General features: G+C 38.4%; 1 protein-coding gene and 2 long non-coding RNA genes across 5 annotated transcripts; all 3 read right to left on the reverse strand.

The window, feature by feature from the left end:
• Positions 1-12,148: 12,148 nt before the first annotated feature.
• Positions 12,149-15,291, reverse strand: LOC310642985. The gene is made up of 3 exons (XR_014493002.1): positions 15,252-15,291; positions 13,380-13,549; positions 12,149-12,285 (listed from the first exon to the last, which is right to left on the reverse strand). It is a non-coding gene; the product is annotated as an uncharacterized lncRNA (long non-coding RNA).
• Positions 15,292-19,343: 4,052 nt separating this feature from the next.
• Positions 19,344-23,476, reverse strand: LOC310643526. The gene is made up of 3 exons (XR_014493098.1): positions 23,457-23,476; positions 22,887-23,007; positions 19,344-19,446 (listed from the first exon to the last, which is right to left on the reverse strand). It is a non-coding gene; the product is annotated as an uncharacterized lncRNA (long non-coding RNA).
• Positions 23,477-33,326: 9,850 nt separating this feature from the next.
• On the reverse strand, positions 33,327-76,305 carry SMARCAD1 (SNF2 related chromatin remodeling ATPase with DExD box 1). Of its 3 annotated transcripts, XM_083367817.1 has the most exons (25): positions 76,182-76,305; positions 66,493-66,790; positions 62,766-62,937; positions 61,897-62,068; positions 59,890-59,953; positions 58,582-58,670; positions 57,455-57,538; positions 56,358-56,442; positions 54,322-54,743; positions 48,999-49,201; positions 48,000-48,090; positions 46,537-46,636; positions 46,354-46,413; positions 46,107-46,182; positions 43,074-43,209; positions 42,104-42,241; positions 41,608-41,703; positions 41,346-41,463; positions 40,726-40,847; positions 38,067-38,255; positions 35,985-36,103; positions 35,627-35,809; positions 34,778-34,887; positions 34,455-34,522; positions 33,327-34,028 (listed from the first exon to the last, which is right to left on the reverse strand). In XM_083367817.1, the coding sequence occupies exons 2-25, from the start codon at positions 66,701-66,703 to the stop codon at positions 33,999-34,001; spliced, it is 3,138 nt and encodes a 1,045-aa protein (XP_083223943.1). In that variant the 5' UTR covers positions 66,704-66,790; positions 76,182-76,305; the 3' UTR covers positions 33,327-33,998. The 3 variants fall into 3 exon arrangements, with proteins under 3 accessions (XP_083223943.1, XP_083223944.1, XP_083223945.1); XM_083367818.1 differs by lacking the exon at positions 34,455-34,522; XM_083367819.1 differs by lacking the exons at positions 34,455-34,522; positions 34,778-34,887.
• Between the last annotated feature and the right edge of the window lie 67,874 nt (positions 76,306-144,179).

The raw sequence follows: 144,179 nt of genomic DNA on the forward strand, positions 1-144,179 counted from the left end.
TGTGGACTTCAACTCCCAGAAAATTCCTCAGCCAGGTATCCTGGCTGAGGAATTCTGGGAGTTGAAATCCACAAGTCATAAAAGGGCCAAGTTTGAAGACCCCTGGTATAATGCAACAGTTTGGACCGTGTTAACAGAAGCACTGCGTTCAGATCATGGAAGGTAATCGTACATTATATTCTGCATGAATTAGACGGCACTTGGAATGTTGTAAATATTCTGAGACCCATCATTGAAAAGAAAAAGTGTGAACATCTTAAAAGAGAATATATATATATATATATATATATATATATATATATATATATATATATATATATATATATATGTGTGTGTGTGTGTGTGTGTGTGTGTGTGTGTGTGTGTGTATACACACACACACGTATATATGTTTAGCTTGCAAAAGAGACTAAATGGTGAGATGATAATGGTCTACAAAATATCTAAAAGAATGTAAAGAGGACAGCAAGCTTATTCTCCTCTGAAAATAAGGCAAAGCAAAGGCCTTTTTTTTAAAAAAAAAGGGAATTCAACTAAATATTGGAAGAAATTTCCTGATTAAGACTTCTTAAGCAGTGGAACAATATGTCTGGCATGGGGTGGACTTTCCTTTAAGGCTTTCAAATGAGGGTTGGATAGCTGCGACACTTGAAAATGAGATTTAGTGGATTTCTGTATGGAAAAGAAGGCGGGACTAGGTTATGTATCAAATCCTTTCAATACTTTAATACAATCTTTCCAAGTCTACAACATGCAATGGAATCTTTTATAGAAAAAAATAGCACTGCAACTCTAATTCCCAGTTCAGATAATATATCACACTCTGGGCAATATAACCATCCTGGAAAGAAAGGGCAATAGACTGGAACCAACTTACATACCATTCATTGCAGTGACTGAAGAAATGCCAAGAGATGTATCAGTACACCTTCCAGATAAAGTGTTGTTTTAAATATGAGGTGCACACCTAAAAACTGCAAATAGAACAAGCTGGATACATTTCTATTTCTGATGCTTAACTGTTCCTATGTTAACCTTAATCTATAACTGTATTATCCTGGAATATGAAGAGGCTAGATTCTGATGGCATATATGATAATTTACATTATTTTCCCAGCCAAACAGAAAATTGAAAATTTGCGTGGTTGACTGATCCCTCATAAATTCCTTATTGTGCTTTTACATTCTTAAAAATATATATCAAGTATCCCCATTAAAAGTTAATCAATAGTTATTTTCTAAACTTTCCACTCAGCTGATAATTGCTACTCTCTCTTGGTTCAGTTAATGGAATTCCAGTTTACACTTCTCAAGAGTATACTCTGGGGTTGTATAAATACTTGCATCCCTCTATCAACAGTATTAATTATATCAAGGACACAAAAAGATGGAATTGCTCCAAGTTCTAACCGATGAGCAGATATGTAGGCAGACGGGAAAGTCCCTGAAAACTATATAAACTTTTGTTGATTTGTAATTGTATTATATGCCCACTGTCACTTGAGTAGGTAGGTAGGTATAATAAATAAATAAATAAATAAATAAATAAATAAATAAATAAATAAATAAATAAATACACACACACACACACACACACATTTAATATATATATATATTAAAGCTCACATTAGAACATAGAATAACAGAGTTGGAAGTGACCTTGCAGGTCTTCTAGTCCAACCCCCTGCTTGATCAAGAGACCCTGTACCATTTCAGACAAAGGACTGTCTGAAACCTCCAGTTAAAAGCCTCCAATGATGAAGCACTCACAACTTCTAAAGGTAAGCCGTTCCACTGGTTGATTGTTCTCACTGTTAGGAAATTTCTCCTTAGTTGTAGATTGCTTTTCTCCCTGCAGCTGGGGAAACCAATTAACGCAAAATGCGCGATAATGTACTCCACAAACACCCCACTTTATTCCTTAGCCTGATCTTACTCTCAGAAGAGAATGTAGAGTTTCTCTTCCAAACTGTGTGTTGGGAACCTTGTTATGAGAGACCAGCTCAATTTATTGTCATGGATTCAGTTTGATTTTAATGGGATTATTGTTTTATTGGTATCTGTATTTTGCTTTTGTGTGTGCATGGTTGTTTTAATTATGTGAATCATGAATGTGAGATGGGCGCCTGTACCAATTGAATAAATGAACATGCCACAAATTCCTAATCCTACCAAGTCATTTCACTAGCACTGCAAAAAAAAAACACCCTGTAAGCTCTTTTTGAAGATGGTAACAAATCTGAAAGTCAGTGAAGTGGCAATCTAAATTTTTCTAATAAAACCCTGAAGCTAAGTAATTTGTTCCTTAAGAAATTCCCCCCTTTTCCCATTCTGTCTCACAATATAAGAGAGGAATTGTAATGCCTTAGTAAGTATGTTCTTCAGCAAGGAATATATCCCTATTTGTTAAAACCCAAAAGATGCCTATATCTGCTTAACTAGGTGTAAGACACATTAAACTTCTATGTGAACACAAATAGGATAACACTGTTATCAGACACAACCGTTCAAAGTCTACAGAACTTTCACCATAGAAAACTGCTCCTTCTCAACACATTTTTAATGGGGAAAAAAGCTAAGAAAGGCCATAGGAAACATAGGAGTTTTACAAGAAGAAGACCATTTCATCCAGAAATTTAAGAGGGAAAAAAAGGCAGCATACAGTAGTTACGAACTGCTTCTTTTTGCAGTGCTAGGAGCTGTCCATCTGAAAGTACTCAAAGGCTAAGAGTGAGGCAGTAAAAACTACAGCAAAGTGTTCAGCCAAGACTCCAAAAAAATTTTCTTTCTGATTTATCATTGCCTTCTTCTGGATAAGAAAAGTTGATTTCAAACCCCACTCTAGGTTAGTGATTGGCAGTGCTTCCAAGCAGTGCTTGGAATTTTGCACTGAAATCTACTATGATTAATCACACTTTTCCAGTTAGCAACTCTCATTCATAGATATTCAGGGAATTTGCAAGACATTTCTGTGCAAATTGTGGCCCAGAGACGCTGCTTGCAGACCCACCATTCCCTCTGCCACAAGCAGAACTTGATGGCCCGAATGACACACACATCCCTCCCCAAAGTGTCTCTTCTTTTTAGGGCAGCCTTTCTCTGTCCTGATATTTTTCAGATATTGCTTGATGGATGAGTGGAGTTTTCGGAGTTGCGGTCCCAGCGTGCTTGGGAGGGCTCTGAAGAAAGAAAGGCTGCGCTAAGAGCAGCCGGAATGAGAGAAAGAGAGGGAGACAGAGACACAGTGAGAGATGGAGGAAGAGAGGAAAGGAAAGAGAGAAGAGAGAGGGGGAGGGGGAGAAAGAAGAGAAAGAGAGATGGAGGGAGGAAGGGAGGGAGAGATGAAGAGAGGGAAGGAGAGAAAGAAAGAGAGGGGAGGGAGAGAGGGGGGGAGAGAGGAAGAGGGAAGGAGAGAAAGAAAGGGGATGGAGAGAGGGAGAGAGGGAGGAAGAGAGGGAAGGAGAGAAAGAGAGAGAATGGAGAGAGGGGGAGGGAGAGAGGGAGGGAGAGAGGGAAGGAGAGAAAGAAAGAGAGAGGATGGAGAGAGGGGGAGGGAGAGAGGGAGCAAGAGAGGGAAGGAGAGAAAGAAAGAGGGGAGGGAGGGAGAGAGGGAGCAAGAGAGGGAAGGAGAGAAAGAAAGAGGGGAGGGAGAGAGGGGGAGGGAGAGAGGGAAGGAGAGAAAGAAAGAGGATGGAGAGAGGGGGAGGGAGAGAGGGAGGAAGAGAGGGAAGGAGAGAAAGAAAGAGGGGATGGAGAAAGGGGGAAGGAGAGAGGGAGGAAGAGAGGGAAGGAGAGAAAGAGGGGATGGAGAGAGGGGAAGGGAGAGAGGAAGAGAGGAGAGGAGAGAGAGAAGAAAGAGAGGGAGGGAAAGGAGAGAAAAAGAGATAGAGGGAGGGAGAGAGAGAGGAAGAGAGAGAAGGAGAGAAAGAAAGAGAGGGGAGGGAGAGAGGGAGGGAGAGAGGGAAGGAGAGAAAGAGAGAAGATGGAGAGAAGGGGAAGGAGGGAGGGAGGAAGAGAGGGAAGGAGAGAAAGAGAGGGAGGGAGAGAAAGAGACAATTCGTTTTCTCCCCTGGCTTGAGCTGGTGCTGCCCCTCATACTTACCTGCCGGTACCCTTCTTCCATAATGCTCATCCGATCCCTCTGCCGCCGCTGCGCCACGCCGGCTAACGGGAGACGCCAAGAGGAACCCGCTCCCAACTTCCCAGGCTCCACCGACGAACTCCTCCCGACTTCGGTCCGGCGGTCCCGCGCGCGCCTTCCTAGCGGACCAAGGGCCCCAGCTGCGCCGGCTGCGGGCGGCAGTTCCAGCTCGGCCGGGAGAGGGAGGCAGTTGCGGAGACTCGAGGCCCGGGCGAGTCTATTTAAGCGGCCCCGTCCCGGGAATCCAGCAGACGCCCCGCCACGCGCTGCAGGCGGCGGGAGGCTTTTCCCGCCTCCCGCTCCCCCGGGGTCCGGGACGTCTGGAGGGAAGCGAATGAGGGCAGCGCTGCGGAGAAAGGGGAAGGCGGCGGGGGGCGGCGGCGGGGGCGCGGGGAGGAGCCCGGAGGAAAGTCCGCGTCGAGAAACCGGCGCGCAGCCCGTCCCAGGCGAATCTTGGCGGACATTTCACGGGCTGGGAGCGCAAGGTGCGGTGCGTGGAAGTGAGAGAGCGGGTGGGACTGTACCACTTAACGCAAGGGGGGGTGAGAGGGAGAGAGAGACGCTCAATTACAGCTTGGATTGCAGATACTTTTAATGAGCAGCTGCTAAGAAAGCGGGGGGGGGGTTGAGTTGGGGTGGGGAAGAAGCGCCCGTGACATGACGCCTGCAAGAGGAACGGAGGGGTTGGGTGGGAGGGAATGGAAAGATGGCGGGAACTATTCTCAGCTTTCCTCAGATCAAGCCGTGTCTGAGTAGAGGGCGAAAGACAAGGTTCCGATCCTACACAAAGCCTGTTTTAAAACGGAATACGGGTAGTCCTCGACTTACGACCACAACGGAGCCCAAAAATTTGAGTTCAGTGAGAAATTTGTTAAGTGAGTTTTGCCCCGTCTTATGACTTACTCGCCATAGTTGTTAAGTGAAACCCTGCAGTTGTTCAACTATTAACATAATGGTGAAGTGAATCTGGTTTCCCCAGGGACTTGGCTTGTCAGAAGGTGGCAAAAAAGGTGGGATACTGCAACTGTCATAAATGTGAGTCAGTGACCAAGCATCCGAATTTTCTTCACGTGACCGTGGGGATGCTGCAACAGTCATAAGTCTGAAAAATGGTAATAATTCACTTTTTCAGTGCCGTTGTAACTTCGAGCAGTCACTAAACAAATTGTTGTAAGTGAAGAACTATGTACTATGTAACTTTCCAGCCTTAGCTTTCCCAGTGAAACGTTTGGTGTCAAAAATTTGACTCTACTGGTGTGCCACCCATACCCTGAACAAAAGAGAAACAATTCTTTACATATTTATTTGTTTTAAAAGAATACTGTCCAACTGTGTGTGATCCCCAGGATCTACAGGTAGTCCTCGACTTACAACAGTTCATTTAGTGACTGTTCAAAGTTACACCGGAAAAAGTGTCTCATGGCCATTTTTCACACTTACGACTTTTCTAACAGCCCCCTGATCACGTGATCAAAATTCAGATGCTTGGCAACTGGTTCACACTTATGACCGTTGCTCTGTCCAAAGGTCATGCGATCATCTTTTGATAAGCAAAGTCAATGGGGAAGCCGGATTCACTTAACAACTGTGGTACCAATGTATCAACTGCAGTGATTCACTTAACAATTCTGGTAAGAAATATCGTAAAATGGGGCAAAACTCACTTAAACAAATGTCTCAATAACAGAAATTTTGGGCTCAATTGTGATCGTAAGTCGAGAACTACCTGTACTGCGTGCTGCTTACTTTCAGGCGGTGTTTCTGTCCACAGTTCCCTGTGGCATAGCTGGGGTAGCTCTAGGCCCCACAAAGTCATGAAGCCTTCATTCTCGAAGCATTTTTGGACTGTGTTCTTCCATGGCCTCTTCAGCCTCTAAAAGCCACACAAATCGTGCCCTGTTCTTTGTTTTGGATTTTTGTTGGGAGGCCATGGGAGAGCAGATGGGCCCAAAATTTCTTTGGTTAAGAGAGACATTTCTTCAGTGAGTTTTGCCCCCATTTTACAATGTTTCTTGCCACAGTTGTTAAGTGAATCATTGCAATTGATAAGTTAGTAACCCGGTTGTTAAGTGAATCTGGCTTTCCCCACTGACTTTGCTTGTCAGAAGGTCACAAAAGGTGATCACATGACCTTGGGACACAGGAATGGTCATAAGTATGAACCAGTTGCCAAGCATCTGAATTTTTATCACGTGATCATGCCACAAAGACTGTAACTATGAAAAATGGTCATAAGCCCCTTTTTTCAATGCTGTTGTAGCTTTGAATGGTCATTAAATGAACTGTTGTAAGTTGAAGACTACCTATATTGCATTCTCATGTGGCCTCTGCAGCCTCTGAAAATTGTTTGAGAACAGGAAAATAGTTGTCAGGTGTAGATGAATGCTGGTGTGTCACCCAAAACATTGCGATGTGTCACCCTTGACATGTGTTATAGGTTCATTTCATACTTCAGCTACAGATGAGATTAATGTAAGGACAACACTTTGAAGATATGGGATATAAAAATGGTCACTACAGTTTATTTGTGCTGAATAGTCCTGAGCCTTGGTGGAGCAGTGGGCTAATGCCTCCTTAAGTAACACCAGCTGCCTGCAATTAGTGCAGGTTCGCATCCCACCAGGCTCAAGGTTGACTCAGCCTTCCATCCTTCCCAGGTAGGTAAAATGAGGACCAGAGATTGTTGGGGGCAATTAAGCTGACTTTGTAATAATGCCGCTTGGGGGGGGTGTTTGAAAGCCCTAATAAGCAGGCATATACATAGAATGAAGGCTACTGCTAAGCTTGTAAGCTGCCCTGAGTCTTTGGAGAAGGGCGGGATATAAATGGAATTAAAATAAAATAAAAAAAAATAAATGAATTTTTGAAATAAAGTTTGCTTCATTGAAATGAACTTATATGGTCAGGAAAGTGGTTCAGAACAGGGCAAATAGACACAGTGGGGAGGAAAAAGTGGGGAGAAGGGGGAGAAGGGAAAAAGAAAATGCATCCTCTGTTGCAGGAGAAGGAAGCACTGACACTGAACCTTAACTTTTTGCTTTTCCATAATATTATAAACTAGCCATTTCTATAACAACAAATGAATCTAATCAGTAAAACCCAAAATCCACCCCCTTTTTTTTTTAGTCATCAGGTTTTTGACACCTTGCTAAGCACTGGTGGTACTCAAATATTGTCATGTCCTAAAAGTGGTACAATCTCTGAAAAGGTTGAAAATCCCTGGTTTAGAAAGACATCTTAAGGGCATTATGTAAGAAATTTAACATGTGGGCTTTTCTGCGTGTTGCTGCATGAGCAAAATCACAATGGACATTTCTTAATTTGACAGGAACAGATACAAAGGGGCAAAGGTATAGAGAATGATTGTAATTGTGTTTCACTACATGTAATCCTCACTTAAGTCATTGGCTAAGCAGCTTAAGGTTTTGACATAATGTTTTTGAGGATGGTATCATTAACCAGCAATCCAATCTTAATAATCTGCTTTAGTTATGGCAGGAAAAATTCTGATTTGTACCATTATAGCATCATGATGCTACAGATGTTCCAGTTGGTAGAAAGCTGTGACTTCTGGAATTACAGGTCCAGCACATCTGGAAGGGACCAAAACAGGATAGCTGTGTTCACACTCAGAATCCATACAGACTTATATCTTATAAAATTAGAAAAATAATAATGGCCTAGCCAGCATTATGTTTTTTATTAGATAAAATGAGTATTAATTTCAAGACATCATGAAATTATAATGAAATACAAAGAAAGCTTATCAGCAAAATTTCATTCATAAATTGAATAAATAAATAAATAAATATGTCTTGTTTGTTATAGCTCTTAACTTTGAGGAATGTCACTTCCCTTTTTCTAGTGAATTATTACTTTGTTAATTCTGTATTCTCCAGGGATAATTACTTTCATTTTTCTAAAATTATATGTGTTTTATAATTACACTATAATTACAAATTAATTTACAGTTAAATTATACCATGCAAGCTTCCTAACTATGTACAATGGTTGAATAAACAACAGTTGAAGTAAGGTTTTACACTTAGACAAGAAAAACCAAATGTACAGGTGCAGATTAGGAGAAACCTGGTTCAACAGCAGTAACTGTGAGAGGGATCTTGGAGTCCTATTGGACAATCAAATATGAGCCAGCAATGTGCGGCAGCAGCCAAAAAAGCTAATACCAACCATGGTTGTATAAACAGAGGGATAAAATCAAGATCACATGAAGTATTAGTACCGTTTTATAAAGCCTGAGTAAGACCACACTTAGAATACTGTATCCAATTTTGGTCACTATTATAAAAAAGATGTAGAGACTCTGGACAGAATGCAGAAAAGAGCAACAAAGATGATTAGGGGACTGGAGGCTAAAACATACGTAGAACATTTGCAGGAATTGGATATGTCTAGTCTAGTGAAAAGAAGTATTAGGGGCAGTGGTGGGATTCAAATACGTGAACAACCGGTTCTCTGTGTGGATGCCACTTCTGGAAGTCCATTCTTGGCCTGGGCAACAAAAAAGTAGCTACCGGTTCTGCCGAAGTGGTGCAAACCGGCTGAATCCCACCACTGATTAGGAGGTGATATGATAGCAGTGTTCCAGTATTTGAGGGGCTGCCACAAAGAAGAGGGTGGTCAATGTATTTTCTAAAGCACCAGAAGGAGAGACAAGAAATAGGAAGGAAAGTTCCAAACTAGAACTAAAGAGAAATTTCATAATAGTGAGAACAATTAACCAGTGCAACAACTTGCCTTCCAAAGTTGTGGGTGCTCCATCACTGGAGGCTCTTAAGAAGAGATTTGTCAGGTCCCCAAACCCTCATTGTTTTCCCTGCACCTTCCAGAGCCTGGGTGACCACTCAAACTTTCTCAAAAGATATGGGGGGGGAACATAAGAGGTGAGGAGGGGAGGAAGTGCTGTTACAGATCAAACAGCTGCAAATACCAAACATAAAAATCCTCGCTGAAGGGATGGATTCCTAATGCATTGTACATTTTACACGATTTTGCCTTGCCAGTTTCTTTCCTCTTTTGCTGTCACTGCTACTTTTTCCGATAGAGCAATGTGGGCACGGATCTTCTTCGTTTGTAGTATTGCATGGATAGAAGCCGGGGAGGGGGAGCATGCTTTCCGCTTGGGATCACTTTCGCTTTCTACTTTCTCTCTCCTGCCTCTACTATCTTGAGAAAGGAATGTGTCTCCTTATCAGGGAGATGGTGACAGAGGAACGAAAGCTGGAGAAGACCTTGAGATGTGCGCCAACCGTACCAACCAGCCATACTTTGTGCCACCTGTGAATTGACTGGATTTCAAATGGACATTATGACTTTGGGTTGAGGAGGAATATTGCTAGCTTAACTATAGCGTTTGCATGGGTTTTCCCCAGATCTCGCCTTCACTTCCCTACTGTCACTGACCCCTAATAAAAGTATCCTTTTGAGACAATGCCTGTTTCAAGAGTTCTGCTTTGTTGGGTGGTTAGTTGAAGTGGGTTCTTACAAGATTGGACAGGCACTTGTTTGGAATGATATAGGGTCCCCTTGAGCACAGCATTTGACTAGAAGACCTCCAAGGTCCCTTCCAACTCTGTTATTCTGTTACGGTTTATATTTACAGCTATACTAAGCAATAAACCCTGGTTTTCAGTGCACGATATCTAGCACGCAGACCCCAAAATAAAGAAAACACCTTATGGTTTAATATGTGTAAGAAAAGAGCAGGTGGAACTGTGGGGAGGAGTGAAACCCATCATCAGTTTAGAGTCCTTCAATTGCCACAAATCATCCAAGTCCTGCCCCTCCCTTGAATTCCGTTGACCCTATCTTGCACCAATTTAGTGCTGACCATTAGTTGACCAGATTCTTGTTTATATGTTTGAAAACATCTTGTATGCTGCAACTTTACCAATGATCCTGTTTTCTTGCATCTAACAATAGGATGTTTAAGACCTGGTGTAGTTTGCTAGTGTATAAAGTATAGCATAAATTATGAGATATCATGAAAATGTTGAGTGAATTGTACTGTAATTATTTGGTGTGCAACTATCAATACTACTATTACTAATAATAATAAGCAACCTAATTACAGTGACATGAATCACCCCTGGAAAAATGCAGCTATGCAATAAACTCATGCTTACTATGCACCATTTGACTTTATATATGTATACCGAATTTTAAATTTATCATTACTGTAGATGTAATGCTATATAAAATAAAAGCAAAGAGCATATAAAATTGACCCCAATAGTTTTTTTGAATAATAATTTGAAGAAAAAAAAATAACAAAGCAGATTTAATTTGCCTCTGACTGAGGTAAGGTAGAAGAATATGCTCACTCAAATTAATACAAATTCTAAAGAATCAAATACATGTAATTTATTTATTTATTTATTTATTTATTTATTTATTTATTTATTAGTTGAATTTATATACCGTCCTATTCCCGAAGGACTCAGGGCGGTTCACAGGGCAGTTAAAACAGTACAAAAAGAGAATAAAATGGAATTAAATAGTACAAGCCCACAATTCATAATAACAATAAAATTAAAATTTTAAAATTAATATAATTTAATATGATTTAATTAAAATACTTTAAAATTTAAAATCCCTCAGTCCAGGCCAGAGAATTCGAACAACCAGGTTTTTAAGTCCCGGCGAAACGAGCGAAGGTCAGGGGCAGTCCGAAGCTCCATCGGCAGTTCGTTCCAAAGGGCGGGCGCACTCACAGAGAACCCCCTCCCCCTGGGAATCACCCGCCGGCAATCTCTAAATTCATAGACCTCATAGGCTTTTGGAGGAGTTGGAGGTGGTGGCAGCGTGCTCCAGGGGTGAAAAGGAGTGAGGCCCCTTTAAGGGAAAGGTGGAAGAGACAGGATCAGAAAAAAGAAAGGAGGTGAAGTTGTTCTGCAGGAATACAAGCTAATATGAGAGCTAATCCACATGGAGCTCCATTTCCATCTGTCCTGTTTGCCATCATTCGCTCCATAGAGATTAAAATGGACATTCTGAAACTTGAGCTTGCCACGAACAGGGAGTGTATATCTGAGGTGGTGACCCTTTGAGAGCTGTATGCAACGAAATTTTATTTTTATTATGTATGCCGATTGGTGTACATTCAAAGTGACAATAAAGTGGTGGTGGTTGTTCTCTAGAACAGGCATGTCAAACACAAGGCCCGGGGGCCAGATCCGGCCCACGAAGTGGTTTCATGCGGCCTGCGAAGCCATCCTGGAAACAGTGAGGGAACGGCCCCCACTGCCTTGGCCCTGGCCCAGAGACCCTCCTTCTGCCAGAGACCCTCAGATCTGTCCCACTCCTGCCCAGGCCCCCATAGGCACCCTTGATGCGAACGATGTACAGCTGGCCACGCCCACCCAGTAGGCCATACGCACTCTAGCCACGCCCACCCAGTAGGCCACGCCCACCCAGGCCACACCCACCCAGCCCCCTGAGGGCAACCGCAATGCTGATGCAGCCCTCAATGAAATTGAGTTTGACACCCCTGCTCTAGAAGGAAAGTGAAATAAAAACTAAAGTTCCAAGGGGTTCACTTTTAATCAAGGTGAAAGTAAGACAAGAAGGACTAGTTTCCATACGATGAAAGAAAAATAAAGACACGTACTGGAAACAAAAGATACCCATGGAAAACTTATTCCACTATATCATTAGAAGGGAAGGCTTTTTTTTGTTTTTACTATTTCTGGAACATGGGTGTTTTTTTTTAATAATCTGTTTTTTTTATTGAAAAGTTTTACAGTACATTTTATTTTCAACAAAACAAAACCCCTCCCAACCCCTTCCCCTCTTCCCAACCCTCCCCAACACCTCCCTCCCTCCCCCTCCCCCCTCCCCGACTTCCCAGAGCTAAATACAAGGTATAACAGTAAAAACAATCATAATCTACCATATGCAAACAACAATAACTATTAAATCTGTCGCACTTTAACTCTTATAAAATAACTACAAGCCATATAAATATCACATCAATACTTATTCAAATGCTAAGTGAAACTTTTTAGTCCCATATTTATTCTGGATGTAATCAATCCATTTTTTCCACTCCACAATATATCTCTGTTGCGAATGATCTTTCAAGTACGCTGAGATCTTTGCCATTTCCGCCAGGTTTTAATAATCTTGTTTTTGAAAAAGAATATTTATAAAAGTCTCAGAAGATGTTACAAAAAAAGATAGATAGAAAAAGTCAATGTGACTACAGGCAGTTTGGCAATTCTGCCATCTGTTTTTTACTTGAAAAATCTAAAATAAGAAAGAATGGAAAATTCTTTTCAGATCTATACACTATAAATAGTTATTTTAAGGCAGAAGAAGCAAAGGGCAAACATCCACATAGGGATATCATTACTTGAACAGTTTGATCCAAGATTTGAAATATGAGCCTGAAAACACTAAAGAAAAAGAAAACAAAACAAGACTGCCTTGGGATGTAAAAATATAATTACAAGTCAGATATACTGCAGTGGACCTAGTAGGTTTGGCTGTTGCTGTTTGCAAATGGCCTACTTAACAAGGTGCTGTTCTAGGACTCTAAATAACGTATTAGTATAAGCAATCATTTAACTTGCTATAAGTTAAAAATGGCAAGAATATGTGTATTTTAACCTAACTGATAGTAGCTTGAAAATATACCTCTCCTTGGTTCACAGGAAAAGAGAAATCCAAGATTCGTTTTGACATGTGTTGTGAGTTGTGTAAACTCAGGAGATGTGAAACAAGAAAATCTCAGTTTTTTATAATGTTTGATAAAGTATCTGTTTGGATACCCAATGAAACAGAACAGTTTAAAGCAACTTTTCCACATAAACAGAAGACTTGAAGAAGTTGGGTTTTTTTAGTGATTGAGGTATTGTGCATTTCATCCCTGATATTTTTAAATTCTTATTTTCTGACTAGATAATCAAAGTAGAAAACTTAGGAAATGAACAAATTTTGAAGGGTTTTGTAATCTACAGATATTGGCTGAATTGATCAAAAGATACAGGCAGATTTCTGAGAGAACAAATGAATCATGTTTGTACCTGAAAGATTGGGGCGGGGGGGGGGGGGGAAATTGCACAAAGTTTTTATAAAATCTTATGCCAAATTAGTTTCAGTTAGGAAACTTAAAACAGATTCTGTATTCGCTGCAACGATGAATTTTTATTCATTTGTAATCATGAGCCATACAGCACAGAGGGGGCAAATAATGATTGTTTAAATTTTAGCCTACTTTGCAGTCAATCAATTCAACTCTCAGGAGGGAATTATCTGGCAGGCAAGCTGATGATGCTAGGCTGATTAGGAATTAAGCCAAAAGGTTCAAACATCCACTTAGCAGGCGATGTTGCTTTCCAGTTCTGTTCTGAAGTCAAGTGGGGATCATGTGGGTTGCTATAAGGTCTTTGGGTGATAATAATAAAATAATTAAATCTTTTATGATATAATAATTAACTACATGCTAATCATTTGTATATATAATTCAAACTTTATTTGTTCTAAGAATAAATTTCCTGAGCTTTAAATGATTATATGTTTCTTTTACTTTTCTTTGCCATTTTATTTATAATAATTTAAAGTTATTTCATTGTTTTAAATATATTATTGATAAGAAGTAAACTACCAGAGCCTCTTGGAATAGGTGGCTGCCATAAATCTAAATGATAATAATAATAATAATAATAGGAATCATTTATTATTATTATGCATTAAATACAAAGCTTGTGGGAAAGGCTATAGTACAGAAACAAAATGAAACATTATAGATATTGATAAAATATATCATTAAAAATAATTTACTATAAGTTGTGATCTAAAGTATAACGTGCTTAAATGAAGTTTGTGGGATTTTTCAAATGAAATATGAAAAATTCATATTATTTTCTGGTTAAGATTCTGAGAATAACAGAGATACTTATTTACCAGAACAGTAGATATGGCTTAACAATATATATGGCTATTTAGAAGTAAGCATTCCATAGGAGATGTAGTTGACCCACCAGAAACTTGGAAAATACTGGTTATGGATCACTGCATATATTTATGCAACCTAAGATCCTACAAATATGAACCAGTTCTTGGAATATGAACCAGTTCTTGGTGGAAATGAAGCCCAAACTTCATTTCTTTCTTCCTATACCACCCTCTCTCGCTCCTCCTTCATATTCATACACATATACAAAGCAGAAAATGAGATAATTTCCACTTGAGCGATCCAAGTAATAAGAACAGCCTTTTAACATCCAAACTGCCAAACACCATTGAGAGCTTCATTTGGAGACACAGTGTAACAAAATGATTTTGTTATAAAATCACACATGCTGCTTGGAGCAAAGAAAAAGGAAAATTGATGCTAAACGAGTGGTTTCATTACTTGGCTGGATATTATAATCAGTGGGTGGAGAAACATTGTTCTAGATGAATACCTGACAAGCAGATCCCATGAAATTTGGAGGGCAATGTTTTGTGGAGATTACCAGTGCTTTTCAGCATGAAGGTCAGCAGCATATTCTACTATTTTAAGCTTTAAAAATATCCACTTGTCATGATTTTGGGTCTGAAGTTCCAGCCCATAACATTTGTAGGGTCTTAGGTTGTGTAAATATATTCAAAATTATCTGCCAATATTACTCTGACTTCATGATCCTATTTGGAAAAAAAAAGTTGTTCTCTTTCTCTTAGGTAGCTACTTCCAAAAAGCATATTCAGGAAGATAATTGCCTGCAAGAAAATAAATAGTGAAGTTGATTTTGCTTCCTTTAAATCAGAAGTGTCAAACTGCCGGCCCACGGGCCAGACGCATCATAGCAAAACCACGCTCACCCCACTGCTGGCAATGGAAAAAAAAGTCATGATACGTCACGTGATGTTGGGAGTTTGACACCCCTGCTTTAAATCTCCTTATGCATGATTATGAGCTCACCAGGCATATACTTATTCACAGTGCTTTTTTTGTAAAAGAAAAAGGTGCCGGAACTCACACATGTCATACAAGCCGCCTTGCCTACCCTACAAGGTTCCATCCAAAAAAGGTGCCAGAACTCCGTTCTGAGCGTTCTATGAGAAAAAAAGCCCTGCTTATTCATACCATCGCTGGTTATCTCACCTCTTTTGAATGTATTCTGTGAAGAAAAGTTCCATGCTCATAAGGACGTCTAAATGCTGTATGATATCAATTCAAGATTTTCATTTCAAATATTTTTTTGTTTCCTGCTGCTTTGAAGTGAATCTTTATGGGATTTCTAATATAATAGTGATTGTGAATGACTCCTAACAGCATGCTCTGTAGTTCTGCTGGAGAACTAGTTACATCCGAAAATACAATATCATTTAGAGACGAGATGTGGTTTTGGTAGGCAAAAAGGCCAGCTTCTACATACAAAGAATATAACAACTAAAAATGGGGTGTCTTGCCCCCATATCATAACAATACCATAGGGCTATTTTACGTCGATTGTAGGATCAGATTAAAGCTACAAAGAGTATTTCTTCCTCTCTCTTCCTGTGGTTTCCCCTCTTATTCATGAAGTCAAGAAGTTGTAGTGCCTTGCTGCTAGAGATAGTCGTAAACTTACGATTTTACGATCTTTTTTGTCATGTGGATCACTGCGATTGTTAAGTGAATCACAGGATCGTTGCGATTCTCATTGACTTTGCTTGTCAGAAAGTCACAGATAGCAAATACATGACTCCAGGATGTTGCAACCATCATAAATACATGCTGGTATTTGTGAACATCTGAATTTTGATTACATGACTGTGGGTACTGTAAGTGTGAGGACCAGTTGAAAGTCACTTTTTCAGCTCCATTGAATTTTTGAACAGTCGCTAAACGAATATTTTTTTAGTTGAGGACTACTTGTGTTCCCTTTTTTTTCCTGGATGATATGAGGGTGTCTTTTTTTTCTTTTACAGCACACAAAATGCCAAAAAAATGACCCTAAGCTTAGCAGGCAGAACTCCAGTGAAGCCCCAAATGTTTGCTTTGTCTTAGCAGTGGAAAAGAACACTAGCCAAACTGTGGGGAACTGTGACAGTCAGATGTGAGGACATTTATGGAAAGGGATAAATATGATGGCATGGATTCATGGCAGTAGTGATGGTACTGTAGCTGTGATAAAATATAATAGAGTTTTGTTAGTACTACCAGATGTGGACTATAAAAATATAGTTGATAATAATCAAATGATCCTAAATAGTTACATTTCTTTATTTCTCTGCTGTCCTCTAGTGGTGAAACAGTATTTTATACAAGGAAATGGTAACTTGTTCAAAACTAATTATAAAATGTAATAAGATTATAATTAAATGCGTGCCAATATTTTCCATATATAGGGTTAAGGCCAAATAAAATAAAGTTGTATTGATTTTTTTTTGTTGCTGAATCTTGTTTACTTAGACCATATGTATACAATATGCTAAACCTAATGTGGCTTAGTTTGTTTGGCTTGAATGAATTCTTTGTAACCTATTAATTGTAGTTTTTGCACCATGATTTCACAATGCTGTGATCTAATTGTGGTTTATTCAGGAAAAGATCTCTTCGTACAATGACTCAATTTTATTATGTTAGCAGCCATTGTGGCTCTGTGGTTAGAATGGATTATTGCAGGCTAACTCTGCCCACTGCCACAGTTCGATCCTGACTGGCTCAAGATTGACTCAGTCTTCTATCCTTCCAAGGTTGGTGAAATGAAAAACCGGATTGTTTGGGGCAATATGCTGACTCTGTAAACCACTTGGAGAGTGTTGTAAAGCATTATGAAGTGGTATATAAGTCTAAGTATTATTGCTATTGCTATTCAAACACAACAGAAGAACTCATAATTTCAGTGTTGTATGTAGAATTCATTCCAAGTTTCTTATTCCAAACTTGTTGTGGGGTTTCTTTCTCTTATCTTAAATTAAGGTAGATATGGAAAATAAACTTTGCAGATGCAGCTGTTCGTAAGAACGGGGCAGGAAACAGTTAATTCACTGTGCCTAAATAAAATCATGTTGGATTAACATTAATCAAATCATACTAAAGTTTGGAAATCAACAGTTAGTAGGAGTGATATTGCTATCAATTCTATCTGTACTGCATGAGGATCCATCCAACAAATGGGTAATATAGATTGTATTGTGCATCATACCATCCAGTGGGAGCAATAGAGAGATTTAAAAAAGGATGTTGCTGCAGATATTATTGGCAATAATCCATAACTACTGTGTTTGCAGTTCATTCATAGCCAGACTTCTAAGCTAAGACACTTTAAAAAATTATCTAGTTGTGTGAATAGTTTTCAGAAAGCAAGACATCCCTAAGAACTTTCAAGAGAGAAAGTGAGACTGTATATGTACTTCTGTTCTGGAAATCTCAGATGGACGCAGAATTTCAGTAAGAAAAATCCACTTGAAAAATTAGCTGAGATCTGCTCGCATTTCTGCTAACAGAGTTAAGCTTCAGACAGGAAAACATAAGAATTTCCAAGCTCTGTTGCATGGATCTAGCACAGCATCTGCTTCCTAATCCTTTCAGTGGGCTTCAGAAAGTTCTGTGGATTTCTGTTCTTTTAAATGAGAATTAGAAAAGTCTAAGTCATCCAATGCATTAACAAAGAAGAAATGCATGGTTTTGCTAGGCAGGTATGACACAAGGGAGAATCCCAGCTTCTACAAAGAGAAAAGGACTAGGGGTGACAAAGTGGTGGGATTCAAATATGTGAACAACTGGTTCTCTGTGTGGATGCATTCTGGGCCTGGACAACAAAAAATTAGCTACCGGTTCTGGCGAACTGGTGTGAACTGGCTGAATCCCACCACTGTGGTAATATGATAGCAGTGTTCCAATATCCCAGAGGTTGCCACAAAGAAGAGGGAGCCAAGCTATTCTCCAAAGCACCTAAAGACAGGACAAGAAGTGATGGATGGAAACTAATCAAAGAGAGAAGCAACCTAGAACCAAGGAGAAATTTCCTGATAGTTAGAACAATTAATCAGTGGAACAACTTGCCTCCAGAAGCTGTGAATGCTCCAACACTGGAAGTTTTTAAGAAGAGACTGGACAAACATTTATCTGAAATGGTGGAGGGCTTCCTGCCTGAGCAGTGGGGTGGACTAGACCTCCAAGGTCCCTTCCAACTATTCTATTCTATTCTATTCTATTCTATTCTATTCTATTCTATTCTATTCTATTCTATTCTATTCTATTCTATTCTATTCTATTCTATTCTATTCTATTCTATTCTATTCTATTCTATTCCATTCCATTCCATTCCATTCCATTCCATTCCATTCCATTCCATTCCATTCCATTCCTATTGAGTTTGCAGCATCATAACTATGAGTCAGTGGTCAAGCATCCAAATTTTGATCCCATGACCATGGGGATGCTGCAATGGTCGTAAGTGTGAAAAACAGTAAAAAAGTTACTTTTTTCAGTGCCATTGTAATTTCAAACTGTCATTAAATGAACTGTTGTAAGTCAAAGACTATGCGTACATTTGTCATCAACAAAAAATGTTTGTAAGCTGTTAGAACAATGTAGTTAGAAATCAAGCATTAAAAATATTTCAATTTCTGACTGTTGGCTACCAATTAAGATGGATATCTTCTGCAGCTCACATGAATCTCTAAGTCTAGGGCAACTTTGTGATTATTGTAATAATTAATGCAGATCCCATTGCTTTCTTGCAAATTGGGTTTTATTTGGCCCTGATTTCAGCCCTGATTGCCTTGTTTTTGTTTATGAAGTTTTAATATGTGCTCTTTTTGTGTTCATTTTCCTTTTGTCCAATGATTGAGTTGGGCAACCATATAAATGCTTTTAAATAAATATATACAATAAGCGATAATGGGGCATTTCATTGTGCATCACAGATTCTATCACTCCTAATGTCTACATGCCCTGAATAGATACTTGTGACTACTTAGCTGAATTCATGTAGCCTAGAATGATGAGCCAGTTTCCTCAGTCAGGTCCCCATTATACAATCCAAGTCAAGGGCTGGGATGTGATTCATCCAGGACGACTGCAAACAAACAAAACACTTGTCATTGCTGGCAAGTAGAATAATGTACCAGCCAAATATGTGATGTAGTACACACTTCTTACATTTGCTCTGGACTGTGAAAGCACTAGACAAAAAACAAATTAAGGTCCAAAACCCATTTCCAACTAGACTTTAAAATCTCTTCTCAAATTTCCCTTGCTCACCCTTGGTTCTTTCTCTTTTGGCATTACTTTGGTATATAGAAAGAGTTTTCTGATTTTACTTCTATCCATTTATGATACTGCAGGACAAGGAGGGAATGTTCATCTTAAAGAATAATAATAAGTTTGATCTAATTAAAATACAACACTGAACAATTAGAATTTCATGACATTTGTATTATTGTCTTTTCTTAATTATTTCTTAAAATCTGCTAAGTTAAACAATTTAAACTTTAAGCTCTTTTTTAATAAAAAAAATTGGTTCCAGTATAGTTCAAACATCAGTTTTAAAACAGGAAAGAAATCTGTGGTTATCTAGATATTGGATTGCTTTTCTCACTATTTGTGATTGGCCTTATTAGTGAAGGATAATGAATCTAGAATTTTTACAACATCTGCACACTACCACAAACATCTTTTCCTGGTCATTGGTTTCAACACATTTATATTAAATCCGTTTTATGTAGAATAACAACTGCACAACCTATTCTCTTTCAAATGGAGCTTTCTTTTTTGTACTACCTGATCTCACAACTATATTTTAAAGTATAATTCTTCCAATGCAATTGCCTCCTTTCCATTCATGGAGCTATCTTACAACAGCTCTTTGAGCTACATTAAAAACTGGCCTCAAGATAACCAATAATTTAGGATTTAGCCCAAGCCCTTGCTAAACCAAATATAACACTTTGATTTTTGTTTACTTCCAAAACACATCATGTCTTTTCCAAAACACGTCATTTGCTTTCTGTGCATGAGAAAAATGAGAACATCATGGGCATAAAATAATTGTAGAAAATCACCAAACCATTTTTTACAGCAGTTAAAGCCAAACTGAAATGATGGTGCATTCACAATTATGAATGCAAGCATATAGTCCTTGGAAATGGGAACTATAGAGGGCATATCGAAGTATGTTCGATTTTACTGAATGCATTGAAGGTTTGTAAGAATTTTCCTGCAGAATTATATAGCATTCTCCTGTGGAAGTTTCCAGAGGTCAAACAGTTTAGCTTTTAATTTTAAAAGTGAGAAGCCAACTCAAGCAATGTATTTTTGAGAGTTTTGTGTCAGGGGAAAACTTAGTATCAGTTCATAACAGCACCTGAAAAGCATCCATTATAAACCAGCAAGGGAATTTACAAATTGTTTAAAAAAAGAAAGAAAGACCAGTCCAGGAGACAGACAGTGATGTGGGAGCCTTTTGACCTGATGTCCCTTGCAGTAGTTTCTCCCATCTTTTGTTTACCACTTTCTCCACTCTCCTAACCAAAAGGCCATAAATACATTTTATTCTTATCTCCAGTGGTGGGATTCAAATATGTGAACAACCGGTTCTATGTGTGGATGCCACTTCCGGAAGTCCATTCTGGGCCTGGGCAACAAAAAATTAGCTACCAGTTCTGCCGAAGTGGTGCGAACCAGCTGAATCCCACCACGGCTTATCTCCCTCTTCCTCACTTCTTCTCTGTCTAGTTTCTTTTCATACATTGAAATTGAGTGTGAATTTTGAGTTCAGAAAAGCATATCTAATAGGGAACGTTACAAAATTCTGCATCGCACAGATAAAGTCAATATGAATATTTTCCTCCCCTAACACTTCAAAACAACACAATCAGGAAGCACAAAATGAAATACTGAGAGTAGTATTAATAGAAGTGAATAATAATAATAATATAATTAATAGTAGCAATAGAAGTATTTCAATTTTGCCTACGTCTATGGTTTGGAATGCATCCCTAATTAGGATTGTGCATTGTTCTGACAAAATGCCTTAATTTGACAAAGCTTTGATTGGATCACTCCTTTGAAAAAGATTTGCAAGTCTAAGTTCAGACCTGCTTTGAAGAAGTGAATCAAATTAGAATGCTGCTAAGTGCTTTGCCGTTTTGCAGCATGCTTCAAAGACTGAATGACTTTTCTGCTACTATGAAAAAGGCTGCAGACAATACTGCAGCTTCATTTTTATGTTTGGAGAAAGCATTGGGAGGATGGGAATAGTGCAATAATATCTCTGACATTAACATGAATGGGCAGCCAATCATTTTAATACCTCATTTAAACTCTCTGCCAGCAGAACAATTCTGGCATGGCAAAGCTAATATGATTTTATTCATTCACTTTCTTAGATCTCAGCTTCTTGAGTGTGAGCAGACACAAAGTTTAACTTTGTTCTCTTTTGTGTTCTGTGTTGTTCTTGCCAACCCAATTAGGAGCAAAAATCGATGGACTCTGCTGATTAGACCAATTTGGGGAGAAATCTTATTTTTAACCTACATGATCTAGACAGGTTTAAGACTCTTGATAATGAGTGAATAGGCCCCAGACTAACACTGGCCACATTGAGACCCAAAGGTTTACTGTTTTTTTAAGAAGAGGAGATAGCAAAGGGGAAAAAACCGTTATTTTCTCTGTGATCTACCTACTGTATCTCATTGGACCATTTTGCTTCAGATGTCTCTGTTAATTAACATTAACTAAATATTGTCATCAAGCTACATCCCTAAGAAAGCAAATTTTCTCAGTGAGAGAAAGGTCTGGTTTTCTGTGTGTGTGTGTGTGTGTGTGTGTGTGTGTGTGTGAGAGAGAGAGAGAGAGAGAGAGAGAGAGAGAGCTTTTTGTAACACATTCTCCTATTTATTGGCACATCTGTTAACCACTGTCTAAAATTTGCTGAATGTTAACATTACAGCGTATCTGTTTAAGTCTTATATATTGTCTTTGATTGGTCTCCTCACTGTTTTCCTAAATATATCTGAATTAGCCTCAGTTTAATGTGTTGTATATAAGGGAGAATCCCTGCTGATTTTAGCTAATTTCTATTATGAATATTTAGTTAGCATTGCCATTGCATACTGTCTCCAATTTTGGTCTCCCTTTCCAATATTGTGCCAAATAGGTGCTTGCAGTTGTCAACATATGTCTTGGTGAATTGTGTTACTTTTCATTTGTATTTTCTGGAATTATTCTTAGTAAGAGTATTTTTGGTTTCAGTTAAAATTTAATATTTAATTTTTTCTGAAAGTTTTTGAAGTGTGCCTTTCTAGTATTTCTGAGGTTTTTTGACATGATGATCACATGTGGTAATGGCTCCTTTTTGTGGTAACATTTCCAACATTTGTTGTTAGATGATTTATATATCTTGGCAATAATTAATGGATATGATCAACTACAGATATCATTTAATACCAGTTTTTTCTCAGATAATAGTCTGGAGTAAATTTTATTTTTTCCATAGCTGTTCTCATTGTTTTATTATGATTCTTTGAAGTTTTGGATATGTATTATGTATTAAATATGGAATAATGTTTATATTTTTCAAGGAAATAAAGAAGACTCACATTGTTTAGATGAATCAGATTAACAGACTCAATTAAAATGAACTGCTGCAATGTAATGTACAGGAATTTCATGTACAGTAAGTACAAAATTACATTGCCAGAGGGTAAGTAAAGGGACTAGCCTGCTCAGAAAGATTTATATGATAGTCTATACTCATTCTTTTCAAAATTTTAAGCAGGCCCTGGAAGTGCTAAATTGGCTTACCAGATGTAGCTCCAAAAGACACATATCTTGTATTCCGTTGTTAGTGAATGAGCAGTGATATAATGTGCCATACTTTCAAACATCAAGAGGTTCATAGTAACATCATAGAAAGCCTATGAAACTGAAATAATCCATCATAAAAAAGAAATTTTCAGGGGGGTGGGGGTGGAATCCAATAACTACCTGGAAAAAGCAATTCAATGAAATTAAACAGAACTGTTAAAGGAGTCAACAAAAGAACAAGAAATTTCATAAGTGGGTCATTACTTTAGTTCACTCTTTGACAACAATTTGAAACATGTTGATTTCCCCCCCCCCCCCATATCTTGCATTCCATGCCTTGAAGATACTAGAAATTATAATTGGAGCTTGCATGAGCTTTGCTTTCTGTCAATTTAATGAAATCTGTTGGAGGTTCAGTCTACAATTGTAAGAATCTTTAAACTATACTTCAGTACTCATCTTTCTCAGATTAACTCCCTGAAAACTCAGCGGTGCTATTCACACAGCACAGTTAATTGGGTCTGAAGGGGAAAATTAGCACATCATGTGAACAGCAAATCAACTCACTGGAGGATTAACCTTCTTATTCAGCCGCCCATAGCAAATCCAAAGTTATAGATTGTCCTTCCAAATAAGACAGCAGTGCTTCTCTAGATACTGCATTCAGTTTTGCTTGTCTTCTTGTTTCCCCCAAAATCCTTAGAAAGGATGAGAGGCAGCAAAAGTGAGGTAGATGATTTTTCTCATCTACGGTGGCACTGATCCCCATGGGATGACTGCAGCTTCTTAATTACTTTTTTTTAGCATGAAAATAAAGTACCCCAAAAGAGTCTCAGAAGAGAGCGTGTCACAGCCTCATTTATAGCGATCAGAAGAATAACGAAAATAATTAACAAGAAAACTTGATTCATGGAGATCACTCATAGCTAGGGGAATGGCTAATGTAATCAGTACTGTTTCCTGCAAATGGAGAATGGGTCTTACTTGAGTGCATAGAGGGGAAGTTGAATCTGTGAGGAGATGAGCAATTTCTAAATTTGAAGTAAAAATAAAAAAATCAAACATACTACTCTAAGATTCTGTGAATGAGACCAGAGTATCTTGTGTTTGAATTATATTTTTGTATTTATTTTTCCTTTTTCTCCCCTTGCAAGGGAGAGAGATTGCTTAAACCAGCTATTTCTTCCAGCAAAGAGTTTTCCTAAAAGGAGCTAATGCAGGTTAACAAGCTCAGATGTAGCCTTAATTAAGTTAATTAACTATCTGAAATTGGCTAGTCCCTAATCAGTCTCAACTTTAAGATTTTCTTTTGCCTTCTAAGCAGCTGGGAGCACACTAAGCAAACAGGCAGTGCACCATGTATTTCCCATTATGTACTTGCTCACTCTCTTGTAATAAGATAACCCCCTTTTCCCAATTTCCTTGTGAGTTGTGTCCCCACAACCTTCCCTATTTGGCTTTACCTAGCTTCTTGGAGATCATAGCCTTCTGATGCTGTAGGTATGTTCAGGAGTGATTTCTTTACAAACTTTTTTTCAATATTTTATTACTGTTTTGGCTTTGCCCTTGGTGTTCTTGTTCATTGGTATCTGTCCTACAACTTTGAATTAAGCATCAGTACCCAGATTAAAGGGAATAAGAAGTGCTTCGATTGCTCTGTTTGCCAATGTTGGCTGAATGGCCAAGTTAAAGAAACTTACATTCTGATAAGGGCCAGTGTTGACAAACTCAGGAAACAGGATATTGTACAGAATCTTAACAGTCTGTCAAACCAATTCTCCTGATCAACTTATGTTGTATAATTAAGGAGAAGTTACTAAGTGTCTCTCTCATGTTTCCTTGCTACCATGGACTAAGGAATATTTTCTGTAATAGGAGTTTTCTTCTCTCCTATAGTGTTCACATTTCCTGCTGTGTTTACAGGATATGCTAGATCAGGGCTCTTCAAACTTGGCCCTTTTATGACTTGTGGACCTCAACTCCCAGAATTCCTCAGCCAGCGTTTTCTTCATCTTGGCATTTTATTCCTGCCCAGAAGAGCAGGAATAAAATTCTTTGAAATTTAGCCTGGAGTATAGTAATGCAGAAATGTGGCTTACTGTTGAGAGTCACTTTGGTCTAGCACAGAGGTCTTCCACCTTGGCCCTTTTATGACTTGTGGACTTCAACTCCCAGAATTCCTCAGCCAGGAATTCTGGAAGTTGAAGTCCACAAGTCATAAAAGGGCCAAGGTGGAAGACCTCTGTGCTAGATATTCTATCACAGTGAGGTAAGTTAGAATTAGACAAATGATGGGCCTGAAGTCACCCAGACGAGTCTTCCAGGGTTGAGGCTGGATTAAAATCTGATTCTCTCTAGTACCTATCCAACACCAGAATCACTGCATCACCTATTGTAAGTACAAATGGTCAATGATTTTGATCACTTGAATCAAAGTATCAAGCAGATAGTTTAAACTGCTCAATCTATAGCCTTGATGGAATCATTTCTATCTGTAACAGCTTAGAAAGGGCATTAGTGCTTATTAAAAAATATCACTTTGAAATATGGATATTCACACAACACGTAAAGAAAAAATAGGAAAGAAGAAAGTGTAAAGGAATAAGAAAAAAAACTAGAGAAAGGCTAACTTCCAACTTACTTTGATACAGTTACATATGAAGTACATTAATCATTTTAACTAAAATATCCCAAAGTGGTTTCTTTGTAGAAACAAAGCTAGACAAAATCATCTACTATGAATTGATACAGTTCTTAATAGTTTTTAAAATACTATTCCAATATAATGCTGATTTTAAATTTATTCATTCCATACCCTCTATATCTGCTTCTTCCTTATGAATTATTTCACATCAGCTTAATATTTTTCCAGTCATATGCAGCACTCTGAACAGATTCCAATGGCTCCATAATTTCTACCCATTTAACTGTAATATGGAACGGCCAAGTGAAGTTATTAAAAAAAAACCTCATAGCAATCTTTTCCTCCATTGCTAGCTAACTGATTCCTTATCTTTCAGTTGACAAAAAGGCTCATATCTGCCAACTCTTCTGTTCTCCCATTCTGAAATCTTTTGCCTTTCCTGAGGGCATCACTAAAATGTGCTTTTTCATCTTTCCAAATACGCTTCTGAATACTGTCTTGTCACTATTCTGTTTCCTCAACTTTCTTATTTAGAAAACTATAATCTTATTTGATTGTTTCTATTAGGACTCATCGGGGAACAAACTACCATTAGATCTCAGCTGAGGATAGTAATTCAACTCTTAACTTTAGTAAAAACAAAACTTACAGACCTCATATTATTGCTTTGTGTTCTTTAGTAAATTATTCACAGTATTTAGAACAGTGAACAGAGCGGTTGTGTGCTTGTGAAACATCTGTGAGAGAGCATTGTGCTGTATTATCTGTGATATATACACATAGATATTTGACTGCATACATTTGACTACAAAAACAGAGGCACCAAAGCAACACCGATTTACATAATTCAAAAGAATCTTTCTCTCCCCCCCCCCCACACCCTCCAACCTTCCACCTGGAATTTAACAACACAATCCACACCAGCCATTCCTACTTAGTATTCACAGATTGTGGCTCCTAAAATAGCACGGTCCCAAAGGTTACATAAGAACTATTTGAAAATGAAAGCAAGGAAAACACAGGCAGTGTATCTCAGAACCACCATACATTGTCTGGAGATAAGCAGACACAAAGGATTCATATATCAAGCAAGTGGACCCCTTGGGAAATGAAAATGGTTAGCGCATATTTCTTGGTGAAAGCAATATGAGCCTCTCCTGAGAAAAACAGGGAGACCTGCATCCTCTGAAGTGAATGCTATTTGTAGCTTTTAGCCTTATATGTCAAGCAAGGGCATAAGAGAAAACAAGAACTTTCGGATCAAGCTTATTGCCAGTCTTTCCATTTTAAAGACTGGATCCAAGTGGCTGTTTTTTTTCCCCAGAGGCATGGGCAACAAGTGCTTATCAGATATTCTCTGGAAATGCAGAAGGCAACAGGTGTGCTAGATCAGGGCTTTTCAACCAGTGGTACGGGTACCACCTGTGGTACATTGGCACCTAGCAGGTGGTACGCGACCATCCTAGAAAAGTGGTAGCAGGGGAGGGGAATGAGCTGAACTGGTGGTAGCACCGCAGAAGCCTGAGCAAGAGATGGCTGGAGCTGCAGGGCTGTCAGGGCTCAGTGGAAGTGCCAGGATCAGCACCAGGCTCCAGCTGGAGCTCAGCACTGATCCTGGTGCTTCTGCTGAGGCCAGAAGAAGCGCTGATCAGCTGGAATGTTACAGCATCTCCAGGGTCTTGTGATTTACATTCAGATGCTTGGCAACTGATTCATATTTATGACGGTCACAGTGTCCCGGGGTCATGTGAAGTCACCAAAACCTTCTGCAACCACCCAGCAGACGTGAGGAATAAAAACCAAACACCCCCCACCCCACCCCCACTGCCAATCCTCAGCAGAAATGCTCACAACAATGAAAACCTCGGACAGGAGGAAGAGCGCCGCCGGGTGGGCAGGCAGGTGTCTTGCTTGGCTGTGGCTTGGGGGGCATTTTTTTCAGTGCCATTGTAACTTCAAACAGTCACTAAGCAAACTGTTGTAAGTTGAGGACTACCTGTACTTCATCCCTTTTTTCCTTTTTTGTTCATTAAGTTTTGGACACCTTGCTAGGCGACTGGTGGTACTTGGATGTTGCCATATCCTAAAAGTGGCACAATGGATGAAAAGGTTGAAAAGCCCTGTGCTAGATAGGACACAAACTGTGAAGAAGAAGGGTTTTGCTTGATTGTTTTTTACAATTAGAACAACAACAACAAAGAAAGTGGGGAAGAAAGATAAATAAGCCTAGCGTAATTTCTTGAATTCTTAACTGCGCTATCATTTGCATGACCAGGAGGGAAGAAGAGGCTTAAAGTTAGAGGGTTTCCTAACATTTTGAGTCAACTATTTACTGCCTCTCCTACAGGCGTTGATAGACCTACTTGCGCATGACTTATAAACAAATCAAATTGGAACTATCCTTTTTCTATTGCAGAAAAGAGATGGCCCATTTTTTCCCCATTTATGGTATTATGACCATCTGAAATAGCAGAACCTGGAGATCAATAATTTAATATGGCTCTCCACAGGCTATATTCTGCTTATTATGTTCTCAACCTCTGACCATTGCAGAACTTCTACTACAATGGCCTAATTTATAGTATACATTGAAGGAAGGCATGGAATTGGTTGAAAAGCCCGTGGCTTGGCGACAACACATTCTGAGCATGCAAAAGACAGCAGGCTCATTCTGTGGCATCTGGAAAAAGGGACGAAAAAGAGCCGTTATCTGCATGGCTTGATTCAGTATAAGTCTGCTTCCTTTGATACACAACAATAGGAACCTTTATTAATTATTTTTAGGAGTAAAATGTTACTACTGTAAAGGGCTAAAAGTTGAAGAGAGCACAAGGGAGCCCAAACCCTGTATATAGATTTGTCTTCGATACTTGAAATCTACAGATCAGATTGCAGATTGTAGAAAGTGCTTCTGCTTAAAACTCTAGAACTGTTTCCCCACTAGCACATTAGAGGGATGTAAACAGTGCATTCTACTTAAGTGTAACAAAACCTACTTAAGACCTTTGTAGAAATCCTGAGTATAAAGCATAACAATGTTAGATATACCTACAGGCTGTTTCTAATTATGGTAATGTCTTCTTTTCTCTCCCTGAACCCTTGGCATCAAACAAACTAAAATTGGTAGTCCTCAGTGACCTTTCAGCACATGTACACAGGGTGAAAAAAACAATAATTGTTTAGAGCAGGGCTTTTCAATCTTTTCACCCATTGTACCACTTGTAGGATATGGCAACATCTGAGTACCACCAGTCGCCTAGCAAGGTGTCCAAAACCTGAACAAAAAAAAAAGGAAAAAAGTGATGGAAGTACAGGTAGTCCTCAACTTACAACAGTTCGCTGAGTGACTGTTCGAAGTTATAATGGCACTGAAAAAAGTGCCCCCCAAGCCACAGCCAAGAAAGACACCTGCCTGCCCACCCGGCAGCGCTCTTCCTCCTGTCTGAGGTTTTCATTGTTGTGAGCATTTCTGTTGAGCATTGGCAGCGGGGGTGGGGTGGGGGGTGTTCGTTTTTTATTTCCCCCGTCTGCTGGGTGGTTGCAGCAGGTTTTGGTCACTTCACATGACCCTGGGACACTGTGACCGTCATAAATATGAATCAGTTGCCAAGCATCTGGATGTAAATCACAAGACCCTGGAGATGCTGCAACATTCCAGCTGATTGGCACTTTTTCTGGGCTCAGAAGCGCCAGGATCAGTGCTGAGCTCCAGCTGGAGACTGGCGCTGATCCTGGTGCTTCCACTGAGCCCCGACAGCCCCGAAGAAGCCCTGATACTGGTGCTTCCGCTGAACCCTGACAGCCCTGCAGCTCCAGCCATCTCTCGCTCAGGCTTGTGCGGTGCTGCCACTGGTTCAGCTTATTCCCCTCCCCTGCTACCACTTTTCTAGGATGGTCGTGTACCAACTGCCAGGTGCCAATGTACCACAGGTGGTACCCATACCACTGGTTGAAAAGCCCTGGGATAGAAACACCGTTTCTTTCCCAGGTTCTGGTCTGGTGGGATGGCTACATTGGTGACTAAGGCTCTGAGAGCTTAGCTGAGTGCTTTCTCACTGGTATGACCTTACAGTAGCTTCCTTATCTACAGTAGTTTAACTTCCACTTCCACTGTTGATCAACTTTAATGTGGATGTGACGAGCACAGCCATTCATGTCAGGAAGAGGGCAAGTCAGAATTATTCACTGAGATACCAAAGACTTCCATCCTTTACACAAGCTGGGAACTAAGTTGGACTAAATGAAATTAAGTGGCCTATGGCAATTACGCAAAACATGTTATACAGGTAGTCCTTCTTTAGGATCCATAATTGGTACCAGCAGCTCTGTCATTAAGTGAGGTAGTTGTTAAGTGGGAAATCATATGATCAGAAATGTGTTTTCCTTCTCCTCACTCCCTCCTAGATAGCTGGCTAAAAGCTGATAGTACTCATCAGCTTCACACTTCCACTGTTTGCCTCCTAATCAGTTACACAATTTTTGGAATGCTTACCCAAGTGTTTGGATATTTAGCAAGAAGCAGATGAGTTTGTATTTACCGTAGTGGCCAAAATTGTGGAAACCTTCTGGGAAAAGTGTATTTTTGAGGTATGATGGCTAATAACGGCATTTTTTTTGTAGTACCATGAAATTATATATCAATAGAAAGATAATTTAATCAAGAATGTAATGCAACATAGTTTGTTCAATTATCTGTGTTGTATTCTATGAAGTTATAGCCAAATAACCAGAAAAAGGAAGCACAACTTGCTTAGCTTGATATCAGGTAGCTTTCTTTCATCTGATTGTAGCCAATGAGCATGAGTTTTTAGAGAGCCAATCAGGTGTCATCTTGTTTTGGCAATGAGCCAATCAGATCACGGTAGGATTCAGTTACTGATGTCATGTATTGAAGCTGAGAGGAGGACATTTGTCAGTGTGTTATGTGATCGCTATCAAGTTGGTTGGGGTTTTTTTTCCCTTTCATTTAGTGAGCTTGTAAAACATAATAAAATTAAAGTAATGGTGCAGAGTTGACTGGTTGCCCAGTGATGTAAAATAGTATTATTAAGTGAACATTTATAATGTATACATTTATAAAGAAATTACAAGAAAAACTGGTGGAAACTTAAACCAAAGGTGGCATTTCTACTGTACACTTTTCCCAAAAGGTTTCCACAATTTTGGCCACTACTGTACACACACATAGAAAACAACATGCTGGAAACAGTTGGGCATACTATGCAAACTGGTTGGCGTATTCTCCATTGTCTTACTCTCTTTTAAAATTTTTCTCTCCAAGCTCTTTACTCTGTGGGGTGTCGGAGGTATCAGGCACAGGAGATTGCTTACAGCAATTACTTGGTTTTTTCCCTTAACCCCCAAGCCGAAGAGATTGTAGTTAAAAGGATTACAAGAGAGTAAGCAGGTATACAATGGGGAATACACTGAGCTGTTTGCATTGTGTGCTTGTGACTGCTGGTGCATTGCATTTAAAGCTATTCCCCATGCCTGTTTACTGTCTTGTAAACCCTTCTTCTCTCATCTATCAGCTCTGGAGGAAGGGAGGAAATGTAGCAAGCCAAGTACAGGAAAATGAGTTCTGACTTTAATGGCAATTACATGACTAAAGGACAAAAACATTAACTTTGAATGGTCACTGAACAAGGTAGTTGATAAATGAAGATACTTATACTGAATTTGGATTTTCCAAATCTTCACCCATTACTCTAACCCCATTGGTTAGTCTGGTGTTCTCAACTAAATGCCCCCCATGAAAAATTAATATAAACCAGAAACCAATAAAAAGAGTTACATTTTAAAACATTACTTGAGAGTTAGAAGCCCATTGAAAAGTGGCATTCATTGTATTAAAAAAGATCAGGGCTACCTCTGACAAATAGAAAATACATGTAATCATCTGTGTACCTGCATGCCACCCAAAACAGAGGATGTCTGCAAAGCAGATAGAAAACCTAGTTCAGTCTCCTTAGGATGGAATTTCCTCTTATTAAATAACTGCCATTTATTTAGTGACTGGTTCATGCGATAGATTTAGATCCTGTCTTTTCTTCGGGAGCTTAAAGCAGGGTCCGTGGCTTTCTCCTTATCAATGTTTCCCACAACTGTGAAATAGGCTGCATGGGAGAGAGAGAACTTTAATTCTACCACCATAATAATTATTCCATGCTGGCTGTTTCATTTTTGCATTAGCTTCTTTCTGTCATCTACTGAGAGGAAAAAAGAGCAGCATATCCTGTAATATTTGTTGGGACTCCCTCCCCCAGACTCCCTGCAAATTGGACTCTTCTGTTCTTCATTCTCCTGAATATGTGGACTCCTGGTCACAGCCTGGAGTAGTCCTGGCAATTTTCTTGGCAAGATTTTGGAAGCCGTTTGCCACTGCCTCCTTCCAAGGGCTGAGAGTGTGTCTGACTGACCCAAGGGAATCCAGTGGCTACACAGCTAAGGCAGGACTAGAGTCATAGTCTCCCAGTTTTAAGCTTGATGCCTTAATGTGTAAACCAAACCAGCTCTCTGCACAATTTACAGTAGAGTAAATATCCAAGTATGATCTTTGAATAAAGGTTCAAATATTTCTTTGTTTTCGTCCTTTTGGGGCTGACAATGAACATTTTAACTGACAATTTAATACTTTAATACTAACAAATCATGCAATTTTTAAAAAAATCATTTAGAGTTTAATTAAAAGAGCAATTTTTTTAAAAAAAATTCAGTTCTCCTTTTATTAGTTTTTATCTATTTATAATTGTCAGATACTTAGAGGATTAACTCTTTTGTCCAGACAGCCCAATGTTGTGCTTGGATCAAATGTAAAATGCATACGTCTGCAGGGCAAACAATACCTTGTTTTCAAAACTCGTCTATCTTTGCTTAATGAAGAACATTCCAAATAATTTGTTTTTATCAAAAATACAGGAAGTTAGATTGAAGCATATTTTTAAAATCTATACATCTTGCCAATGTAGCTTACCATTTCCTAAGAGTTGTGAAGATTTTGTGATCCTCTATTACACTATTGGATGAAGGCAAAGAATATCACTCCAGCATCGTGATAAGATAGATATTACTTTATTAGACTGATAACACATTGCAAGCTGACCAGACGCTACCTATGCCTTTCATGCATTCTGAGCAGCATCAGGAATCTTAACCACTTCAGTTACCATCCTGTCTATTCCCATAAATTTAAGAGAACTTTTATCCCAAAATACAGAAATATACCTAACAGGGATTCATTAGATTAATGAAGACTTTAATTAAATAAATAAAAAATATCTTAACTAATATGACAATTAGAAAGGAATCAAACAAATGCACAATGGCGTATCATTTTTTTAAAAAAAAACAAAAAAGAAAACCTTAATGGTCTATTTATAGAGGGGAAAAATGATAAAAGCTTTCTTAAAGGTCAACAAAGTTTGGAGAAAATTTCTAATTCAGACATGTCAAACAAGGCCCGGGGGCCGGATGCGGCCCGTGAAGTGGTTTCATGTGGCCCGCGAAGCCATCCTGGAAACAGTGAGGGAATGGCCCCCACTGCCTTGGCCCTGGCCCAGAGACCCTCCTTCTGCCAGAGACCCTCAGATCTGTCCCACTCCTGCCCAGGCCCCCATAGGCACCCTTGATGCAAACGATGTAGAGCTGGCCACGCCCACCCAGTAGGCCATACAGTCTAGCCACACCCACCCAGTAGGCCACGCCCACCCTGGCCAAACCCACCCGGCCCCTTGAGGGCAACCACAATGCTGATGCGGCCCTCAATGAAATTGAGTTTGACACCCCTGTTCTAAATCATCACTATAAGGAAGGCCCTAATGTAAAAGCTATCATAGATAAAATAAAATATGAGGGATTTATATTTCTCTTTCCTTTTTCTTTCCTGTTTCTTTTTCCTTTTTTAAAAGAACCATTTAACAAAACAGAATTAAGATTAATATTTTTATTATGTGAACAATCTGATATAAAACATTACAGTACTTCAAATGAAAACAAACCAAGAGACAACAAATATGGGCATTTCAAATAAGGCACATGTAAAAAAAACCACACATCCAGTGAAATAGACAAGTTTCTATATATATATATATATCTATATATATATAATATTTATATTTAGAGGTAGAAATAATTACAAAAATATGCAACCACTTTAACCAATAGCAGTTTGTTAAAACTAGGGTCCTTATTAAAAACTGCCTTGGTAAAACAGTACAGATGGCATTTTATGCACTACATTTTTATGGCATCTGTATATTTTAATTTTGAGTACTGGTAGTGGGAAAAATGCTATTCCATGACCAATACAAGAAGATTTTTTTAAAAAGTTATAAATGTTCATACAAATGTATTTAATAACAAAAATTTATTGAAGCACCATTTTTCCCCCTCAAAAAACAAACAAACCCTGCATTGCTTTTCTTTCTGTTAGCATTAGAGACCTAATGATGTTTTTAATAGTGTTGCTATATCTGCTGGAATGGCTCCTTCTTCTCCTGTAGAATTAAAGAAATATGTCAGATTTTCATGTGCAAAGAACATTTCATTCAAGTTAATAGTTACAACCAATGCAACTAAAATATTATTCCTACAATCCTGCTAACTGAACATGAGAATATTATCACAATGGAATATTATAGTTTTTAAAACAACGAATGCAAAATTTGCTTGGTCATTTATTTGCAAATTACTGGTGCAATTTAATCTGTTTTCCAGCTTACTCTTGGGGTTTTGCAAAATAGTTATTATTCTGATTAATCTTGTTGATATATCTGACTTAGCTGTAATCCAATATGGTAGCTGGCATAAGTTACAATAATCAGGAACTCAAGTGTTTGAGCAAGCCAACAAGGCCAAAATACTACTCTAAAAGTTACTTTGGCCACATCAAATACCTATGTATAGCCAATGGTAAATTTTACTTTTATGTATACTTTTGCATCCTGTTGTACAAATTGGTTTTCAATAGTGGACAGCATGACAAAGAGATCTATGAAAAAGAAATACTAGCTTGGATCATAAAACATTTGCAGATAAACAGATAAAAAGTAAAACTACAAAAGCAACAATAGATTGACAACATGCTTATTATTTCCACATTCCTTTTATTTTCTATAAAAACAGATTTGATGACATGCTTATTATTTCCGTAGTTCTTTGATTTTATAAATATATATTTTTTCTATCTCACACACTTGTGCACCCAATCTTTTTAGCATACTAAAAATATTCTGCAAGGACTCACCTGTATCTGTTGCTGTCATATCTTGCTCTAATTTTAACTTCTGCTGACTGATTTTGAGCATGGATTCTTCTATGGTCCCTTTACTTATAAGCCTAATAACCTGCACTTCTCTAAACAAAATAAAACCAAACCACATCAAATATTTATTCATATAATTATGTAAACAGTATTTATAGTTTATTAAAAGTATATTATTTTCCCTCTGGCATAATTTTACAGAAAATGAAGCTGGTTTATTTTGCAGCAATGTACGAGTGACCCATCTTACTCATGCAAAGACAAACATATAGTGACAGCAGCTATGGATTAGAACTGTGATGCATACATGTAACATACATGCAGTTACATGTCATAGGCATATATCATACATGCAGTGTCAGACAAAAAATGCAAAACAACTTTAATATTGGGAATTCCTATACTCATAAAAATATTTTACCAAAAAAATGAGTTATTTTAAGCAGTGATCTAAAGCCTGCCTTTGTATCTCTTCTTGTGTTGCTGCTATCTCCATAATTTCAATGAAGTGAAACTATGGTTTGGTCTCAAAAGTAAAGGAATAACAAAAAAAACAACAAGATTGGCTTACACTAGAAATATAAAATCAAATTTAACTTATGTAAATGGGGTAAGTGTTGCTAGGCAACAATGTGAAGATGGATGTATGGACAGATAATTCTTATAATAGTCTGAGACTTTAAAAAAGTCTTATTTAGGCTTAAAAAAGAAGAACAAATGAACCAGTTTAAAGTTTTATCTCTAACTAAGGTATCACACCAGTACACCAAATTAATCATAATAAAATCAGCACTTTTTAAAATTGGGAGGTTTTTTTTTATCAATCCATACCTCGTCTGTCCAACTCTGTGGCATCTGTCTTCAGCCTGTTTGTCATTGTAAGGATTGCAGTCAATATCATGGAGAATTACCACGTTGGCTGAAGTCAAATTAATCCCAAGCCCCCCAGCTTTAGTTGAAAGCAAGAAAACAAATATATCCATATCTGAATTGAATTCATCTATCAAATGTATCCTATCAAAAAAAGAAAGAAAAAGCAATGCATTCTTTAGCACAAATAGTCTTTTTTTAAAATGAATCTCCTAATAGTTGGTCATATCATAAAACCTGGCACACGTACACATTCATTTGTTGAGCATAGCATCAAAGCATGTATAAAGGAAATCTCATACAGCAGATAGGCTCTTACCTATCAGAGATCTGTGTCTTTCCATCCAGTCTAAGATAGCGAAGTTGCTCATGTTTCAAGAGAACTTCCAAGATGTCCAGCATCATGGTAAATTGGCTAAACAAGACAACTCTGTCACCCTAATGGACAAAGGAATACAGTTAATTTAAAAGCTACTTACATCAGAAAGCCAAGTACACAAATATTAAAGCTGCTTTATGCTACATATGCTGAATTTAAAACTAAGCAATGCATCTGAAATCCAGGATTCAAATATTTAACAGGCTTATTAAGTGGAGAGCCAAACTAGTCTATTGTTTTCAAGGGACAAAACAGCCAATGTGATGGCTTCACTTGATCATGAAATGGACAGTGTGTCTTTGTCAGCTGTAATTTATGTATAAGCAGTGGCTAATAAGAATTATTGAAGAATTGTAACTTAGGACATAAGCAAAACTCTATGGCAGGCATGTCAAACTCGTGACGTCACGTGATGTCGTGTGACTTATCGGAACTTTTTCCCCATTGCCAGCAATGGGGTTGGCGCAGTTTCGGCGTGATGCATCCGGCCCGTGGGCCGGCAGTGTGACATGCCTGCTCTATGGGATGCAACAATAATACACTGCTAATAAAACACAGAAAGAGTCCAATACACGGGTGTCAAACTTGCAATGTCATGTGATGTGACATATCACAACTTTTTTCACATTGCCAACAATGGGGTGGGCACAGTTTTGGCGTGACACATCTGGCTCGTGGGCCAGCAGTTTGACATCCCTGGTCTAATACTTTAGGAACAGGTTAGTTTTCTGTAGTTTAAATAGCAGAAAAATATGATCTGAATATAAACTTAAATGTATAGATATTTTCTAAAGAAGATTTTATGTTTCAATTTTGGAATACTCGGTAGCAAATTACTACAAAAGTTATTTACACTTTTGTCACATATGCAGACTTGTCTTTTCTTCAAAAGAATACACCTACTTTGTCTTTAAAACTTAGGAGTTTGATCTGAGACATTTCCCATCATGTTATTTGGTAAAGGGGTCAGAAAGTTATTAGTTTAAAACTAATACATTTATTAGTTATAAATTCTCAAACATTACACATTCTGTTATCATACAGAAACTAAGAATCAATCCAGCCTGGGATTGACATTGCTTTGAGGCAGAACTCATTAGGTAAACAAAATTAAAATGTTTACTACAGGAATAAAAACACTTAATGTCAACTTTCAATAGATTCTTTCCCAGTAAAGTAAGTTAGTAGCGTGAAATTAGACTCCGCTTTTGAAATATACACTGCATAGCTTCAAAAAGAATCCAGTTGGTTTAAGACAGAAGTCCCCAACCTTTTGGGCACCAGGGACCGGTTCCATGGAGAGAGGTTTTTCTGTGGCCCGGAGGGTACGTAGTTTGTGTGTTGCCTGCATCCCGCGGATGGGGCCTTTATTTGTGCGGACCAGTTGCTGGCATGCTGTGGACCACTACCGGTCCACGGACCGGGGTTTGGGGATCCCTGGTTTAAGGATTTTCCAAAAAGGTTCTCAACGATTAGAAAACTAGATTTCTTAGCTCTGAACCTCACTTCCTTTGGTCGTTAGTTCTATAACCAACAATTAGCTGTCACCAATCTCCCTCTCACCTCTCCTCTAGTTAAGGCAGCCGTAACAGGCCTATTTCGTTACATTATAAAATGTATAATAAAACTCATTTAGGCATTAATTGCATTTCCCCCTTTCCCCCAATACACTATTTTTCTCGCAAACATTTCAGGGACCTACCTGATGAAGAGTCCCTATGCACATGTTACACTAGCCATGGGTAAATTGTGAGCAGGCAGGACTTTTAGCCATGGTTAATGACAAACATAGATAAAGGGTATTGAGAGCAACTGCTGCTCTTTAGCTCTGGTTAATGTTGTATCTATTTTGTTTTCAAAGAACCTTCAAAGATGAGAAATTTGAAGAGAGCTTCCCACATTTTAATTAATATGCCTATTGTTTTCTAAAATGTGTTTCTTGTCAGTATAGTTTACAGCTGAAAACAACTCATATATTTGTAAAGGTTAGTATATCAAAAGGTATTGGTATGTAGGACGCACCTTTTGTTTAAAATCTGATAAAATACGTATAAGTGTCCTAAATTTTCCAGAATCCAAAAGTAGATCCATTTCAAGCTTGAAGTCATGAATATTTGCGTACTGTTTGCAAAGCAAATGCAGTTCATAATCAGTCATCACACACATGTCTTCAAAAATAAGGTCGGGGTTTGCTTCACAGTGTGTAGGCTCCTAAAACAACAATTTTAAATTATTTGCAAATGAATAATTTTAACATGCAATACACATCTACTGTCCTGTAATTAATTTTATCCCACAGTCCAAATTTTTAGATGACTCTCTGGAGCTCTCAGCTTGTTTTCTTTCAGACATTTCATTATCCAAACTACAGTAGGTAACATCATCAGTGCTAGCACCGATGATGATATCTACTTGGGTAATGAAACGTCTGCAAGAAAAAAGCAAGCTCAGAGAGCATCAAGGACCCCTCATATCAACCTTGAGCAACAAATATCCTCCTTTTTAGAAGACTATTGGTATAATCTGAAATATGAAGTAGCACTATTCACTTTTCCATGATTACTTCTCAGATTTGGCTTTAACTAACATTTTTTTTAAAAAAAATGTCAACTATATTTCAGGGAGAATTTCATTGGGATTACCGATGAGATGGGAATGGTTGAGACAGCTTTCTGTTATACTATGGTGTAACATGAACATAAACATCTGTTCAACTTCAAGCCATACTTTTAAAATACTATGTGTGGCGAATGCATCCTTGAAAAACAAGTCATACTTATTCTATAGTACAGTTATCAATATTCATTCATCTGTGAATCTCTGCCATGGCCTGGCCAAGTGATACTATGGAGGCTTTGCTTCAGTACCTGGATGCAGTTGGAGTCTGGATAGGGATAAACTGACTTCAGCCCAACATTACCAAGATAGAGGAGCTTTGAATGTTGGGGCCTCCTGGATCTGGTGATTTTCCACCTTAATATTAGATTATGTTCCCCTACCCTGGACAGAATGGGTGTGCAATTTGAAATCCTCCTGCAGTTATGACTTCCGTTTGAAGAACAGATAGCAGCTGTGAAGGGGGTGTGGGGGGGAGGGTCTTAGCTCTGCTTTGTGCTGTGTATCAACTAAGCCCCTTCCTGGATCAGAAAGCAACATGCTTGATTTACTCATGCTTTGGTCACTTTCCGAGTAGATTACTGTAATGTGCTCTATACGGTACAGTTCTCGAACAACATTCAGAAGGTTCAATTGGTCCTAAATGCAGCAATGCAAACAATTATGGATGTGTGTTACTTTGCTCATGTTATATCTTTGCTTTATGAGCTTCACTGGGCTCCAGTTTGTTTATGGGTGCAAGTCAAGTGCTTGTAATTATCTATGAAGTATTACTATTACATGGCATGGGAACAGAGTATTTGAGGGATCACCTTCTCCATGATTTCTCTCCATTAGATTGGACATGCTTTGGTCCCATCTACTACGGATTGCCATCTAGTAGGACTTGGGAAACATGCCCTTTCCTTAGCCATGCCAATGTTCTGGAAGACTGAGGTTCAGCTGCTTTAACTCTGCTCTCCTTATAACCTGAGTGATTTCATAAGTATGTAGACCAGAAGAGTAATTGAGCTGATGCTATTGGTGAATGCTTCGTTTGGCTGTCACTTTAGTTTAGTCAGGTGGGAATAATGTTTTTTTTAAAATAAACTTTGTATTTATATTATAGTTTAATCTGTTACCGTCCCAAAATTGAATTGGGGAAATTGGTGCCCATGTAAAGTGAAATTAATAAATGTAGAACCTTCTGAATTTGTCTTGACCGTGCAGGGAGACAGACATTACCTATTAACTACTGCACTAAAGCCAGAAATCAAATTGTGAGCAAACTGGACAAATGTATAGTAGTGGCCAAAATTGTGGAAAAAAGTGTATTTTTTGAGGTTTGATGGCTAATGACACCACTATTTTTTGACTAATACCATAAAATTATATATCAATGGAAAGATAATTTAACCAAGAATGTAATGCAACATAAGTTTGTTCAATTATCTGTATTGTATTCTATGAAAAGTTATAGCCAAATAACCAGAAAAAGGAGGCAAAACTTGCTTAGGTTGATATCAGTTAGCTTTCCTTTATCTGATTGTAGCCAATGAGCATGAGTGTTTAGAGAGCCAATCAGGTGTCATCTTGTTTTGGCAATGAGCCAATCAGATCACAGTAGGATTCAGTTGATGTCATGTATTGAAGCTGAGAGGAGGACATTTGTCAGTGCGTTATGTGATCGCTATCAAGTTGGTTGGGTTTTTTTGTGTTCTTTCATTTAGTGAGCTTGTAAAACATAATAAAATTAAAGTAACAGTGCAAAGAGTTGACTGGTTGCCCAGAAAGTGATGTAAAATAGTATTATTAAGTGAATAAAGCTACAGTTATAAAGAAATTAGAATAAAAATTGGAGGAAACCTAACCAAAGGTGGCATTTCTACTGTACACTTTTACTTTTCCCAAAGCATTTTGGCCACTAGTGTGTGTGTGTGTGTGTGTGTGTGTGTGTGTGTCTGTGTGTGTGTGTATGTGTGCGCACACACACACACACACACACACACACACACACACTTATACACCACCCATCCCACTGGGGCAAATGCACCTTATGACAAAACCAAATGCATCTATTTCTTACCTTGAGCATGAGGTTTGACATGATTTTAAGTTTTTCAGAGGTATAATACTGGCGGTGTAGGAGAGGATGATTAGCCATTTTTCTTAGTTGCATCATGACATTACCCATTTCAGAATTTTTTTCTATGAACAGACACAGGTATTTATGTTAATTAAAAAGTCTTTTTTTACAGATATAACTAAAAAAAGGGACACGGTGGCTCAGTGGGTTAGGACGCTGAGCTTGTCGATCAGAAGGTCGGCAGTTTGGCGGGTCGAATCCCGAGTGCCGCGTAACAGAGTGAGCGCCTGTTACTCGTCCCAGCTTCTGACAACCTAGCAGTTTGAAAGCACGTAAAAATGCAAGTAGAAAAATAGGGACCGCTACGGTGGGAAGGTAACAGCGTTCCGTGCGCCTTTGGCGTCCAGTCATGCCGGCCACATGACCACGGAGACGTCCTCAGACAAGCGCTGGCTCTTCGGCTTTGAAACGGAGATGAGCACCGCCCCCTAGAGTTGGAAACAACTAGCAAGCGTGTGCGGCGGAACCTTTACCTTAACTAAAAAAAAATAGCAGAGCCCGGTGTTTTTGTTCCTCGTACAAAAGAAAAATCACTGAGAATTATTTATATGCATTCATACCTTGACCATCCATAGATTTCTTAAGGCAGCTAAAAAGATCTTGATATAGTTGTTCCTGTTTCTCAGACATTTCACACCACTCAACAATGTCTTTTTTGGGAGGTAGTTGCTGCAGCACCTGGCAGACCAAGACCAAAATTCTATGTATTAGGAGAACAAACTTACATGTAGATCCACAGATATAAATCTGGAAGCTACTGTATACTTAAGTATGGTAACCTGGTATGAAATAATTATTTTTCATTGCAGAGTGAAGACATACCTCTTCTTTTACTCTTCTCAAGATGAATGGTTTTATTATCTGCTTTGCATGTGCAATTCTCTCCTTTTCATATATACTATGCTCCTCAGATGCTTTCTAATAAAAAATCATACACATAAAGAGCATTTCATACTCCCAGCCAAAGCAAGTTAATGTGTTCCGTTTTAATTTAGTTTAGTTTAATACAGTTTGAATCCAGTCATTTTTATTAAACAAACCACTGTTACATGACAGTATGTGCATGTCCAGTTACAATGTGGTTATGACAATTACTAAAATGATTACTATTGTACAGAACAGTATCTACAGTTGCAAATTTGAAGATTACATGATGATTTTTCTGAACTATGTTTTAAAATTACCTTCAAATATACAATGCAATATTAACAATAATCATATTCATTTTCATTTCATTTCATTTCAATAATCATATTCATTTTCATTTCATCTTCATCTTCATTTCAAAACAATAAAAACACATACAAAATACACTTACTGCTTTAGAAGAAAATATCCTTCGAATTTCACTGGTGCTACTACTGAACATGTGTGGCATTACAAAATTCAATAGGGACATAAGTTCTAAAAGATTATTTTGAACAGGAGTCCCAGTTAGCAGAAAACGATTTTTTGCCTGTTTTGATAAAAATAAGCAGTGATTAGAAGATGAAACATTAAATCATCACTTTGCTAAAACATTATATTATGAGTTTCACCTCACTGTTGAGAAATGCAATATTGTCAATTACACATTTTAAAACTAGCCTACAATATTTAAAACCAGGAAGTTGTAAATAGCCTTAAATGTCACCCAAGTGAAACAATACAGTGAAAATTGTAACTCTTTTTGTCATTTGACAGATAATAGCTGCCAGAGTTTGCTATGCAGTTAATCACAATAGTATGCATGCATGATGAGTGTCTATTTAAAAAATGAATAAAGCTACCGCACTCATAATTTGTAACTCTGCAATGCATGCAATAAAAAGGTGTAAAAACAAACCCCAAGAAAATCAAAACCATAATCAATACGTAAGAGAGGCTGGTGTTAAAGCATACAGACACGGTATTGGAAGGGCTTATTCCAAAGAACAGATACAGTAACAGAGAAGCCATGGCTTAGATCACATTAGGTGGCATTGTTTCAAAAATGTTTTTTTCTACTCAATACAACCTTGTGGGACAGGAAGAGATGATAAGAAGAGATGGTTGTGCAAGACAGACAAGTCCTATGCCACGTATGGCTTTAGTTTCTATATTTAGACCTAAGGCTTATTGTATACTTATAGAATTCAATTAGATAACTGTTTACAGGATTGCAATTTAATGTTGTAAAATGAGAAACAGACTATTTATTAAAATATTTTATTTATGATGTAACATTTAGTGAAACTTGAACATGTAAATCATAACTGAGAAAAAGCATCAAGAGTAAAGAAAGAGTAAAGAAACAATCAGTGCCTTACATTAATTGTCATCAGATGCTGATAGCGTACGGAACCCATATTTTTTAGCATATGACCTTCATCAAAAATTGCATAATTAAGTTTCATCTTGCGAAACAGATTACGATCTTCTGGACTACTAATTGCAGAGTTATACCTATCAAGAGAACAAACTATGAGTGTATTTTGCTTTACAAACATGCATAAATTTATTGATTTTATATATATATATATACATACACACACAAATATATATTCTAGCACTCATTAAGTCAGTTATGATAGCATGATAATGCATGTTTCTTGTTTAAGAAAATGCACGCTTGAATGAAAGAGCTATTTAACTCTAGCAAGTTTTAAGAACTATTACCTGAAAAAACAAAATTCCTAGGAGTATTTGAACTGTAGTTGCAACAGCTTCAATATTATATTTGCCTTTGGTTCAATTTGGTATGCAACACTTTGGCACAATATGCACAACTATTTTTGCATTACATGTAGTCCTTGCTTAATGACTGCTTTGAACAGCAACTGTTACAATGGTGATGAAATAGTAACTTTGTGATCAATGCTTGCATTTATGATCTTCCCAATGTGTCTCTCAATCATGTCTTTGCTATTAGTCAGCTAGTATGTGTAAAATCTTGAGCTCAGACATGGTCATATGATTTTTCACTTAGCAAACACATTGCTTAATGACTGCGTTGCTGATCCCATTTGGGTCACCTATACCTGCAGTGTACAGTAATGGCCAAAATTGTGGAAACCTTCTGGGAAAAGTGTATTTTTGAGGTTTGATGGCTAATAATAACACTTTTTTGGGGATTAGTACCATAAAATTATATATCAATGGAAAGATAATTTAATCAAGAATGTAATGCAACATAGGTTTGTTCAATTATCTGTATTGTATTCTATGAAAGGTAATAGCCAAATAACCAGAAAAAGGAAGCACAACTTGCTTAGGTTGATATCAGGTAGCTTTCCTTCATCTGATTGTAGCCAATGAGCATGAATGTTTAGAGAGCCAATCAGGTGTCATCTTGTTTTGGCAATGAGCCAATCAGATCATAGTAGGATTCAGTTACTGATGACATGTATTGAAGCTGAGAGGAGGACATTTGTCAGTGTGTTATGTGATCGCTATCAAGTTGGTTGGGTTTTTTTTTTCTTTCATTTAGTGAGCTTGTAAAATGTAATAAAATTAAAGTAAAGGTGCAAAGAGTTGACTGGTTGCCCAGAAAGCGATGTAAAATAGTATTATTAAGTGAACAAGGCTACAGTTATAAAGAAATCAGAAGAAAAATTGGTGGAAACTTAACCAAAGGTGGCATTTCTACTGTACACTTTTCCCAAAAGATTTCCACAATTTTGGCCACTACTGTATTCAATATACAGAATAAAATCTCTAAAGATAATATCTTACTGGGAAAATATAACCAGTAAGGAATCTTGGATTATGCTATATCTATTACATTTGGTGTGCTTACAAGAATATATTCATTTATGACTATGAGAAACTTGTGACTTATAGGGACATTTTGAATACTTGAAGCGAAACTACAAAATAAATGAGAACTGGAAGAACAGGGCATTGAGCTATCATGGTGGTCACACCTGCAAATGCAAATGAGATAGGAGAAAGATGCCAAAACATATGGTTTTTATAAAGATCAGACAGTGTTTGACCAGATACTATTGTCATCAGATGAAAAATTGATTAAGAAACTGTATAACTTCTTGTTAAACTTAAAGATGGAAGATGAACAAGTCAAAGAAACAATATAACATGGGCAAAAAACGTTGAGCACAACGTAGAGTTAGAAAAATGGCAAAACCTGTGGTAAAGAAACTATAAAATAACAGGGCAGCAACCTATAAAGAAAATTTATATAAAATGTTTTATAGATGGCATTTACCACCTGTAAGGTTAACAAAAATGTTTAAAAACATGTCTAGCAATTGTTGGAAATGTAGGCAAAAGCCAGGTACGTACTACCATCTTTGGTGGACATGCCCTAAAGCAAAAAAAAAATTCTGGTCAAAAATAATATGTGGTTAAAGAAAATGTTAAGAAAACCTGTAGATTTTAAGCCGGATCTATTTCTTTTAGGTATAACGACAGAAAACTATGATAAAAAATGTGTATATTTAATATTACATGTACTAACAGCAGCGAGAATTACATTTGCACAGTATTGCAAAAAGGAAGAAACATCAGCTGAAAAAGACATAATTAAGAAAATTCTGGACTGCGGAAATGGACAGGCTTACATTGAAAATGAAAGGGAAAGAAGATACAGAATACTTTCAAACATGGGATACTTTTTTACAAATGGCTAGAAAAACAGAATAGAGAGTAGGAATGGAAGATGTATTATTAAGTTAATATGTGGACCCAGACAACACATTGTTTACTAAGCACTAAAGATTTGTAATTATAAAAAAATAATAAAATATTTTTTTTAAAAAAGATTAAGGTAAAGGTTCCCCCGCACATGCGTGCTAGTCGTTTCTGACTCTAGGGGCCGGTGCTCATCTCCGTTTCAAAGCCAAAGAGCCAGCGCTTGTCTAAGGACATCTCCGTGGTCATGTGGCCGGCATGACTAGATGCCAAAGACGCACGGAACGCTGTTACCTTCCCACCGTAGTGGTCCCTATTTTTCTACTTGCATGTTTACGTGCTTTCGAACTGCTAGGTTGGCAGAAGCTGGGACGAGTAACAGGCGCTCACTCTGTTACGCGGCACTCGGGATTCAATTCGCCAAACTGCCGACCTTCTGATCGACAAGCTCAGCGTCCTAGCCCACTGAGCCACCGCGTCCCTTAAAAAAAAAAAGAATAGATTCATTTATAACTCCCCACAATCAACGGTTTGTGGTCTGTGCAAACCAACTCTGGATTTTACCAAATGTTTGAAATATTACTGTATGTGAAGTTATACATCTCTTTTTGAAAATATTATATTGCATAAATGTGTCACGCTCAAGTGAAACACTTGAAAAGAAGTACTTTGTTAGATTATAACTACAATTTTTATGGATTTCTACTTACGTTGTCACAATCACGTTGAAATCTTTTACTTTATTATGGATATCTATTCTGAGATGCCTCCTGTCTTCTTGAGATCCTAGGCAAAAATGCAATGTGAGTTAAGACTTTTTGGTAATTCCAGGTAATTTATTAAATCATTCTTATGAATTTGACTGTAATTCACAAGTTCAGTTTGCATCATTATGCCATAAAAACATATAACTATACTTTAGCTATACATGTTTTACTTTGAAACACAATTTCTTACCATAATAAAATAAAATCTGGAGTTCAGGACACCACAGGTTAATTTCTCTTACCCAGTTATCTATTGTTAAAAAAATACATGAAATTGTTAAAGAAGCATTTTATTAATCTACTCACATGTACAGATTAATATTTAAATTTCTTTGGCTTTTTTCCTAACACAAAGGTCCAAGATTTTACCTACCTATGGTTGATGCTGGCACAACGATCAAATGTGGACCTACATTACCCAGTTGATAAAGATATGCCAGAAAAGCAATTGCTTGAATTGTTTTTCCTAAACCCTATATAAAAAGTAATTTAAAATAGTATTATTGTTATAGCTGTTGTTAAATCTAAAATATTTAGTATTTAGTAAAATGTTTAGTATTTAGAAGTAAATGAGAAACTTTTTAAAGCATCACACGTAATATTTTCTTCTTCAAATAATTTGCAACATCTCTAATGTATGCAGTGCAAAACTTGGGTTGAAACTTAACATTAAAAAAACCAAGATCATGGCATCCAGCCCTTCCAATTCCTGGCCAATAGATGGGGAAGAAATGGAGGTAGTGACAGATTTTATTTTCCTGGGCTCCAAGATCACTGCAGATGGGGACTGTAGCCAAGAAATTAAAAGACGCTTGCTCCTCGGGAGCAAAGCCATGGAAAATCTAGACAGCACACTAAAAAGCAGAGACATCACCCTGTCAACAAAAGTGTGTATAGTCAGGGCTATGGTCTTCCCAGTTGCAATGTACGGCAGTGAGAGTTGGACCATAACAAAGGCTGAGCGCCAAAGAATTGAGGCCTTTGAACTATGGTGCTGGAGAAGACTCCTGCGAGTCCCTTGGACTGCAAGGTGATCAAACCTGTCAGTCCTAGAGGAGATCAACCCTGACTGCTCTTTAGAAGGCCAGATCCTGAAGCTAAAACTCAAATACTTTGGCCACCTAATGAGAAGGAAGGATTCACTGGAGAAGAGCCTAATGCTGGGAAAGATTGAGGGCAAGAGAAGAAGGGGACGACAGAGAATGAGGTGGCTGGATGGAGTCACTGAAGCAGTAAGCGTGAGCTTAAATGGACTCCAGAAGATGGTAGAGGACAGGAAGGCCTGGAGGAACGTTGTCCATAGGGCCATGATGGGTTGGACACAACTTCGCAGCTAACAACAACAATCTACAACAATTTACAACTGGTAAATTTTTTCTTCATTCTTCATTCATGCAATGTCTTGACTTAAAAGAAAGACCTAGGTCCTTCCTGGCAACTGCTGCTTCTTTGTCCATAAAACTCAAGTCTCATGTTTCTTTAGCTGTTGATATTCTGCAGTCTCATATATTGATTCTATTAATGTCACCTTTCCAAAGTTGAAGACAGTCAATTTACTCTTTCCCAAAACTCATCTGGAATGCCCCAGTCAACACATTCATAGTATGATTTAGTCCCAGGTCTTCATGCTAACCCATTCAGATATGTCACTTTTGCATAGAAGCATAAGATTGTATTAACTAGTGTGATGCAATGGTTAAGGAGTTAGATTAAGGCTGGAAAAGACCCATGTTTAAGTCCTTTCTCATCCATGGAAATTCATTGGTGGCTTTGGATCAGCTACATGTATTATAAATTATTTCAGTATGAATAAAAGCTACAATGTTTTCAACTTACCATTTCATCAGCTAAAATCCCATTCAATGAATGCTTATGCAAAAGTGCTAGCCAATTTAAACCAATCTTCTGATATGGCTTAAGTTCCATGCTGACAATAGAAAAGAAAGTACACAAATTACTGTTGTGTGAATTCAAACCCTCTGACCTACAGTTTACCAAACATGTAGCATAATGGCTAAAAATTCCTTAATCAAAACTTGTCTTTGTGTTACAATCATGCTGCCCTCAACTGTCCCGCTATAATATGGGAAATAATAGTAAATTACATTACAGTTTTGGTATGAATTAGAACAGTGGTGGTGAACCTATGTCGTGTGCCAGAGGTGGCACTGAGCCCTCTCTGTGGGCACGCACGCTGTCACCCCAACCCTGCCTCCCCCAGCGGCCCCCTCTTCATCAGCAGCCCCCCTCTGGAGGAGTCGCTAAGGACATGGCAGCCAGGCAGCAGGGACAGACTCCGCCCTCGTGCCCCGTTATGCGGATGATGCTGCAGGGCCGCCTGGGTGATTTGTGGTGGGCCGTGGAAGCGGTAGATGGCCCTGCGGGGGGGGGGCAGCAGGGTGGTTTTTGGGCACTTGGTGTCTAAAAGGTTTGCCATCACTGAATTAGAACATGAAAATATGTTAAATGCTTTAAAGCATTTACAATAATTATAATAGGTCTTGATGTGCAATGCTCACAACTTTCTCTGCCAACAAATAAGTCCTTTTAATTTTAATGGAAGTTATTTAAACACAGCTGCAGTTATCTGAAAACAGTCTGTGCATGCATTGAGTGAGCACACAAGCGTGCAAAACTCCATTTCTGCAGGCGATGGGTACACATGTGAAACCATCACTTCTCCCCATTGCCGATCCAGAGCCAGAAAGGTTGGGGACCGCTGCACTGGAATGTGAGTTTCTCTGCTCTTAATCTAGCACTTTAACCACCACATTATATCACAATCTTTCTTTTCTGTATATGTTGTTGTGTTTATTAATAAGCAATCTTGCTAACCTTGGATTCAGGATGGATGGTTGGTCAATGTTCCATCCACTACCTCCATCTCCAGTGATCTTTGTTACTTGTTTGGTCAGTTTATTTGAGATCTCTTCACATTTGTTCATAAGTTTTAAAACAACATCTCTTTCTCTTAGTAGTATTTTGCAATTCCAAATAATATCTTCTGACAAGCCATTGGTCCTACTCATTTTTGTGAACTGCCAGAGAGAGAAGAGGAAAAAAAAATAAGTTGCTAGGTTTAAATACAAAATCAAAATAAACTAAGTATGGAGAATCCATCAGTTTTACTGTTCAGACTTTTTGGTTATTCTAACTTAACTATTTAAGTTATTTATTATTATTTTGGTTATTCTAACTTTTCATTTTTATTCAAAACACTAAAATACAAACCACAAAAAGGAAAAATTCAAAAACAAAGCAAAACTAGACAAAACTTAATTAACTCACTAATTAATTATTAAAATAATTTAATGAATTGTCTTATTCATTAAACATTGGAGTAGCATATGATCAGTTTTCTGGCCTACCCATAGTAACACATATAAAGTAATTAATCTTCTTGTGCATTTTCAGAATGAATTCACTGATCCCACGAATCAAAAACAGTATTTCCCAAATTGTTTTAGCTGTTACATTTGATTGTTACAAAATATAAAAACAGTAAAATCATGTTTCAACAAAAGAGGGCGCTATTAATATGAAGCTGAACATTTGTTAAAATCTATATATTTAATTTTGTTCTTTGATGTGCTTTTATTTATTAGGCTGGTCCAAACCAAAGCTAACAAAATTATAAAAAAATACAAAAAGGGCTACAAAGCGTTCACAGGACTTATTTGCGAACTTGGGTCTATGTCCATGGTTCACAATGATAAATTACTTTGGCAAAGGCTTGCTATATACAAACCATCATTTCTAAAAGAGAAAGAGCAGCTAAAGTTTGCTTTCAAGTTTTGAAAGCTAAAGTTTTTCACCACCCACCTGGAAAAGATGGAATGTCCTTTTAAAGCCAACATAATCAACCTGGACAATACCTGTCAGAAATCTATCTGCAGTTTTAACATTGCCTCCAGCATTAAGAAACACCCTCCATGCTTGTCTAAACAGGGAAATAACTTGTTATATGCTACAGAACGCGAAGTAAGATTTATTTTCCTAATCCTAAAACTATAAAGACTTTTGTTGAATCTATTATTGTAAATCAATTTAAAAAAAACATATTCTCTGTTACTAAAGAAGGTAATCTCCTTCATAGTATGCAGGCTAAATAGGTGGTCTTTTATTTTTATCTTGGTATTGTACACATTCATAATAAGAACATAAGTTAAACGCATCTTACAGAAACATCAAGAATTAAAAAGTTCATCTGTTTCCAACAGCATTCTTCGAAATAAAGCTGATGCTATAGATTTTTTAATTTGCAGCATGCCTATTTCCTAGTCTTTTTTTAAAATTAACATTTGAACATTTGTTAAAAATCAGATAGAACAGGAAGCTTGGAAGGTGCTACGGAAAGTAGACACATACACTTCCTTCTAATCTTGAAACCTGTTTAAAAGTTAACACCAATTAATATTAATTCTAATTCAGCTGTAATGTTGTGTTGGGGAACAAGAGCTGCAGCAACTTGATTTGGCCGAGTTCTTAGACTTAGACAAAGCTTATGAACTACAGCAAAGCACCTTATTTTATGGACTGCTATAGCAACATAACAGAATAACGGGATTTCCATTTAATCTTGTAAAATGTTAATTATTTAATTTATACTGATAATATCCATTATTAAGTAACCTATTGCGAAGCGCATTTCAGCTCTTAGAACGTTGTGGCTTTTATTTGGCAATTCTGATGAACTCTCTATAAAGACTGAATTGATTGAGCTTCTAAAAGTGAATTTATTTTACCTATAAAGATATTTTAACAAGTTAATTAACATTTTCAATAGTTATTTAAAATGCCTAAAGGCCAGATTTATGTGAAGACTTGTAATCTTTAAATATTACACCTAAAGTGAAACCATCTGTTATAAAAACCACCCAGTTTGTTTCACGTTGCATTATCTCCATCTGTTCCCAAGTCTTAAATAAAAACAAGGAACATCTTTAGCCACTTTTCAAAATAAATCTTATGACTGAAACATTATTCTTGCACAAATTTAAGTCAGATTAAACACAATTCCATTTCTTAAGTGGAAAGAAACTGAGAATTTATATAGCCAAAGGTTGTGTTCTAGTTATCTAAAGGACCAGATGTATTTATCCCCTTAGGATATACCTCATTAGCCTTATTTGTAGTTTGGGGCCAGGGAAATGTTGTAAGTCCAATTTTTTCAATCAACTTAGGCTATACTGTACCTCAATAGCCTTATTTGTAGGTTGGGGCCAGAAAGATTTTGTAAGGCTAATTTTTTCAATCACCTGTTCACCAACCAATGAATAACTTTGTAATAGATATACATAGCCTACTTTGATCTAAGTACTCAATTGGCCCTTTAAAAATGATTTCAGGTTGCTTTTTCATTTCTAGTTCCATTGACATTTTAACTGTAGATATTATCTTAAATTTCTTAACCTATTATTTTCTTAAGGAAATGTTTATTTTGTTATGAACTATTTTGTTAAATGCTGTTTTAAATTACATTAACTAAAACAATTTCAATGGCTATAAAAGTCAACACAGTCCTTGGCTGCATTAACTGAGGAATAGAATCAAAATCATGTGATGTGTTACTACCGCTTTCTAATGCCTTGGTAAGACCACGTTAGGAACACTGTGTCCAGTTTTGATCACCACAATACAAAAATAGAAAGAGTGTAGAAAAGTCCAACAAAGATGATTAGGGGACTGGAGGCTAAAACATATGAAGAACAGTTGCAGGAATTGGATATGTCTAGTTTAATGGAAATAAGGACTAAGGATGACATGATAGCAGTGTTCCAATATTTAAGGGGCTGCCACAAAGAAGAGGGGATCAACTTATTCTCCAAAGCACCTGAAGACAGGAGAAGAAACAATGGATGGAAACTAATCAAGGAGAGAACCAATCTAGAAAGGAGAAGTATCTTGACCGTTAGAACAATTAACCAGTGGAACAAATTATCTTCAAGTGTTTTGGGTGCTCCAACCCTGTAGGTTTTAAAGAAAAGATTGGACAACTATTTGTCTAAAATGGTACAGGGTTTCCTGCTTAAGTACAGGGGTTAGACTAGAAGTCCTACAAGGTCCCTTCCACCTCTGTTATTCTGCTATAGTAGACATTCTCTTCATAGTATTCCTTTTCAAGGTAAGAAATGTCTTGCTAAATGCAAGATAGGAGTATGATATACTATAAATGCATTAAAACATGAGGTAGGAAAAATACCTATTCATTACTAGACTATTCTAATTACTGAAAAGACATCTGCGGCCAATTGCAATAATTAATACAGAAATTTTATAAAAATGTATTTTCCATATCTAAAACTAACCAATGGGTTACATCTGATTATGCTTGCATACAGTAACCATGCACTAATCTACACAATTCAAATTCTTGCTGTTCCATAAACTCACTATGATTCTTTTATTAGATATATTTTTTAAAAATGCTGCAAACATTTTTACTTGATAACTGAACCATTTATAAAGCAAAAGTAGCATATGAAAATTGTAACTTTACAATCTGTTTTGGCATATTAATGCATTATTCAAATTAAAAAAACATATAAAATTATGAACCATTAAATCCATGTCAGCTCTTAAATTTCACATTTAAAATTAAAATTGTTTAACATCTCTGTTAAAAAGAAACTGGGATACTTTCATTTTTTTAATATTTCGCTTCAAAGTATGACTCTCTCCCGCCCCAAACACTGCCTTATCACATAGTAATAAAAATACTGGACAGCTGAATAGTCTGTCAGCATGTTTAGAAATTTCTTCTTGAAAACTCCGAAGAATACAATTTGCTGAATTTCATTAAAATTAAGGCATGTTGTTACAGAAGCTAAGTAAATATTTTGGTACTGACAAATGACTCCTTTATGAAAGATGTTTAAATTAAAACAGGCCTACACAATTTAATTCTGTGGAACTATTTCAAAGAATGGGAGCCCTTTAGCAATTACTATTGCAAAGAAGCTGTTTAGACAAAACTCAACATGTTTCTAAAGGACAGATGTTCTGTTCAAAGTACAAGACTTCAGGCAAAACAATTTCAGAGGCAGCACTGCTGTAAAGCTATCTGCATGTATTTTTCATGTATGCACTTTAAAATATGTGTGACTATTTTTTTTTACATTCAAAAATCTGACCCAAACAATTTAGGATCCAATATGGTTAAATATCTAATTCAGAAAAATGCAGCATGTATAGAGGTAGGATTTAAAAAGTGTTTAAATGCAGTGGTCTCAATTTCTAGAAATACTGTTTTAAGGGATAAACATCAGAAGAATTAGATAAAATAGCTTACTTGCAACAATTTCTCTAAAACAGTGACAAAATAAACCTCACAGAGACAACATACCAAAATCCCACAATTTTTACCTTTGAAAAATCAACAAACCCAATCACAAAATCACACTGCTAAAACCAAAGACTTGTTCATTTTGGTGGAATAGCATGAAATAAAGCTGCTGAAAACACTTTAAAAAACAAAAACGTTTGGAGCAGTATCAAAAGTACTCACCAACAGGTATGTTTTCTCTCTTTCACTTCCATGTCAAGACTTCTAATTTGTTTTTGAAAGTTAAAAAAAAACCCTTGTAATACTCAAGAAAATTACCAAACTGCTTAGTTCATAATACCAAAATTAAAAAGTCAGTGAGGAGTTAAAAAAATAAGGAATCAAAATAAATAACAAAGTTTCTTCATCAACTGCTTAATAGGCTTATCCTGGCATTTCAATCATGGAGAAAACTCTGCAAGTTGGTTACTGATTCTCTGAGGCAATTGCAGTAAAAAAATTTGCCACATTCTTCACTTCTGTATGGTTTTTCAACTACAGCAGATCAGAAAACACTAGCAAACAGCAGCTTCACAAATGAGAAAGCTCTAAATTCTTCTTCTGCAGTAAAGTGAACCAAGTTTCGGAGCTCAAGAATTAATGACAGTGTTGCCAGCCAATCAGCTTCTATTTTTCCAGAAAATCATCCCTTAATACATTCAAAGTTAGGTCATCTGACACTGTTTGAAAAGCTACTGGCTTAGAAGAATCATAGTGCTTTAGCTTGGTTAGGCAAAGCGACACATGTATGCCTTCTTAGTAGGAAGACATCCCTTGAATATATTATATGCTGTTGATGTATTTTTTTTTAAAGAAAAGAATACAGATACTTACCAAGGCTTCCCAACTGTTAAAGGGACGGACCTCCATTATCCTTTGAGCCTTTTTCTGAGAACATTGTGGAATCAGAGTGAGTTCACCAAGAGAAGCACCCTGAAGAAAACTAAGAATCTTAGCTTTATACCCATCTTCCATTACTTCATTACCACTGCTGTAGTCCTCATCAAGGGAGCTACCGGCATCTGAAGCAGATTCATATTGCAGCTCCTGCGAGTCCTTTTTAGTACTCCAGATTTTTTTCTTTTTTTCCTTTCTCCTGAAGCCATTCTCAGAAGTTTTGGATGATTTCTCTGTGAGCCTCGTTTTAGTCTCATTTGGGTGGTGAGTCGTTTTAGTCTCATTTGGGTGGTGAGTGGCATTATTAACTGAAAGACTCTTTCCATTTGAAACTTCACTCTTTGAAGGATGTTGTGCATCTGTATATGTTAAAAAAACATAAAAGGACACAAACAACTTGAAAAGCGAGGACAAAAAACAAAACCCGATAAATCTAGCAGGAGTCTTTAAAAAAGCACCAAAAAGAGGCTTCTGTTCAAATTTAACAACGTTTTAGACTCAGTGCAGCTGTCTTGCCCAATTTCACTCTTATTGAAATGATCTAAAAAAAAGTCAGAGAACATTTCAGAACAATGTTTGACACCTTAGCCGACAAAGCACTGCAAGAGGTAGCGCTCATTTGTGAAAATCCTTCTTGCACTGTATCACACTGCCAGCGAATGGATATTGAGAGGACATGTAATTTTTCTACTCTGTAGCACAAAGTATCCTTACTTCACCACATTACTTCATTAAATAACTTGCTTAATATACACCATAGAAGAGTTTCACTCCTGGCAAAAGAACATGGGCAGAATACATGGGAAGGATTTGAGAAACGTTCTTCATTCTTGAGTATTTCCCCATCTTGTTGTTTAGCAGTAGTAAGTCAATGGAGACTGATTGAATGGAATCCAGGAATATTTTTTAATGGGCAAAAAAACCCTTCAACATCCACAGCCTTTTGGGGACTCACAAAGCATTATTTCATTTGCCGTACTTTTTGCCATCTATACAAAGCTGTGAGGCCGTATCGTACTCATTCTATCATTATGGTGAAAATATTTATCTTTCTGTTATCAAATTCAAGCAAAGCTTTGCAGCTGCTGTACTAGTGCCTGGAGTCAGTATTGTGCTATAGGATAAACATAAGTTAAATTCAGAAAGATGGAGAACATAGGTGGTCCTCATATCTAGAAACCGGATGAATACTCTCTTCAGGATGAATTACCCTTCTGAAAAAGCATACTAAGAACACAGCTTCTCAATTAAGGCCCAGCTGAACTTGACAAGAATCCCGAGACAAAAATGATTTTACTATAGGGACTTTTTTTTGTATGTATGTATGTATGTATGTATGTATGTATGTATGTATGTATGTATTGTGTGTGTTTGCTCAATGTTCAGATGTTTTAAATACATCAGAAAGGGACAATGAATCTTCAACCTGAGGATGTTAAAATGATAAAAACAGCAGTATATTTGCTTACAAGCTTACTTCAAGATGTTGAGGCTTACCTTTAAAGCCCTAAATGGGTTGGGACACAGTACATAAAATGCCAATTCTTCTTACACCAATTCATTCATGTTTAAAGATTGTCAGAATATGCCTTCCCACAAATTCTTTGTAATAATAAAAAAGAAAGCTTCCTCCACAGTGACACTCAGTCTCATTAAGCTACATCCTGTCATGAAATGGTGCTGATCCTGTTGTTTTAAGTCTGATTAAAACTTATTTGCATGAGGAAGGATTCTCCTTTCTTCATTTATTTGATGTATGTTTTTTTACTATGTCTTATATTTTTATTACATTACTGTAATTTATTTTGCTTCTTAGATCTCTTATGTTAAGTCCTGATTTACTAAATTAAGCTAAATCCATACAGAATAATTTTTAAATTCCTTTTGGTTTGCATCTCACTGAATATGTGGGCAATAAGATGCATGCTTACGCAGTAAATGGTATGTGCTAATTAAAATAAAAATATCTTTACCCTCTTGATCTTCCATAAATGTTTTTAAAGAATCAAAAGCTTCTTGATATATCCAGTTATGTTCCTGAAGTACATCTCTCAGTTCCTAATTCATAAAATAAACAAATCTTGTATGAACACGGGATTAATAAACCATATAATACACAGAGACCTTATCAAAATTGCACATATGCATAGAATCTCATCTAAAAAGTATAGTTTCATCAAGAATCTCAGTATTTAGAACTATAACCTTAATGTACAGCTTGCTAAATCTACAAGTCTTTATATTTTATCTAATAAAGGCTGAGATTTCTATAAGCAGTACAAAAAAAGCAACAAAGTAATCTAAAGATGTGAACAGTTTTTCATTGCTACCTTCCAATGGTTATTTTATTTCACTTTTAGATATTAGATACCAATATTTCTAGACTACAGTTAATATAATTCGTATTCAAGCAGAAGCATCCATCATGTGGCATGCAAAAAAAAAAAAGCATACGAGTAGGTTTGGAGAAATTTTTAAAATGCACAGAAGAAAGACAGATAGACAGACAGTGTTACATTGCCAATGAATGGATATTGGGAGGACATGTTACTTTTCTACTCTGTAGCATGAAGTATTCTTACTTCGCTACATTATTCCATTAAATAAATGCTTCGTAGAGATCATAGAAGAGTTTCAGTCCTGGCAAAAGAACATGGACAGAATACATGGAACAAGAGTAACCTTGAAAATAACATAGCTTGGAATACCATACACATCTTGTTGCAATTATTTGCTTTCTAAGTAATACTTACCACTAAAATATAAAATACCCTAAACCCAATATAATTTAAAATTTTGAAACAATTCTTAATTCATATGGATGTTTATACAATTAAAAGTCTCAATTTCAGTGAAACTTTCAACCCATGCTTTCATGACAGATTGAAAACTTGGTTAGGGAAGGATGGAATGTCAAAAGCCCCTATTTACAGTTTAAATGTGCTCCAAGTTCCTAAAATTGTAAACGACAGATAGACAGATATGCAATATGCTACAGCAGCAGTTAATATGGATCTATTTGTAATATCAGCATAAAACATATACCGTACTCTGTCAAGTACAACCATACCTCTTTATCCAAATTAGGAAATTCTTTATGAAATTTGTTTACTAGATTTTCTTGCTTTTCCCACTGGTTTTCAGGATTTTGCAACTATGGTTGAAAAAAAAGGTCAATTTTATTTTGCAATTCAGCTCTACCATTTAGATTACTAAATAAATACATATACATTTATGCATTTTATAAAAGAATTAAAATAATCCTACAAATATATAATATAAATACATCATCGTTTAATGGGAAAAAAAATCAGTGACCACTAAACACATTTTGGTAAACTAGCACTGCTTAATGGTTCAATCCACACATTATTTTTCTTAAAATTAAACTTCAGATACTAATGTGAAATTAGGAAATTCCATCTTTTAACATAGAGAGAGAGAGAGAGAGAGAGAGAGAGAGAGAGAGAGAGAGAGAGAGAGAAAGAGAGAGAGAGAGAGAGAGAGAGAGAGAGAGAGAGAGAGAGAGAGAGAGAGAGAGAAAGAGATACACAAACACACATCTGTAATGGTAGCTTAATCAGTTATGACTACATCTTTTTTATCCACTTTCTACTGATTCATTGAAAAAAAAGGTTTTAATCAAAGACAGCTGTATGTAGTCTATGGTCCCAGGACTTTCGGAACTGTCAAGAGAACTCCAAAATACCAAATTATATTTTAGAATACAACAGGAGAAAAATCTAAAATAGATCCAGAGCAATCATATTACCTCCAGTTATTTAATTAAATTAATTTTAAATCAGTTTTTTGTCCTGGCTCTACCTACTGCTTGATCCAGCCATTGCATTCCATTCCTGTCACTATCAAATACAGAGCATGGTGCAGAGAAATTGTGCAATCAGGCTCAGGACAATGTTTAGCATTTAATGGCATAATCCAAGCAGCCACATCACCATTAACTGAGGAAATGAAATAGATGAAATATATACATTTAGGAGCACAGGAAGTGGAGCATGATCCCTTATATTAAGCCAGTGTCATCAACGAAGACTTCTGGGTCTGAAGGAGGAATTTTTCCACTTCTGAATAGGGTTATCAGAAGTTTAGTGAAGTTTACGATCTTTTGCTTTTGCTACTGAGTTCTATTCTTAACTTGAGTTCTGGTATTTATAGACAATATGACTAAATGCTCACGGGATCAAGTCTTTTCTTTTTTGCACTTTGGTCATCCTTATCTTCAGAAGGATCCATCGCACCTTCATCAAGCTTCCTCTTTCGAGATCCTTTTATAAGTCAAAAAAGTATATTAAATTAATATTTGAAAAGGACTTTCAGTCTAATACCCAAGCGATTATGGTTATTTGTATTATGTCATAAGAGCTGTGGTGGCGCAGTGGTTAGAATGCAGTATTGCAGGCTACTTCTGCTGGCTGCCGGCCGTTTGGCAGTTCCGAGTCTCACCAGCTCACGGTTGACTCAGCCTTCCATCCTTCCGAGTCATTAAAATGAGGACACAGATTGTTGGGGGCAATAAGCTGGCTCTGTGAACCACTTAGAGAGGGCTGTAAAGCACTATGGAGCGGTTTATAAGTCTAAGTGCTATTGCTAAGTGCTATTGCTATTTCAGGATATCAAAATAGTTAAATAATATAAATTCTAAATCTCATTTAATATGATATGGGAAATATTTCATGGCTACAGTACCATTAGTTCAAATAAATCAAATAAATTAATTACATTTATTTTACATTGTTTTATTTTCACAATGTAATCAGCTGTCGTCTTTCAGAAAAAATGAACAATTTCTCCCCCTTTGACAAACAGGTGTTCAATAATTGATTTTAAAACTTGCCCATTGTTTACAGACTTGTTTATTCTTGCCTCTTTGTACATACGAACATCCACTATAGTGTCTGTGTCAGTTACTATAAAAAAAGATCTGAAATTTTAGTGTTATGTTAAAACTGCTAAAAAAAGTAGCAGCTGAGGGCAATGGGGAAACAAAGAATCACATCAAAACAAAAAAATCCTTGTGAAGTTGAAATAGCCATTTTGTTTAAAGTGTGTACAAGGTTTCAACATAAGCAATTTTAATAGATTTTTGTACATGCAGTGTATTATGAAATATATTTTAGTTTAAGGATAAGTTTATATGCATAAAATGATGTTAATTTGTTTGGTTTTTGTAAAGCATTACATGCACATTAGGAACTAACCACCTCTTTGGTATATTTAGCAATGAGTCACTATTGATACTTAATTTTAATATTAAAAGGTGCAGTACAATTCTCATAACAATGGGGAAAAGAACACATGACATTATATGCAGTATATTTGGACTTTTTTCTTTCTATAAAAGTTTTAGCATTTTATGCAAGTTTTTTGTTAATATTGATGTCAGTAACTGTATATAAGTTGAAGAATAGATAAGAGGGTATGATGAAATAGTTATATCAAACATGTCAATTACAAAAAATATGAGAATAAAAAATAGCTGTATACCTTCATCAAACAATTTTAGACCAGCAGCTATAGCTTCATCCATTGTATTTGTTGATTCTATGAGCTACAGGAAGAAAATTGAGAAAAAATATTTCTTTTCTAAATTAAAATCACTATTACTTTAAAAAATTCGCTATGAAATCCTATCTTTTGGAAATGCAATGAGCCATTTTAAAACAGAATTTGTGGAAAAATATAATATGGCATAAGTACTTTAATAACTACTTTAAAAAGTCTCCAGTGAGGCTTTTAAGCAACCGGTAAGCCATTTCAAGGGACGCGGTGGCTCAGTGCGTTAGGACGCTGAGCTTGTCGATCAGAAGGTCGGCAGTTTGGCGCCTCGAATCCCGAGTGCCGCATAACAGAGTGAGCGCCTGTTACTCGTCCCAGCTTCTGCCAACCTAGCAGTTTGAAAGCATGTAAAAATGCAAGTAGAAAAACAGGGACCACTACGGTGGGAAGGTAACAGCGTTCCGTGCGCCTTTGGCATCTAGTCATGCTCGCCACATAACCACGGAGACGTCCTCGGACAAGCGCTGGCTCTTCGGCTTTGAAACAGAGATGAGCACCAGCCCCTAGAGTCGCAAATGACTAGCACGCATGTGCGGGGGAAACTTTACCTTTACCTTTAAGCCATTTCACTGTTTAATTGTTCTCACTGAAATTTCTCTTAGATTAGTCCTTCTTTTCACTAGACTAGACATACCCACTTCCTGAAACCATTCTTCATATGTTTTAGCCTCCAGCCCTCTAATCATCCAGCCCTCGAATCTTGCTCTTTTGTGCACTCTTTTCTCAGGGTCTACTTCTTTTTCATAATACCGTGACAAAAACTGCATGCAGTATTCTAAGTGTGGTCTTGCTAAGATTTTATAAAGTGGTACTTTATCACTTCATGTGATATTGATTCTACCCTCGGCTAATGCAACCTAGGATTGCATTGGCTTTTTTGGCTGCTGCCACCACATACCGCTGCCTCATGTTTAAGTGATTGTCCACTAGGACACCAAGATCCCTCTCACAGTTGATTTTTCTTGCCTAAGTGTAAAACCTCACTTTTCTCTACACTGAATTTCATTTTGTTAGATAAGACCCAGTGTTCAAGCCTATTGAGATCCATCTGGATCTTGAGCCTATAGTCTGGGGTGCTGGCTATTCATGCCAGTTTAATGTTCCCTGCAAATTGGATGAGTTTCCTTTCTATTCCTTCATCTAAATTGTTTATGAAAATGCTGAAGAGTACTGGGTCTAAAACAGAATCTTGGGGTACGCACTGCTTCCTTCCTTCCATCTAGATATAGTTCATTGAGGACTACTTATTGAGTGTGATTTGTCAGCCATTTACAAATCCGTCTGGTGGTGATGTTGTCTATCCCACATTTTTAAGCCTACCATTATAGGCTGGGGTCTACTAAATTTGTGGCTTAGTGTAAAGAAGAATGAATTTCTTGGTTTCTTGATCTGTTACCCAGCAAATAACCTCAGTTTCTCACTCTTTTCTAGTACCATAACTTACATTTCCACACAGGAAACTCAGTAATCTCCAAATGGCATAGCTAAAGAACATATGTGTGTGTGTGTGAGAGAGAGACTGAATACATCACTGTTATTCTCCTTCCAATACAGGCAGTTCTTAACTTACAACCATTCAACTAATGACTACCTATATTCTGATTAAGGCTGTTGAAATACAGGGAAAGAGAAGACAAGAAATCTCTGAAAAAGATTTATCTTCAAACATTCAAGATATGTGCATGGAGATTTCCTGATAATTATATCATAATACTGTACCTTTCACTGGAGAAGAGCCTAATGCTGGGAAAGATTGAGGGGAATAGAAGAAGGGGACGGCAGAGAATGAGGTGGCTGGATGGAGTCACTGAAGCAGTAGGCGTGAGCTTAAATGGACTCCAGAAGATGGTAGAGGACAGGAAGGCCTGGAGGAACATTGTCCATAGGGTCGCAATGGGTCGGACACGACTTCGCAACTAACAACAACAACTGTACCTTTAATAATGCTTGGTCACTTTTTTGTGGAAAAAGTTCTTTTAGTGTTTGGAGTTTACAGTAATTCAGATCCTCCTCCTCTTCCTCTGTGTCATCTGACATTTCAGCTGGACCATTTTTATGGAGAGACTGTGATGATACATTCTCACCTTCGTCATCAGAAGGTTCAGAACTGTAAATATTGATATAAATTATTATGACAATTTTACTGTAGAATTAAAAAAAATACATGATAAAATACATAAAAAGACATTAGGTAACAAAGGTTGGACATTAGAAGATAATAGTTAAATTCTAGCCCTATTTAAATTTTTTATTAAAAATAGGAACAATTTTTATTTTTTTAGTCTAAGAAAATTGTTTGCATTCTTTTTACAATGTTTTAGCTGATGTAGTAGGTTTTTTTTTAGCTCAGGATTTTAGGTCCTGGGACGCAGCCTGTTTGGAATGGGCCATCTAAGTAGCGGCGAGCAGGCATATGCATGCAGCTCCACTTGCACGAGAGGTGAGACCTCATGCACAAAGACCAGTATGTCAGCAAGAATATTTGAACTTTAATAATAGAAACTTTTGTAGAAAGACCCGATATGGATTAATGATAGTATTCTACATAATGTATCTTATCATATTAGCATCTCCTTGACAACTTTCACAGTGTTACTATTTAAAAACAACCTTATGATGAATTTCTATATTTAATTCAGGGCTATATCCATTAAGTTCACAAAAATTCCTGATTTGCTACCTTATTACCTTTATGCTGAAAATTTTATATTGTATCATAGGAAACCTGAACATAAAATCCTAAAGATTCTGGATTATTACTTTTAAAATAAGCAATTAATCTGAAAGAAGTTGTAAAGACTTACATTATAATAACATCCTTTCTAGAAACCGAGGATTGCTTTGTATTGTTGTATTTCACTTGTACTTCTTCATCTTCACTTTCAGATGACAATTCAATAACATCTTTCCTAAATTTAAAATACTTTGGTTGTACTGTCCTCTTAGCTTCAGGAGTTTCTGGAATACTGGAGTCATCTTTGGAAGCAGAATGATTGATACAAAATATGCATTATTCATAAACAGAATTAAAATGCTTTTTGTAACTAAGGTGTATTTTGTGATACAATGATAAAATAAAAAATTGTTCGTAACCGTGAATTCTTAAATCAGTGATGGCAAAGACAAATGTGAACACACACATTTGATATGTGAAGCATGGTGAAATTTTATTGACAAACTGTAATAGGAACATATGGCTAAAAAGATTTACCAATATAGCAAGATGGAAATCAAGAAAGAACTTGTAACTTGAAGTGCATTGGACTCAATAAAACATAACTTACAGATATAGGTTATGTTTCATTAGACTTCCAATGAAACATGTGTTTCCCAAATTTGTCTGGTTTATATAACCATCACTCAGTCTGATTCAAGAATATTTTATTCTCAAGAATATTTGCACCAAAGCATTCAATAAATTCAGAATGGATTATAAATAGACATCTCTTGAACAATAACCAAAAAAATTAAAGATTAAGAAAATTTATAAACAAAACTAATTGTTTTAAGATTTTGACTAATAATGTAATCTATGAGGTCAAGGAAATGGAAACCTTTGTTTAAAGATCAAATGGTTTCTAACAGCTACAGCTGTTCTGAGGACTTCTAAAATTTGGTCACCCAGAAGGATAATATAACCAGTACAGTATCATTAATATAGAAGATAAATGAGCCGAGTAAATATTTATTTATTTATTTATTTATTTATTTATTTATTTATTTATTTATTTATTTATTTATTTATTTATGGGATTTATATCCCGCCCTATCTCCCGAAGGACTCAGGGCGGCTAACAACAAAACATATAATTACAGAAATTAAGATAAAAATAAAATTAAAATCATCTGTGCAATAAATTAAAATTAAAAATTAAAAATAAATTAAAAATTGTAAATATAATTAAAATGCCTGTCAGTCCAGGTCAGCCAGGTGGAAAAGGAGTGTTAAATAGCCCTGTTTAACTCCTCTCTCCAATAAGATAGGGTCTGACAAGGACCGCTATGGGCCTATTCTTATTCTACCTGAAATGTCAGAACTGTATGTAGTTCAACGATTAGTTTAAGAAAGTGCTTATCGATATCTGTCATAGCTAATTTTTCCCATAGTTAAGATTTGTCAATGGCAGAGGTAGCCTATTGATATATTTTTCAATAAGGATCTTCAAAGTCCTTATTGCATAATAACCTACTATGTTATATCCTTTTTTAAACTCTGCCTGTTCTGGATACAAGAGTTTTGTTTCTTCCTCCCAATCTTCTAATTTGTTCAGAAACTTTTATATAGCATAGAAGAAGTATCTAGCAGAGTAATCGGGCAATAATGGGCAGGTTGTTCTCATTTGCCCTTTTTAAAGATAAGGTGTATTATACTTTGTTTCTAGTGCATATAGGTGCAACACATGCTTTATCTATTTCTGAGAAGAATCTAGTCAAGATGGAGACCCACCAGGAATTATTCATCTTCTATACATCTGCAGAATCATATTCTCACCAGCTTTTTCAAAGGCCAAGGTTGAAATCAGCTGCTTATTTTCAGGTATTGAGATAGCTGGAGAGTCTAATAATATGCTTAGTTACTATTTAGTGGACTTTTATTAATTCAGTACTTGGGCAACTTAGACTTACTTCAGTCAAGACAATCTAAGACAATACAGTCTTAATCAGGCCTTAAATTTAAGGCATATTGGAGCATTGGAAGTTGAAAAAGGAACTTGTAGTTACATTTTCAAGAATTTTGACTGGATTGCTTCTAAAATAAGAGGCTCCTTATAAATATGTAACTAAGCACTAACATATCGTGTTTTACCAAAAGTAAGACCTGCCCCCAAAATAAGCCCTAGCTTGATTTTGGGGGGCGGGCCTAATATGAGCCCTACCCCAAAAATAAGCCTAAGTTTTGGGGCAAGGCACATGCCTAAAAATCAAGCTAGTGTTGGGGTAGGGTGGTGGGATGGAGCTGCCCCATGTGCCCTGCACCCACTTACCAGGCCTCCCATGAATTGACACCTGCATCTCTCCGGGCCACTTCTGCAATATCCCCCAGCCTGCACTTTGCAGTCAGAGGCCTTTGCGAAAGGCCTCTTCAACTGAGAACCGAGCTATGGATTCAATCCGTAGCTTGGTTCTCAGCTGCAGAGGCCTTTCCAGAAGACCTCTGACTTTGAAATGCAGGCCGGAGCTCCATTCTCAATTGCAGAATGAAGCTGCTCCTTCAGCCACAGAAGTGGGCCGGCTAGGTGGGGCTGTCAGTGCTGCCGCCATGAGGTGAGTGGAAAAGACACCCCAAAAGTAAGACCTGGTGCCTCTTTTGGAGGCAAGAAAATAAAATAAAAATAAGACTGGGTCTTATTTTTGGGGAAATACGGTAGCAGCAAACTCAGAATGTTGGTTTTAAATAGCTGCTGAAACATAATTGTTACCAAACTGACCAGAAAATCTAGCAATTGCAAAGAAAGCTTTCAGGGCTTTCACTAGAAGCTTTTTTCTTTCAATATGCCAGCAGTCAGAAGACTGAAAATTGAGACCTAGCTACTTAAAAGATTTTACCAGCTTGAATGAGGTTGCTGTGAATTGTCACCTAACTGGGGCCTTAAAATTTCTCATGCCCAGGATGCCCATTATCTTTGATTTTTAACTTTTTATTTTAATTTTAATTGGGTTTTTTTGTACTATTTAGCCTTTTATTATAAGTCACCCAGAGTCACTGTATTAGTGAGATGAGCAGTGTAGTAATTTAATAAATCATGAATGAAGGTGAATATACATATCCCAGGATGTTACAGGATCCAATCTGGGTCAGTCACAGGGACCAGAGATTTTGTCTTCCAAGTTTTCGGACTTGTGCTGAAACCCATCTTCAGGAGACTTCTCTCTAGCAGAGTGTGTGCTGTTCTCTGTGTGGCATTTCTAGTGCCTGTTGTATGTGGCTTTTCAGATGGATTGGGTGGCTGGCTTTTAAGTCATTAGCTGTTGTTTATTTGTGCTGCCCAGCTCTCACCTACTAAGTATTTGATAGGCTGGTCGTAAATTGTGACTCCTTTGACTGACGAGGGGTCTGTTTCCCAGGCTTCAATCACTTCCCTGGCTGTTTTAGAGCCTCCTCATCCAACAATCTTAGTAGCTGTAAAATTGTGTGTGTCCTTGTTTATTGCAGTGTGAGGCTACCAATGAGTTCGGGTCTCCTCGTATGACCTTTTGCCTGTGTTCTTGCAATCTGGTGGTTAGCTTTCTCCCTGTCTGTTCTACATAGTCACAGGGGCAATCCATGCAGAGGATTTGATAGATTACAGAGAGAAGTTCCTTAAAGATGGGCTCCAGTATGAGTCTGAAAGTTTGGAAGATAAAATCTCTGGTCCTAGTGACCGACCAGATTGAATCCTGCAATTTAAAAAATAACTAAATAGTTTTCTAGAGAATACCAGTATTTTTGTTTTGGTGTAATTTATTTTGAAGTGTTCTCTAGAGGAGTAAAGTGATGTACGTGGAGACTTGATTAATTTATAAATTAGAAAAAAACAAAACAGGATTTACCAGTTTCCTCAGACACATCAGATGCTGGAGAGGTTGGTTCACTAGTATGATCATCATTATCTTCCCCACCAACAATAGTAGCCTGATCTTCTGAAGGAGAAGGGATTGTGGGTGCTTTTTGATCTTCAGGAGAATCTGAAGTTGGAGCATTCTGTCCTTCAACGTTGGTCCTCTTCTCAAAGCGAAAGCGGTCCAAATTAAATGAATTCATGGTCTTTGTGCTTCACTTCTGCCAGTTTATAATGTTCAATTTTAAAATAGGTGGGAATTATAACGGCCCCTCATAAACGAAGTGTAACTGGAGAAAAAAATAAGGCAGGTTATTAAAGAAGATGATCAACGCTATAATGTAGTTTAAGGTGTGTATCTTAGCAAGCTTCAGCTGTGGTTATCAGTCAGCACTGCTCTAATCTTGCCCTAGTTTTTTCAGATAATTCTTTCCAAACTGTTTTAATGCTGTACATTTTAAGACAAGTGCCTTCATTGCAAGATGCTAGAAAAACTCATGTTTACTCTCTTCATACATTCCTTACACGTATTACCAGTATATTGGATAATTCTGTCTGCGATACTATCTTAATTCTAAGATTAAATTAATTTTAGTGACTGCTTTAACAACCAGAGTTTCAAACATTACCAATGTTTCCTTTTTATTAATACATGATTTTATACCATTTTTATACGACCCTTAAAGCATGAGTCCTGAAAAAGCAGTATAGACATGTTTTAGATAAAAATGGAGTCCCCATGAATCAATATTACCTTTTTGTTCCCATTTCTACTATTTTTGGGTGCACATGTCATACAAAGCCAAGATCTGTCTAAATGTTTGTTGAATAAGGTATAATTTACTTAGTTAATATATCATACTAACATATTAGGCATCATTTATAAACTCTAATCATCATTCCAAAGAGTCCAAAGATCACTCTAAAACAAAAACAAATAAACCCATCCCCCTGTGTATTTTTACAGACAAAACTATTCCACTGCAAACATTTAAGATTTCAATCAGTGTAAACTTTAGACAAATATCTGATATTTGGATCATTAGAAAGGCATTCCACTAATAATCTTGTACATACATACTCATCATATTCCCATACCCAGACAGGAGAATATGATACCTATCTGACAGGAGAAGCTTATAAAGTATCTCTGCAAGTCTGGACAAAAGACTTGGCTATTTTTGTAATTCGGAGAGAAATACATGTTCCTACATATTATAAAAAAAACTTCATTTGAAGAATTTGGCCAGCTATTTATCTCAAGCAGTTATTTCACAGCCAGGCTGGATCATTAAATAGATGTATAATACTGAACTATTGTCTTGATCCAGTACCAGTCTGTTCAGTCAACAATTATGGAGCCAAAATATTTATATTAGTTAAATGGGTGCCTGTGTGAAATACAGATGGATTTTAACATTAAGAAACCACTACAGGGGCATTTTCTTATATTAGTAGTCCTTGAATTATGACCACAAAATTTCTATTGCTAAGCAAGACAGTTACAGTATTAAATGAGTCATATCCAATTTTATGAACTCTGTTACCACAGTTGTTAAGCAAATCACTGTAGGTGTTATGTGAATCATGCAGTCATTAAATGAATGATTTTGCTTGTTGTAAGCCAGCTGGGAAGGTTGCAAATGGTCATTACATCATCCCAGAACATGCAATCATTGTAAATACATGCCCAGTTGCCAAGTGTCTGAATTTCGATCATGTGACCGTGGGGATGTAGCCACAGTCATAAATATGGAGAGTGGTTGTAACTCACTTTTTTCAGTGACATTGTAACTTTGAAAATGAGTGTTGTGAGACAAGGACTACCTCTACGTTAATCCATGAAAAGGATGTGGCCAAGGGAAGGATTAAGTAACAAGTGCAATATAGTTTAACATGACCAAATAACTATTGGGTTTTTTCCCCCTCATGACTGAAAACAATTGCCTCATCTCAAATATCAATTATCAGTCTTAATTCTTCCTAACGTGCACAATCATCTATATAGATACTAGTTGAATTTGGGATTTTGAGATAGATAAAGTTGAAAATATACAGACAGTCCTCAACTTATGACCAATTGTTTAATAACTATTTGAAAGGATGCTTTACAATCCCGAAAGCTTTTTCCAGCTGTCATAAAATGTTGCGCTGAACCGTCCCAATCATGACCCCATTCTTGGCAACCTTTTTGCATTTATAATTATTTGCCCAACACCCTACAATTGTGTGATCACGCTAACTGCTTCCCCTAACCCAGAGGTCCCCAACCTTTTGGGCACAAGGGACCAGTTCCATGGAGAAAGGTTTTTCCATGGACCGGAGAGTGCATGGTTTTGTGTGCTGCCTGCATCCCATGGATGGGGCTTTGCTTGTTTCTGCGGACCAGTTGGTGGCATGCCATGGCCCAGTACCGGTGGGGACGAATGACAAGCAGTCAGACCAGAACCAGCTTTAGAAGTGCTGACAGATGAGCAGTCGGTTCCATTGCCACCGGATAGATTACCATCCAAGACAGCGAAGCAGGTAGGGAAAAACAGCAGACACAGCTGCCATCGCTCTCTGAAATTGAGGACGTGGGATTACCACTCCATCACAATGCAAGAGCTTGATGGGCTGCAAAAAAGTGCAGGGCAAAGGTGCTCCATAAAACTGCTTGCACTGAAGGAGTCGAGCCACTAAAATGAGTTACACAGGGACTGCTTCTATTAAAATGGAGCAGCAATCACAATCTCTTGGTTGTTGACGACAGCCCATTAACTCCTACTCAGTGTGCCTTAAGTTGTAAATCTTGCAACCCTCACTTTGGCTGACAATCTGCCAAATGCTTTGACCCTCGGACTCCATTTGACTACTCTCCTAGGTGCCGCTTTGATTTGGAACACTTGTAAGCCAAACCTGATTAACTTTCAGAGGGGAGAATCTGTGTTTATACTTCAAGTGTGCATTTACAAATCTTGTTTAGTAAAGAGAACAAACCATTCCTTTGTGTATTTGTGTGTGCTTGACCTGGGAGAGGCAACCTTGTAGGAAAGCTGCACTTTGCATCACTGGGCATGCTTGCAGCTGCAGAGAAAGTCAAAGGAAAGTGGACCAGGGCATGATGGGGTGGGGGCCCTCTCCCATGGCACTCCACTTAACAACCTGAAGGGATTGTTTGATGATTGCAGTTTGGAAAGTAAGGATTACAGTCATTGAGTGAAGTGGTCACATGAATGTCTCACTTAACAACCACTTCACTCAACAATAGAAATTCCTGTTCCAATTGTGGTGGTAAATCAAGGACTACTTTACAGGATATCCTAATTAATTATCATAAGTTGTCATAAAAAGGAGAACGTAAGCACTTCTATTTCTGCTTCTATCTCCCAAATATCCAATAAAAAGAACTTTAATTTTACATGTATCTGCTTCTATATAGTAAGCTCTAGGAGTTGGATAGAGACACAACTACTATGACAGAAGATATTCAAAATTCATTTTGAACAAATGTGCCTGGCAACTCCCTTTGCCTGTACAATAGGATTGAGACAAAGACATATTCTCACAGAAGCAAATATTCAACTCAGACACAACTATTACCATGATGGTGTAAATATATGACATTGCTTGCAAATAGTTTTGAGAAAAATTACATCATTTTTAAAAACAAAATAATCACGATTCAGATTGAAAATTGTTTGCAATTATTTAATTTATGACCCTCATAGCTGTTGCTTCCATATGTGTATTTCCTTATAATATGTCCTGTGGAATAAAATAGTAACAAATAAAATAAGCAGAGTAAATGTCATATAGAAAAGAACTGAATGTTGTTTCCACAGTATAGTTTGATTTTATAAAACATTATGTTTTCTGTAATAGCTATTATTCTCCCAAGCCAACTGCTTTTTAATGAAAAGCTAACTGAAATTTAGATGGCCTTTGATATCATTCTGCTTTATTAATTTCTGTGCTTTGTTAAGAAATAGTTTTATTTACCATTTATTATTATATTATATTATATTATACCATTATATTTATTAAAAAATATAATAATCAATACAAGACACAACCTATCCTAATTTCTATTAGAAACCATCAAAGCCCTGGCAAACCCATTCATTTGTACTTGATGTATAAATCCACAACTAATTTCACAATTTTTCCTCTGTGTAGCAAAGACGTACAGTCATGACCGAAATTGTTGGCACCCCAGAAATTTTTCCAGAAAATCAAGTATTTCTCACAGAAAAGTATTGCAGGAACACATGTTTTGCTATACACAGGTTTATTCCCTTTGTGTGTATTGGAACACAACAAAAAAGGGAGGAAAAAAAGCATATTGGACATAATGTGAAACAAAACTCCAAAAATGGGCTGGACAAAATTATTGGCACCCTTTCAAAATTGTGGATAAATAAGATTGTTTCAAGCATGTGATGCTCCTTTAAACTCACCTGGGGCAAGTAACAGGTGTGGGCAATATAAAAATCACACCTGAAAGCAGATAAAAAGGAGAGAAGTTCACTTAGTCTTTCCATTGTGTGTCTGTGTGTGCCACACTAAGCATGGACAACAGACCGAGGAGAAGAGAACTGTCTGAGGACTTGAGAACCAAAATTGTGGACAAATATCAACAATCTCAAGGTTACAAGTGCATCTCTAGAGATCTAGATTTGCCTTTGTCCACAGTGCACAACATTATAAAGAAGTTTGCAACCCATGGCACTGTAGCGAATCTCCCTGGTCATGGACGGAAGAGAAAAATTGATGAAAGGTTGCAACGCAGGATAGTCCGGATGGTGGATAAGCAGCCCCAAACAAGTTCCAAAGGAATGCAAGCTGTCCTGCAGGCTCAGGGAGCATCAGTGTCAGCGCAAACTATCCGTCGACATTTAAATGAAATGAAATGCTATGGCAGGAGACCAGGAGGTCCCCACTGCTGACACAGAGACATAAAAAAGCAAGATTAGAGTTTGCCAAAATGTACTTGAGTAAGCCAAAATCCTTCTGGGAAAACGTCTTGTGGACAGATGACACCAAGATAGAGCTTTTTGGTAAAGCACATCATTCTACTGTTTACCGAAAACGAAATGAGGCCTACAAAGAAAAGAACACAGTACCTATAGTGAGAAGGGACGCGGTGGCTCAGTGGGTTAGGACGCTGAACTTGTCGATCGGAAGGTCGGCAGTTTGGCGGGTCGAATCCCGAGTGCCGCGTAGCAGAGTGAGCGCCTGTTACTCGTCCCAGCTTCTGCCAACCTAGCAGTTCAAAAGCATGTAAAAATGCAAGTAGAAAAATAGGGACCACTACGGTGGGAAGGTAACAGCGTTCCGTGTGCCTTTGGCATCTAGTCATGCTGGCCACATGACCACGGAGACGTCCTCGGACAAGCGCTGGCTCTTCGGCTTTGAAACGGAGATGAGCACCACCCCCTAGAGTCGGAAACGACTAGCACGCATGTGCGGGGGAACCTTTACCTTTACCTTACCTATAGTGAAATATGGTGGAGGTTCAATGATGTTTTGGGGTTGTTTTGCTGCCTCTGGCACTGGGTGCCTTGAATGTGTGCAAGGCATCATGAAATCTGAGGATTACCAAAGGATTTTGGGTCGCACTGTAGAGCCCAGTGTCAGGAAGCTGGGTTTGCGTCTGAGATCTTGGGTCTTCCAGCAGGACAATGACCCCAAACATACGTCAAAAAGCACCCAGAAATGGATGGCAAGAAAGCGCTGGAGAGTTCTGAAGTGGCCAGCAATGAGTCCAGATCTGAATCCCATTGAACACCTGTGGAGAGATCTTAAAATTGCTGTTGGGAAAAGGCGCCCTTCCAATAAGAGAGACCTGCAGCAGTTTGCAAAGGAAGAGTGGTCCAAAATTCCAGGTGAGAGGTGTAAGAAGCTTATTGATGGTTATAGGAAGCGCCTGATTTCAGTTATTTTTTCCCAAAGGGTGTGCAACCAAATATTAAGGGTGGCAATAATTTTGTCCAGCCCATTTTTGGAGTTTTGTTTCACATTATGTCCAATTTGCTTTTTCCCCTCCCTTTTTTGTTGTGTTCCAATACACACAAAGGGAATAAACCTGTGTATAGCAAAATATGCGTTCCTGCAATACTTTTCTGTGAGAAATACTTGATTTTCTGAAAACATTTCTGGGGTGCCAACAATTTCGGCCACGACTGTATATAGCAAATTGTCATCTTCCAATAGATGAGACCAATTAAAAAAGAACTCTGAGGCTTGAGTTTTCCTCTAAGAACATGTTTATTGGTTACAAAGTATCTGCAGAGTCAAAAATGAAACCAAGACTAAAATTGCCTCCCAAAAGTTACATTATACAAAGTTAAACTTCCCACTCCAGTACTATGAAATCAACTATGTTTCCCAATAGAATAGTTTGGCGGGCTTTCTAGCATAAGGCTCATCCCCCCCCAGCCTAACAAACAGAAATGACCTTGGTTCCCATGGGACAAAGAATTGTTTAAACCAGCATAAAAATTCCATAGCCCTCCTCCCATTCTTGTGGCAACTGAAAACGAGCAAAATGGCTTCAGCCAGGTTCGTTGCAGAGTTTACACAAATATTCTAACTCTGAAAGCTTCTGCCTATAAATAAAATTCAAATGCACTCACAAAGTTTTTATCTGAAACTCTGAGCCAGACTATTAAGGTTGTGGCACAATTTAGTACAATGTCCAGACATTTTAAGGGCATTCACCTTTTGTATAACACAAAGAAGTTTATGTGTTTGTATAAGTTTACCCTTGACAAAACTATTAGTTTCAACACTTGGGGTCCTTCAAATATACGGTAATTGTTATGCTTTTAATGTGAGTAGCCTACATGGAGGGCCCTAAAAAGAGTGAAGCTGAATATACTTATGGAAGTATATTCTCCATTCATATACTTATTTTATATTTGAAATTTCATTCATTCTCTCTGTATGACTAAACAACTGCAAGGTACTTTTCTACATCAATTTTTGACTCTACTTGTTTTATCACATTCATATTTAATACCACATCCACACTGCATTCAAGTTACTCTTATATTTTTCATGACATAACCAATTCTTATTTGCATATAACAAACTAGACAGAAGCATGCTTTTATACCCATTTTAAATTTTTAATATATAATATCTCCTGCAATAGGCCACAAACTACCCAGAATTTTATTATCAGCATTTGTATTTAAAATTCCTCCATCTGTTTTTCTATTTTCAGGGAACAATCTACTAAGATTCAGGTAGCCATTATTTGCTCTAGTTTTTGCCATGAATGTATACTTTATAATATTTTATTTCATTTTTTCTGTCAAACACAACTCTCACAAACTTTGATATATTAATTTGTAGTTCCATATTCCTCTAACATGTTCATATGCTAACATTTTTGGAACTAACTGCTGGTCTTAGCCAACACAGCATCCTCTGAATATACAGGTATATTCATGTTTCCAACCAACAGATCTCTAACTTCACCCAAGAATGACTTAAAAGATATAAAAAATATATTAAAAAACCCAAGAGGAATTGCCTTATATGCTGTCACCATTGAATCATTGTTAAACACTGAATTTATTTTCACATAATTTATTTTTACCATAAAACACTCAGCAAACAACCTTCAACCCTGTATTTAAATAAAAACATACCATAATTCAAACCGACTAATTTTTATAGAATATTCTTTATTGACCATGTGTGATTGGGCACACAAGGAATTGGTCTCCGGTGTGTAAGCTTTCAGTACATGCAAGCAACAAAATGATAAATCATAAGAAACAACCAACAAAGTGATAGTCATAAGACACCAACAGGAAACTGCAATTAACACATTTTTATCATTTAATCAAAATATTTCAGATCATCTCTATAACTAAGACTGCACATCCTGCTACAGCAGAAAACCTAGCTCATTATACTGCACAGGTTTGTGTATAATAAATGTAAAGGTAGTCCTCATTTAGTGATCAGCAAACTGTCCCTGTGCTTATGATCTTCATTCAGCTTTCCTTTGCTTTACAACCAGTAAAGGTCACAAGTGCAAGAACTGGTTGTAAACTTCTTTTTTTCATCACCATCCTTTCTATATATATGGGTGAGTTGATAAGAGGACTACCTAGAACAGGGGTAGGCAACCTCGGCTCTTTTATGACTCATGGACTTCAACTCCCAGAATTCCTGAGTCAGCTATGCTGACTCAGGAATTCTGGGAGTTGAAGTCCATGAGTCATAAAAGAGCCGAGGTTGCCTACCCCTGACCTAGAAGATTCATCGAAATGCTACAAGACTTGTATCATGACCAGTGCTTTTTTTGTAAAAGAAAAAGGTGCCGGAACTCACACATGTCATACAACCCGCCTTGCCTACCCTACAAGGTTCCATCCAAAAAAGGTGCCGGAACTCTGTTCTGAGCGTTCTATGATAAAAAAAAGCCCTGATCATGACCATGGATCATTATTTCACTATACCACAGGTCTGCAACCCGCGGCTCTTTCAGCCATCTCCTGCGGCTCCCAGTCCTCTGCCATGTGCAGTCCAAAAAAAAAAAAAAAAGTGGGACTAAAAAAGTTCAACCAATCAATTCAAATATGCAAGGTAGGTGCATATCTCGCCTTGGCTCCACTCTTCAGTCAAATCCTGTTCTGCGCATGTGCGTATGTACGCGCATGGGCACACATTTTTTGCGGCTCCCAGTTTTTCCTTTTGTGAGGGAACCGGTTCCGAGTGGCTCTTTCACTGTTTCAGGTTGCTGACCCCTGCACTATACTCTCTCTTTTTGTTTTTTAAATGCATGCGTAACAACTGCAGAATATTTTTTTTAATACACCTGCATTAGAAAGATGGGTATGTGGGTACATGTGATTTTTTGGGGTCATATTTATGTAGTGTATATTGGAGGTGGTGACCACTTTGAGAGCTGTATGGGACGAATTTTCATTCTAAGGTATGCCAATCAGTGTACATTTAAAGTGGCAATAAAGTATCCTATTCTATTCTACCTGGTGATAAGGTGGGTTATCTTCAATCTGTAACGAGGGCATCTATCTCTCTTCAGAAAGGCGTTCGTCCTCACCTGTGGGCAGATCATTCCGGGTTGCCTTCCCCTCTGGCGTGATTTCCTCTGCCCCCCCCCGCCGCCCCCGGCCTCATTTGTAGGAAACGAGAATCCCACATAACAGCATATTTTTCACCTTAACTCTCGTTCATCGACACGCAACTCCCCTCTCTCTCCCCTGCAACACGATTTCTCTCCAGAATCGAGCAGGCCTTAATCTTCCCCCCACCCACCCACCCACCCCCGGTCTCTCGAGGGTTCCCCTCACCGCTTTTCCGGCCACCTCCCCCCCCCCAAAATCCCCTTTTATTCGATTTCCCTCTCTTTTCCACCATCTTCCTCGCATCTCTCCCAGCCTCCCCAGCCGCCTTCCCTTGGCATCGCTGGCACGGCCCCCACCCGGGTTTCCAGACCGCCACGACCACGCGGGGGCAAGGGGGAGGGGAACACCTCGGTACCCCCGTCCACGCGAGCGCCCTCCCCTCCCGGCGTGCTTTTTCCCCGCGGCTGAGCCGAACTGCGAGGAAGAGATGGAGACAAAGGCGAGAAGGGGGAGGGGGGTGGAGGAGAGGAAGCCGGGCGGGCCGGCGAGCGAGCATCTTCCAGCCAGCCCCGATTTCCCGCGGTTTCCTTACCCGCGTGCCCGCTCCGACGAGGCGCGAGCCCTCGGAGCGCCTTCGGAGGGGCGGCAGCGGCAAAACAAGCTGCGGGCTAAAGCGCTGGGGCAGAAGGAACCCGGCGGCGGCGGCGGCGGCGGCGATGACGACACAACAGCGACAGTCATGACGACAAAAGGATGCGTCGAGCCCTTTGCCAGGAGCCGGGCGGCCCTGGACTTTTCAGAAAGCCTGCTACCTTCCAAACGGCGCTTAGTGATGACCTCACGCCCGTTCCCTGTGCCCAGCATCCCTTCCTCACCCCCACCCCTACCCTGAATAGCCGAAGGTGTTTTACTTTACATTTAATGGGGAGGGTGATGATGCCCAAGCGCGCGGAACGGCCGAACCGCAATGGGAGTGCGCAGGCGCAGTTCCCCGCGCTTGCCTTGAGAAGCGGCTGAAAAGTAATTCGTGATCCTTTTTGGGGCGAAGTTGACTGAAGAATTCCTTGACTTCCAGTCGTTTGTGATATTTAAAGTTGTTGGATTTCAGTTCAGCGCTGGATAGTATGAGTCACGAAGGAGGCCCTCTTAACTATTTTTGCGTTGTTTGTGGCGGTACCTTCACACTCCTGAAGTGCAGAAACTCCTTATCACTTGGGGTACCCAATGCGGTGTTCATGAACAAAATAGGTTGAACTCAAAATGTGTGCTTCATGTGGAGTTGCCAGTGCTTCTGAGAGCTCATCCAGCTACTCTGGAAATGTTTTGAGCTGGAAACAACCCTTTTGAGCTTCGTTTTGAGTTTGTTTCACAGAAAAAAAAAATCATTCCCAACCATTAGTTCCTTGCCCAATTAACCAGACAATGGTAGGCAAATAACCAGTATTTTATCCTGCAACTGCAAAATAAACATTCAATTACCAGCAAAGTTAAACAGGAATAGGAATAGGAATAGGAATGGAATGGAATAGAATTCTTTATTGGCCAAGTGTGATTGGACACACAAGGAATTTGCCTCTGGTGCGTAAGCTCTCAGTATACGTACAAGCAACAAGTGATAAATTGTGATCGTAATCAAAATACAATCATCATAAACCATAAGATAACAATACTCAGCGATAGGATATTAAATAAGTGTTGGAAGTCAGCACCCACCCACCCACCCTTCTAGAGAAGGAAATATTTTGGGGAATATTAAAAAAAGGCAGAATATTATATTTCCCCAAAGGAATAATGGAGAAAAATCTTAGGCAGAAACCAGTCCCAGTCTCCTTCCCCCAATAAGAACAGCTTTTAGAAATGCAGATTTGGGGCCACTTATTCAGCCACAGCCCCAAAGAAGGTTTTTGCTGATGGGATTAGAAAAGCAAAGACTCCCAAGGACAGGAACATGACCTTTAAGAAATAATACAATTAACCCACCACCGTTAGTAGACCAAAATGGCACACTCAAGCTCAGGTCAAAGTACATAGGAGCAGGAAGAACCTCAAATAAAGCCCAAAGAAGGTACAATTCGTATTTGTGGATAGCATGAGGTAATATGATCAAATTATATTATTTGTATCATTTGGGTTATGATGTCAAGATATTTGTGATATTATTGTGTCCCTTGTCCCCTCTGTGGGCACCCCCAGTGGAATTTATAAAGCAGATTTTTTTTGCTAGGGATAGAATACTGTAGTTCTGCTTCTATGTTACTCTGGGACTAAGATGAACAAGAAACTCAGAATGGCCTCATCATCATTCTTTTTTAGTAAAATCAAGGTTTTGTTTTTATAACCTATAACAATATAATAGAACTCCAATAAACTCTTGTAATGTCTGTTTCTTCACTTGTCCTATCTCGAAGGGTTGAAACTTTCTAATATTCCAGATTTCTGTAATTTTCATAGGACTTTATCTGAACCTGATCTACTGTGTTTCCCTGAAAACAAGCCCCTCCCCTAATCTAAGACCTACCCTGATTTTTTGGGGGGCTAATATAAGCCCCGCCCAAAAATAAGCCCTTTTTTAACAAATTTTATTAATTTTCTAATATTGCATTCACATATTTGAAAAGCAGCATGGTGGCTGGGTAGTAGTAATTCAATTACATACAGATATCATTAGTACAGATTTCAGATTGCTACCATAAACATTTCCTCTCTTTTTCCCTTCTTACGTACTGTCTTTTTGTGCATTTAAAGATAAGTGTTATCCAATCGCATAAAAAATAACTTTCTTACATATATCCATAGTTTTTATTTTACACATATTCTAGTTGTTTTAACATATAATCTTTTAGACAATCAATGACCTAATAAATTTTTCAATTTTAATTTCCACTAACATTTAGATTTAACGTTTGATATTTATCATTCCCAAGATTTTTAATATATTCCCAATTCATCTATCACCATTCCTCACAAAATCTAATATTCAAAATACACATCCCGTTTACTTAACTTCTCACCCTCTACGTCAACAAATTAAGGATACAATATGATATCATACCTTTTTACTAATTTTCAGTTTTGCTTTTTTAAGTAGTAATCAATTTTTTTATTTCAGTATTTAATACTTCCTCTCTTCCTCTTTGTATCTGCTATCATAATCATAATCATGATTATGCTTAAACTGATAATTTTCGTTTTTAATGTTCCATAGAGACCTATTTATTACTTTCAACAATAATTTTTTAGCTTATCTACATTATTCACCTTTACATGACCTTTATGCACAAATTAATATTCAAGTTAGCTATTAGTATTTATACTGCTACATTTTAATGACCAAAAATTTTTCTTTATCTCAGTTCATAACAATGTCTTGTGTTCAACATGCACAGCTTACCATATTTTCCGGTGTATAAGACGACTTTTTAACCCATGAAAATCATCTCAAAAGTTGGGGGGTCGTCTTATACGCCGGAAAATAGTACATAAATCAATCGAGCACCCCCGTTCTTGCAAAGCAACTTCAAGCCTCCTTAGTCCAGTCCCCCCTCCAACGTGACTCTCCCTTCCCACCCCCAAGAGCCTCTCAGCCCCTTCCCCTCCCCCTTGCAAACGCCAGACCCCGGAGCTCTTGCGTCTATTCCAAAGGGTGGGTGGAAGGAAAAGGTCCTTTCGGCTCCGGCTTGGCTGTAAGTCAGCGAGCCCGGGAAGGCACGCCCTCCCCTCTCACTGTGGAGGAAGCAAGGCAGGCTGGCGTCTGGCGGGAGCCGGCAGGGCAGTCCTGCGCACGCGAACGCTCCCCGGCTCCTAAGGAGTCCTCAGGGAGCCATGGCAGGCGCCTCACGCTCTTCCCTCTTGAAGCATCATCGGCGGAGCCGTCCAGCGTCGGGCGGGAGCCGGCAGGGCAGTCCTACGCACGCGCGCGCTCCCCGGCTGCTAAGGAGTGCTCCTTAACAGCCGGGGAGCGTGCGCGTGCGCAGGACTGCCCTGCCGGCTCCCGCCAGATGCCAGCCTGCCCTGCTTCCTCCACAGTGAGAGGGGAGGGCGTGCCTTCCCGGGCTCGCTGATTTTCCGGCATATAAGACGAAAAATCTTGAAAATCATCTCAAAAGTTGGGGGATCGTCTTATATGCCCAGTCGTCTTATACGCCGGAAAATACGGTATCTATTTAAGTACATTCTGTTTTAGATTTCAATAAGATGGTCAAAACTCCATTCTTGAATCTTATTCTGCCTTTTTTCCTTTTCCAAATCATCTTCCATGTCCTTGTTTTTGGGTCATTGAACCAATCTCCTTGTAATATCATGTATATTAATTTGATATTGGCAAAACCATCCGGTTGCCATTTTTTTGAGAGGACTTGTAGGTCTAGTGGGTCGTCTCTTTATTCTTCCATATCGACGTGGTTGTTCTGAATTGTTTGTCTTCTCATCCAACTGTTCTTTTCCAGATCCTCTAGTTCCTTCTGTGTTGTATAAGAAACATTTTCCTTTTTCCAAGTTGTCGATACCTTTTCTCGATTTTCAAATATCAATATTTGTTGAATTGTAGATTCTTCTGTCATAGTATTTGAATGTTTCATTTTTCTATTGTATTTTGTATAGATGGTTCTTTAGTTGTGGTCAAAGTTTGGGCTTTCATATCTAGGCTGTCTTCTTGTTCCTTCACATAGCCTCTTAGTATTTCATTGGTAGTGGTAAGAGTTTGAATTAGTGTTTTCAACATAGCAAGAATTTCTTCATCCATAAAGAAATTTTGTTCCTGGCCTTCATCCATATTGGTATTTTAAACTAAAGGCTTTATACTTAGAAAATCCAAGAGAGATATTTTTTTTTCTAGATAGGGAACACAGAGCCTTTAACAGCTGTTGTTTCAGAGCTCTCAAGGTTATGTATCTTATCTATTTCCCTGGGCAGTCAGCCAGGCCCCTTTTAAAGTTTCCCTTTGAGTCCCAAAGTTATCTTAATCTTTTCAGTTTGTTATGCGCTCCTGGCCACTTTCCTTCATGACCAGAGACAAGCTCGCCTGACCAATAACCAGCCAAGACACAGTGAAGGCTTTTTGTTTCGTTTATTGCAATAAGCGGGGAGAGAAGCTATCAAAACTTGGTTCTCTCCAAAGTTTCAACCCAAAATATTCCCATTTTTATAGATCCCTGGCCCCGGCCGCACATCCCTCTTCTTTCCCCATTGGCTGAGGTACTATGAGGTTACACTCTTTCTGACCGCCTCGTACATATTTCCTGCTACATACTAAATCATACATCCCATGTGCATTAAAATTAAGAGATAATTTATGCAAGGTGTGTCAGTTAATCAACTAATTGCACATGCTCAGTTGCCTGGGTTCTGGGCCCTTTTTTGTGACCTCTTAGAAAAAAAATAGGTTCTTTCCTGTTTTGCTAGTTATCTTCTCTTACAGATGTTTTTATAGCTTGTCTTCTTCCTTTCCCACTCTTAAGACCCAGCTAATTTTTGCCTACCTGTTTCACTTACATCCTTTCTTTGTGCTCTCCTTTCCTGGCTCTCATCTTCTCAGTAAATTCAGTTTTAAATTTCTCTTTCAATATTAAAATTTGAAGACCTTTCATTTACTTCTATCAAGTTTTTCTTTTTTTTCATAAGAAGAAACCCAGATTTCCAACAGAAGTAAATAATGAAAAATAAGAAGTAAAAAAATCTTTCAGTCCACATGCTTTAAGCCCTAGTTAGGACTCTGCCCACTCCATCCCACCTCGCTGCCACAATGGGGCAGGAGGCCGCGCGGCACATCGCACCACTGCCATAACGAGGCGAGGCAGGTGGCGGGGTGGAGCTGCTCCACGCGTCCTGCACCCACTTCAGCCCCCACCCCCCAGCCAGGTCATTCCTTGACCTGCAACCTTTCATTCTCCTCCCAAGCCAGACTGCCATGCTATGGCAGATAGGATGGGCAGAGTAGGCCCAGTCCCCCTCCTCCATTTTGGAGCTGGGGGGGAGTGATGGTGAATGGCTCCGCTGCCGCTATACACCAATGGAGGGGCTTTCTTTAAGCTTTGCCCTGCAGATCACCTGCTCATGTGGGCTGCTGGACAGGGTTGTTGTTGCTGCCGCTTTGAGGCAAGGCAGGTATAAGACATCCCCAAAATTAAGACCTAATGCCTATTTTGGAGGCAAAAATAATGTAAGACGGTGTCTTTACTTTTGGGAAACGCGTTAACTCGCATGGTTATTTTTAAGTAGGGTGCCTAGAATTTAACATTTGAGATAGGATCTGACCAATGCAAAATTAAATTAGAATTATATATCCAATGATTTGGAAGCTGTCTTTCTATGGTTGCAAATTTCATTTGCCATTTTTGCAGACATACCAGACTGATTCAACTACTATTTCAAAATATTTTTCACAAATTCCATTGCTAAACTAGTTATCCTCTACCCTATATCTCTGCTTTTTGATTCTAAGTTTAGAAGTACATATCTGTTAAATGTCATTCCATTTTTGAGTGGTTGGTTTTGACCTATTTTAAATAGATGCCAAGTTTGTTTTGAATTTTAGTTGTGTCTTCTAAGGTATTAGTGTCTTATTCAATCTTGTGTCAACTGCTGATTTGATTTTCTCTCCTTCCTTAACCACATCATTAATAAAAATGTTCAGAAATGCATGACTTTGTGGCACCCCAGTTGATATTCAATTTGATCAGAAATTTGTGATTACTCTTTGAATATAATATTCAGGTTATCTGTATATCTGTTTGCCCTGCTGTTCAGCCCACTCTTAACTAGCTTGTATATAAAATGTCATGGAATCTTTATCCGAAACTCTTATCATCAAGATACATTACAGCTACAACTTTACTACAATCTACTAAGAAAATTAGACTAACATTGTTAGACTAACATTGTTAGTCTTCCAAACTTGGCATTCACAAAGACTAACATTGTTAGTCTTCCAAACTTGGCATTCACAATGTACTATGTTGGAGTGCAAGATCATGCCAACATCAAGGCAAACTGTGCAGTTTTCACAGCTGGGTTTCTTTAAAAATATCTTCTTTAGGTGTTCTGTGACAAATATGTCTGTTTTTACAAGGTCATTTTTCAGATTCTTGACTTATATTGCAATATTTCATTTGTAGGGATAATGAAACTTCCTTTCAGAATTGCTCCAGAAGATAGTTTTTTCTTAGTTTACAATTTGTAGCAAAAATAATAACTTGTTAAATAATGGAATTAGTCCAGAAAAAGCAGTAAAGGCTTCTTTCCACTAAGAATTAGAGTTAAGGTTTTAAGTAACAACAGCAATCACTTCTTTCTTTTAATCTACCCAGTGAACCACACTTTGTAATAATAACTTTCTTTTTGTTTCTTAAATGTTCTATAAAATTATTGTTTACTAGCCTGAACTAGTCCAACGTGATTGATGAAATGCTTTTCTTCTTAAAATTCACTTTTAGTCAGCCAAAGAATTTAATAATTATATTTATCATAAAAATATCTCCAGGTCTATTCTTTAGCATAACTCTTTTAGCAGATGAAACATCTGCTGGTGTTTCAGTTAGGAGAGGCACAGCACACTGGGACATTCACTTGTTAAGATCTATTTTTTTTTTTAAAAAAGGTTGGGGAATTGGTGCTGTATAAGAATCTATAGGATCAATTCAGAAATTCTGTTTAGGCCTTTAGATAGTTTATTTTAAGAAATGTACAAATCAACAGACATGTGGTTCATACAGGCAATCCTCATCATACAACCATTTGTTTAGCAACCATTCCAAGTTACAACAGCAATGAAAAAGTGACTTATGAACAGGTCTTCACACTTTTGATCATTGCAGCATCTCCATGGTCACGTGATCAGAATTTGGTCATTTATTTATTTATTTATTTATTTATTTATTTATTTTATTACATTTATATACCGCCCTTTCCCGGAGGACATGGCAACCAGCATGTATTTACAATGGTTGCAGCGTCTTATGGTATAGAATTGCCATTTGCAATCTTTCCAGCTGGCTTCTGACAAGAAAAGTCAATGGGGCAGACCACTGACCACATGATTCAAAACTGCACTTTGCATAAGAACTGCATTGAAATTCTTACATTAAATCTTAGATTTCGGTTGGGTTCTTGGTATGCCCTGAGCTTGATTGCCTTTTTGCACACATTCAGAGAGTGGAGTTTGTTTACATATAGTAGTTTGCCCTGCCAATCTTGGTTGGGGGTAGTATCCTTGATGGTCCCTTGACTAGACTATGGCGCTGATCATGTTACTTAGCCTGGTAATGAAACATCTGCAGGAAACAATAACCAAGTTCAAAGAACACCAAGAACTCAACAGGTCATCCCTGAGCTACATATATTCTGCACTATTGGGACATTAATCTTTTTTTCTAATAAATGTTACTAGTCAGGGCTCTAAGAAACCTGTTCTTTGGATTAAATGTTTCCAGTCTAGATTGCTAAAATCAATCAATCAATCAATCAATCAATCAATCAATCAGAATAGAGCTGGAACGGACCTTGTAGGTCTTCTAGTCCAACCCCCTGCTCAAGCAGAAGACCCTATACCATTTCAGACAGATGGCTGTCCAGTTTCTTCTTAAAAGACTCCAGTGATGAAGCACCTACAACTTCTGCTGTTCCACTGGTTAATTGTCCTGACTATTAGGAAGCTTCTCCTTAATTCCAGGTTGCTTTTCTTCTTGGTTAGTGTCATGCCTCCGTCTGGAACAGGACCCTATGGAGACTGAGGGAGAGGTGTCTGTGGCTTCAGAGGACTGTGGGGAAGAGCAGGCCAAGGCAGGCCAGGGCCCTTCAGGATTGGAACAGGAGGAACAGGAGAGGCAGAGTTCAGGCGATGAGCAAGGGCCACCCCCACCTGATCCTAGAGCACGGAGAGTGGAGAGAGGCAGGCAACAACACAGGCAGGCTCAATTACTCAGGAGGAGAGCGTCCCGACCTTCTCCACAAGGCACATCTGGAGATTGAGATTTAAGGAGACGCTGTGAGGAGGGGCATTTGTTGGGAACAAACGCTAATTCCTTAGAGTGTTGTGTATTGTTGCCGATCTCTTGTTCTGTGACTTCTGTTTGGAAACCTGGAATCTCTGACTATCGGACTGACTAACCATGTTGCTTGAATGTTTAAAGACCTCGGACTGTATTTCGGCTTCTCTCTTTCGAAAACTGCTCAGGCAAGCTTGGATTCAAACAGGCTCATTCAGTTTATGTTTTCTTCCTTGTTATGTCTACGGCCTTGAGTACTTTCTTAGGCTAATCAGACTGTATTTGAACCTACTTTCAGCCAGAGTCAGCTGAAGGTGTGTGTCTGTGTGTGTGTGTGTGTGTGTGTGTGTGTTCTTTTGTTGGAGGCTTGCCAGCAAATGTGGGAGCATTTGGGGAAAATTTGGAGCAATAAAAGAACTGTTTGAATTGCCAGCTGACTGCATTGCCCCTGTGCTGTGCCCTGGGTCATCACAATTAGTTTCCATCCAGTGTTTCTTGTCTTGCCTTCTGGTGCTTTGGAAAATAAGTTGACCTCCTCTTCTTTGTGGCAGCCCCTCAAATACTGGAATCCTGCTATCATGTCACCCCTATTCCTTTTCTCTAGACAGGCCATACCCTATTCCTGCAACACTTCTTCATACGTTTTAGTTTCCAGGCCTTTTATCATCTTAGTTGCTCTTCTTTGCACTTTTTCCAAAATCTCAACATCATTTTGGGTAGTGTGGTGACCAAAACTGGATGCAAGGATAAAAGTCGGTTCTACTTTGTTCTACAAAGTCTTTTTTTACAACTTGTCATACTTGATTGAATTTTGACAAGATAAACTTGATAGAACATTATCTTGATAGATAAACACGACAGAACTTTAATAAGTTGTAACTCAATACATTTGAAGGGCGTCAGATTGGAAAAACTAGTTATGACGTGAAGGTGCCTGGTGCAACACTATTGATCTGATTATTAGGTTCCTTGATAGTAAAAAATGCAGGCTGTAAACATAATGGGTACTTTGTTCTGCAGTTTATTTGCTTAAAAGATTTGTATGGCTGTCCATCTTAAAACATAGTTCTGAGCAATTTCTAACAATGAAACCAAGAGACAAAACCATACAACCAACCTGGAGCATCTGCCATTCTCCTTGGATGACTCCCAACAAAACCATGCACAGGTTCCCATCTTATTCATTTCTAGCTCTTGGGGGTAGAGCCAGCACTTTATAGGCTTTTGGAAGGTTAAAAGGGTTAGGAGTATGCCGGATCTCTGCATAAAGGATGTACCACAGGATAGGGGCCATTATGGAAAAGATGCCCTTCCTAGATTCCATTAAATGGCGACATTTAAGGGAAGGGACCTGGACGATACCAACTGTATCTGACATGGTGGGGCAAGAAATATCTTCAAGGAGAGGCAGTTGTACAAATAACCTGATCGCATCAGTGTGGGGATTTGGAAATAGCAATAGCACTTAAACTTATATACCGCTTTACAGTGCTTTACAGCCCTAAGTGGTTTACAGAGTCAGCATATTGCCCCCAACAATCTGGGTCCCTATAAATTGCAGTTCACAGTGAGTGCAATGGAAAGCGAGACCAAAATCCATTTCCAGTGGCCTCTGAAGTTTATATTGTTAGAAGGACAGTATTTTTTTCTTTCACCTACTTACTTAAATGACTTTGTACAGCCACTCACCCCACAGTAGTTACTCTGGATAGCCAACAAAGTTAAAACTCAATAAAACAACGAAGAAGAATAAAATAAAAATATACATAATGGCAGCCAAGGACAACAGCAGTCACAGCAATAGTACCCACAGGCCCCCATTAACTTCCCAACTCAGTATCTGAGAAAACAGCCATGTTTTTAAGCTTTTCTTGAATGCCAGATGGATCAGGCATGTATAGCACTACATACCAGGGGTCCCCAACCTTGGCAACTTTAAGACTTATGGACTTCAACTCCCAGAATACCCCAGCCAGCCATGCTGGATGGGGAATTCTGGGAATTGAAGTCCACAGGTCTTAAAGTTGCCAAGGTTGGGGACCCCTGCAATATACAGTACCACAGAATAAAGTTTGTGTATTGTGAGGTCTTGTGAACTATACAGGTAATCCCCATTTAGAAACCATATAAAGGCATTGAGGGCCACTATAATATCATAAGTTATGTTGCTTACAATAGGTTCTGACGCAGTATAATGGTGATGCAGTAGATAATGATCTCAGGGCACTGGTTCGTAAGCAAAAAGCAGATATAATACTTTTATCAGGTCTTCTGAATAAACAGTAATGGAAATGATATGGTCAGAACATGGAAACTAAAGAGAGGGCACAGTAGTAGTTCAAGGCTAGGGACTCCGTTTTAAAATTGCCCATGGGCATTATGCCTAAAAATGGTGATGTTATACTGCTTTCTAATACTGTTGTGGGCAGAGCTTTAAAATAAACTGGGGAAAACATAATCAGAATGAATAACGTTCTAGTAATCTTCAGTGTGGCAAAAGCCCCCTGCTATTTTTGGAGGGCTGTATCTTGAGCCTGGATATGTATGTTTAATTCCAGCTTTGGCCCCAGCAAATTTGGATCAAAGACTCTCACTGATGTACATCCTTAGGGACCAGATCTTCTTGTTGAGTTGAAATTGTAAAGAATCAGAGCTGCTAAAGCAAGCAAACAGCAAAACTTAGTTTAAGCCCATAAATAAATTGACAAATATAGGCTGTTTCAGGAGAGACTAACACAGTCCAACTCCTGCAGATGTGTTAAAGAAGCAGCAAGAGGCTTGAAATAAGGCTCTTAAGAATTTGATTAGATAATTTCCATATCCTTTAGTGCCCTAAAGTATCTGGGGAGCTGTCTCTGCCTCAATAAACTTAATAGCTACTGGTATATAATAGCCTCTTAATTAACATCAGAGAAAAGTATAACCTTTGTACACCTATTAGGTTTTTCAGTGGCTGACCTAATTGGTTCTCTCCGGGATCCAGAGGAATGAAAAGTAGGTCTAAAGCATTTAAAAGGCCTGACTTTCTGGGTTAAAGTTTTCATTTATTTACCAGCAAGGTTTATGTCATTAAATCTCCTTTGGAAAAAAAAAATCATCACTTTAAGAAAGCAGTAACTAATAAGTAAGTTTTCCTTATCATTATAGATTTCTAAGGTTTGATGCAGTGGTGGGATTCAAATAGGTGAACAACCGGTTCTCTGTGTGGATGCCGCTTCTGGAAGTCCATTCTGGGCCTGGGCAACAAAAAATTAGCTACTGGTTCTGCCGAAGTGGTGCGAACTGGCTGAATCCCACCACTGGTTCGATGGCTTCTTTTGGAATCTGTCAAGTACCAGTAGAATTTATGAGGTAAAATGTAAAAACAGAAACAATCCACTGTCATACACTATGTTCTCCACCAGGGGGAGAAAAGTTTGCACTTCAAGTTCACAATCTTGAATTATCAATGCAATTTTCTAGAGAAAACTGAATTTTACTTTAGATAGATCTAAAGTAATGTTCAGTAGTTACCGTGACCACAAATACTTCTTTAGTCACTTACTCATGGGCGCAGAATTATTAAGAGGACAAACATTCATTAATGAGAGGCACAAACAGGTAGTCCTAGGCTTATAATTGTTTGTTTAGTGACCATCTGAAGTTACAATGTCACTGAAAAAAAGGGACTTATGAATGGTTCTTGCCCTTATGATTGTCATACCGTGCCCACTGTTGTGATCAAAATTTGGGTTGCTGGCAACTGGCTTGTATTTATTATGGTTACATCATAACCCAGGCTGACATGATCACCATTTGGGGATTTTTACAGCTGACTTCTGACAAGCAAATCAATGGTGAAAGCTAGGTTCACCAAACAAAGATGTGTTTTGCTTAATAACTGCAGTGATTCACTTAACAACCATCACAACAAAAATCATAAAATTGGGCATGACTCACTGAACGACTGTCTTGCTTAGCAGCAGAAAAATTGGTTCCAATTGTGTTGTAAGTTTAGGATTAGCTGTGAATCGCTAATATAGGTTGTTTAATCATGTTGGTATAGCTAATGTGTTAAAAAAACAACTGTCTGCCATTGCTGCTCTCTGGGATCATAGAAACTTTAATCTGGTTCAGGGGTAGGCAACCTTGGCTCTTTTATGACTCCTGGACTTCAACTCCCAGAATTCCTGAGCCAGCATGGCTCAGCTTGGAAACCTCTCCCTTTCCCCTCAGCATGGCTGGCTCAGGAATTCTGGGAGTTGAAGTCCACGAGTCATAAAAGAGCCAAGGTTGCCTACCCCTGATCTAGTTCATATCCTCTCCTTAAATTATTATGGGCATTCTCAGAAGACTGTGCAATTTGACTGATGTTTAACTGTATACTATATGTTCAAGATACGAATTAGAAGTCCTGATGCTTCCAGGAGTCTCAGAATTCAAATCTCATCAGTGGTCATTAATATGGCCAATAGCCTGGGATTATGGGAGTTACAACCTTGAATGGTTTGGAAGCAACTGGTTACTTATCCCTGATGTGAAAGTTTAACAAGGGAGCAATAGCAACTAATTTATTGACAAGTTTATACATAGTTCTGGCAGAGTTCCAGTTTCTGATCTGCAGTAAGTTTTTTTCCTCAACAAAGCTTTGATAAGTAGAAAAAAAGGATTATTTTTATACTGCCCCATTATAGTTTCCAGTTATTCAGAATACACTTATGGATTGATTTCTTTATTCTCTAGTCTAGAGCAATCGTTAAACTTTCATTAAGGAATTCCATTGAACTTTGTACCTAGGAAATTTGGTCTCCTTATGTTTAATTATGAGCCGACAGGATATATTAAGGAATGTACTTTTTTTTGATTGTACAATTATTGCCTGCAATAAGTGGTCTTTCCATTCAAAGGGAAAACTTCATGAAATAGTAGCCTTAAATCTCTCTAAGCTTCAAAGGTGGGATTCAGACTTAATAAGTAAATAATATAGAAAGCATTAAAAAATTGTCAGATGGGTCTTTTTCAGATTAACAAGTGACTGGTTTCAGGATGATGGAAAGATGTTTACTATAAAAGTAATCCACCTACTACCTCCAATGATATATCACTCAAAATACTATCAGGAATTTTATTAAAAAAACTTTAAAAGATCAAAAGAATGGGGAAGAAAGCTATTGGAAATTTGCAAGATAGATTTTGGCATCATAATCACTAATTTCAAGAATGCTGTATGGGAAGCTAAGGAAGATGTGAAGTAATTTAAGAAGTGAAGAAACATTGCATTATCTTAAACTTAGAGAACTATTACTGTATTTTATTTATTTATTGTTTTAATATTTATGATTTGGTGGTAACAAATTTAAGTCTTTTATAACTCAAATAACTAATTTTGGGGGAGCTATGCTGAAGTGCTTTCTTCCAATGACGTTTTTATCATATGCATGCAAAAGTTATACTGTATCTAGTCAGTAGTAATCCTCCCTAGAGCTTTAAATTTTAATTTGAGGGTTTTTTTTAAAAAAAGGCATTTAAAAATATTTTCAAATATAAAATAGGATGTCTCTATTGACACAGAGATACATATTACGCTTACCAATCATATAAGAAAGCGTGCCCTTAAACTGCTCATTCGGATGTTAAGAACTTCATTTGCCTACCATTATTCATGTTCTGATTCTTTTTTTGCAGCGGCAGCATTAGAACACTTTGCTGCAAATGGACTGTTTGCAAGTCTGGTTGTGTGGCTTTCCTTTCATTCTGTCCCAGTTGTCCATAATTTCCTTTTTGACACAGCACCGAATGTCCACTAGATGCCAGGCTTCTTTTGCAGAGAACAGGAGCCCTACGGGTTTTTAGAAAACTTTATTCAATGGTTGGAGGGAAAGCATCTTTTGACTGATGCAAAAGAGTTTGAAAGCAGATCTTTACAACCAGAATTGTGTTTCACTTCCATGCTTTGGGGGTGAGGGAAGCTTTCCTGAACCCAGGAAGAAAAGGGCTCTCTATATCGGTTGTTGAGGATTGTGAACTGAACAGTCTGGTGACTGTAGAGATAGAACTGAAAATTACGTATACAGCCCTGCTAGACAGATGAGCCCGTGTGAAATTTTGAGACAATGTTGGGGCATTCCTATAAAATGGCAACCGTGGAGGTCATGACCTGTGGCAGTGCATCAATTTCTAAAGGGAAAGCAGGTGAGGTTACAATATCCTATCATTTCTTTTACTCGCCCTGCTTCCTCCTCCAGTTTGTTTTTCCTTCTGTCCAGGTGGGTATACCTGTATAGGTAGTTCTCTCACAACAAGTGTAATGGAGCCTGGAATTTCCATTGTAAATCATGATGATTATAGGTTGAAGGACCCATGTGACAGATTTAATTTTACAACCTTTTTTGCAGCAATTGTAAGGCAAACATGCCAATCATAAAGTGAATAGGATGGTCCATTCATTCTTATGGGCTTTTTTTTTTGCTGGAAAACCAGCTCCAAACAATGGAAACTGGCAAAAAAATCTTTATAAATTGTGGTCATGTGATCATAGAATGTGGTCACAGCTGTAATAGTGAGTCAATTGCCAAGTACCCGAAATGCAGCTATGCAACAGCAAGGGGAGTGCCACCATCAGAATTTCGGAACGAGATTTTAAGTACCTTTTGGGGAGTCCATTATAACTTTGAATGGTTGTTGCTTATAAACATAGCTCTGAACTTTGGCTGCCCAGGAGGTCCATAGTGGCAGAGTTGGCTTAAAAATAATGGGTGCAACTGGGCTTCTGAAGACTCACTTGTTTTTATGTGTGTGCAGCACATCTGAAAAAAAGAGAGCGTTGATTGTCTTGTCACACACAAAGCTTAGTATCTTTTGCTGTCCTTGTCGTCTACTATTATTTTTATTCCTAAGAAGATGTATAGCGGCAATATGAGGCCAGAAACATTCTGGAAAATACCGATGGCATGGAGGTTGATGCTTTGTATTGCAATATGGTAGCTTCCTAAGGGCTATCACTTTTAATTGATTAATTAAAAGAAGGATGTGGGAAATTTATGAAGGGAGATTTGTTGGCATAATGCCTACCATTGAGATAGTCCTTTCTGAAATTAGTTCAGGAGACAACAACATATAAAAATAATATTGCTTTTCAAATAACAGCTGTCTTATTCTACATTTATTTTTGCACATTATTTTGTGTCTCTCTTTGTGTGAATATGAGTAGAACTTGGCAAGTCTGTCGACACTTGCCTGGGGAACATGGCCCAGACATGGCAGTTCTTCACTTGCAGGTTTATCCAATCCAACTCTAACTTAAGATCATGCTGAAATCAGTAGAATTTATTTTCAGGTAGCCACTAGTTCTGAGTTCTTTTCTCTTTTTAAAGTACATTCAGCACTCTACCCATCAGCCCCTGTTGTTTAAACCAGGGCTTTTCAACCTTTTCACCCATTATACCACTTTTAGGATATGGCAACATCCGAGTACCACCAGTCGCCTAGCAAGGTGTCAAAAACTTGAAAAAAAGGAAAAAAGTGATGAAGTACAGGTAGTCCTCGACTTACAACAGTTCGCTTAGTGACTGTTTGAAGTTACAATGCTACTGAAAAAGTGCCCCCAAGCCACAGTCGAGAAAGACACCTGCCTGCCCGCCTGGCGGCATTCTTCTTCCTGTCTGAGATTTTCATTGTTGTGAGCATTTCTGTTGAGGATTGGCAGCAGGGGTGGTGTGGTGTGGTGTTTGGTTTTTATTCCTTTCCCCTCTGCTGGGTGGTTGCAGCAGGTTTTGGTCACTTCACATGACCCTGGGACACTGTGACCATCATAAATATGAATCAGTTGCCAAGCATCTGAATGTAAATCACAAGACCTTGGACATGCTGCAGCATTCCAGCTGATCGGCGCTTCTTCTGGGTTCAGCAGAAGCACTAGGATCAGCACCGAGCTCCAGCTGGAGCCTGGCGCTGATCCTGGCGCTTCTGCTGAGCTCTGACAGCCCCAAAGAAGTGCTGATCCTGGCACTTCCACTGAGTCCTGACAGCCCTGCAGCTCCAACTGTTTCTCGCTCAGGCTTGTGTGGTGCTGCCACCAGTTCAGCTCATTCCCCTTCCCCACTACCACTTTTCTAGGATGGTCACGTACCGCCTGCCAGGTGCCGATGTACCACAGGTGGTACCCGTACCACTGGTTGAAAAGCTTTGGTTTAAACCATCCTCTTTAAAAAGTAGAAAATAAATTCTCCTTCATAAAAAGAATTAAGAATTGATAAGGAAAGATTCAAAAAAGTTTATTTTTATCACACTTGTAACAAGCAATGGAGAACATTTCCTTTTTCAGAATCTTCAGATTAGGAACAAATCCACAAATAACTTTTATGTTGATGGCTTTGGACTGAATGAATGAATACTTAAAGAATATTTTGGAAATAGGGCTGTTTCTACTATGTGCAGGAATTACTTTTTGAAACCCAAAGGGAAGCACAGAATGTTGACCATTCCAAGTAACACAGTCTTCCTGTTAGGTCTGGTGGTAGCTTTGAATGGACAGTTTCCAGTGAACAAAGATAGAATTTAAAATGCTAGTTGTAGTCCCCCTTCTACCTTCATTATTTAGTTAAAAGCAGGGCTTTTTTCTCATAGAACGCTCAGAACAGAGTTCTGGTACCTTTTTTTGATGGATTTTTTTCAACTTTTGCACAAGCTGTGCTACTCACTCTATTTGCTTTCGAAAGCCAATAGAAATTGCTGCTGAGCGCGCCAAAAGACCCAGCCGGCAAATGTTGCACATGCAAGTTGTCTGCAATGAAGTCGAGTTGGCAGGAACTTTGCACCTCTCCCTGCTGCCCAACTACACCATCTCCTAGTTGTAAGAGTGGGAGTGGGAGTGGGAGGTGGGGAGCAGCACTTAATTCTGCTCTGTCGAAAAAGCGGAGTCTGTGTGCACTCCTGCCTCGTGCTCACCCATGTCAGCCAGGATCTCCATGCCACACTGCAGCACGGAGAGCCTGACACTGAAGCATGGAAAACATGTGCACGCCTGCCTCGTGCTCACCTCGTGTCAGCCAGGCTGACCACAAGTCAGAAGGAGAAAACACAGTGGCAAAGAAACCCCCTCCTCAAATAAATCACATTTGTCAAGTGCACCCTGCCCTCTGCAAGACTCTTGGCCCAATGGGAAGGCGAGGCCTGGCGGACACGATTTCCCTCTCCACCTCTTTTTAATGGCAGTGCTGAAGATACCTGGAGGAGATGGGAGCGGCAACGCCACGGTGCTTTGGGAGCCATGGGGCTTGCTCTACATGGCGGGGCTGCGCGGGGCAGGTGGCGGAGTGGAGGAAGCGCTGGCAGGGTGACTGCGGGTGCTGAATGCGGAGGTGGCATGCATGGGGCATGGTGGGTGGCTGAACTTCCACGGGCTGGGCTAGCTGGTGGCCTACCCGGTGTTGGACCTGCACCACCGCCGCCTCACCCTGTGCACCTATGTGGCGGCCCTGGAGCACCTGGCCTGCAATGCCTGCTACTGCCTCAGCTGCCCGCCACCCTCACCCTCCCGCCGTCCCACACTGGCATCTGGCTTGGCAATTGCAAGCTCTGCACCATCAGTGTGCATTTCGGGAGACATATCACTTTGCACGGATTGGCCATGAACTGCTGCACTGACTTAACCTGGTTTGACCACATCGTGCCGTGTGGCCTGGAGGTGCTGGGGGGTCACCTCCCTCAGCCAGGAACTGTGTCTCATGGCTACTACTTTAGTGGTTATCTGGATTCTTGCAGATTTTGTATGTCTATCTGAAGTGGTAATCTTAAGCATTTTTTTCATAAATTACTTACTTTTTTCAATGCATTTTCTTTCTGTCATTAATTCCCCAAGAATAAGAAATGTAAATTGTAAGCTCATAGCACAGTTCTATATCATTGTTAAAATACACTGGGCAATTATGGACATATTCATTCATATTCATAAATAGATTGAATTGTAACACTTTCCCCCTCACCTAAGCCTGTTCTCTTGTGTGTATAATTTGAACATAGCCAGGCCATTTTTTATCAGCAATTGTAAATAAATAGAATCAAAATGTTTGACTTATGCATTAATAACAATTTCTTTGCAATTCATTATCTTGTCAGTAACATGACTCCATCAATTAAACATATATATGTTGAAGGCAGCATATGCACTTATATTAGACATCTATTATCTATCACTGCTAGTCCTTCCAAAAGGAACTCAATATATGTTATACTATATATGCAAAAGTTGTCTCCTCTATTAAAGTGGAACACATCATTTTCCAAGTAAACAAAAAAATAATATTCCATCTTTACTATACCCACCTGCAGTATATAAACATGGGGGAGCTATCCCACAATTTTCACCCCTATGGCAGCCTACTATGCTGTCTTCATGATAAATTTGATAAAACAGAACTTAGTGTTCTAAGTTCATCATGAAGTAAGTCTGATGAAAATAACTATTTTGGCATGGATGAATTAATAGCATGCATTTTGGGTTATAGGAACATCTCATTCACTTGAACCAATGTGATCATATCTTTAAAATGGTATGTAAAGCCATCAATAATGTCGTTGCTATGAGGTGTTTGTATTTAAGGAGATGCTCACAACAAATTCTAGTTTATTTGGTGAATGCCTGAAAGATGCATTACTTCATCTAAGCCAAAAACAGATGAAAAAAACTAAAGGCAATTATGAATTAAACTTGGCTCAAATCTCAAAGATTTGCCGGATGAGAATTGGACAAAACTTTGGAATTTACTATGAACATTTGCCTTAAATACAATAAATTAAATTTATGTTAAGAATTGAATATATAATTTTTAATGATATAAATAAATATATAAATAAAATTATATAAATAAAAGATTAACAAGATGAGACATCCGGCACTTTTTTTTTTTAGAAAAAAAAAGCGCTGGTTAAAAGAAATAGCCAGGCGCCTCAGTAGTATAAGGTAAAGGATTATACTTTACACTGGGACTAGAGAGAACCCATTTGATCATGGAATTCATTGAGTAATCTCTCAGTTCAAATTATCCTACAAATTTGTTGTTAGGGAAAAGTGAAGATATTTCCCTCTATATATGTAGCCTTAAGCTAATAAAGAAGAAGTTAAAAATAAATGCAGCTTCATTATCAAGCCCAGACCACAATGAAAATTATTGCTTCTTGTTTTGAGTTAGGTAGCAACTAGGATGAAACTATTATGAGATATTTTGATGAAAACTCACTTGAAATTCTGAATGACCTCTTCCCCTGGTGTGCTATAAATGTTGATTAAAATGGAACTCTGGAGGTTAGCATGGCCCCAATGACCATGATTTGAAAAATAGTTATAAACTGGACTTTCCAAACATAACTTGAAAAAAAGGGGCTGGGGTCACAAGACCTTAAGACCTCACTGTCTATAGAGAATCTCAGTTATCCAGGTCATCTTTGTCCCAAAGATGCTTTTTTCACGAGGCAACTGGTCTTTCTTGTTTTTCTTTGAAGACGTTTCGCTTCTCATCCAAGAAGCTTCTTCAGCTATGATTGGATGGTTAAGATCTAACCCATTCAGCAATCTAAAGGAGATAAAGATGATGCATTTCTGCTATCTTGGCATCCTTTACCGGCAGATTGGAGTATTATGACTGAAGTAAGTTATTTCTTTGTGGTCTTCTTCTTCTTGTGCTATATCCATTATTGGACGTTGGTGATCATGTTGGCGGTCCTGTTTTTATCAGCAGCTGCACGAAAAAGTGCTGCTGAGTTTTGTCCAAACCAGTTCTTTAGATTGTGAAGTCATGATGTTCTTCTTCTGCCTGGACCTTGTTTGCCTTCAATCTTTCCCTGGAGGATTAAATGGAGTATGCCGTATTTTTCTGGGTGTCGCATCACAATATTCTAACTTTCGTTTTTTAATTGTTTTGATGATTTTCTGATCTTGTCAGCCCAGCCTATAAGTAACAGCCACCTATAAATCCACATTTCAAATGCTTCTAGTCTCTTCACGTGGCCTTCTGTCAGAGACCAACTACTCCATAGAGCAGGATAGAAAAAATATAACATCTGAGAAGCCTGATTTTCAATCTTAAGCTTATGTCGTGACTGCAGGAGACCTTTTTCATTTTGAAGAATGCTGTTCAAGCTTTCTCTTTGTGGTCTACTTTCACTAATTACTATTTATGAAAGAGGGTCATAATGGTGCAGGTAAGTATGCAAGGTTGCAAATGAGTAAGTATGTCCTCTTCCTTACATTCAGTCATCCCCTCTTAGGATTTTTCTACACAATTTATACAACATCTGTGGGGATCCAGGATGTACAGTATGTATGCTGTGGAATTGCTATAGCTCCTAGGCTTGTGTCAACCATTTTTAGACATAGACTTCCTTTTCAGTATATTGGGTTTTACTAAGAGCCTTGTGGTCAGTGAAGCATAGCTGCTGTGAAACAACTTGTATGTCACAGAAAATATGAACTGGTATTAGATGTTAACTATCCCAAACTATTAGAAAAAAAGGCGTAGAGGTTTTATTCTCAGCCCCTTCATTTATTGTCTAGTATTTTTTCAATGGTGCCATCCTTGAAAGATAGAGACATTTCTTTATTCATGCATCTCAGTGAGTGGTAAATGAGGCATGCTTGCCCAGCTTATTTCGGATGGAAATGAGTCTAATTAGTCCATCCGGCTAAAGAATAGTTGTTATATTCCAGAATGGAGCAAATTTGCTATAGTTGATATGTTACAGCCATTCTATTGTTCTTCCAGAGTCAGAAATCCCCTCTGTAGCAAGTTTTCATGGAGTGGAAATGCACAAGAAAGTAATTCAGCATTATTACAAAAGCCGAAATTGGAATTAAAATTTGTTTGGTGAAGATTTCACAGTATGTGGAATTAAGTTCATGTTATAAATTCACTTTTATCCAAAGAAAATCTGTCTTATGTCCTAGAGTTGTGAGCGCTAAATTCGGCTAGGTAGTTTTTACTTTTATTTATTGCTTTAGTTTTAGCTTGAGGAGTTCCCCCCCCAAGGTTCTAATTCAGCTTAGATACATTTTGCTTTTTCAAAACGTGATTTCTTTCACACGAGGTGCTAATAACAGAAAAAATAATTTGGCATGTGACGTGATAGTTGATTCCAAGGAAAACATGAATTTATGCTGAGTTACTTGGAAACTTTTGCATAAGTGTTTTTTTTTTAAAGTCGGCTCTTGCACTCATTTCTCAACTTCTCAACGTCTCCCAGCCACCCAACAAATACAGATCAGGTACCAACAAATCTTTTTAAATGATCGGAATCATATCCCACAATGAATTTACATTCTTCGAGTGAACAATTCGGCCCATGACGCCAACCTCTGAGGGAGAATATTGTGGTCATGGTGTCTGAACAGTGCCGTAGCTATGGCTACCTATATAATTCTTCGCAATGGAAAAAAAAAGTGTGACAATGACATTAAATTTAATCAGGTTCCCCTTTTCGGTAACTCCCACTGGGATGAGCCACTAGTGTCCTGCCTTAAATATTCAAAGCCTTCAAAGTTTGCATGCGTTTTTATGCTAGGGCAATATCCTGCTACTAGAGAACAATGGATCTGTCATGTATTTCTCCTTTGAGCAGCCTTAAGTCTGGATTTCTCTAGTAGTGGGATATTATGATGGCTGCTTCAGCAATTGTCCTTATGTTAGCCTTCACTTAGGAAGAAGAAGAGGAAGAAAAAGAAGGGTCATTATAAACCACCGGCAGGAAAATATAATACGTCTGTCTTTTGTTTTGTTTTGTTTTGGAATTTAGATCAGGGACAGGTCTCTTTCTGTTTTTTTATTCCCGAAGACAGAGCTTTATTTCCAGTCACAGTTCATCTGATATAAATGCACCAGTACAAAATATCATATGGTTCAATGCATTTGGAAACACAACCCAATGTATATTAGAGAAAAGGAGGCTGAGTTAAGTGTTTCTGCAAGCCAAAAGCAGTGGATTCTTGAGGTTTACCCGAAAGCTGACAATATAGCGAACTGCTGACTGTATTTTTTAAAAGCAGCTCACGTAACTCTTTTCAAAGCTGAGGGAGAAATCCAGCCTTTTTCCTCCCAATATTATCCATAGGAATGCATTATAGCTCCCCTGTACATTCTGAACTTTCTGCTTGCGTGCGGGAAATTTAGTGTTATAGCTGGTAACTCTATTAAAGAGAAGCCACTCTAAACATAAAGGCAATTATGTTGTACTGATTTTGCTAATCTCAGTCATGGTTAGACTCCAACACACAGTGCCCAGAAAACTTTTATGTAAATTAGCTAGACCTAATTAAAATGTTGAATTAATTAGTAATTAGGTCTAATCTAGACTTATTCATATTTAGAATATATGAACTTGTACAGGCAAGGCAGACTGGCCAACCTTGGTTAGAAATGGCTCTCTAGAATTTCAGATGAGAAATTTGCATTACATGCTACAATGAGTAAAATAAAATAGTCTATAACAGGCAACATAGAAAGTAAAGTTTAAGATGTGAAGATTCTTGAATCTAAAAAAGGAACAAATTTGTATATTTGAAAGTCATGGAATTAACAACGCACAGGGATTTTTTTCCCCTTGAAAACTCCTACTAGTAGTAAAGGGTTTACAAAAATAATAATAATAAGGTCTAATTTGAAGTACATAATTACAAAATCTAATGAAAATGAAATTGATGTATATAAATGCTTAATGAAATGTAAAGGCTTTCTTTCTTTTAGTGAAATAATAAGTGTAATTCAAAAAAGTGATTCCTGCCTGCATTCCATATGGATTTGTGTCCAGGATGAGTTTACCACATGCTTCCTTGCAGCACATAAATGGCCTTTAAATCAAGTATCTGGGAAAGCACACCTGTGCTTGCTTACAATAGGCATTCTTGTCTTTCTTATCTCAATTGCTGAAGCCTCCAAGGTATTCTACTGATTGCAAACGCTGAAGGTACAAGGTGGTGGGTTAATAAGTTTTCCTTTCCTCCTCACTTATCATATCTACTGGAATACACAGTGAAACTGCTAGAACAGAGCATATTGCTATGCAGGTAAAAGAACACCTGGAATCCCTAACACTTGCTTGGAAAATTTCTCACCTGAAATCCTAGACAGCAGTTCCTAACCAAGGTTGGCCAGTCTGCCTTGCTTCTACAAATTCTTGGGATTCCAACTTCCAGAATTATTGTTTATAATGGTTGCTGGGCCATTATAGTCCCAGGACTAGGGCATTAGAACACCAGGTTAGTAAATGCAGATATAGACAAGTACAAAAGTTCACATTTCTTGATAGATTTCAAATACTAGTGATAACACCAAGAAGGTCATCCTTGACAATGCAACTATTAGTCTTAAATCATGTGTATTTCATAAACCTGTATATTTTGGCCCTGTATCTGTCAGTAATAAGACAAGGTCAAAATATATTAGCTAACATTCCCACTCATAATTGTATATCCAACAGCAAGATGATTGTAACAAAATATTATTATATGTTCTCTAAGGGAATCAATATACCACACCAAAAGTGCTGTTGTATTAACCTCATTTAGAAATAAAAAGAGATGAATTTCATATTCTTCAAAGCAATTTTCCAGTGATTTACAAGAACACAACATTTGGGCTTCTTATTTCAAAGGTTGCGTGAATAAGTGAGATCAATAATAATTTTATTCAGTTCCTTTCATGTCTCAGAAGAATTGGTTACTGACTTAGGAGTTGATTTCTCCATGGTATTCTGAATATATGAGGTATCAAGTAGGGGAACAATGGTTGAGGCTGCAGTACTCTATATACTAACCTGAAAGTGTGTGCCAATGAACACTAATGTTTTGAACAGAAGCAAACTATATTTGCAGCTTAGGGGTACGAGGCATGTACTCTGTTTATGTATAACCCATTGAACAGCTACTTAGCCAATCACTTTAAGGCCTAGAATGTGCAAATCCAGCCAATGTAAGCCATTTATAGTTCAGTGTTAAACTAAGTCAACTGATCTAATTGTAGACTAACTCATGGATAAGTATATCATGTGAACACAACCTTTGTAATTTCAGAATGATGATAGAATTAGAAGCGACATTCAATATAAGTAAGCATAACAAAACCAAAAGTATACCAGTTTGCTCCTGAAAACAGTATTTGGCACATAAAGATCAGGATAATCAGTGGAATTGCTAATCTAGCCCAGGGGTTCCCAATTGGGGGTGCGAGACGATATTTCAGGGGGTGTGAAAACTTGGGTTTTCAAAATTATAGTGTATATGCATAATTTGTTGCCGTTATTTTGAACTTTTGTAAGGGGTGCAAGAATATTTCAGAAGCATTCTAGGGGTGCGGGGTATAGAAAAGGTTGGGAACTACTGATCTAGTCAATGGTCTTTTAAATTAAATGGCATTAAAAAACTTTTAAGAAGTGACGTGCATTTTATGAGATAATAGATAGATACCTTTCTTGAAATTATTAGCCCTCAGCACCATTCCCAATTTTAGCAATTAATTGGAAGTTAGTTCTTATTTTCTTAAGCAGATATATATCTAAATATCATTGACCATGGCCTAAAACTTTGGCAATAAATCAAATAATTTACACTTTGATACTTTTTAGTATATCAAAAACCTGTTTTTTGAGGCATTGTATACCATTTTCTTTTGCCTGTTGGAAAGGCCAGTGTCAGAGAGACATTACTGCTTGGGCTGAAAGCATGCATTTAAGTCAGTCCAAGCAGACCCATAAATGTTTCTAAACAAAGGGATGAAAGAAGAAGCAATCGAGCACAAATATAGGCAGACATGCGGGAAACATACTTTAAGTCCCAGGACATTTGGAATTTTAGGATTCTTCAATAGCAACTGATAGAATTCCAACAAATTTTTAGTATATCAAATTTTTAGTATATCAAAAACCTGTTTTTTGAGGCATTGTATACCATTTTCTTTTGCCTGTTGGAAAGGCCAGTGTCAGAGAGACATTACTGCTTGGGCTGAAAGCATGCATTTAAGTCAGTCCAAGCAGACCCATAAATGTTTCTAAACAAAGGGATGAAAGAAGAAGCAATCGAGCACAAATATAAGCAGACATGCGGGAAACATACTTTAAGTCCCAGGACATTTGGAATTTTAGGATTCTTCAATAGCAACTGATAGAATTCCAACAAATTTTTAGTATATCAAATTTTTAGTATATCAAAAACCTGTTTTTTGAGGCATTGTATACCGTTTTCTTTTGCCTGTTGGAAAGGCCAGTGTCAGAGAGACATTACTGCTTGGGCTGAAAGCATGCATTTAAGTCAGTCCAAGCAGACCCATAAATGTTTCTAAACAAAGGGATGAAAGAAGAAGCAATCGAGCACAAATATAAGCAGACATGCGGGAAACATACTTTAAGTCCCAGGACATTTGGAATTTTAGGATTCTTCAATAGCAACTGATAGAATTCCAACAAAGCAGAACTAAACTTGATAAGCTGTTGTTGAACTCTGATTAAGAACTTTCCACTTTCTATTGAAATTAGAACAGACTTTCTAGAGCAGGGGTCCCCAACCCCCAGTCTGTGGACCAGTACCGGGCTGTGACATGCCAGCAACCGGACCACCCAAATAAGCAAAGCCCCATCCACGGGATTCAGGCAGCACCCAAAACCCTGCACCCTCTGGTCCGCAGAAAAACCTCTCTCCACGGAACAAGTCCCTGGTGCCCAAAAGTTTGGGGAACTCTGTTCTAGAGAATCTAGGGGAGCAGATACCAATAACTGATTAGTGTAAAAAAAATTTTTTTTCTGCAGCTCTTAAGTCTACTCATCTCTCTGGTCTAAGGGAACCAGAATGATCTTGATTGTGAGTAACTGTTAAAATATGGATTTTATTTTTTTCATAGCCTAACACTATTAAGTCCACAAAAAACTTCAACAAAGCAATTTATTTATTTATCTATCAAATTTCTTTGCAGCTCATCTGGCAGTTCAAAGTGAATCTGAACTTCAACAAAGCAATGACCTATACCTATCCGAGTATAAGGGATATTGCAATGAGGGTTCCAGTCAGCAGTATATTACAAAGCCAGAATGAGATTCCCATGTCAAATGAAAGGGGAGCCATGCCTTTGAAATCCTTATGAAAGATCTTTCTATGAATGTGAAAAATCTTATGATTGTTAAGCCCCCCCCCGAGATATCTTGAGGTACAATGGGCGGCCAGTAAACAAATAGATAAATCTTAGTGGGAAGTGGAAAAATATAGCCTATAGGAGCTGTTCTTAATGGTTGGTGCCCATTAGATGAATTAATTGTCTTTCTACATTTTGTGAGGAAGGCTGGCATAGCATTCTGAACTTGGGAATCAATATTTAAAAGTCAAATGCATAAGTCACTCTAGAAGGGTTAGAAGAACTTTCAATATTTAAATGTGCACACATTTACAATTTCCTGTATTCCTTTAATACATGGGAGAAATGTTTTTCAGATCGATCCATGAGAGATTTAGGAAATATTGGCACTGGGTCCATTTGAAGTCCACTCTGTCCACAATTCCCATTCACGGAAAAGCAACTGATAGAAAGAAGCATGGAAGCTAACAAGAAAGAGAAGAAAGGGTTATAAATCAAATCTAAAGCAGACATTCATCTCACAGCCTATACTTACATCTCTCCAGTAGGATTCTAACCACAATAATCTTTGTTGTGGTTGGTGGACAAAACAGACCTTGACTCTCACCTTTGGCTCCAGGCACATAACTCACAATAGAGCTAATTATCCCACAGTCAGCTTCACAGTGGCGATTGCTGGGGTTACTGAAAATAACCTTGCCATCAGAAACCTGACTATAAAAAAAAGTAACAATGGAGAGTTTCTCTTATCTACCACTTTTTGTCTATAACTCTGTGTGTGTGTGTGTGTGTGTGTGTGATTGTATGCATACAGTATATATGTCTGTGTATATATGTATATACGGTGCTAATCTCCGTTTCTTAGCTGAGGGAGCCAGCATTGTCCGAAGATGTTTCTGCAGTCATGTGGCCAGCATGACATCATGTGATCAGGTAAAGGTAAAGGTTCCCCTGCACATGCGTGCTAGTTGTTTCCAACTCTAGGGGCCAGTGCTCATCTCCGTTTCAAAGCCGAAGAGTCAGCGCTTGTCCGAGGACGTCTCCGTGGTCATGTGGCCGGCATGACTAGATGCCAAAGGCGCACGGAATGCTGTTACCTTCCCACCGTAGTGGTCCCTATTTTTCTACTTGCATTTTTACGTGCTTTCGAACTGCTAGGTTGGCAGAAGCTAGGACGAGTAACAGGCGCTCACTCTGTTACACGGCACTTGGGATTCGACCCGCCAAACTGCCGACTTTCTGATCGACAAGCTCAGCGTCCTAACCCACTGAGCCACCGCGTCCCTTTTTTCATGTGATCAGCATGACATCAAACACAGGATGCTGTTATCCAGGTTGTTAGCTTTCCAGCTGATAAGCTCAGCTTCTTAATTGCTGAGCCCTCGTGCCTCCCTATATGTGTGTGTGTGTGTGTGTGTGTGTGTGTGTGTGTGTGATTGTGTGTGTATTTGCATACAGGTGTATATATACATAGACATGCAGGTGCACTCAGATCAAAACAATATATGCACATACGTATGTACACATCTCTATATATTATTTACAATATGTACCTAATAATGCATGCTTTCTGTCTCTCTGACACTGTCTCTCCCTGTCTCTCTCTCTCTCACACACACACACACAGGGACACACAAGCCCACATGTGGACTATCTATTCCCATTTATATTGTATTTCCTTCTGTTTATGAGTGTAAAAAAGCTTTTCTCTACTCTGTGTTATTTTATTCAACACAAAGAATCGGGGCCGGGCTATATATGCATCCTTCTCTGAATTTAGCTGTATTGGGGTTCTGGCTATTCACTGTGGTTTGGGAAGCTTAAAAAAATATTTTATTCATACCACTAGTGATTTTATAATTTAAAGACCTAAACTTTGCATCCTCCATGGAGTTCTGGACTGAGCTCACTTTACTTCCATGTGGCTTTAGACCCCTTGATCATTAAAAGATTTAGCATGTTCAAAGCTGATCTCTGGACCTATGCAAACTTATTATAACCTCCTCCTCTCCATTCTTACAAAAGTTCTGACAGATTGAATGGTGATTAGGTTATTTATACCCTTAGAACCTTACTTTTCTGACTGCCTGATTTGTGTTTATAGCTATCCACAACAGCATGACATGCATAGGTAATAAGAGTAGGAATATTAATAATGAGTCACTTCACTAGGTCACCCATCTCCCGGGGTTCCCAGACCTACTGGTATAACCAGGTCTAGGGAGACTTTCAGAAGCTCGGGAATAATGAGGCCAACCCTATCTCGGGGGAGAGAAGATTCTACTATGTTGGGGTACAAAAGACATTGTTTTACTTATTGGACCAACAACCATGAAAAGGTTTACTGAATTTCAGCAGTTATGACCTACAAAGAAGACCAGAGGCCAGGTGTGGACTCAAGCTTTTCTGCTTCTGGTCTCAAATAATCCAATATATTTGTTTTGTTATAAGCAGCAAAATTGGTAAAATGATGTTTTGACGCAAAGCACGAATAAAGCACGCATTGATGTTTGCTTTTATTTCTGTCCTCTTTTGAGATGACATTTTTGTCCTCTTTTGAGATGAATCAGAGGCAAATCTAGGTAGCTTAGGTTTCTGTCCTTGAGGGTCAAATTCAAATATTTTCTGTAATCTGAAGATTTGAAGCTTAGTTCATTTACTCTCATGTGATTTATCAATCCCATCAGCCACATTTGCCCTCATCAGCAACTCTAATGCCTGTAGTCCTTATTCCTCGTGTTCAAGAAAAGAAAGCCTAGCGGCTCTGGATACAGAATGACAGACTCCCAAAGGTGCTTTTTAAAAGGCAATTGGATTTTCTGGATTTTTTCCTTGAAAATGTTTCACTTTTCATCCAGGAAGCTTCTACAGTTTTCTGAAGTAGAAGCTTCTTGAATGAGAAGTGAAACTTTTTCAAGCGGGGGGGGGGAACCCAAGAAAGTCCAGTTGCCTTTTTTGAAAAGCACCTTTGGGACAATCATGACTTGGATGACTGAGAATCTCCATAGGCATCTTGTGAGACATACAAGCTTCCAGGGCTTTTTTTCTCATAGAACGCTCAGAACGGAGTTCCGGCACTTTTTTTGGATGGAACCTTGTAGGGTAGGCAAGGTGGGTTGTATGACATGTGTGAGTTCCGGCACCTTTTTCTTTTACAAAAAAAGCACTGAAGCTTCTGTATCATTTCTAGTTCAGTTTTGGGAAACTCAGTGATTCCATCTCTCCATCATTCAGGATTTTAACTTTCAAACTAGGTTTATAATTTCAGAGCAGATTCTCTGCTTCAGTCCAGTCAGCGTCCTCATCTGTTGATAAACGCACGGAGAAGGATTGTATTGGGTTGTAGAAGGGAATCTGGGCTGAAATTACTTGTCTTTTCTGCCTATATTCCAAGGAATATTCAGTGAATATTTCCAACGAGACAGCACAACTGTTCCTTGAAATACTCTTTCATTCCCAATCAAAATTTCGTGAACAGCAGGATTAGATCCTTTCTTTCCCAGTAAAAAGCATCTGTCTTTTTTTTTCTGACCACACAGAAGCTGTTTTAGAATGTAGAAAGTTCAAATGCTTAAATTGAGTTTAACAGCGAGTATTCCTATGAAACTGTATAGGATTGCAATTTTTCTTGTTCCAGGTTATAAACTCGTGACAACTGGAATTTCCTCACTATAACTTCCAAGCCACAGTAGCATTTCTGTGTCATCTCGCTATGCTTGCTCCATTGTTCCTGCAGAATGAGTTATCCATTGTGACAACAGAAGAAAATTGCATTTTGGGCACTAGACTGGACCTGAAAACAGAGGTTAAGTCTTCTGAGGGTGATTCCAAAAGGTAAGGAAACAATTCCAGCATGAAACTATAAAGGGGAAAGTCCATTGAAAGTCACAGAATTACTGCACTACCAAAATAAAGCAGAGATCTAAACTGCAAATGCAAATCATCTTCCTTTACTCTTTACTTACTGATTGCTTGGAATATATTTTATGCTGTATAAAAAGTAGTCTTTCCTCACCTACATTGTATTGCCCCATTTAAAGCAGTGTTCTCCCCCACCTTCCACTTTTGAGACTAAGAGAACGATTGTCCTTGTGGACCAGTAGCCATGGTTGCAGACACTTGATCTGTTTATTCCACCTGAAAATCTCTGACCTCTGCATTACCCGTGTAAGAAGAAGAATAGAGCAGTGGAAATACATTGACACAAGATTCTCCCTTTACTTGCAAGACAGCTCTAGACATGGGAAATTTGAATTAGAATGGGCAAGCATGCCCTTTGGGATCCAACTACAGTTCCTTCTGGTTTCCTCATTTCAAAGGCAACTGGTTCCTCCACCTCATCCCTGCCCAGGCTTTCATTGCTGGAGACCAGAGTTGTCCATTATATCAGCTTGGTGATTTGCATTTAAGTCACCTCCTCTCCTTTACAATAAGAAGAAAATCACTCTCTTTTTCTCTATCCTTGTGTTTTCCCTTGGGCAGGGAACATACACATACTCATGCACATACTAAAACCATCCGAATTCTACCTGACAAATGAGCAAAAGTTCGTGTGCTGGGGCAACAGGCAGATCATATGCTTTCCTTGTCACCTGATGAGACTGTCATTTATTCTCACCCTGATGGGAAACGGTGACAGGTTTTTCTTGCCAGGAAGGCAACTGCGAGTAAGGAAAGTCCATTCCAGCAGAACTCAGTCGTTCCAAATGTAATTTTTACTGCTAATTCACACCTTATTATTATTGTGCAAACATGTACAGGTTGGCTAAACCTGGGTGAATAAAATATATAGTGTTCCTATAATGTGCTATAGCCAGACAAATTACAGGTTGTCCTTGACAATTGAGTCCAAAATTTCCACTGCTAAGCAAGGCAGCTGTTAAATGAGCTGTGCCCCATTTTTTTTGCCATAGTTGTTATTTATTTATTTATTTATTTATTTATTTATTTATTTATTTATTTAATTTATATACCGCCCTTCTCTCAAGAGACTCAGGGCGGTTAACAGGGCAATACGTAAAAGACAGATACATGTGAATCCCTGCAGTTGTTAAGTGAATCATGTGGTCGTTAAGTGAATCTGGTTTCCCTCATTGGCTTTGCTTGTCAGAACCCAGCTGGAAAAGTTACAAATCGGATCACATTACCCCAGGACAGTGCAACTGTCATAAACACATGCCAGTTGTCAAATGCCTGAATTTTGATCATGTGACCACGGGGATGTTGCAGTGGTCTTAAGGTGTGGGGAAAAAAGTCATAAATTAGTTTTTTCAGCACTTCAAACGGTCACTAAATGAATGGTTGTAAGTCATGGACTATCTGTATTGTGACTTAGCATCAAACTACACCATGCTGAACCATAACAAGCCATTTTAGGCTAGTCTAGGAAATTGCAAATTTATCCACAGTATTCTGATAGTCCTCAGTTAAATATAGCAACAACAGTTTTATTGCTTCTCATTTGTTAAACCCTACATATTGTCATGGATTAATCAAAGGCATTAGAAAGACATATCTATAAATAATGGAAGACACAATGCTATTTTATTGGAGAAAAATTGATGAAATGTGTTCTGGGAAATAGTGTCTGGTCCATCTGAAAATATATTAATATTTGTATTAAAGTATTTCCAGTTTGCAAGCATTTCTATTATAGAATGTCGTCATGTGCATCAACAGATATATGTGAGAAAATGAAACCAGATATATAGTTTATATATGATATTGTTACATTCTGTATTTTGATAAAAAAAGCTGATATTTAATTCACTGGCAGGGAATAAGAATGAAGAAAAGAAGATTTATTTTAGAAATACAAAGCAAAAGAATTCTATTATGTATCAAGTCTTGGCAATGCTGATAGACTGATATGCTGCTCCTTGTTCATTAGATTAGAGTTAAATACAATAATTGCAAATCATGCAAAATCTGATTCAGATCAGAAGTTTCTTCATCTTTCTTTACTATACTTACGATATATTTTTACCATTATATTTCTCAAGGATTTGTGGCAGTATTAAATAAAATCAATCTGATTCAAAAAAATTAATCTGATTTTATTTGGCTATTCCAATGAAATTATGAAATCAATCAAGTTGGATTTCAGGAACAAGAGAGCTGTTTTTGTACATGTGCAAGAACATCTGAAATTGTTCAACTTGATTTTAATTGGCTTTCTGATATGAGTTTATTCTCTTTAAATTACATCTCTGAATTGAATTTTTACACAGCCCTAATATAAATACAGTGTTATGATGTAACAGATAAGGAAATGGTATCTTTTGACTTTGGATTTTTTTAAAAAAGTGAGCTATGGAGAAGGCAGAGTGAAGAGATGTCAAGTAATTGCAAAAGAGAAAATGATAAAACCAGAGCAGGTATATAAATCTTGTCTTTGAATCAACAAAACCTTTTTCACCTATTCTGGTTGATCACAGATACATGAAAGTTAAATGGGTATTACTGACCTTTTATTTTTTTTAAGTAAACCTCTGCTTGGATTCAAAAGATGCAGTTGTTTCAGCTGCTAGTATATCTTAGAGACCATCACATTATCACATTTGCATTATATGCAAAATGCTATCTTGAGTAGGCAAAATTGTTCTGCCTTTCAGATAATAAAGCCAATAGAAATTATAGTTACATAAAACCCATAGTTGGCAGAAACAGTGAAAAATCTCCAATGTGCTAATGTGGAACAGAACCAAACTGGCAGAATCCAGTTCTATTTCCCATTAAAACTGATTGAAGTTCTAGTTCTTCAGATTTTTAAAGAAAGGTCGAGCACACTTTCAAAACATATATAATAAATTAGACTTAAGCTTCTCCAGAAAAACACAAAACCCATCTACAATATATAACAAGCTCCTGTAATGTGTATTCAGGCATTACACTGGCCAAGGCTAGCGAGTGAGCTAGTTATACGGGCATGTTGCCCAAGACAAACGGCCATGGAGAGCAGCACCCAGGAACAAAACATCTACAACAGCCTAGATCAGGGGTCCTCAAATATGGCCACTTTAAGACTTGTGGACTTCAACTCCCAGAATTCCCCAGCCAGCCATTCTCACCCTGTAAGAACGTTGCCTGTAAGTGAGGAAAGACCTACATCTATAGTGTAAATGAATTTGACCCAGAGCTGCTAAGAAACTAAAATACTCACCAGGTGTTAGATTCCACTGTGTGCATCAAGAATTTCTTACAGGAAAACCTGTGAGTGGAGCTTAAGTACAATAGTGATGACTATATAGTGGACTCAGCATGTATTCTCTCTGTGTTTATCAAATATAGTCTTTTCCACTTTTTCCCAAAAGAAACAAATGTGGCATTCTTGTGGAATAGGAGCATTTGAATTATATTATGATTATGAATGTCATCTTTTTAATTTCTGCAACATTCTGCAGCCTCCCTGCCTTCCTATGTTCCAGTTAAGTCCCAGAGAATAAGGAGTTGTGAAGGAACTTCTCCTATGGGGCATTTACAAATCAAGAACTGTGGAGACCCAGGGATGATTTAGTTAGTAGGATGGAATGACAAGTAGCAGGAAACACCCCCAATCTGTATCTGTCCACAGTTGCAGTACAGGTAGTCCTCAACTTACGACGACCACTAAGCCCAAAATTTCTGTTGCTAAGTGAGATGGTTGTTAAGTGATTTTTGCCCCATTTTATGACTTACCTGCCACAGTTGTTAAGTGAATCGCTGCAGTTTTTAAATTAGTAACACGGTTAAGTGAATCCGCTTTCCCCATTGACTTTGCTTGTCACAAGTTTGCAAAAGGGGATCACATGACCCAGGGACACTGCAAATGGCATAAATACATGCTAGTTGCCAAGCATCCAAATTTTGATCACATGACCACAGGGATGCTGCAATGGTCATATGTATGAAAAAAAAAGATCTAAGTCACTTTTTCCAATGCCATTGGAATTTCCTTAAGTGAAAAGTTGTTAAGTTGAGGACTGCCTGTAATTGCAAATACACTATTAAGAAGAGACTGAAAGAAACACACACACACACCCCAAATACCCTGAGACTAAGCCAATAAAACAAATACTCTTCTTTTGGATGGAAAGAAGAAAAAAATGCTTTTAAAAAGAACACATTTAGGGAAAGCGAAACACAGAATTTAGAGAAAATATGGGGATTAAATCCATGAAGCTAACCTGGTCAAATTTCAAATGTTATCTGGGTTTTACAGCAGCCACATCATCAGCCTGTTCCCTAACAGTAAATCTGGTAGTTAGGACCACCGAGAAAGAAGAGCTTCGTTGGCTATGGGTTCTCCCTGAAGGAAGCCATTCAATACCTTTCTCTCTTCACTTTAAGGCACACCGATAGAGACGGGCAGAGTGGAAGAGTCTACTTTAAATCAGGCTGGAGGCATTCTGGGACAGAGTGACTGGCAGCCGCAGGCATCCTAGTTACATTGTCATCCAGAGCCTCTTCACTCCCATCACCAAGTTCTGGTGTCACAGAAATGACACAGCCCCCTATAGTCCTGCCAAGTTCCTTGCTGTCAGAAGGCTAGGACCTGGGCTAATTCATTGCAGTGAAGTTTAATTAAACTGCTCCAGAGTTGTTTCCCTGGTAAAATAAGTGTGGGAAGAGAATGTGGTGTCAAAAGAGACATACCCCTTACTGGGGTCTCTGTATTGTTATACCACAACTAATATATTGTGGGAATTCCCATGGAGTCCATGATAAACTGTATTATCAGCTTCCCTAAAGTGGGCGTTTTTACCAGCGTAGGTTACTACTGTAGCTCACAATTCCATTAATCCTCCTAATTTATTGTATTAGGGCTGTATGTGAGGTCTGCTAAATTCATTGAGCTCTTTTCATCTTGATAAAAATGCTTGTTTTTCTTCCCAGATACAGCCACTTATTACTTAAAAGGCGCTTGCACAAAAACAGAGTTATGCCCTGGGAAATATAAACTGCATTTGACATGTTGTCTGCTATAAACCTGAAAAATTTTATTAGATCTACTAACTGCTGTAATATACACATCCCACACAATGAATTTCTTATTTCGTCCTGGGCTTATAGGATATTTTGTAAATGCAATTATTGGGGGAGAGTGTCTATTATATGTATACATACTGTCCATGCATACATAGCACACAAACCACCATACATATGAGTGCCTATAGAGCAAAAGCTGTGTCTGTGAGACTAGCAAAGATATAATGATAAAGATAATCATGAATATAAAACCATAATATTACTGAAGAGAATGATCAGCCTATAGTACATATGTATGTATGTATGTATGTATGTGGATAGGTATGCATGTACATACCATATATCAGTACATATACGTACACGTATGTCTGCTTATAAAGGTGCTCTATACACTTATTAGAAATATATTTGAATTCAGTTGTTCTTTAAGAAGGTTGGAGGGCTGACTGGCATATGTATATTTAATTTAACAAATGAACTATAGTATCAGGTAATGTTACTTATAAAAATGGGCCAAAGAGTTGAAGCTTGAAAAGCAGAACATTTCAGAATTGAGGTGGAGATTAGGAACTGCTTTCAGAATTCCACTTTTTGTTCAACTATCCAGACATGTTGAGGTTGTTAGCCATGTTCAGTACTGTCAGTTATGTTTTGGGGAAAGGTGGCACCCTTAGGTGTTTTTTTTTCCTTAATACTTTTTTCTTGTAAACCAAATTGCTCATATTGGGCATAGTGATATAACCCCATGAGACTCAGTGCCCCAAATCTGACTCTATATTTATCAGTATTCAATAGCACCAAAGTTTTCTTTTAAAGCAGTAATGTGGCTTTACTTGGACGATTTTCCAGTTATGTCTTCTTTGCACCTATTGCAAAATGCTCTGGTAGGATTCTGTGAATCAGGCTTAAAAAAAGATTAATACACATTTCTATTTTCATTAGGCTATCAGTGCTTACTTTAACAGGCAGTATGCCTTTAAGACTAAGAAATATTGTTATCCACAGAGTGGCCAAGCCCACAGGTGGAATTCAGTCACAATTTGAATTAACTAGGATTTGCTAAATAAGCCATGATGACTAGGTTTATCAAAAATACTAAGCTGTAAATTACAGTTTAAAAGTTGCAGTGGCTGTTTTCATACAATATGCTGGGCAAGAACCAAATAAATCATCCCATGACTATAAAATGATACATAAACCACCATTGTTTTATACCATGCCAGTCTATGGAACACATACATTAATCACATGCAACTCAAATGTTATGTTTGACTGGCAGGTCCAGCATATCATAGAAAGTTATTATTTAGCCTATTTTTCCTTCTTCTTGGCATTTTATTCCTGCCCAGAAGAGAGGGATTCTTTGAAATTTAGCCTGGTAGTAATGCAGAAATATGGCTTACTGTTGAAATGTGGCTTACTGTTTGGTCTAGCTCAGGGGTCTTCAAACTTGGCCCTTTTATGACTTATCGACTTCAACTCCCAGAATTCCTCAGCCATTGTGCCTGGCTGAGGAATTCTGGGAGTTGAAGTCCACAAGTCATAAAAGGACCAAATTTGAAGACCCCTGGTCTAGCTGTTAAGGCACCAAGCTAGAAACTAGGAGCCTATGAGTTCTAGTTTCAGCTTAGTCATGAAAGCCAGCTTGGTGACTTTGGGCCAGTCACTCTCTCTCAACCCAATTCACCTCACAGGGTGGCTGTTGTGGGGAAAAGAGGAGGAAGCAGCATGAGTTTATCTCTCATAGTGTCCTTTATGGGCATTATCGACTTCACTGCTCCACTCAAATAAGCAACTGGCTTTATTATTTGACCTAAAGAGGAATCACCATAGCTTTAAAGAACCTAAGATGAGATTCATCAGGAATTTCCCTTCAACTGAAGTTGGCTTAGTACTCTTACAAATCAATTAAATTCTTATTTCTACCCCAAACATGTGGGGTGGAGCTGAAATGAGAAACTAACCCACGTTAGTCTACTTTTACGAAACGTTTCCATCTTTTCAAATCACTCAGGCAGAAGTTGTGTTTTAACATCCACTCCGGTCACAAATCTTTTTCAGTCTGGCACCTGTCCCTGATACTTCTGCAAGCCAATAGAGGAAATACTGCAAGGTGGTGGTACCGCTATCCCAGAAGTTTCCCAGCACAATAGCTCCTGCTGCCACTGTGAGTTTTCTGCTGGCACAATTTTCCTTTCATGTGCGTGGCAGAAAATCTAATGGGGCTAATCAGTTTGTTCTGTATCTTCTAAGCTCTACCTTCTGATTTAGTTTCTTATCAGTTTTCATTGATACTCCCTAGTTGTCTATCTATATATCTGAAACTACTGCATTATTTATGGCTTTAACATATAATCCAGGGGTCTTCAAACTTGGCCCTTTTATGACTTGTGGACTTCAACTCCCAGAATTTCTCAGCCAGCCACGCTAGCTGAGGAATTCTGGGAGCTGAAGTCCATAAGTCATAAAAGGGAAGTTTGAAGACCCTTGCTTTAACCTCACAAGGACCCTCAAAGTAGAGAAAAGATAATTGGCTGAGAAATTAGAATGAGGAACAGGTATATCAGATTTTTATCCCGACAAACAGTCAAATTTTGCCGAGGATCTAGTGAGCCCACAATATTTTATTATGGTAGTCTTAACTTGTATCTTTCAATTTTCCGGACAAAATAAAATAACAGTATGCAAAAATGAATGGATGAATATATGAATGTCTAAAAATAAAAACATAATTACCACCAATCAACTCTAATGTAAAGGTAGATTAGTCATTTATGAAGCTTACTGGAAAACAATGTCTTTCCCTGTCTCACAAGGAGGCAAGTTTTTAACTTCAGTTTTTGTTTCAGATGATGAATGATCTGAATAGGAGTCTTTTAATGTTGCTAGATATTCTGGTCAAGCTGCAGGTTGTGTGTAATCTGAACCTGTTAGTATGATCCTCCTTAGATCCAAGATGGGAAGCTGAGGATTTTCTATAAGTACTGAGGAATTTCTCAACGTTTTGTGGGAGAATATTGTCTTGTGCCCGATCAACATCTACAATAATGAGCCAATCAAAGATTGGACAAAATGATTCCCATGGGATTTCCCCCCTCCCCCGCGTCTAGGATTCTGGAGCTTTATTGATTGATGGAGGAGCTTCAGAAAAAAGCAAGTAAAGTAATAACCTGAGTGTTGTGGGAAAAGAATAAGAATGCATATGGTACAATCCTACATTTGGACTTACATGTAGTTGTATCTACAACCTCGTGGATTGTAAAAATTTTATAAGAAAGTACAAGGTCCTGGGGCCCTGGGGGAGTAGGCAATGTTTCCATCATTTCTTCCAGCCACATGAGAAGTGAGGGGGAAGTGGAAATTGTACTGCAGATGACTAACTAGATACACAAATTGGATTATGAGGAGTTTTGGTTTCTAGAGCTTTGTCTTCATTATTCAGATGATGGACTGCTTGCTGGAGGTAGGATGCATATCATAAAGTCAGATGAAAGTTTAAGGCATAAGTGTAAGGCAAAAGCACGTATGATTTGTAATAACAAAAAAATTAATAAAATTATTTGTTTTTTAAAAAAATAAAACAAAAATAAAGTCAGATGAAAATAGTTTGACCAAAACCTCAGTAGCTTGATTGGAAGAGTTCAAACTGAATCTCAAGGGAGATAAAAATGAAAACCTTGAAACAAGGATCTCATATAAAATTTGTACACTGTGGCTAAAAAGAAGAGTTGCTGAAATGAAGTTTTTAAATCACTCAAATAAATATATATATATGTAAATTTATATGGCTGCCCATCTTACCAGTACAATTCTGGAAAGCCGTGTAAATCATCTAACATCAGAAACAATGTTAGCTCATAACAAAAGTTCATAGCTGCTATTTTTTATACATTAAAACTCAAGAGTGGTAGAAATAAATAAGATGAATCTGAACTCTTACTGTAGAAGGTACCATTCATTCAAAAGGATCAAGAAACAATCAAAAGGGGAAAGGAGTTGTATTTCACTTTAAAAATATCCATTGCTGCTTAGAAATCCAAATGAGTGAACCTGCCAATGTTTTACCTGGAACACTGCAACAGTGGAGGAACAAATACAAGCAATATTGTTGATGTTTATTATCACTCTCCCAACCATTCTCTTCACATATGGTATTCTGATGGAATTGTAAATCATATTATTTCAAAGGATATTTGGCTCCTAGTAGATGAACATTGAACTTAATATGTTAGATTTTGACCAGGCCTTTAGTGAAAATTATTGGGAGGGTCTATATATTTTATGTGCATGTGCTTTGGGAGGGGATACATCTCTTGTGTTGCAGAAAGTTTATCCTCAATGGCATAAATTTGTACTACAGAAATCAAATCCTTGATAGTGTAAAGCCTTAGCTTGAGGCAAACTATTTTGAGGTGAAAAGAATCTGAACATGTGTGGTGACATGTTCATCGGATTTTTACTAGGGAGTAGGCAAAGGACGTGGTGGCTCAGTGGGTTAGGATGCTGAGCTTGTCGATCAGAAGGTCGGCAGTTTGGCAGGTCGAATCCCGAGTGCCGCATAACAGAGTGAGCGCCTGTTACTCGTCCCAGCTTCTGCCAACCTAGCAGTTTGAAAGCATGTAAAAATGCAAGTAGAAAAATAGGGACCACTCCGGTGGGAAGGTAACAGCGTTCCGTGTGCCTTTGGTGTCTAGTCATGCCAGCCACATGACCACAGAGACGTCCTTGGACAAGTGCTGGCTCTTCGGCTTTGAAACAAAGATGAGCACCGGCCCCTAGAGTTGGAAATGACTAGCACGTATGTGTGGGGGAACCTTTACCTTTTACCTTTAGGCAAAGGATAAAGCCAATTTGATCTAGTGACTCAGGTGCTGTACTAGAAGCTAGGAAACCTAGATACTTCCATAAGTGCTGCCTAGAAAACATCATGGACTTGCAGTTGCCTAGAGTCAAATCTGATGAAACCACAGCAACAACAGTTGAAATAAAGGAGGAAGATACCCTGAGGATTTGTCAAAAAATCCAGAAGGTAACCAACGATCCCACAGCTTTACAAGAGATCCATTGAAAAGGAAGTGAAAAGGCAAAAAATGCATCTCTGTGTGCTACTTTAAAATGCAAATCACCTTTGGGTTCAACTCTGAGAATGCGAGAAACTTCAAGATCCAGCAATTGTGTTGAAAATTTATCCAAACATTGTGTATATTTACTCTTGATCTTGAAAGACACAACACACAGGTCAGCAAATGTCAATAACATTTTAATTGCTAAAGGATTTTTTTACAAAGCCACTTGGGAATGGCTAAAATAGGATACTGTTTATTTGTCTTGGCTTTTCTTTATGAACTCTGTTCTAGCCTGTACACCTGATAGTTGCTCTGCATACAGATAGGGTATGAACAATACCAACCTGACATTTAAGCATTTTACCTCCTGCACAGGACAACCTGCTTATGCTTTTAAACTTGCTTCTTGGGCCAAATGCAAAGGAACCACTGTATAACTCTTTGCTTATCTACTGTACTTGAGTCGGCATAGTTAGTGCCTGGAAGTGTCAGGTATCACCTAGCACTTCAAGCAACAGCCTTCTAACGTTCAACACAGCCCCATGGCCTGCACTATATTGCCTTTTCCTTGAAGGAAGGCAGTTCATTATAATACCATCCATCTCATTTGTCCTAAAGCATACACGTTTACGCTTCCCAGCACCAGCCATTAATAATTGTTTTACTCTTTTATTTTCGTTCTATTGGCATTTCATTGTCCTAGTATCCCTGTAAGAATAAAGAGGTATATGCATGTAGGTTATGGTGAAATGCTTTATTATAATATCTAGTGTTTAATATAATTTTCCTTTAAGAAAAATCAGAACTAAAGGTTTCTTCTTAAATATATCCTTTATGGATACACAATAATGACTGGGATGACCCTCTCAAACATTGTTTGGAATCAGTGAGATGGACTAGGCATACGATTAATATTTTTGTATGGAACAGCATTTCCATACAAAAGAGACATGGTGGCACAGTGGTTAGAATACAGTATTGCAGGCTAAATCTACATTCCTACTACCAGGAGTTTGATCCTGACCGGCTCAAGGTTGACTCTGCCTTCCATCCTTCTGAAGTCGATAAAATGAGGACCCAGATTGTTTGGGGCAATATTCCGACTCTGTAAACCGCCTAGCAAGAATTTTCTAATATCCAGTGAATTTTCTAATATCCAAAAAAATAATCAGGTAAGTTCTTCTTTTGAGAACCTCTAACTATAATGAAAAATTAAAAATCAGGACGAGACATAATTTGGCTATGTTTAAGTTTAAAAAACTGTATTCTGAGATCTCTTGAGCTTGATGTACTCAATATTTCTTTACCTAAAATGTTCAATTTTTTTAAATAATCTTTTTGGAAAAAGACATAAACAACTGAATAGTATTTTTGAAAGCTATCTCCGTGCAAGGCTTCTGCTGCCGTCTTCCTTTATTTTGCTTTTATTGCAATTATAGACTTTGGCTTTAGGCCTGATCTTAGCTGACATAGTAAAAATGGACGTGGTGAAATAGCAGTATCACTGATTGACTTTACAGTTAAGAAGGTAGAACAATCTCTTCCACTGTTTGACAATATTATAATATATAGCTACAGACTAGGGCCCAGAATTTATATTGAATATATTCTGCTAATTTCTGAGTAAACATGCATGGGAATTTATTACTAGTAATATTACACTTATTCAAGAAATGAACTGGAATTTTAACTATGACCTTTCATTATATACAGCAAATCAGTATGCTCCCCATTTGTTCAATAGAGCTAGAACTCAATATGTTGTGTACCAGAAATACTTAATGTAGAATTAATATATAATTTTCAATGAAATTAATGTCATTCTTGAAAGAAACAGAACTTGTCTCATGAGCGCTTTCTTTGGGGGAGGCTAACTCAATTGCTTTGATGTAAAGGTTCTGTCTATTCTTTTAAATATTCCTTTGATGCTGTATTGCTCCACTTGTAATAGACTGTTATTGCTCCAGATTGAATTTGCAGAGTAAGGTAAATCTTTTGTGATATGATTGTGCTGTCTTAAACTCAATATTGTTCAGAGGGTCTTTTATAACTCTCTGGTTTTACTGCAACCAACGGGACAAATTTTCATTTTTACTCTTTTAGAGGTTTTTTTTTTATTCCTTATTTTGAGACTGAAACAGGAGGTGCACATTCCATGAGTCTTGAACTCTTACAGCACCACAAAGACCATTGGTTATTGTTGACTGAACAGCATTGGAGTATTAAAAATAAATATTTTTGTGAACGTTATTCTATTTCCAACAGCACTTACCAATATTACTCAAGTTCAGTTAGGAAAGAAAGCAAAGTTTCTCATTTAGTTCAAACCCAGTTCAGCAATTGTCTGTCTATAAAAAATGCTACAGGCTCAGAACAAGATTGACTGTCTCCTTAGTTATGTTGATGAACTTGATGTTTTCACCAGTAAACCTATTGCCTTGAATTAGACCAGCTGCCTTTAAACCTTACTAGGTGTTTAATGTCAGTAGGATCAAACCCATCAACTGTGCACAGCTCATTTATAAACATAAATAATATATAAAATATAAACATAAACATAAGTATCTATCTCTAGGATCTGCATCCTGTGTTTTTTTTTGTCTGTCAATTGTTTACAGAACAATGGGTTGCTCACCTGTTTTTTAGATCTTATGGATCCATTCAGTGATTTCTTTTCAAAGTAAACCTATTTATTTTATTTACTGTAATCTCCTAAGCCATGTTCATGTGAGTTCCCAAATTATTTCAGATGAATGTAGCAGAAAGCAATAATAAAGGGCATTGCTTTTGAGAACTGATCGTTGTGAAAATGTATTTAATTCTAAGACTTTCAGGCAAACTGTTTAAAAAAACACACCAGTAAATACTATTTTGTTATCCTAGAATCATAAAATATGAGAGTCCAAGTTTACTAAAATGTACTAAACTCCCTGGAGTCCATTTTTTTAAAAAACTGCAATAACAAGACAAAATAGTTTCGATCATAATTCAGAATTATTTTACTCTTACTAAATACAGCATATTTTACATAATTCAAAGCCATCTTACTCTCACTTTGCTTCTGAGTAGAATGGCTGGTATCAAGCTCCACTCGGTCATAAATTTCACTCCTATGATTTCATACATGGCTTAACATGACTACTAGAGTATGGCTTGTCTGAAATATTTCAAATGCAAAATTTGGTATAGTTAGATAAGTATCTTTATTTCAATCTAGAATGAAGCTACACAAGAACGGGTTACCTTCTTTCATCATGAAAGTACAGTTCTCTCAAGCCATGGAAAGTTTAAACTTTATGCTTCTTCTTACATTCTCATTTTGTGACAGATTCTTTGAGCAATTGTTGGGCTTGTTGACATAATGGATATTTCTGCCCTTAGCTTCTGTTGTCTCCTCCTCCTCCCTTGCTAATATTCTTATTCTAGCTTTTTTCAGCCTGAATTCTTACACCAAAAATTGGCTCAAATTCTCCCAGAAGATTGTGCATGTTGATTTTCGGTAGCAAAAGTTTGCATGGATGGGTAAGCTGTAACTTTTCAATGATAACATGATACATACCTTGATCTCTTTATAAGGCATTTTGGTTTAATTCCCCTTTGAACTTGGTACATTGACTAAAAAGATATAAAAACAGATATGGCTATCAGCCAGCTTTATATTTCCCTTATCTAGAGGCTTATGAAGCCTCAACAAAGTAAAACTGGTTTTCAGAACCTTCTTTGTTAAAACCCACTTTGTTCTTTCAGGGAGATTCCGGAAATAGCAGAAACCGGAAAGTTCGATAGGCAATTTTTTCAAAGCATGGTTGGGGAATATTGTTGGGGAAACTTGTTGGGGAATCTAAATCTCAAATAATCATGGCCAGTGATGAAGAATCATGAAAGATGTAATTAAACCATTGGTTTCCAAATCCTCTATGATTTCAATTTCCCACAGTCCTAGAAAAAACCCCCACCAAGAACCTGTCTGAACATTTTCCTGAGTGTCCAGGATTCCTCTGATATTTCTACTGTTCTCCTGCTTCTGCCTACCATCTCTACCACATGCAAGCCCACTTTTCCTTATCCTTAATGGGAGAGCAAAAGAAGGCAGGAGATGTAACAGAAGTGAGATAGGAGAAAAGGGAAACGTTCTCATTTTGCTGCACTCTATACTTTAATGACCTGATTTGGCAAGCTCAGAGGCAGAACATAACTTAAGATCTCTTCTCCAATCCTGTGTACTGATCTGAGCTAGACAAAGATATGGGAATGTAGAGGTGGGAAGGACTCAACAGTCTCTGCTTGGAGGTAATGCTATATTATCTTTTAAATAAATATTTAAACTGCTCTATGCAGGAATCTGTAAAACAGAATTCCCAACAGATGGCTGTCTAGTTTCTGTTTGAACACAGCCAATGAAGGGTAATTGATTACACTATCAAATTGGTCTTATTGTTAAGAACTTGTTTCTAACACTGTATTGAAGTACGTTTTCTTGTAATCGGAGTCTTTTATTGCCCCTTGGACATTCTAGAATGATAGAGAAAAGGTTTTGACTTTCTCCTGTGTTGCAACTGCTCAGGAATTTGAAGAGTGTTATATTCTTCATCAGTTTATTAAGAGCAAACATTCCATGTTTATTCCATATTGTGGTTTCAATGGTTAGGGATATTACCTATATCTCTTGCTTCTGAATTGTCACTCTTAAGCAATAGGGTTGCTCTTTTGTTTGATTTTCTTTATTTTGAAAAGATGCTACTTCTGTCAGCTCAAATGATTTTTTTTTTCATTTGATAAAACAGCATATTTTCTAATGTTCCATCTACAACTCCAATTATCTGAATTTTTCTTTAAATACCAGTATGTGTTTGCACTTCAGCTGATGTACGTCACATTGTTTTCAGGATTACAAACAAGCCATTAGCATTCTAGGTATATCAGCTGTTGACTTCTGTCCATTTTTATTTTTGTTTCTTATGGTGCTACTCATATTTATAGCATGGCTGTCCCAAAGTCCCTTAGCTTCTCCAGACACTCTCCCTTCTATTTTTCTCCTGGTGAACTAGTAATAATGATAATACGGTAAGTTGGAAGGAACCTTGGAGGTCATCTAGTCCAACCCCCTGCTCAGGCAGGAAACCCTATACCATTTCAGACAAATGGCTGTCCAGTCTCTTCTTAAAAACCTCCAGTGTTGGAGCATTCACCACTTCTGGAGGCAGGTTGTTCCACTGGTTAATTGTTCTAACTGTCAGGAAGTTTCTCCTTAGTTCTAGGTTGCTTCTCTCCTTGACTAGTTTCCATCCATTGCTTCTTGTCCTGCTTTCAAGTGCTTTGGAGAATAGCTTGACTCCCTATTCTTTTTGGCAGCCCCTGAGATATCGGAACACTGCTATCATGTCACCCCTCGTCCTTCTCTTCATTAAACTAGACATACTCAATTCCAGCAACCGTTCCCTATATGTTTTAGCCTCCAGTCCCCCAATCATCTTTGTTGCTCTTCTCTGTACCCTTTCTAGAGTCTCAACATCTTTTTTACATCGTGGTGACCAAAACTGGATGCAGTATTCCAGGTGTGGCCTTACCAAGGCATTGTAAAGTGGTATTAAAACTTCACGTGATCTTGATTTTATCCCTCTATTAATGCAGCCTAGCACTGTGTTGGCTTTTTTGGTAGCTACAGCACACTGCTGGCTCCGAGATCCCTCTCACAGTTACCACTATTGAGCAAGGTACCACCTATACTATACCTGTGCATTTCATTTTTCCTGCCTAAATGTAGAACCTTACTTTTTCCACCATTGAAAAACCCTATTTGTTCTCCTTCTTTACTCACTGGTTAACTAATTTAAACTCTTAACAGTCCCATAGTATTACCACAGTTATATAATATTGTGTTTTGCTTTTTGCACAATGCTCCAATTCATCTCTGTCTTTAGATATTCATGAGAAATTCTACAAAATGGGGTAAACCATCATATTACATTTGGGTGCCCTTATCATTCTGCTGAAGGAGACCCTTGGCTACAACCTTCAAGTCTAATCTGAATATCCATTGCTTAGAGGGGATCTAAAATTGTGGGAAATTGTTTTCAACTTTGTGCTTTCTCCTTCTTTCACTTCCACCACACCTATTATGCATGAAAAACTTTGGATGCAGATAAGAAATTATACATATATGGCACAAGTACAAGGTTACATAAGGACCAGCTTAAGGAATTAGAAAACAGAAAACCCTAATTCTCCCCAAAAAAGGTCATTTAGCTTGGGCCAATTATAAATTAACAATGGGGGAGATCTCGCCTGTCAGATATAGAGACCAAGGCAGCTTCTGCTTAAAGCTTTTGTAGCAATGTTATCAATGCTGTGTAACACACTTTCAGCCATCAACAAAAGAATAAAGATTCTTGCACAACCCAGCCAATAATGATAACGAAGCTTTGATATAGTGAGCCTCTATCATCTCTTTTCAATGAGTGAAACACAAGCTTCAATAAAAGGCTAGAAGCAAATGCTTGGTGGATTGTACAGAGACAGCATTAGATTAGCAAGATCATTTAACACATTCTGTATTAGTACTTGTATATATTTTAACTATGTCACATGGTGTTCTGTAGGTGGAAGGCTGTATGTTTTACCTTTCTTAAAATAAATTTCAGGCCTAACATTTTATTTAAAATCATTTGACACTATAAAGCAAAGAACCACTAATAAACCATTAAGAAAAACCCTTACTGCAATAATAGTTATGTATTTCATTTTCTGTTCTTTGTATTTAAAATACTTGTCTTTATTTGAGGTATAGACTTATTCTGATTTTTTTTTCCAAGTGACAACTGTTTTTGAGAACATCTAAAATTCAGAGAACAGTGTCTGTGGCCAAATCATCCTTTAAATGGAAAAAAAGCACTTCAAATTTATATAATCCAAGACAGATTGTATCTCAGCATCACAAGAGAATTATTGTGAATTAAGAACTTTAGTTGAATATGTTATTCCATAGTTGAACCTTCCCCCCCACACCAAAGAGTTAAAATTGGGTGGCACTCTAGGGCTTATAACAAAAGTAACTATTAGTGAAAAACTATCTGATGCATTCAATACAGCAGGACCCTGTTCCTTCCCTCTAATCTTTCAGCGAGACTCAAGGGAGGCTAAAGTTTAGATCAGTCTATTCTCTCTAGAACTTTGATTCACTATTAAATTCCATCTAATGAAGATGACTTTGCCATCTCACGTTCATCAGCAGCTATGCATAGAACAATGGCAGGATCTAGAGGGATAGAGGGGTATTGTTCCTTTTCTTGTTATCCTGTACCTGAGTAGAATTGCATGAAAATTTACATCATGGATGTTGTGGTGTATTATACTGGAACTTAGCTAACTGAAAAATGTAGTAGCACTACCTTATATATTACGTGTGCCTAAAAACAGTGGAAGGGGATGGATATATCCAGGGCTTTTTTTCTCATAGAACGTTCAGAATGGAGTTCCGGCACCTTTTTTGGATGGAACCTTGTAGGGTAGGCAAGGTAGGTTGTATGACATGTGTGAGCTCTGGCACCTTTTTCTTTTACAAAAAAAGCACTGGATATATCCCTCTAAATGTGCAGATGATACCACTCTAATGGCAGAAAGTGAAGAGGAACTAAATAGCCTCTTGATGCCGGTGAAGAAGGAGAGTGCAAAAGTGGGCTTGAAACTCAACATTAAGAAAACCAAGATCATGGCATCCGGCCCTCTCAATTCCTGGCAAATAGATGGGGAAGAAATGGAGGTAGTGACAGATTTTATTTTCCTGGGCTCCAAGATCACCGCAGATGGGGACTGTAGCCAAGAAATTAAAAGACGCTTGCTCCTGGGGAGGAAAGCCATGGCAAATCTAGACAGCACACTAAAAAGCAGAGACCTCACCCTGTAAAACAAAAGTGCATATAGTCAAGGCCATGGTCTTCCCAGTTGCAGTGTATGGCTGTGAAAGTTGGACCATAATAAAGGCTGAGCACCAAAGAATTGAGGCCTTTGAACTATGGTGCTAGAGAAGATTCCTGCGAGTCCCCTGGACTGCAAGGCGATCAAACTGGTCAGTCCTAGAGGAGATCAACCCCGACTGCTCTTTAGAAGGCCAGATCCTGAAGTTGAAACTCAAATACTTTGGCCACCTAATGAGAAAGAAGGACTCACTGGAGAAGAACCTAATGCTGGGAAAGGTTGAAGGGAAGAGAAGAAGGGGACGACAGAGAATAAGGTGACTGGATGGAGTCACTGAAGCAGTAGGCGTGAGCTTAAATGGACCCCAGAAGATGGTAGAGGACAGGAAGGCCTGGAGGAACGTTGTCCATGGGGTCACTATGGGTCAGACATAACTTCACAACTAACAACAACAACAACAACATGTGCAGCTAGCATGATCATTTTCCTATACTTAATCAGGTTCCAACAGAAGAGAATATCTGTAGCTCAGGGCTGAAGTGTGGAGTTCTTGGTGCTCTCAGAGCTTGGTTGTTTGTCTGACATTACTCCACTAGGTAATATCCACAGTGTATTTTGAAATAAAGCATATGTTTCCTAGGGCTGTGAGAGCCATTTCTATTTGGCTCAACTTTCTTGAACTTGATTTCCTGATGTGTTGAGACCTCAATTACCAACTCTATTGTTGGAAAAGGAGGAGGGAGGGGGAGGGGGGATTGTTAAAGATAAAATGTATTTTAAAACTTTTCAATAAAAAAAAGGAAAAGGCTGTCCATGTTTGGCTATGTTAATAGACAATATTGGCCATTTGGAGTTTACTAGTTAGGGAAAAGCTGATTGTTTATGCTTGGATTATTGATTCTAGTTCATAAGGCCAAAACAACAACAAAAAATGTCTGCAGAATGAAAAAACACAACAGTGAATAGAAAAACTCCAAATCTATAGGCTAAGTATGCAGTCTGCAGAAAGTACTAATAATTGTGTGAAGCGTGGGGGAAGGGGGGAAGAAATCCTTTTGGTGGGAAAATACTTGGAAATCAAATGGATAATCATCATATTCCATGTGTCTCAGTTAATTGCACTATAATCTTTATATAGAGTTACAATGCTGGGCATGAACTCCTTTCCAGATACAGAACTGTTTACTACATGATGTACTAAATAGAAGGCTCATTAATAGTATAAAATATGCCTGTATTTAATTCTATAAAGTCTAAGATATGAGACTAAAAAGATGAAGCAAAGAGAAGTAGGAATGCATAAGAGCCTTGGTGGAGCAGTGGGCTAATGCCTCCTTAAGTAACACCAGCTGCCTGCAATTAGTGCAGGTTCGAGTCCCACCAGGCTCAAGGTTGACTCAGCCTTCCATCCTTCCGAGGTAGGTAAATGAGGACCCAGGTTGTTGGGGGCAATAAGCTGACTTTGTAAAAATGCCGCTTGGAGGGGCGAAAGCCCTAATAAGCAGGCATATACATAGAATGAAGGCTATTGCTAAGCACATTTGATTTGTGCTTAGAGTGTAAGCCGCCCTGAGTCTTCGGAGAAGGGCGGGATATAAATGGGATTAAAATAAAATAAATAAAATAACACAGTCCAGCAATATTAGAGTTCTACTCATCTCCATAGAGATTCTTGGGAATATAGCTATTCTGATGGATTTTGTTTTAGTTTTGTGGGTGTGTGTGAAAGATGACTAGTGAGAATTACAAGTTTGTTATATGAGATTATATGAAAGATTGTTTTACATCAACGTGTCTCACCCACCTCTCTTAAACCGATGCCTGCAAGTAGGCTGGACAGTCTGAGAATTATGGTCTCACTGGTAACTACAAACCACCAGACTTAAGCAACTGTTTCACATCATTAGTAAAGATTACCTAACAGTCATTCTAGCTGGAGAATCTGATGCCCCTTTCCCTACTGGGGTAGTCCCAAGGAAAATTCAGAAAGAAAAGAAAAAAGGAAAACCACTGTTCACCAGGATTAGACAACTGATGTGGGTTGAAGAAGCTTTGGGATTGTTTTCTACCAACATGGAAGCAAAACAAGACTTAAATTAACTTTGAAAGTAGATAAGTCTAATGTTTTACATACGAGGAAATCAACATATTTCTGAAAAATAGGAAGGATGAGAAAGGCCACATTGTTATATTGTCAGTGGACAGATAATAATAATAATAATAATAATAATAATAATAATAATAATAATAATAATAATAATAATAATAATAATAATAATAATAAGAAGAAGAAGAAGAAGAAGAAGAAGAAGAAGAAGAAGTTGGAAGGGACCTTGGAGGTCATCTAGTCCAACCCCCTGCTAAGGCAGGAAACCCTGTACCATTTCAGACAAATGGCTGTCCAGTCTCTTCTTAAAAACTTCCAGTGTTGGAGCATTCACAGCTTCTGGAGGCAGGTTGTTCCACTGGTTAGTTGTTCTAACTGTCAGGAAGTTTCTCCTTAGTTCTAGGTTGCTTCTCTCCTTGACTAGTTTCCATCCGATGCTTCTTGTCCTGCCTTCAGGCGCTTGTCCTGCCTTCAGGCGCTTTGGGGAATAGCTTGACTCCCTCTTCTTTGTGGCAGCCCCTGAGATATTGGAACACTGCTATCATGTCACCCCTCACCTTTCTCTTCGTTAAACTACACATACCCAATTCCAGCAACCGTTCCCGATATGTTTTAGCCTCCAGTCCCCTAATCATCTTTGTTGCTCTTCTCTGTACTCTTTCTAGAGTCTCGACATCTTTTTTACATCGTGGTGACCAAAACTGGATGCAGTATTCCAGGTGTGGCCTTACCAAAGCATTGTAGAGTGGTATTAGTACTTCACTTGATCTTGATTCTATCCCTCTGTTAATGCAGCCTAGCACTGTGTTGGCTTTTTTGGCAGCTGCAGCACACTGCTGGCTCATATTGAAGTGAAACCAGCCCTTCTCTCTCCCTATCCATCTCTGAGTTTTCATGTCCGCTGTGCTCACTGAATTATGGAGCAGGCAAAACAAACTGTTCTTGCCAGAAGTCTGAAGTAATTTCTTGCAAAGAGTATCCAAAGTTAATTCGAAGGCCATGTGAAAATAAGCCAATGGCTGCATAAAAAAGGAGCGTTTTATTTTCATCAAAAGGTATGTCCATAACATGTGATTCTGGTTCAAACAGAATTCAGTTGCAGAAATACTCAAGATTTTAATGCTATGCCTAAACCCTGAGGGTGGAAAGGAATGTCTTAACTGATATGCCACTGAAAGGAAACAAATTGCTGTACTCTTATCTTTGAAAGAGGATCCTGTGGCAAACTAACTTGGCCTCATGTGAAGGTATCCAGGATTTTACAGAAAGAAGCATTAAGCAGTTATAACAAAGCAAACAATTTTACTCTCCACATATTCTTATTAATTAATTAATTAATTAATTATTAAATAAAAGTAACTTTCAGACACCTTGAACAAAGAGAATTAATGATGAATTTAGTTGTTGAATATGATATGCATAATGGAAGAATAAAAATATCCTACATAGGATACACTTTGAGTAACATTTCAGTATACTAGCATATATTACGTTTGTATGCTTGCTCAGAGCCCACTTTTTCTCCAGGAACCTGTGGCCATTTCCCCCTCAGTTACTTATATACAGTGCTTGTTTTGTAAAAGAAAAAGGTGCCGGAACTCACACATGTCATACAACCCACCTTGCCTACCCTACAAGGTTCCATCCAAAAAAGGTGCCGGAACTCCGTTCTGAGCGTTCTATGAGAAAAAAAGCTCTGCTTATATATCTTCTAATCACTGATGCAGCATTACAGTGGTGTAAAATCTTTTCTCATTACTGATATTGTGACCCAACAATGTCAGATAACTGTAGGAGGCGTATGGGGAAATGGCCAAAGCAGCATATAAAATTATCTCTCTTTACTTTAACTCAGCTGTGACAGCCCTGGGCTAAGAGAATGAGTGACCCACACAATGTCACCCTGTGATAGAGTGGATTTGAATCTGGGTCTCTCTGAAAGCAGTCCAACATCTTAATCGCTACACCACACTATCTCTTTTCATACAGTATTTGCTCGACTAAAGTAAAGTAATGTTTTTGCTGTGACTGTTGCTTGATTTCTTAAGGTCTAAGACATTCTGAGAAGTTGGATCTGGTTACGGAATCAGATTCATGCCCCTTACCTGCTATATCCATCCTGTGTTTTCACAAAAGATAGTGGTGGACAAATGAGTGTGCTACAATCTCTAAATTCCCAGATTTTCTTCCTTCTTTCTAGCCAGTAGTGTAGACCTTCTGGAACCTCTGCAAGCAGAAATATAAAGCAAAACAAAATACCAAAAATACAAAGCCTAGAGCTGCTTTTGGTCAGCCCTTTGAGAGAGTTCAAACAACAAGCACTGGCCACAAGTAATAACACTACCTTTGTTGTAAGGTTAAGTATAGCAGAATTTTGCAAGTCTGAAAATATATCTCTCCTCCCTCACCTTTATCATTCAAGAAACTAGGGTCCCTTCTGAAATGTTTGCCACCCTCCCATTGCTTCTCTGGGCTATGGTTTCTCTTATTGGACTGTTGTCTACTCTGATCCTGCTCCTACTCCTGCTCCTGCTCCTGGTCCTCCTCCTCCTGCTGTGTTTCAAGGACATTCTCACAAACCATTAACCTTGTTGAGAGAGGCAGCCATATAAATTGAATAAATAAATAAATATTAATACATGGGACCACTCTTCTGCCCATTTATAAGAAAAGGTTCTTCCTATTTTTCCATGTTTATAGCTATTGAATGAAGCTATTGAATGGTGTGGGAGAGACGGTGCTTTTTTTGTAAAATAAAAAGGTGCCGGAACTCACAGTTTAGTTTAGTTTAGTTTAGTTTTGCCTTGCCTAAGTGCATAAGTGCATAAGCTCTCAGCGTACATAAAGCTGTAAGTGATAAATCATGATCATAGTCATTGTAAAAATACATTCATTATAAATCATAAGATAGAACACTTAGTGATAGTCATAGGATACTAAATAAGCAATCATCATAAATCATACTAGGAAACTACAACAATATAAATCTTAAGATACAAGCAACAAAGTTATAGTCATAAGTAGGTAAGGAGATAAGTAATAGGAAAGATGAGAAGAGCAACAGTTATACAGCCTTACTAAATAGTTTGACAGTGTTGTGGGAATTAGTTGTTTAGCAGAGTGATGGCATAGGGGAAAAAAGTGTTCTTGTGTCTAGTTGTTCTGGTGTGCAATGCCCTATAGTGTTGTTTTGAGGGTAGAAGTTGAAACAATTTATGTCCAGGATGTGAGGGGTCTGCAGACATTTTCACAGCCCTCTTTTTGACTTCTGCAGTATACAGGTACTCAGTATGCTTTACTTTACACAGTAAATGTAATGTTCACTCAGTCTAATTATGTATTCAAGACGAACAGTGAATAATATTTATATGTTACATACAGTATGTAAGGGTGTAGGTCTATACATATGTTGTGTATACAGTAGTATGTTTTAAATGTGTGTTATGTGTGTATACACTTAATAATAATCATAATAGTAAATTTGGAAGGGACCTCGGAGGTCATCTAGTTCAACCCCCTGCTCAGGCAGGAAACCCTATACCATTTCAGACAAATCGCTGTCCAGTCTCTTCTTAAAAACTTCCAGTGTTGGAGCATTCACAGCTTCTGGAGGTAGGTTGTTCCACTGGTTAATTGTTCTAACTGTCAGGAAGTTTCTCCTTAGTTCTAGGTTGCTTCTCTCCTTGATTAGTTTCTATCCGTTGCTTCTTGTCCTGCCTTTGGGCGCTTTAGACAATAGCTTGACTCCCTCTTCTTTGTGGCAGCCCCTGAGATATTGGAACACTGCTATCATGTCACCCCTTGCCCTTCTCTTCAATAAACTAGACATACCCAATTCCAGCAACTATATGTTTTAGCCTCCAGTCCCCTAATCATCTTTGTTGCTCTTCTCTGTACTCTTTCTAGAGTCTCAACATCTTTTTTACATCGTGGTGACCAAAACTGGATGCAGTATTCCAAGTGTGGCCTTACCAAGGCATTGTAAAGTGGTATTAAAACTTCTTGATTCTATTCCTCTGTTAATGCAACTTACCACTGTGTTTGCTTTTTTTGGCAGCTGCAGCATACTGCTGGCTCATATTTAAGTGATTGTCCACTACGACTCTGAGATCCCTTCACAGTTACTACTATTGAGCAAGGTACCCCCTATACTATACCTGTACATTTGGTTTTTCTTGCCTAAATGTAGAACCTTATTTTTTCCACCATTGAATTTCATTTTGTTAGATAGCGCCCAGTGTTCAAGTCTGTCCAGATCCTCCTGTATCTTAAGCCTGTCTTCTGGAGTATTGGCTATTCCTGCCAGCTTGGTGTCGTCTACAAATTTGATGAGTTCCCCATCTATCCCCTCTTTGAGAGGAAGCAACTAAATTTCATTTTTAATGTGTGCCATTGTGCCCACAGGAAAAAATGACAATAAAGGTTATCTAATCTAATCTATTTTCCTTGTTCAGGAAACAGAAAAGGCAAGTTTCAGCCTCAAGATTCACATCCAGGTATTTGCTTCATTAAAAATTGTCTTTGATTCAAAATCAAAGTCAGATCTCATGTTGCTTTAGAGCTCATTTCAATGGAGCAATTTTTCCCCAGGACACAAGTGAACATATAATCAGACCTAAAACCTACAGTTCTAGGAAGGTACGTGCATCAGAGACATTATGCAAAGTTAATGTAATATGATGAAGAATGGAGCTGGTCAACAATGTGAAAGGGAAATGCTGTCCAAATTCTGACCATTTATATCTGTTGTCCACTCATTGTCAATGCAAAAAAGGTCTATCAACTGCATTGCTACTTTCAGTAGCAACATCCCTCAACCTGGGTGTTGTGCCGGTTCTTTGCAGGCAATAAGCAAGACGAGAGGCTGCAAAGAGGAACATTTCTTTATTGAGGCAAACAGGAACAGAACTGAAACGGAGGCTGCTGCACAGCTATTTATATGGTTGGCCACTAGGCAGCAGCCAATAGGTTTAAAGGAACCCATTCCCTCCCCAAATCATCCAATGATCTTCTTGGAGACAGCAAGTCTGGCTTAGTCAGTGACCGTTACACAGACACACCATTGAGCAACCATAAGCAGCATTCAAACAGACACGTGAACAGTTCAAGTAAAAATCCCAATACATTACACCCCTCCCCTCTAGAATGTACACACATTATTTAAGAATATAATCTGGTAAATATTGTGGTGGTCTATGCCTCTGTTCAGAATGCCTAGAGGATCCAGGCAACTCCCAGTCTACCAGCTTGCCCACCGGGCTGGGTAGACCAGGGCTCACAAGTTCACAAAAGTCGGATTGACTCGTATCTCTTTGGCTGGCCATTCCAGGTCGGCCCAAACCAAAGTCCAAGGAGGTAGCTGTGTCAGCGAAGCTACCGCCATGTTCGGGTTGACTTTCCCCATCTGGAGACCCATGTTGCACTCCCAGACTATGTCCATCTACAACCACCTCCCCGTTGTACTGACTGATTGAGTCCTCAGAGCATGTGAACTGCTCTGTTTGGCTGCCGGTTTCTGGCTCTAGTTGTGGACCTGCCATGAGGTCCTCGCTTAGTGGCCATTCTGCAAAATGCTTCTGCAGCTGATCAATATGGCAGCAAATGACTTGCCCCCCATTGAGCCACCTCATAAGAAAGAGGTCCCGAAATTTTGACAATTTTACCTGGCACCCACAAGTTCTCATGCCCATAGTTCCGGGCCCACACCCCATCACCCACTTGCAACCCCCTTGGAGCCTTTGGGCATGCAGTGTCTGCTGCTACCCGGTCAGGATGCAACCTGTCCAGTTTTGTGATTAGCCTTCTTCCCCAGTGAAGCTCTGCTGGGCTCTTGCCCGTTGCTGTGCAAGGTGTAGTGTCTGGCAAAGCAAGAAATCAGCCAGCCTATGGTGCCAATCCCCGTTCACAATGCGCTTGAGTGACTCTTTTGTCATACGCACCATGCGTTCGGCCTGCCCCTTAGTCGTGGGGTGAAAGGGAGCCGATGTTGCATGCCTTATGAGGTTAGTCCTCAAGAAGGCCTGAAATTCTGCCGCTATGAACTGGGCCCCGTTCTCCGAGACTACGATGTCCGGCAGCCCATGTGTGGCAAAAAGCTTTCTAAACATCTGGATGGTCCTAGCAGTAGTCATAGTAGATATAGGAATTACTTCCAACCATTTAGAGTGGCTGTCGACCACTATCAAAAACAGCTGTCCCTGAAAGGGCCCAGCAAAGTCAATGTGAATCCTTGAGCACGGTGTATGTGTTTCTTCCCATCAATGGACAGGACCCTGTGGCATTTCTGGTCTGGACTGTTGACACGTGTAACACCTGTGTACTTGGGCCTCGATAGCCTTATTTAACCCTGGCCACCAAAGGTAGCTCTGTGCCAGTGCCTTCGTCCGGATTATGCCCAGATGGCCGTCATGCAGAGACTGAAGCACATGGTGCCTTAACGAACTGGGGACAATAACCCTGCTCCCCCATAAGATGCAGCCTTTGTGAGCTGAAAGCTCGTGTCTATGTGTGAAATAGCTCTGGAACTCTGGTCCAGGGCTATTTTCAAGCCACCCAGTGTGAATCCATGACAACATTCTACTTAAGATTTTGTCTGTGGTAGTTTCCGCAGCCACATCCCCAGCATGGGGGGGAAATTCAGGCAAATCCTGAATTGACAAGATGCGAGCTGCTGCAGCCAGATCTGGCTCCACATGTGGCAATGGCAGCCTGCTAAGGCTGTCTGCATGGCCCATGTCTTTGCCGGGTTTGTGAGCCAGCCTGTAGCTGTAGGCTGACATAAAAATGGACCATCTTAACATTCTAGGGGATAGTATTTTAGGCGTCTGCCTATCTGTGGTAAATAACCCCAACAATGGCTTGTGGTCAGTGAAGACCGTGAACTTCCTGCCATACAAGTAATCATGGAATTTCTTCACCCCAGCCACGATGACCAGAGCTTCTTTGTCAATCTGAGCATAATTGCGCTCAGCTGAGGACAATGTCCTTGAGTAATAGGCAATGGGGACTTGAGTCCCATCACTTGACAAATAGCTTAGTACAGCCCCCACTCCATAAGGGGATGCGTCACATGCAATGCATACAGGCAATGTTTCATTAAAGTGCGTAAGCACTGAATTTGAGGACGGTAGTGACTTTACTGCCTTAAAACTATTTTCATGAACCTTGGTCCACTTCCACGGGGTGTACTTGTCTAAGAGCTGGTGTAACGGCTCTGCCACTGCGGCCTTGTTAGGCAGGAATGCATGGTAAAAATTCAGGAGACCCAGGAATGCCTGGAGCTCTCCTTTCGATCTGGGGCTTGGTGCCAGCTGAATTGCCTTCAGCGTGAACTCTGCAGGATGGATGCCTTCAGCATCAATACGGAATCCCAAGAACTCAGTGGAAGGGACCCCAATTTTACATTTGCCCCTCTTCAGTTTGAGTCCCGCTGTACGGAACTGTTGAAGGATGGCCTTGAGCTTCCTTGCAAGTACCTCAGTGGACTCACCAGTGATGAGCACATCATCAAAATAGGGGCAGACCCCCAGAATGCCCTTGAGTGTACGTTCCATAACTCCCTGGAAGATTCCTGGGGCTACGCTAACCCCAAATTGAAGGCTTTTGACCTTAAAAAAACCTATGGTTTGTGGTTTGTGCAGCCGCTGTGGCCTCATCCACAGGTAACTGCTGATAGGCCTGTGCTAAATCTAACTTAGCAAACACGGTACCCCCTTGCAGTGATGCCAAAATGTGACTAACAACTGGCACCAGGTACGCATGCTGCTGTAGTACCCGGTTAATGATGCACTTGTAATCAGCACAAATCCTGACCTCCCAGTTGGCCTTAAGACTTAAGTGGCATGACAATGGGAGTTTCCCATTCACCCCCATCTATGGGCTGTAGTACCCCCTGACTGACTAGCTTGTCCAGCTCTGCATTGATTTTGAGTTTCAGTGCAAATGGCACTCTACGGGGCTTGATCCTAATAGGTGTTATGGCAGGATCAAGCTTAAAGGCTATCGGAGGACCCTTGTACTTTCCCAGGCTTGTGTCAAAAACGTCTGCAAATTCATTGCATACTAACACCAAGTTCGGTCCAGTTACATCCTGCAAGGAATGTCTTGCAGCTCAACATGAAGCCGAAGTTTTGGTTTAAGGGGGTGGTGAGCTCCAGTGTGGCAAACACTCTGGTGACTGGAGTAGAACCCTACTCTATGCTGCCCCAGGGCCCCGGTAACTCTCCTGATCAGATTGTCCGATTGGCGGTCCTTCTGGCAACCTCTACAGACAGCTGCAATGTGGCTGGTCTTTCTGCAGGCCCAACACATGGCTGCCCAGAACCTGCAATCCACTTGTTGGTGGCAGTCGCCACAGCCCAAACACTGAAGGAAGGGAACTGCCTTGTAAGGGGGCTTCAGTTCCTTGTCATGGTGCTGTTGGATCTTGTCAACTTCGTGGTTGGAGTAGACGTCTTCTGAATGCTTGGCATCCTCGTGGTGGATGGCTTCCTTGTGAGGAGTACTTTTGGTGGGCCGCAATGCCTTGACAGCCCCGCCGGAGGCTTCATCTGCCATGACCTCTTTTAGGGCTTCCTGGAGTAAGAGAGTCTCTTTTGTGAAAAGTTTTTGTTGAAGCTCTCTGCTCCTGAGTCCACAGATGAGTCAGTCTCAAAGCCTTTCTTCCAGGTCTGAAAACTGGCACAGACGTGAAGCTTGTCTCAATGCCACGATGAACTGTGTGGTCGTCTCGCTGAGTTGTTGGACTTGCTGTTCGAAGGCATGCCTCCATGTTATCACCAACAACTTCGGTTGGAAATGGTCACTGAGCTGTTTCTTCAGGTCCGCGTAAGTAACGGGCTCCAGCTGTGCCGGTGCGACTAATTTCTCCGCGATGTCGAATGTTGCAGGCCCGCAGACACAGAGAAGTGTTGCAGCCTTCAGGCCATCTTCGACGACTTGGTTGGCGCAGAGGTAGTTCTCTACTCTTGAAATGTAGGACGACCATCTCTCTGGGTGAGTGACATCGAATTCCTCAAGCTTTCCGACCTTCGACATGGTGAGAAGTCTTTGTGGCTAGGGTCTTGCCTTGCCTCTTGCTGCTTCTTCTTCATAGGCCTGGTGCTGGACCGCAGGGTGGGTGGCCGCTAATGTGGCTTGCTAGGCTGATGGAGGGGGGGAACACAGTCCCTGCCAGGTGCTATGCTGGCCTCACTGCCTAGTGACTTCAAGCTCTTTTTAAGAAGCAGCATCCCATCCTCGTTGCCAGTGTTGTGTAGCCAGTTCTTTGCAGGCAATGAGCGAGACAAGAGGTTGCAAACAGGAACATTGCTTTATTGAGGCAAAAAGGAACAGAACTGAAACGGAGGCTGCTGCACAGCTACTTGTATGGTTGGCTACTAGGCGGCGGCCAATAGGTTTAAAGGAACCCATTCCCACCCCAAATCATCCAATGATCTTCTTGGAGACAGCAAGTCTGGCTTAGTCAGTGACCTTTACACAGACACACCACTGAGCAACCATAAGCAGCATTCAAACAGACACATGAACACTTCAAGTAAAAATCCCAATACATTACACTGGGCCTGCTCCAAATATGTGGAATACAAGCCCAGAGCATTAACAATACTAGCTGAGAAAGTTTAAAAACTGACACGTCTGAGAATGTCCAGATTGGGGAAAATTGCTTTGCAGAATACACACCAGTATTTCCAAGATAAAGTGAAGAACTTTAGAGATAGAACCTTTGCCAGCAGCATCCACAGTGGCAGTCAGTGGCAGATGTGACTGGATGATTGAAGCCACATCCTTATTATTGTATGTTGTATGCATTGTTCACACATACAAATAGGTAGTCTTTCATTGCCTAATTACCTCTGCCTTTTGGAAGTCAGTGATGCCATTGGCATCTGATGTGTATATGTATAGAAGTACTTGGTTTTAATTTCCAATTTCTCCAGACTGGGCTAGGAAAGACTTCAGTCTGAAATGCTAGAGGACTCCTTGCTGTGTATATAGTATTGGGACAGATGGAATCAAGTCTAACATGATATAAGGCAGCTATATCTAGCTTGCAAATCCTGACAAGGTATAAAATTTATGAAAAAAGCCTAAAGTTAAAAATAATAATCTAAGAAAAATTGACAGACACTATGTAGCTTCACATGTAGATTTCCATCACATCCTTAATAATCTTTATGTCATTTTTTACTATGAGCACACTGGCCAACATTAAAAATGAAATTCTGTTGCCTGCTCTCAAAAGAAAACATATATCTACCCATACACATACATAACACACATATACACATGCTATACACACATATCTTTATCTATCTCTGTCTGTCTCTGTCTGTCTGTCTATCTATCTATCATCTATCTATCTATCTATCATCTATCTATCTATCTATCTATCTATCTATCTATCTATCTATCTATCTATCTATCTATCTATCTATCTATCCCATGCATCTATATATATATAAATATTAATCACTGTCATTTTGAATACTGTACATAGCAAAAAGAGGAAACTTGGGAGTTAACAAGGTTTATGCTATATGGAACAAAACTGTGGCTGAATCTGGATGTTCTGCTTCGGATAATTCTCACTTTGTTCTTCTGGGTACTCTGGTGGGCTTGAAGTTGTCGTGTAAGTTCTAAAAAGGTAAGCACCGTCTCTGACTTTATCCATTTGCAATGCAGGTGGAAATAAGGAATGGACTTGTCCGAAGGACCTCTTTCTTTGTGTACTTTTTTCCCGTTAGCACTTTGTTATTAATCTATAACCTTATAATGCCATTATTTGGGCAACTCAGTAGTTCATTCTTTGCGGAAACCCGCACATGGACGCACAGTATTTTAAAAGTGGCCGAAAGATTGTGTTTTCTCCTCCTTTCATTCATCTTTCAAAACTCTAATGTGCACAGGACAGTTCTGCCCTCCCACAGCTTCCCTCTTTTTAAATGCTTGCACTGATCATATTTCTGAGAAATTATTTTATGCAAAAGATAAAGTTGCCCCATCTTGTTTTATCTTTTTGGTTTAATTCTTAGGGCTTAAAATTGTGGTGACAAGATTGTGGCTCCCTAATAGTCCTGGTTGCCATGGAACTGTCCTTTCTGAAAAGAACAAGGTCCAGAGGCACGAAGGCCCCCCTTTTAATATTATCTTCCTAGTTGGCCTACACACAAATCCTTGCTCAGAGATACCAGAACTTAGTGTAGTATACAGGGTAACACTTGCTGACAGTGCAGGCCTTTGAAAAAACAAAAGGAAGGAACTTAATACTGCTGAACACCAAAGACTCTTCAGTACAAGAACTGCTTTGTGACGCCATCCCTGCTCTTGTCTCTTTGGAGGGTTGTAGGGGAAGGGGGAGGAAGCAAAAAAAGGGGGAGGGGGAGGCAGTCTTCACATGAAAAACAGAAGCATACTCAGCACTTTCAGTTGGATGTGCTCGAAGGCAATGAAATTCTCCTGTGACTACACAACCAAATGGCTTGGTTGTATCCAGATATTGGAGAGTTGTGTTCTCAACTTCACCAGTTGTGAGACAGAGCCTTTTTTATCACACAGTCTAGGAGTAGCTAGAAAGAGACGAGATTCATTCCTTTATTTTTGCCACCTTGCAGGAAATCAAATGAGATTTTATAGGAAGTGTATATATATTCGTGTAGAATGTTCAGTGTGTAGCCTGATGCATCGAACATATATGTATATCCATTATGCTGCTAACATTCTTCTTCAAATTATATTTTTCTTCCTTGTTGTAAGAATTTCTTGGTACCAACTGTCTCCCTCTGGGTGCACCAGTTGTCAAGTTAAGCACTGTATTTGTGTGCCAGCCAAGTACTACTCATTGCATTTGGGCATTAATGAAACAAAGCCAGAGAAATAATGTGACAGCATCTTTGGCACAAGAGAGACCCATGATTGTTTTTTTGGGAACTCCAAGCCATCAAACTCACAGGGATGGTTGCCTCTCAGACTTGAAGGCATTTTAAAAGAGGCAGAGGCCCAATCTCATGCATGGTAGATTGGGGTGGGGGGAGATAACCCAGTGAATTTCATAACAAAAACAGCGTTTGCTTTTGCTGACAGATCCCATATTTGAATTTGGAAAAGCTGGGAGCTGAGCATTCTTACTCAGTGGGAAGTCGCCAAATTTGGCATTCACGTCACCTACAGCTTTAATGGAGTATTGGGCTATAATGACTTTCCAGACTGCATCATTTTACTTGTACCTGTGTCTATGAACATGCATTGCTAATTCACATAAACATTTGGTGTGTCCTGATTTAGTGGAGGGTCATAGTGGCTGCAGAAAGATACAAAATGATTCAAGAACATTGGTTTCTGTGTGCTACTTCTCTTTTGCAGCAAAACTAATCTTGTTAGAAGAAGAACAGATTATCCTGACTTCTATGCCAGTAGTTGCCTTGTGTATGAATTGACTCCTGATTTAATTGTTTTAGCTAGGAGTGTTTTGCAATAAAATGCTTAAATTAGAAAGTTGATTTCCCCACTTTAAAAAAAAATCTGGATTATAAAAATACAAGCAGATATGCTGTTAACCTCATTGCCCCCCTAATTAAAGCTGGACCTTGGTAGCTAATCAATTTATGTTTTACATGATTGCAGTTACAATTCTAAACATATTAAGTACAGAGTAAGTTTAACTCCATTATTTCTGAAGGGAAGTTTGTATTAGGTTCTGCTTGTAATTCGTACCTGCATATATAAGAGTGGGAGAGATTAAATTAATGATAAAGTTTGGCATTTTAGGAAGAAAAAGAATAATATTTTGAAATAAAATACCTATGTTGCTTCCAAGTTTCAAATATAAAACTCTATTCCAGGGATGAAGAACTTCATGAGCTAATTCATAAACTTAATAGATCCCATCTGGTCAAAAACTTTCTGTCCCATGTCCTAAAAAGCCTTTATCTCTGATCAGTAGCTGATCAAAGGTAAGAATTATCCTCTTCCCTGAACTCAACTCAGTAAAGAACTACACTGATTCCAAGAATTTGTTGACTCTAATAAATGATTTTAAGAGGTTGCTGAACAGAATGCTTGTGTCATTGCTACTAAGGATGGATTTTAAGTTTTATCCATTGTAGACTGAGGCCCCACCATAACTGATATGTGTTTGGTTTGAATAGGTCCCCCATCCTGTTTTATTCTATTGCTACAATTGTTTTTGTTCCCATACTCTCTGAAAGACACAGCATTTCACATATAGTCCTTTATTTTGGCTGATATTAAAGAAAAAGGCTAACCTGGTTAATATTTTTCAGAGTTGTAGGTTAGAATGGTAAGTCAAAATAACATTCCAGGAAGGAGTTGGAAGACTTCTGTGTTGCTACCAAGAAAATGATATGGATGTGTCTCTAGGAATTGACCATAGCTTGAAGAGGCCTTAACATCAGCTATGTTAGCATACTGGGGCTATCCAAATGCTGATCCTTAAAGTAATCTTATAATGTTCGATATTGTTGCTAAGAAAATTGTATGGGCATTGAAACCGTTTTTATTCAGATATCTTTTGTATCCTAACGTGTGGACAAAAAGGAGCAAAGGAACTTTAGTTGCATGGTGTTTTATGTGAACATGCATTTTATAATAATGCCTGGGATTATGTGGCACATTGTATTTATTTTGCTGTATCTATGCCTTTTAAAAAATACATTGTTAACCTGCCAGTGAGGTTCTGACCTTGCCCCCTTGTGTAACTCTCCTGTCAATCAAATTCATATTAGACATAGATAAAACATACATCCATGAATAACCATCCAGATAACTGACATCTCATCTTAAGTGTTTTTTAAAAAGAAAATAGAAACTTTATTTTTTTAAGTAAAATAAGGCAGTTGCAATTATGCTTTAGAGTTGTCTCTCAAGCATTCTCTGCTATGATCCATGCTTTGGTTCAAATGAATAAGTTCAGTGGTTTCATTGTTTGTTGTAGTACATTATTAAAAAATAACCACTTAATATGCTTAGTTTATTATTTCATTTAAAACATGAGAGATTATTTTAGCTTATTATATTAACACTTCCCAAGTTCAACAGCAAACTGATAATTTTCAGAATCGCTTACTCTCTCGAGAGTTATAGTCACATGAATTCAAATGTTGAACCCATCTTTTATCTGAATATTACCAGCACTGTTCCCTAGTAAACAATTCTACACTGTTTAAAAATTAAAAAAATGGTTTTAAATAACTAATTCACATCTATGCATATGTGGATACATTCATGAACCCCTCTATCTAGAATATAGCACATTTTACCCTTTGTAATAGTTACTACTATACTTGAAAATGTCATCTGATTATGTTAAACTGGAAAAGGAGTTACAACTATTAATTTATAATGATAATGAATTAAAACCTTTGAATTTCTGGCTGACATTTAATAGTGATATCTAGAAAAACCATCCAATTTCTGATTTTCTTTCAAGGCAAACTGTTTTATTTTACAGAATGCCTTGTTAGAGCTCTGAATCCAATCTTGTGATACATAATCCTATGTGTTATTTGTCAAAATATTCATTTATCCTATTGTGTAAACATGCATTTGTTCTGGAATTTTGGAGTAATATATCACTTGTATATTAACTTTTGCAGTCAGCTCTACTTTGAACTGACACAATAAGATTCCTTTTCCTGGATAATTTTAAAATGACATTTTTAGTGACATTCTCAAGGTTGGGTTTTAGGATCCTTTCATTTCTCTGAGTGACGTAACATCCAAGAAGTGGATGTAACTGTTACTGTCTTTCACTATATGATATTCACTACAATAAGAAGAAGTTTCCTTGGCTTCTCACACTTCAGTTAAATATCAAGTTATGATATTATAGCCTTTTTCAGATCAAGAAATTTAAACATTTATATTAAGAAACCCTAAAGCACCCTACAAATGAAATAGAAAACCTGATGCTTATTTTGCAGGAAAAGAAAACTTTGATACTTAAAGATTTTGGCATAGTATAAATCGCAAACACATGACACTTAAATACTAGATCTCCAAAATTTCAGACTCTCACTTCTCAATGATATTAATCAGAAAGATGCAAAATGTATCCATCTAAGTGTGTAGGAAGGTAATGCTGAGTCTTGCTTTAATGTTTGGCTTGATCCACCTGATGTGTAGAGCTATTTAGGTGGAATGAAGCAGCATTTTAAGACAGGCTAAGATAGATCATGCCTTACAAGTTCTATCTGCCATCTTTCAAACCTGCCACTTGACACAGCCCTGATGTTGGGCATAAAGCATGCAATATTCTGGCACGCTACAATCATCTCAAAATGCATCACAATGGACAGTCCCCTCAAAGTAATGTTACTGAGCACTGCAATTTCTGGGGATGAGTAGGTTGTCCTCCTCCCTCAGATGATGAAGGCTCCTTGCCTGTATGAGTCTGAAAAATTAGTCTCACCACTTTGAATGCCATCCAACTCAACCCTGCCACAAGACAACACCAACAATATCTTTTTATTAGGCACTGCGTGACACTATTGCAACCATTTGGCACATGTCTATGAGTCATTGGTTTCTTTTTCAGTAGACTGGCAGGATTCACAGTGCCCAAACCAGCTGGGTTTCAGTTATAAAAAGAAATTCTCTCTCTTCCAAAGGACATCTTAAAATGATATACAGAATCCGAGAAACAACTAGCTTAGGATGCCAGAAATTAGAGAAGTTTATTATTTTTCAGGGTGTTGCCTTTCTGTTTCCAAGAAAATTAACAGGCAGGGCAATAAATATTTCAGATACTTGACAATAATCAAAAGTAATTAACTATGCTCAAGCAACAGGTGTTCAATGGGGAAGGCTGGCTTTTTGTGGATGTGTTTGTTCATCTTTTTCTCCTTTTATTCGCAGAATCCCTTGGAACGTCATTCCAGTCTTTATATGGATAGGATATAATGAAACCACATTAAATATGTATCTTACAGCTTTATAGAAAAGCATCCATTCTATGCCTGCAGTTACCCAAAGGCTAAGTGAAAGCAGTTTAGTTTAAACTTAACAGATCAAAAGATGCAAAGTCATAGAATGCAAGGATTAGACAGGATCCTGAGAACATCTAGTCTACCTGCAGGAATCCATTTTTACCATACCCAAGTCAGATGGTTGTTCAGTGAAAGGAGCCCATTATCTGCGATGGCAGCCTGCTGTATTGTTGAACAGCATTTACCATTAGGATTTTTTTCAGATGTTCAGCTGAAAACTGAAGAGCCTTGGTGGAGCAGTGGGCTAATGCCTCAAGTAACACCAGCTGCCTGCAATTAGTGCAGGTTTGCATCCCACCAGGCTCAAGGTTGACTCAGCCTTCCATCCTTCCGAGGTAGGTAAAATGAGGACCCAGATTGTTGGGGGTAATTAAGCTGACTTTGTAATAATGCCGCTTGGTGTGTGTGTGAAAGCCCTAATAAGCAGGCATATACATAGAATGAAGGCTACTGCTAAGCTTGTAAGCCGCCCTGAGTCTTCGGAGAAGGGCGGGATATAAATGGAATTAAAATAAAAAAAATAAAAAAAAATAAAACTACTTCCTTGTAGCTTAAGCCACTGCTTCTTGTCCTAGAACAGGGGTAGGCAACCTTGGTTCTTTTATGACTTGTGAACTTCAACTCCCAGAATTCCTGAGCCAGCTGTGCTGGCTCAGGAATTCTGGGAGTTGAAGTCCACGAGTCATAAAAGAGCCAAGGTTGCCTACCCCTGTCCTAGAACAATACTTATTTTGGACAATTCTGCCTTGTCATCTCACATTTCTGTGGGTTTTTTTCTTCTCCAGGCTAATTGCATCCAAGGCCTACAACTGTTCCTCATGATTTTTGGTTGCTGTAATTTGCTAATGGTCCTTTTGAACATGTCTAGAACTAGACACAGAGTTCCAGGTGTTATCATCCCAGAAGAGAATAATGAATTGTCCTGAACCTAGGGTGAGGAAGCCCAAGATTCATTTTGTTTTGTTTTGTGTGGCTTCCAGTAGTATCACATTGTTGCATCATGTTTAGTTTGGGAGCCACTAAGATTTACATCCTTTTTGCATGTGTCACTGTCAAAATGTGGGGTTTTTAATTTAATTGTAACACCATCCATACAGTACAGTACTTAACTAGCTTGCTAATCAGCATGCCATGACATAGTACACAGAGAAATAGCCAGGATAATATCCTAATGTGAGCGTAATACAGTTTGAATCATGATTCGAAAAAGACCATCAGTCAATGGATTTTTTTTTCATATAAAACAAGATACATTTGTAATTACAAGAATAGTTACACTATCTTACTGTAACTGCACTTGATGAATGAAAATGGTCCATTAGCAACATAAATTGAAGAGGTTTAATCCTGGCCAGGCCCAATATTCTACAGTAAAATGGTAAGTGAGCAACTTTATGGAGATAGCAGATGCAGACAGAATATCATGCAATGAAGGAACGGGCTATGTAAAATAGTTTGCCTATAAATT

This window comes from Vipera ursinii, assembly GCF_947247035.1.
Source record: "Vipera ursinii genome assembly, chromosome: 7".
Lineage (NCBI taxonomy): Eukaryota > Metazoa > Chordata > Lepidosauria > Squamata > Viperidae > Vipera > Vipera ursinii.

Coding starts and splice junctions, on each gene's coding strand:
- SMARCAD1 (XM_083367817.1), bottom strand. CDS start 66,703: ATGAATTCATTTAATTTGGACCGCTTTCGCTTTGAGAAGAGGACCAAC. Junction 48,091..48,998: donor CCATCCATCCTGAATCCAAG/GTTAGCAAGATT, acceptor TTCTATTGTCAG/CATGGAACTTAAGCCATATC. Junction 42,242..43,073: donor AGCATCTGATGACAATTAAT/GTAAGGCACTGA, acceptor TTATCAAAACAG/GCAAAAAATCGTTTTCTGCT.